Raw genomic sequence first — 114,019 nt, 5'->3', positions numbered from 1 at the left:
CAATATCACATCAGGTTTAGTTAATAATATTTCTAAAGAATTGTCAATTTATATTTTGCTCTCTATTAATAATTTTATAACAGTAATACATTAAATACATACCTCATTTTTATATTTTTTTTATTAATTCAATAAAATCAACCATTATTATTCGTATCATTTAAAAAATGGAATTGGGCTGATTTTGATCTTTCGATTTTTAGAATTGGTATGTATTATGCCGGAAAAAACCCTAAACTTGGCCCAATTCTTAAACCCCTTTTGCCTAACCATCCGCAAAACCCTCATTTCTAGAACTGGAACAAACTCACAGCGACTATCCACAGTCCACAATCCGGCGAAGTCCATTACAATTTCCGGCCAAATGTCCAGGTTGTGGCGCGGTCTGGGAACGGTGGTTCAAACATCATCGGCGAACTCCCACCATTACCACACTATCCAAGCCATCCCTCGAGAATGTATCGGCAGCCGTATCTCGAGCCGCGATAGATTCCAAGGTAGAATCCCCGCCGTAGTTTTCTCTCAGGGATTGCTCGAGAAAAACCCTAACAACCGTTCTCCGTCAAGGAAACAACTTTTGACTACTGAAGGAAAGCAGATTCGATCCATTATCAAGTCGGTTGAACTCCCTTTCTTCTGTTCCACGACGTTCCAGCTTCAGATCCGGGCCGGTTCTGGGTCGTCAGTCTTACTTGAATCCGGGAGAGTTTTACCTATCAAGGCAAGGTTTTTTTTATGTTTTTAGTTTTTAATTTTTTAGTTTTTATTGTTATCCAAGTTCAAATTTTTTTGGTTGCCTTATAGATTCACAGGGATAAGGATACTGGTAAAATATTGAATTTAGTGTTTGTTTGGGCGGATGAAGGGACTGAGCTGAAGGTTGATGTCCCTGTAGTTTTCAAAGGACTAGAAGATTGCCCTGGTCTTAAGAAAGGTATAAAATTTATTGCAACTGTCCCCCTTTCATAGTTGTTTGATCAATGTTAATATTATCCAAGATTTATAATTTACTTTGTGTTGTCCATTTTCTTGTCCACTTCTCCATTTAGATGAAAATATTGAGCCAATCTGAAATTGTGTTTTTGGGCAGAAACTATCTGAACTTGTTGGGTAAAGTATGGGTTATTATTTGGTATACCCTAAGTGGAAAAATAATTTTACAAGCAGTTTTAAGATGATGACAAGTGTACTTAAAGTATTTTTAAAATTTTAAGCGTATTTAAACATGGCACTTTTCATTATCTTAAGGCAGCTTGTGAAATTCCACTGGCGGTGTACCAAATAATAATCCAATAAGCAATTAGAAACCTGTGTTGTGTTTTAGAAAGTTCAATAGAAAAATAGTAAGGCGTTATAAAGTCTTCCTTTGTGATCATGCTCAGTTCTGCACAATGCTCACCTTGTAGTCGGTTATGTTGAAAAATTTCTTTGTTTTTCGATGTATTTAGAGAGTGCTTGGAAGGTCATATTTCCCTACTTATGTTTGAAAATTCATCACGTGATTCTTTGTTTCTTTGGGACAGAATAAGGCTTTGCCTGGTATGAAGGATGGAATTGAGGAAGTATGGAAAAATTGTTAATCAAATAGTTAAGATTGAAGGTAAGGAAGTGTCTATGAATCTTAACCATTTGATTAACAAATTTTCCATCCTTCCACATTTCCATCCTTCATATGAAGCAAAGGCAAACTGTTTTCTTACTAGGGATATGTAGAAAAACTTGAAATGAATAAGTGACATTAATTTGGGAATCTTTTGGTGTTTACATGTAGGCATCTTCCTGGATATGTGTTTGTATACGATTCTGAAACATGTTTTTTATAAATCACATTTTTTTAGTGCTGTTATGGATGGTTAGGTTAGTTTATCCTCCCATTAGTTAAAGAGATTTCATCTTTTATCTCGGACAGGGTGCACTCAATTAGATTGATTCCAAGGGTTTGTAATGGGGAGGCTGATAGTTTAGCAAAGATGGGAATTGGTTGATGTTTAATCGTTTCCAGTGTGTTGTATCGTTTGAGTTTTAGGTTTTTGGTTGTCTGTTGAGTAGCTTAGTCTGTTTCGTTTTTTCAGTATGGTGTTTATGTTAAATCTTATGTAATTTCGGAGGAGTAATAAAGTTTCTAAGGCACTCTTTTCCTCCTTCTTTAATCAAGAAGGAGGTTTTTAAGGAGGCCTGTCATTCTTATAAAAAAAATGGATGGTTAGGTTAGATGCTACAATTTGATTTTTAGTTTTATGTTATCGAAATTTGTTAAATGTATACATTAATGTTTTCTCCTTTACAATTTCGTATCAATCTCGTGTATCATTAGCCTTACCAATTCTTGGAGCTTTGCTTCTTGCAATCCACTTACTCTCTTTCTCATTTCATGCCATCTTAAGCTTCTTCCCTCGTATTTCACCTTTTTAGGGTTGCACTAAATGATGTTAAGTTATTGAATATCTCGTTGCCAGCGGAAATGCACAAGAACGTGAACAGGCATATGTTGTCTCTTACCATTTAATTGTTGCCTCTATACCCTTCTTTTCTTGTTGGGAACTAGCATGTAAATCAGACAAACAGGACAAATACCAGTTTCTTAATGCAAGCTTTCATGTTGGTTAGGGAGAAACCACATGATGCACATCTTATTATCATTTCCCTTTTCGTTATTTAAATGTGGGGTTTACATGTATATATCTCTTTTGATTTGCCGGTGTGTAATCTCATTGAAGTTTTGATAATCAGATTATACGAGTCATTTGACAAACAGTGTTTGATGATATTTGATACCATAACAGGTGGCCACTTTAACATGATAAGAAGTATTCTAAAGTTTCAATGCCCGGCAGAACACATTCCTCAAAAGATTGAGGTGGACGTGAGCAAATTAGATATTGATGATAGAGTGTTGATGCATGATATTGAGGTCCATCCGTCCTTTAAGCTTCTAAGCAAGAATGAAAGCATGCCTATATGTAAGATTGTGTCGACATATTTTGCAAATCCAGAGCCTATGAAGGTATAGCTAAAGAAGCACGAGTCAAAACCAGATATATCTTATTAGATTTAAAAAAACGAAGAATTTCAAGAATAATTCTGAGTTCTTGATGTGGTGCTTTGAGATTTCCCAATAGACGAGCCATTTAACATTTATGATTGTATTTCAAACTGAGCTTGTGCCTTAAGCTGTTTCAGACCTTTGTTTCAAAGTAACATTAAGAGTAGTTGGTTCCTGTGAAATGATTCGTCAATTTTTGTAGATTCTGCAGAATTTTAGTAGTTTTCTGCAAACGGTTTAGATGAATTGCATATTCTGATACTGAAAATTGTGTTCATCTTATACAATTTTATGATTGTTTTGAATGTTATGTTGATGCTAACTTATCTCTGGTGATTGTATTTGAGCTCTTCATATCTTTTTCTCTAAAAAATATACACTACACGTATTCTATCATGGATATGGGATAAATGAATTTAGGAAGTATACTCACATTAGAAGAATATCTATGAATACTGTATAATAAGCATATATCTAAACATAAACTCAGCCCTTCAGCTGACAAGTTCGTCTTTTTACTTGATCATCAAACGATTAATTTATTTTATACCTTTCGAAATATGTACATGTTAATATGTTTTCAAATCTTTAAATTATAATATTATATATTACTATAAATTTAATTTTTTATAAAATAAATTATATATAATAATTTAACATATTTAAAGTTAAGAAAACGAATTTAAACTAATGTCCCGACCCTTAGCCTTCAATAAAAAAATAATAATTGTTTTAAAGATAATAATAACACAATTAAAAAAAAGAAAATATTATTATTAAGCTCTTTAAAAATAAAAAGGCTTCCGTTATGAAGCGCGTAATGTTTTTTTTTTTTTTTTGGATAAGTCAGATTTTATATCCAAAGAACAATGTCAGATACAAAATTACAATCAGGGATCCAAAACAACACAAATACTTACAAAAGAATCAAAGTTATTCTATACCCCCATTGAAGCGCGTAATGTTTGATAAAAGGGAAAAGAACCGAATTTTAAACCGAAAACGCCATTGCCATCCAATCCTTTGGAACGTTGTTTCCCCCCGCTTTTGTTTTGGTCAATCGAACATAAATCCATGGATTTTCCTATCCTCGTTTTCGTCATTCGAAATCGAATCATTTCTCATGATTTTCCAGAATGATTTCTAGCCATGCGTTGGTTTCAGAATATTTGCTTTTCTTCTTCGTCTTTGTCGTCGTCCTCCTGCTCGTCGCGGAAACATACTGAAGATAATCATAATCAGCAGAATCAACGTCCTAAATCACGTTACTACTTGGGGTTTCGCATTGCCACTATTAGGTTTAGAAGGCAAAGGGAGCCAAAGAGTCTAATCGACCAGGAGGTTATCATCAGAACGAGGAAGCGGTGGTCTCGCAGCAGTCCGGTGGTGGTTGCGATACTCCGTTGTTGTCTCCTCCGCGGGCTTCAAAGTCATCGTCATCTTCTTCGTCGTCGGCCTTAGCTGTACCGTTGCCGCTTCCGCTTCCGCTTCCATATGGAGACGGGGAGCAAAGGTTTCTATCGACGAGGGAAGCTGGACATTGTAAACGTTTGGAGGATAGAGATATAGAAAAAAAACAGATGACACTAATCCTTTAGTTTCAAGGTAATCTTTTTATATTTCTTCTCAAATTATTTCTTTAATTAATATTTTCCTAGATGAAATTGTAACTTTGAGTTAAGTAAACATTTGTTACTATCTTAAAAAAAATACATTTGCTACTTAAATTAGTATCTAAATTTTTTAAATTTATTAAAAAATATTAAAAGTTTTTAAAAAATAAACATTTATTTTTTCTAATAAAAAATAAAAATATCAAATTTCATAAATTTTATGTCTAGAATTTTTATAATCCTTTTTAATAAGTTTTAGATACTTTTAAAATATATGATGTTATCAATTTAGGAATAAGTAAAAATTGGGTAGGATTAGATTTTTGGTCATCCTAAATTAGATTCAGACTTGAAAATTAGAAATTTTCATTTAATCTTAACTTGATTTGGCATTTAATGATTTTCATTTGATTCAAATTCAACTTAATTTTTAAAGTAAAATAAAGTTCAATTCTATATAAATATTTTTTCTTCTATTTGTATTTAATAAAATAAAAAAATACAACAAAATTAATAATTATTTTTAAATAAAATCCGATTTTAACTCAATTTGAATTTAATTTTTTTATTTAAAAAAATCAACTTTATAAGATAAGGTTATTTATCTTATTGTTAAAAGTTAATATTATTAAAAATTATACAATAATAAATGAAATTAAAATTTTAGCATCAATTTTGAAATGTTAAATATTAAATAACTTATTAAGTGATCTTATCTGCAAATGAAAATTTTATTTTTTAAAAAAAAATAAATTCGAATATAGTTTATTGTTAATAACTATGAAATATATTTAATACCTTTGTGTGTTACAGTGAGCTTGCAAGTGCTCCGACGAGTCAAATCGAGAGTCCTGTTTCTACACCTCAGAGAATGTGTGCTGCCGATGTGTTTCCGCATTACATGGCTCCTACAGGTAATCAAGTTTGGTACGCCCCGGAGATAGATGTTGCAGGGCTTCCTCCCCGAGCATCCCATGATTCCAATGCATTTACCACTGATAATACTCCACTTCACAGTCCACCGAATCGAAGTCCCACTCGAAGGAATAGTTATAGAAGCCATAGTGGACCTCCTTCACCAATACATCCCACGTTGTCACTTGAGACTACTGAGATCTCACCGCTGCGACTTGACAGTAATGCCCCTATCTATGTTCCGTTACCTCTTCCTCCAGGAGCAGGCTTGGCTTCCGCACCAGCCTCCATGCCCCAAGTTGCTCATAAACCAGTCTTTGCCAATAAATTCTCGATGGCAAAAGGGCAAACTTATTGGGCGTGGTACATTTGGAAGTGTTTATGTTGCCAGGAACAGGTTTACCGTGTAAAATTTCTGTGTATTTGCTTCCTATTGCACTTGCCATATAATCTCTAAAATGACTTCTTGTTTCTGAAAGAGAAACTGGAGCTTTATGTGCAATGAAGGAAGTTGACATATTTCCAGATGACCCAAAATCTACAATGTGTAAAAAGCAACTGGAGCAGGTTTTTCTGCCAAAAATTTTACATTTCTTCATTCTAGGGATGTTTACCTATAGCTGTTTGAATGTTTTCTACGGAGTCCTAACTACATTTTTTATTGCAGGAGATCAAGGTTCTTAGCCAGCTCAAGCATCCGAATATAGTGCAGTATTATGGTAGTGAAATAGTAAGTGCCTAGTGCATGTTATGGATTTCACCTCTCCTTTTGCTCCACTTAATATCTTAAGAATTTACATTAAGGAATACAAATTACCATATGCAGGTGGAAGACAAGTTCAATATATATCTGGAGTATGTTCATCCTGGTTCGATTAATAAATATGTTCGAGATCACTGTGGTGCCATAACAGAATCTGTTGTTCGCAACTTTACTCGCCATATTCTTTCTGGGTTGGCTTACCTGCACAGCACAAAGACAATCCACAGGTACAAAGCACTGCCCTAATCTGTGGGTTAAAAATAGCCTATTAAAGTAAAATTGTTAATGACATCTACTTTCTTTCCAATTCAAATTTTAAACATGGAAATACTTCTACTTTGAGGAGGAAAAAACCTATTTCAGTATTCTATTATGAAATATCGGTGGTTTAATATGCTGTTTACCTTTTATATTCAGGGATATAAAAGGAGCTAATTTGCTTGGTGATGCATCTGGAGTTGTCAAGCTTGCTGACTTTGGGATGTCCAAACATGTAAGTTTCACATCTTCCCCCTCTTTCGACACATGCTAGTTACAGATGAGGCTTCTATAATTGTAACCATTAGGATCACGTACTGCAATTCATCCCCACAGTTTCAATCCTTCAGTGAAAGTTGTTGCAATTCATCCCCACAATTTCAATCCTTTAGTGAAAGTCATTGCAATTCATCCCCACAACTGCAATCCTTTACTGAAAGACGTTGCAACTCATCCCCACAACTGCAATATTTTATTGGACAGTTTAGTTAAGCATGAAAGAAGTGACGAATATAAATGGACATAAGCACAATTGAAGTGGACAAATTAGATCTTTGTATGAAAACTAGAGTTGACTAGCTTGGTGTAGCAGATGCTGTCGTCATCATAATCATAACTCGTTAGTTGTTATTTTCCTGATTCAGATTGAATATTTTTGTCTTGGTTTTGTTGCACAGCTTTCTGGACAAAGAGCTGATCTATCTTTGAAGGGAAGCCCTTACTGGATGGCTCCAGAGGTACCATCTCTCAAATTTATATAATTATATGATATCTGTACTTTAAACATACTGACACAATCCATTTCCCTACAGCTCATGCAAGCAGTGATGCAGAAAGATAATTGAAGATACTATTTTTTTTCCATTTACTATTATTATTATTTATTATTATTATTATGATTATTATTATTTTTATTATTATTTTATTATTACAAACGGGCCAAGTCTGGCCCAACCAGTTAACCCAAATACAATGGCCCAAACAGTTAACCCAAATGTGTAACCCTAAACCCGTTTAAGGTTTGTATCTAAACCCAGCCGCCATCATCCATCCACCATTGGATCTGGCATGATCCAACGGTCCAAGAACCTCCAGATGCAAACCCTAGGGTATGATACCCTAGGGCCACGCGGCCGCCGCAGCTGCTCTCGCCATCTCCACCGCTGCCACGTCCCAACTGAAGGCTCCAGAAGCTCCAACGCCAGCCGTCCACGCCATGGCTATGGGGTGAGTCACTACTGGGAGTCCGGTGATTCACCGAAAGGTATTCTTCAGACCGGTCCGATGGCCACACCGGTGATGGCTATAAAGCCATCACCCCATCTGCGAGCAAAAAAAAAAAAAGAACGGGGAGAGACGAGAAAACAAAAGAGACAGAGAGAGATAAAAAAAAACTACCAACGATTCCAGTCAACAACAACACTGCAACAAAAAAAAAGGAGAGAAGCTTACCAAAGAAGCCTTGACCATCGCCGGAAGCACTAAACATCGTCGGAGAACAGAAAATACCGAAGGTATTTTCATAGATTTACTCCGATTAGGAGTCTTTTTGGGGAAACAAAGGTCGGATTCGGTCTTAGGGTGTTTAGATCTACATTTTAGGTGAATTTGGGGAATTTCCGACCACCGGAGGCGGTGGTCGGCGGCAGAATTTGCGGCGGCAGACGGCTGCCGGACTCCCTCCGGTGAGGGAATATAGAGAGAGGCCAGAGAGAATTCTGGCTCTCTCTGTTTGAGAGAGAAAAAAAAAAGAAAATGAGATAGCTGGCCCGAAGGGCCAGCCGGTTTGGGCATTAAATAGCCCTTCCCAAACAACGCCGTTTCGGGGAGGGCTATTCGTGTAATTAAATAATAGTTAAATCTTTCCGCAGTCAGCCTAATTTGTAAACTTTACATTTTAGTCACTAAATCAATTAATAATCCTTTTAATTCGGTTCTTTAATTATAATTTTATTTATTTTAGTCCTTTGTATTAAAATAATATATTTAGGATAAATAACAGATTTAATCATTTAATTTTAATAAGTAATATTTTGATCCCTAGTTTATATTTTTAATTTATTTTAATCTAATATCCGAATTTTATATAGTTTTATTTTAGTCACTAAATTAAAAAAAATAAGAAAATAGCATGTTTAATCCCTATAATTTTGATTAATTATGAATTAGGCTTTTAATTTTAATTTTACTATAATTTAGTCACTAATTTTAAATGTTTTCATTTATTTTACTGCTTTTAAATATATCGTTCTAATTGTATTTTTATTGTTTTATTTAAATATTTTTTATTATTATTATATAGTCATAAATATATATAATAAATAATAATTTATATTAATATTTTTCAATATCGAAGAAAAGGGCAGTCTTAATACAACTGGATGTCCTATTCTGGTATTTTAAAATTAAATATTATTAAAAATTATTATTTAATTTTATTTAAATTTAATTTTATTAATATCAAAGAAAAGAGCTGTCTTAAGGCACCTAGAAGTCCTTTTCTGATATTTTTAAATAAATAAATATATTTTAATAATAAGATTATAAATTAAATGTATATTTAAATTTTTTAATAGAGACAATTTATAATTAAAAAGTACCAATTTTGGGCGTTGTAGGGGTGCTAATCCTTCCCTAAACGTAACCGACCACGAATCTTTTTTTTTATTATTAAAAAGAACGAATTTTTGGTTATAAACGCAGATCAGTTCATTTTTTAATTGATGTTTTCTTAAAACTCTTTTAAAAAATAATTTTTAGGTATTCGACCTACCTGACCCAAAAGGCCGATGGCGACTCCCAAATTATTTTTAAAAACCATTTATTCACATCAATTTTTCCGCCAAATAAATATTTCGTACCCGGACAAAAATCGGTTACGACAATAATAGTTCCGAGCTTGCTCTAGCTGTTGATATTTGGAGTTTGGGCTGTACGGTTATCGAGGTGTTCACTGCTAAAGCCCCATGGAGTGAGTATGAAGGGGTAAGCGCCTGATGTATCTTAATTCTGAAATTTGGGGAAGATTTTGAGCATCCCAACTTCCCACTGTTGCATGAAACAACATTAGATTATGGAAAAAGAAAACAAAAAGTTGGGTTTTGTGCTTCTCATAATGCTAAATAATCATGCACTGTATGCCAATTAGACTTATCTGCCAATCATTAAAACTTAATAGTGCCCTAATAGTGTGCACGGAAGGGCAGGTTCAGTTGCCAACTTCTGTGTGTTATCTTTGTTAATCAGGCTGCTGCTATGCTTAAAGTGATGCGGGATACCCCTCCCGTACCCGAAACATTATAACCTGAGGGGAAGGATTTCTTGCGTTTCTGTTTCAAAAGAAATCCTGCAGAGAGACCATCTGCAAGCATTTTACTTGAGCACCGATTTGTTAAAAGCCCACAGCAGTCGGTTGCCTCATCCAGCGCCTCATCCTTTAATGGGATAAAACTCATTGTAAACAAGAATAGATACCCTGTTGTATCCATTGGCTTATAATGGTTTCTGTAATAATTAGTTTAACAATATACAGGATGCTCCCCTTGGTCCAGGTGAGCGATCTGAATTTAAACTGGCTCAATTACCGGTGCAGCCAAGCTTGCAGTGTTCAAAACCTGTGACCCCTGACAGGTAAGAGTTACATTGTGATAGCCTTGGAACTTAACACTTTCTGCAACTTGGGATTTGCATATTGTAGCTTCCGAATTCAATCGAATGCTTTCTTTTTTCAACTGTCCATTTCAGCTTCATGAATTGTTCTTTTTCTCCAGTGAGACTGCACAACGATATCATTACAAACATTGTGATGTAACAGTGGCACCGGGTTATTCTCCTCGGTCGACCCTTGAGGTTCCTCCTAGTCTGAATTCCCCATCATCCAGTACTTCTGGTACCGTTAATAGATATCACAACCAGGAGTGTAAGACGAACTATATGTTCGGATAACATCGAAGAAACGAAGAAAGGTTGTGTACTATTTTAAAGGCTTCTCTGATCAGGCAGCTTCAAGCATTGCATTGGAGACCAACAAAAAACGAATGTGGTCCGATGTGGAGAACCGAACTAAAGCCTCCCTACCTGATCGATGTCTTCAATGCCTTATCGAAGTTTCGGATGCCTTTTCATCCTGGAAGCATATCCGGTAACTGGTTATTTTTTGTAAATTACTGACTATTTTTTTCAAAGCTTCCAAAATTGTGAAAGCCCTTTTTTCCTCCATGTATATTCTTACAGAAAGTGACATTTTAATCTTCATAAGTCGAATGAATTAGTAGATTTTAGAAAGTGTTACCCATATATCATTTGTCGTTCGATTCCCATCTTGCCATACTCTGCCTCCGGATCATGTATTGTTCAAGCCATTTTCTTTTTAATTAAAAATTTAAATAGTATGAGTTCTGGGAGAACAATATTTCTTTTTTATCATTGAAGTATCCCAATATATTTCATCGCAATATAAGTTCTAAACTATAAAATTTTAAAATATTATATCAACAAATGCGTTTAAATAAAAGTTAAAAAAACAATATAATATAAAGCATTATGTAAAATTTCAGAGTTAGATGACATTGGCAAATACCAATCCTAAATTGCCAGGAGAAAACTATGGTTAAACCTAATTGGACCAAAGAAGATGTTTATGTATGACTTTTTGGCCTTATAATCAGGTTTATGATTGGAATAGAGCACTTCCCCACTCATCATCTTGTCAACTTTCTTAAATTCAATCACCTTTTCATTTCATTGATAAAAAAAGGCAAACAAAACGAATGATGTAATCCACGTTGAATTTGTAATATAAATTTATACGGTGGATTATAAGGTAATATTTATTTAAAAAAATTTAATCAGTTGACAATGAACACTTAAACATTTATATAAATATTGTGGTCGAACTCGAATTCTTTAATATAATAGCTATTCTTAGTTAAAGTCGTCTAATTCGTGATTAATTATTTATTTAAATATTAATTAAAATAATATAATAAAAAAACCTCTTATAAACAATTGGTCTATTAACACTCTCTAGCTCATCTATATTTCTTCTTCTTTCCCACTCTAATTAAATCCTCTTATCCCCCACGCCTTTAACTACCCCCGCTTACCTTGTAGTTTTTTTTAACCATCCACTTGCATCATAGATGCAGACTATATTATTCGTATTAATTATTTTTCTTGAAGTCATCATAGATATATATCTGAAAAAATATTCCAAATATATAAAAATTTTGAAAAAAAAAATACAACATATTCGTGTACGCATACACCTACAATCGAATCTGAGTGATACATATTCCAGGTTCATGCACTGATGAATAGTATTTATCCATTTCCAGTTACATGGCACTAGCTGATGTGCAAATTGCCACTGATGGATCTATTTCATCACTCCATTAAACCAAATATGATATCTATCTTCACTACTACACTTACTGGTATTACTTTCGGCATAAAAATAAGTGTTTATGAATTATATATATATATATATATAAACTATTGTTGCATATGTCTTAATTGTTATAAAGTATTTTCGCATGCACTTTAGGAGTCCAGTTTTTCTTCGCATGGCAGACACTTGAGTCAAACTTGAGAGACTATAGTTTACAGTCTTTAAATGGAAACTTTTTTGTCTCTAGAGGAATACACCAATGATGCCACTTTCAATGAGAAGATACATGCGATTGTACCAAACCTATTGAAGTGGACATCAGATAATGGTTCTCCCACTATCTGGAGAAATGACTAAATCAAATTTTGCTCTGTATTGTATTCAATTCGCATCTGGTTTACTTTGTGTATAAATAGCCCAGTTTCCACTGCTTGAGCTTCAAGACAAGTCCGGATTCGAATTTTGGTGTTTAAGTTTGACGATATGGAACGAAAAGCACCCCTTGTTCACTTGTTTTACATCTTTTTCCTCAGTCACCTGGTCTTTTGTCAACTTGATTATAGATTCTATGACAACACTTGTCCTAGTCTCACAAAGATTGTTAGATATGGTGTTTGGTCAGCCATTGCTAATGATACTCGAATGGCGGCCTCTCTCATTCGGCTTCACTTCCATGATTGTTTTGTTAATGTAATCAAACTATGCTTCGTTTCTATATCGACGTCTAGTCTAGGTTATTAATGTGTCGGATACTTTAGAAAAAAATGAAAAGTGGGATAAAAATATGTCATAACTGTCCAATTATCATGAATTGAAACTTTCTTCTTTATTCTTCTCCAGGGATGTGATGGTTCAATCTTACTTGATGATATTGGCTCAACATTTGTGGGGGAGAAAACTGTAATTCCTAATCAAAATTCAGTAAGAGGCTATGAGGTTATTGACAAAATTAAGGCTAATGTTGATAAATATTGCCCATCAACTGTTTCCTGCACTGATATATTAACACTTGCAGCAAGAGATGCTGCTAATATTGTAAGTAACATTTTCAACACTCACTGCTAATTTCAATCTGATTTGTATATCTTTATCATCCTTCATGTGTTTGTGCTGTCGTGTCGGTAATCTATCAGGCAGGGGGGATCTTATTGGATGGTACCGTTAGGTCGTCGAGACGGCCGGACAGCGAATAAGACTGCAGCTAATCAACTTCCATCACCATTTGAGTCGTTAGACAACATCATTGCAAAGTTCAATTCAAAGGGTCTTGATACAAAGGATGTGGTTGTTCTGTCAGGCATGCTTTTCATTTCAATGCCATTAAAACATCAGTCTTTGATTATTATTATTTTTTTCTGCTTTAAAATGAAAACAAAACCCTGTTTTCAGGTGCTCACACCATTGGCTTTGCTAAGTGTTTCACGTTCAAACAAAGGCTCTTCAACTTTGGTGGGTCGGGCAAGCCCGACCCAGACCTTGAAACATCATTTCTCAAAGGTCTACAGAGTGTGTGTCCAGATCAAACAGATTCAGACTCCACTTTAGTTGCTTTAGATTCTCTCACGACTAACAGATTCGACAACGGATACTACAAAAACCTCGTCAACAGCTCCGGTCTTTTGCAGTCGGATCATGTGCTTAGTACAGATAACCGAACTGCTTCCATGGTGGTTAACTACAGCAAATACCCTTATCTGTTTTTAAAAGATTTTGAAGCATCAATGGTGAAGATGGCCAACATTGGTGTTCTGACCGGACAAGACGGGGAGATAAGGAAGAACTGCAAAGTGGTCAACTAGATTATACCTTAGAGCTTGTTACTTCCAAGGCAGCAGATGAAGGCTTTTTTGTTTGTCATCAAACTTTGCAATTTGAAGTGTTTTCAGGTTTCTAAATGTGAATGACTGCATGTAAAAATACAAGGAACCTTTTACGTTTCAGCTTTGTTGAAAGCACTTTTAAAATAATTGGAAACTTGGATTGCTGCTCTCTCATTAGTCATTACCAAATTCAAATTCTTTTAGCTACAGGCTCCTTCATATAATATCCTGTTAAATTTAAAAGTTGTTTGTGTTGGTCATTTAATTTATGAAAACTATTATAAAAGGAAGTGATATTATCTTTAAAGATTTTAAATTTGAATAATTATATTAGTAGTATGTATGTGTGAGTATTAATAATTAAATTTTTTAAAGAGACATTATTTTATAATTATTTTAAATTATAAAAAAATATTTTTTAAAAAATTATATTCGAACAATTATATTTATAAAATATACTTATATTAAGAAATTCTCGGAATATAGTCTATTGGACAGCCCAAACATCAACATCCTCTCTCAATAATAAAGGCTGGAAATATGACCCCACTTTAACCTCAAATCCTTGTGTCCTGAAACTCGCTCGACACAAAAATCCGACGGTTCCTAAAGCACCCCAAAAAGCAGGCAGCAGCTAAAACAAACCAACCCGCAGACGAACGGGCAAAGCCTGAAAAGGCGAAGACCCTTTCTTTTCTTTTGTTGGGTTCAAAACAAAATGTGGGATTATGGCTGTATTGGGGTTGTTTTCATTTTCAGTAGAAGCAACAGTTAAGTGAGAGAAGGGAAAATGGTGAACCCAAGATGCTATTTGGACATAAGTATAGGAGGAGAACTAGAAGGAAGGATAGTGGTGGAGTTGTACAAGGATGTCGTGCCTAAAACTGCTGAGAATTTCAAGGCTTTGTGTACTGGTGAGAAAGGCATTGGACCTAACACTGCTGCCCCCCTGCATTACAAGGTTCTACCTTTTGTCTTTCTTATATTCACGGAACTCTAATATTGATATGTTAATGCATGGAAGTATATCTAGTTTAGCGATTAACACTTTTTCTTTCTTCCTTGATTGTCAAAAGTGTCAAAATTATTTGGTTTGAGTGTAGTGGGTGATAAAGTATGGGCCATTTTGTTTTGCTTTGAGTAAAGTAAAAGCCTTTATTGTGAGTGTTTCTATTATTATACCATGTAAAGTAAGCTGTTTCAAGTGTAAAAAGATTGAATTTTCATGCGCTTTAACTTGAGTTTTGTTTTTTCAAGATGGAAGTGTTATAAAAGTGATAAATGATGCAATGGTCGGCAGCAAGGGAACTTTTTTTCCTCCTAAAATCTAGTTTGCATCTAATGTTAATGCATGTAAGCATGACTTTAAACTTAGAGAATAAAGGAAATTAAAGATGGCATTGTTACTTGTTAGAGATTTTCTTGCTTTTGCAATTTCACTTTCGTTGAATGACTTCTATGCACCTCCAAATAGTTTTCTTAACCTTTTTAAGCAACTTTGTAGTGCTTTCCTTTTTCTATCAATAGTGCAATTTTGATTTACAGGGTGTGCGCTTTCATCGCATTATCCGAGGTTTTATGATACAAGGTGGGGATATATCAGCAGGTGATGGAACTGGGGGAGAATCCATTTATGGCTTGAAATTTGAAGATGAAAATTTCGAGTTAAAACATGAAAGAAAAGGAATGTTAGCCATGGCTAATATGGGGCCTAACACCAATGGGTCTCAGTTCTTCATTACAACCACTCAAACTTCTCATCTCGATGGAAAACATGTGGTTTTTGGCAAGGTTTTAAAAGGAATGGGTGTTGTTCGATCTATCGAGCATGTTGCTACCAAGGATGGTGATTACCCCTCTGTAGACGTTATAATTGAAGATTGTGGAGATATTCACGAGGGGGCAGATGATGGGGTATCCAACTTTTTTAAGGATGGTGATATTTATCCTGATTGGCCAGCTGACCTTGACAAAAAAGTGGATGAAATTTCTTGGTGGATGAAGGCAGTAGACTCTATCAAAGCTTTTGGAAATGAGCAATACAAGGTATTTCATATAATTGTAGGGTTTTTTGCGATATAATTTGCTTCATTTTCCTTTGCCGTAGATTACACATGTTACACTTATTATGAATGAGATCGCCTTGTGCTCTGAGTTATGAATCCTTAATGATGTCACATTTTCTACCTTACATTAGAGACTATCAATATCTTTAGTTCTTTCTTTTGGAACTTGGTTTACTGCTATAGTTTTGCTAGATATTCTACTTGTTCCTTCACACAGAAACAAGGCTATAAGTTTGCTCTTAGGAAATATTGTAAGGCTTTGCGCTACTTGGATGTCTGCTGGGACCTGGATGACATTGATCAAGGTGCATTATTTAGTTTCTTTCTTTGATGATCATGATTTTATTTTCATTAATCCTCTAATTATTCTGCTTTTTCTTCCTTTCTAATTTGTCATTACCCAGAAAATAGCTCCTCTTTGCGGAAGAACAAGTCTAAGATATTTACAAATAGTTCTGTAAGATTTTGATTTCCTTGTATAAGATCATCCATAAGTAGTTGGTTTAGTCATCTAGCATGACTAGAGCATTCCAATCTTCTTTCTCACATTTTAAGTTCTCATCCATTGCATTTGCATCTTCTCTGTAAAGCATTCCTCCATGTTAGCATCTGTCATTACTTTTTATACCTTTTCCTGTTATTGTTATTTGTTTTCTTTCTTATGACTGCTTTCTGTGTTGTCTGATTTAGGCCTGCAAGTTGAAACTAGGTGACCTGAAAGGAGCATTGTTGGATGCAGACTTTGCAATTCGTGATGGAGAAGATAATGTGAAAGCTTTCTTTCGCCAAGGCCAGGTCAGTGCTTAGTATTTGTAATTCAAAGCCAAATTTATTGCTTCCTTAACACTGTTTATTTTGCCTGGTCCGTTTTCTTTTCCATTTCTTTTCGCTGGTTATGTTTCTTCTTAACACTGCTTAGTTCTGTAGATTTGCTTCTTCTTTTTTTATCTTACTAGTATTGGTGCTTTTTCAAGCATAACTATATTGTAGTTTCTTTTTTTCTATGCTAATTGGTTTGAGGGTGGAACCTAACGTGTTTATAACAAAATAAACTGCATGCCATTGTTTTAACTGAAATGCAAATTGGTCAAACTATTAAATGGCTAATTGCAATTTTACCTGGTAATCTTTTTACTTTAATTTCTTTTGTTTTTAACTGATCTCAGGCATGCATGGCACTGAATGACATTGATGCTGCAGTTGAGAGCTTTAAAAAGGCATTGGACTTAGAGCCGAATGACGGTCAGTAAAATCTTGTCTAAACTGAAACAGCTGCAAAACCCCTTCCATGTTACCTCCTTCCCTCTTCCATTCTCTTCCTCCCGTTTTACCGTTTTGAGGTCCAGAAGGGTTTGCTAGCTTTTCATATTTGATTAATGAAGTGTCATGTTGTGTCACCTGGTAAAATTGCATACCAGCATAACATAAATACAAAACTTTACTTTAAATCATTTATTTAGTTTTTGCTATCATTTGTCTAGTTTATTAAAATCATTCGATTATATACTTTTAGGCGAACTTGGGGATGGCCTTCATCTTATATCATGTTTTCTGCCACTCAGGTGGAATAAAGAAAGAGCTTGCAGCTGCAAGGAAGAAGGTCAGCAATAATTATCTATTATTTTGCTGAAAAAATATTTAATGCTTTCCACCTCGCACTTCCTGTTGATTTCACATGTGAAGGTAATTGAACTTGTAAAACTGCCGCAGATTGCCGATAGACGAGACAAGGAGAAAAAAGCATACTCTAGAATGTTTCAGTAGATCTTTAGCCAACGTTATGGTACAGCAATAATCTTTCTGTTCGCTTTCTGATTATCGATGTTTCACTTTGTCTAGTAAATTGTGTTTTGATTATTTGCAGGCCACCTTTTGTCTCGAGGTTTTTAATTTTGCCTACATTGTCGTGTAGTCGTGGGAGATCTATTATAGTCCAGCTTGCATTATGGAAAATCAGGTATGGACTTTCTGATTTTTGCTATGTATATATGCATATGTACTTATGCCTTTGAACTTTGGAATTTATGCTGTTGTGCATGAGTTAGCATACAGTAAAGCCTATCTGATCTCTCTTCAGGAAATACTCAGACTCGGTTGAACTTTAAATCAGATTCATCTTTTATTCCTTCTCAGTTCTGATCAAGCAGATATGACGTTTTATTCCGAGCAGGAACTGTATTTTGACATACATGCCTGTTAGAGTTTATCTGAACATTCCTTTTATGCTCACAAGACTAGTTTTTATTCGAGCTAAAATTGATATTTTCTTTTTCACTTTCAACACTTTATTCCTCCTGCTTTTGGACTTGCTCATCAATTGTGGTTTCCCTTGCTTATTCTGATAAATTTCTTTGGTTCGAGCTTTCGGCAATGCAAGGTCTTTGTTTGGGACCTGGATGTTTTAGTTTTGATCTTGCTCAGTTCTGATTCTATTCGCACTTGTCGAAGTGTGAGCTGCAATGTGCGAAGAGTCTGCCTCCTTAGCCGCAAGGTATATTTTAGTTTTGATCTTGTTCTGCGCTTTTCATCCTTGTCTGCCTTCAACTGTTCCAACTCTTCACGTGTTTGTTCCAGAAGCCCGTTCATTTCATTAACTGTCTTTACAGCCCTGAGTTCTTCCTCCCTTTTGGCTCTAATGTCCTTGATAATGGTCTCAAGTTGTGATTCGAGCTCCAAAATCATATTACTCAAAATAGAATCTTGATTCTGAGCAACTGCAAGTTCCAATTTGTGTCTCTCGAGCTCATCAATGAGGGGTTTAGAATGTAACCATGAATATGTAGCATTGTCCTTGGCTCTCTTCAGCGCTTCCTTTGTTTTCTGCAGTTCTAAAATCTTGGCTTCCAATGTATCATCGCTTCCTTTGTCGAAATCTCTTGGTTTGTCCATCTGATTTTTTTTTTTTTTTTTTGCCATCGAACGACTCCATCGCTGTTATCAGTGATCAAGGAATTGGGGGCTTCCTGTAACCATTGCATTACATAATACTGTATGTCTTAAAGATTTTGTTTGATTGGCAAATGCTGTCGTTTTCCAAACCCAGTTACTCATAGGAATAAAGTAATGTGAAATTCCTAGGAATGCCTTGTTTTTTTCTGGCTCGTGTTTCTTGTTTATGTTCTGTCTGTTGGTTCACGTATGGATACGGCAGAGTTGATAGATTCCTGTATGGTTATTGACCAAGTCTGTTCGTCGTTATCTTAAATTTCTTAATGGTAACCTTGTGAACATAAACAATAAACTTCTAAATATGTTAAAACTTTAAACACGAATCAGATATGTGTAATTATCAAACATGTTTGTTTGTACTTGAACACAAAGCAAAACAAGTTTTCTCTGAATCAAGTTGAGTTGTAGTAGTTTCCATGGGAATTTTATGCATTTTGTAATTTTCAATAATTATGAAACTTTTTAATGATTTTTTTATTTCAATATAAAAATTAAGTGAACTGACCGCTTCTCACCCTTCGTCCTACTAAAAATCCATGCATTAATATGCAAAAGAGATGATACACACATTTCACATAAAACCAGCTTTAGACATGGATACCGTTACGGTGCAAAACATGTCATACCCCGTGAATTATAGATATAAAAAGTGAGGAAGGTGAAAGCCAAAGGAGCAGTTAAGACCTAAACTTTAGATTTATTTTGACGTCAATTTCGCAAAGAAAAGGCATAGTGAATTACAATTACAATGACATCATCATTCATCATCACCAAAATTATTAAAAAAAAAACTTACATGAAGTCAAAGGGTCGTTGCCTTTAGTTGGCAAAAACCAGGCATGTAATCATAATGTTGGGGGAAAGCTTTTTTTTTTTTTCCTTCTTTGTAGCCAAAGATTTGGACAAATATGAAGCAAATTTCATGGGGTCATCGACTGCCATTAGCAAGATGCCCTTTACAAATTATTTGCATACCACACGCTTCCCATTGTGATTATTTATTCATGTTTGCTTTCCGATTTATGTATAATTAATTAATTGATTATTGCATATATATATATATATATATGGGTAAATAAAAGTTTAGATTAGAGATGGTTCCTCTAATCTAGGGTTAGCGTATACCTAAGACACAATTGAAATTTACATAAGAATTTATAGATTGTCCACCAACAGTGACGGTGGTAGGATTTAAACTTAGTCTTATAAGCTAAAATTCATGAATCTCATATCAACACTCGTTGATTTTTTAATATATATATATATATATATATATATATTAATGTGCATAAATTTTATTTTTAATAACATATGATCTATTAATTCATTGACGATACATGGTATTATGTGTTACTCTCTCTATCTCATTAAATTTGTTCATTGTTGATTTTTGACAATTTTTTAAATTTGATTAATTATTATTTAACATTTATTATTGATAAAAATATAAAAGTATATTTTAAGACCTTAAATCAAGTAGTTTTTAAATATATTAATTTAATTGTTTAAAATATTTAAAATAATCATTACTAAAATTTTAAAATCTTAATTTTTATTAATGAATATATTTAGTGAGACGGATGAAGTATTAATGTATGAAATATATTTAATAAATCCATTATATCTCAATCCCTATTGTAAAATATAAAATATGAATTAAATTTGGATTAAACCTTAAACTCTTAGGTTGCGTTTGGTTGGATGGAATCCCTTTGAATTGGTGGGAATTAGAATCCAATTCCACCAGTTTCCCATGTTTGGTTCAAGTTTTTCAAGGGAATTGGAATCCCTGATGGAATTCAATTCCATCAAATGAGGGAAAGTGAATTTCATCCAAAATGGAGAATTCAATTCTCTTGTTGGAGGGAATTGAAATTTGACCATACTACCCTCATCAATCATTTGGTAACTTATTCATATATTGAATAAAAATATTTTTTTATTATTTCGGGTCGGGTCGGGTTGGATTTCTAATTCATATATTCGGGTCGGGTGAAACTTTATTTTGGTCGGGTCGGATCGGGTTTTTTTAAGTGTGATATTCGGGTCGGGTTCGGGTTTAGGGTGAAAAAACCGGACCGACCCGAAAATATATATAATTCAGGTCGGGTAGGATTAAGTCACTGTTTTTATTAAATAAAAATATTTTTTTATTATTTCGGGTCGGATCGGGTTGGATTTCTAATTCATATATTCGGGTCGGATGAAACTTTATTTTTTTCGGGTCGGGTCAGGTTTTTTAAGTGTAATATTCGGGTCGAGTCGGGTCGGGTTTTTTTAAATGTTATATTCGGGTCGGGTTCAGGTTTAGGGTAAAAAACCGGATCGACCCGAAAAAAATATATAATTTTACCTTATATATTTAGGAATAATTACAATAATACCCCTCTATATATAATTTTTTCAATTAAGTCAGTGTTTTTATTAATAAAAATATTTTTTTTATTATTTTGAGTCGGGTCGAGTCGAGTTTCTAATTCATATATTGAATAAAATAGTTTTTGGTATATTTTTTGTAACTAATTAACATACTCCGATTGGAATGTATCGAAATATTGATCTATCTTTTGGTAACTTATTAACATATTTTGATTGGGATGATTTTAACTTATAATGTTTATTAGCATGATTTTTATAATTTATTAAAATGAATAATCAATCAATAAAATAAAAATTTAATATTTTTAATTTTTTATAATATATTACTACATATAAATTGTAAAATAAACTAAAATAAAGCAAAAAAATAAAAAAAAGTAATTCTATCATTTTACATTATTAAAATCAAATTCATCTAACATGTCTACAAACTAAACAGAATATGAAATTAATTATCTAACGAACCAAACGTCACCTTATATCTTTAAGATTTCTGTTGGATCGTGGAACTAATTATCTTTAAGATTTCTGTTGGATCGTGGAACTAATTATCCCTAGGTTCTATATTAATCAATAGACTTTTAGCGTCAATAACTCCTTGACGAGTGGTGGAGAAAATAAAGAACAAAACACGGTGGCGAGCTGAATAATATATTATGACCATATGCTCCGAGTGGACAACAAAATAAAGAAATATATTATTTTTCTTTGAAACGAACTAACTTATGAAGCGTATTTGTTAATTGATTTGTTTTAGTGAGGGCACATGCTTCAATATACATAGCTCAAGTCCTTTTATTCCAGTTTAAGAAATGTATGATTATAACCGATTTTTTTTATTATACTGTTTTCAAAATTCAATTTTAAAGTAAGTGGTTAAAAATCCTCAATTTATATATTTCTTCTCTTTAAAGTTGTGGGTTTGATTCTCATTAGAAATAAAATCTCTTTTCTTTTTCTCACCAAATATAAATTATTAAAATAAATAAATTCTTATTCACAATTTGAAATAAAATATGACCTATCTGAGTGAATTAAAATTTAGTATTTAATTTTGGAGGGCTACGAATAAATTGCAGACATAAGGGAATTGATTATATCAGTAGGTCTACTCATCTCCTAAGTTTGTGGGCATAGATTTTAAATATAAAAGTTTCGTGCTCAGATAGAATTATTATGAAGTATAAAATTAAATGTATAAAAATATTTCATTTCTTTCAATCTTTATCTATAACATATTGTATTTTAAATATTTTATTCTTTTCATGCATAATAAATGTGTTAATTTTAGTATTTTAATATCATAAATATATGAAAGAGAAATTCACATGCAATTTTGCAATGTTAAATTAATTTTTTATAATGAGATTCGGAATTTTTTTTTCTTTCTTTTTTACAGTTTCGGAGTCTTTGTTAAATATAATACAACAGAACATATTCATTCAATATTGAGCAATTTGGGATTGATAAAAGCCTCACAAATTGTGTGATTGTAATTGGAAATTTCGGAAGTGGCCATTTCGTTAACTACTCCGACCGCTTTTTAAAAAGGGAATTGGACCCGCTCCCTTTTAAAATTAGTATTTTCTTTTATGATTTTATCTTTGAGCATGAGTTGAAATGTGGATTAATGATATTACCTTAATGCTGTTGAAAAACTCAGACGAAAATCAAAGCTGGACCTATCTTTCCTCTATATCAACAATTTATTGGTTTAAATATACATTTAATACTTAAATTAATATTTAAATTTTAATTCATAAATTGATATTTGAATTAGATACTTTCTCTCAAATTAATATCTAAAGAAATTTTAGCATATGAACTTCAATTTTATTTGTTGTTTTGGTATTTTTATTAATGTGATAATTTTTAATGATGTGATAATATAAAATTGTATAACGTGTCAATAATGATGACATCATTTACATTTACAATAAAATAAAATTTAAAAAAAATATAAAAAATGCCAAAATAAGAGATGTAATTAAAGTTTGGATATAATTTGGAAGTAATTTAAAAAAAATAGTTTAAGAGAATTCTTTAAATATTAATTTAAAAATATATAATTCAAATATTAAATATATATATAAATTAAAATTATATTAGCATTGGCATGTTTTATTTTCATATTTTAATATATATATATATATATACACTTAATAAAAAATAATAATAAATATATACACAACTTCTTAATCAATTATTCACTAATCATGATTACTGTATTGTATTTTTTTAATCACTATAAAGACGAGACTAGGAGTGGAATGGGAGCTTTATTCATGAAGTAAAGGTAGTCCTGTAAATGAAACGAACATTCAGCGAACCGTTTATGAACTGTGCGGTGGGAAGTTCGTTTATATTCGTTTATTTATTAAATGAACGAACATGAACAAAGGACTCGTTCATTCATTTACGTTCGTGAACGTTCGATTATATGTTCGTTCATTTATGTTAATTTATGTTCGAACAAAAGGCAAGTTGAATATGTTACGGAGATTATTGAAGTTGTTTGGATTTCAAAAAAATTGTTTTGTTGAACAAATTAACTTTAAGATTTTATTATGTTTATATAGCTTATTTATGATTTATATATGTTTGTTGTATTCAAACAAATTAACTCTAATGTTGCAGGTTATATTAATGGATTTTAAGTTGTTATTCTTGTTGTTTACTTTTTTTTACATTGTTCGAATAAGTGTTTTTGTGTGTTTGTGTTGTTCGTTTATTGTGTTCGTTTATGTTCGTTTGTTTGTGTTAGTTTATGTTCGTTTATTTATTAAATGAACGAACATGAACAAGTTATATTCCTTAATGAACGAAAATGAACAAAAAAATTTTTGTTCGTTTATGTTTGTGTTCGTTTATTTATTAAATGAACGAACATGAACATATTTCCGTTTGTGTGTTCGGTTCGTTTACATGCCTAAGTAAAGTTAATCAAACGACGTAGTGTTGACGTTTGGGAACATGATAAAGAGGTGAGGCAACAAGTAAGCAGATTAGCACCGAAAGGAAAAACGAACACCACGAAATTTCGTCTCTAAATTAGTGTGTATTAAGCTGAAGCCAAACCAATTAATTAACAACCGCCCTAGGATTGCACCACGTGGCATATCTGTCAATTTCACAATTCACTGTGTGGCCCCACAAAAATCTAACCCATCTTTTTCAATTACAAGCTAAACATACTAACCACAACATTAAATAAAATTTCCCAATGTTTTAAATAACCTTTATGATAATAAAAGTAATTATTACATTGAATGAATTGAAAATTATTCATTTACATTTTTTTTGAATGAAAAGTGAGAGATAGACAAGTTATTAAGCAGGAGATAAAACCAGCACCTACATAGGCTGCACAGCCGCTTCATCACCACGCTAAATTAATTATATCATCGGTCATTTTATTACACTTACGCGGAATATAACGAAAAGCTAAGACCAAAAATGCGGGGGTAAGCGATGAAACACCCTGCGTATTCGAATCTTGTTTGAATATAACGAGAGTTTTTTTTATTATGTGTTTCAATAATAATATTTTGTTAATTCACATCCTATGCCATGTGAAGTCCCTCGTAAATTTCCGATAATTCAACATTAAATATTGAGCATAGACCAATAACCTTCGAGAACTTGATAATTCATTCATCCAAGTGAGCTCGAAGGAGATTTTCACAAGTAGTTAATCTGAAATCACTCCAACTTGCACCATCTATATTCAATTTAATCCAACCCGATGGCTTCGGTTCCTACCTAACAGTCCGATCAATTCAACTACTCAAGGTTCACAATCAACCGATTAAACCTTCCTTGATTCCAATGCCCGAATAGCCTTTGCGACTAGTCTTGTGCTTGTTTGTAGCACGCTATCCAAGTGCAAGGATATTTTAAATAAAACTTTTTATTTACAGTTTATTCAAGAGTACCGAGGAGAGATTTTTTCAAACATTAAACAAAACTTATAAAATTTATTATATCGTTTATAATTATTTTTGAACTATTATTTGATATATAAATTATAGTTTATTTATTTTAAATTTTAAATATTATTTTTTAATTTTAAATTACAATAGAACTCATGATTTTTTATTATATTTATGATGAATAAAGATATATCGAATCCGATGTTTATAAAAAAATACCCTTTTAATTAGTACATATTTAATTTTGGGGTTATCAAAAAAGATATTAATTATGGGTAAATTACTCATTTGGTCACCTATCTATTTTTTAGTTTCTATTTTGTTCACTAAAATATTAATTTCTCCAAAATCAGACCTAATATTACATTTTAATTTTATTTTAATCATTCAAAATTATAAAATTAACGATGCTATTGATATTTTACCATAAAATAATATTATATCAGTATTAAAAAATAATAATAAAATATTATATAAACATCAGCGTTAATTTTTTAAGAACTAATGATAAAAATATAATTAAAAAAATAATAATGGATGAAAAGAAAGAAAGTAATAAGTGAGTCAACAAATAGGCAGTTTACTCTTATTGTTTATTATTAATTCACGAAAAAGTTAAGTCCTCGTCGTTTCCGTGTAATCATCAAATTGGGATCCCCTATCTCTCCAATAAGCAATTTGAAACACCATAGACAAGAAAAGCTTCAGTTTTCTAAAGGGGAAAATTTTAATAGTAATTCATTTGTTTCAGTTCAATTTTATACTTCTTTGAAATGGTTTAAGGCTTTAAGGAGAGATTCAAGATCCTACTCTCTGGGAGATAAGGGAGAGATAGGCTTACTCTTCAATGGGTCTTTGCACTTCCAAACCTTCCCCAAACCCTTCGTTTTCTCCTCCTGATTCTAGGAATACCCCTATCCCTCCCCGGAATAACAATATCCACCGTAAATCTAACTCTATTCCAGATTCTCCCTTACCTGATGGAGTAAACGGTTACCAAAACCAGAACTCGGAGGAAGATCAAGGTAAAGAAGAAGAGGAAGAAAAAGAAAGCTCAAATTCCAACAATGAAGGCAAGAAATATCCGTTTTTCCCGTTTAACAGTCCAAGTCCAGCTCACTACTTGTTTTCCAAGAAGTCTCCGGCGAGATCTTCGACCAATTCGACTCCGAAACGGTTTTTCAGGAGGCCGTTCCCTCCGCCGTCTCCAGCTAAGCATATTAGGGCGGTGCTTGCGCGGAGGCACGGGTCTGTGAAGCCTAATGAGGGCGCGATTCCCGAAAGAAGCGAGGCGGAGGCGGATGGCGCGGCGGAAGCCACCGGTACTGGGCTGGATAAGAGCTTCGGGTTCTCGAAGCACTTCGGGAGCAAATATGAGCTCGGAAACGAAGTAGGAAGAGGCCATTTCGGTTATACCTGTGCGGCGAAGTTTAAGAAAGGAGAGCTTAAAGGACAACAAGCTGCCGTTAAAGTTATACCCAAAGAGAAGGTTTCATTTTAAATTTTGTTTTTATATACTTTGTTTTAATTTCAGAACTTTGCCTTTTTGTGTTATGGGTTTGAAACCTTTGACATTGAAGAAATGAGATCCCTTGAGAAATACTTTGAAGGATTTTTATATTTTACTCGAATAAGAAAATAAATTTAAATATTGAGTTTTCTGAAATTGTTTAACAGAGTATAGAAATGATCATAACTCAAAATTAAATATGTAAACTCACGGAAGTATTTTTGGATTGCAGCATATGCTGCAATTTTATTTCTGAAGAGTATCCATTTTTATGCCTTGAACTGACTTGTTGCGATTGTTGACTTCTTTTTGTTGATAGATGACCACTGCAATTGCCATTGAAGATGTTAGAAGAGAGGTAAAAATATTAAGAGCTCTATCTGGACATACCAATTTAGTACAATTCTATGATGCCTACGAGGACCATGATAATGTCTACATAGTGATGGAGTAAGTACCATTTGAAAACATGAACTCGATTTTGGGTTTGGTGTGTTTGGGATCATTTGGTTTGATGACGATCATGTTTTCTAATTGGTTGCCATGTATCTTTCAGGTTATGTGAGGGAGGGGAGCTCTTGGACAGAATTCTTTCAAGGTATTTCTTCTAATAATAGCTTCTTCTGAGGTCAATATAGGAGTTTGAGGATGAATAAACTTAATTAGGATTTGATTACTTATGAAGTGAATGCTTCTGTCCATGCAGGGGTGGAAAATACTCCGAGGATGATGCAAAAGCTGTGATGATTCAGATACTTAATGTTGTTGCCTTCTGCCATCTTCAGGGTGTTGTGCACCGGGACCTTAAACCTGAGGTGAATTTATTTCCAGTTCTGATAAGGTTTCTGATATTGTTTACTGAGTGGTATTGAACTGGTTTTTGGGTTTCAATGTAAGATTTCTAAGTTTTATGTAAGGATCTCATTGAGGATAACCTTGGGCTAAATATTCTGATTATGCAGACAATCACCAAAGCATAGCCAAAGAGCTTCTGCTTATTTTCTTGGTTGTGCTCCATTCTAGTATATTCTAGTATATCACAGTTTCATCCTTCTAGCAGCACAAGGTTTTTTATATAATAAAAATTTCCCTGCGTAATATTATTCTAATTTTTGCTATTTTGTGATCAGAACTTCTTGTTTACGTCAAAGGATGAAGATTCACAGTTGAAGGCCATAGATTTTGGCTTGTCTGATTTTGTGAAACCAGGTTTGTACTCAAATTTGGATTCCTTAAGCTATGCTACTTTAGTTATTTGATTAACGTGTTCAAGTTTTCTTTTTCCATTTCAGATGAAAGGCTTAATGACATTGTCGGTAGCGCATACTATGTAGCACCAGAAGTTCTACATAGGTCTTACAGTACAGAAGCAGATGTCTGGAGTATAGGTGTGATTTCTTATATTCTTTTGTGTGGTAGTCGTCCATTTTGGGCACGAACAGAGTCTGGGATTTTTCGATCTGTTCTAAAAGCTGATCCAAGTTTTGATGAAGCACCTTGGCCATCTCTATCTTCTGAGGCTAGGGATTTTGTGAAGCGTTTACTGAATAAGGACCCAAGAAAAAGATTGACTGCAGCCCAAGCCTTGAGTGAGTGCCTGTCTTCTGTTATATTCATCATTCTTATGTTCTTGAAATTTTAGTCACAATTGCATGCCACAGGTCATCCCTGGATAAAAACGTATAATGATGTGAAAGTGCCCTCAGATATACAGATATTCAAACTCTTGAAGGCCTACCTGCGCTCTTCATCTCTTCGGAAGGCTGCGTTAAGGGTGTGTATATGGTGATATCACTTTTTAGTGTTTCCATTAGACTTCAGGTGGATTTTTTGTTTTCAGAAAATAAGTACTTCCATTAGATATCGATTTTGCTTATTTTATTACAGGTAGATGTTTTTATTGCTTGAAGCTTTCTCCAGTTACCCCTAATAGGTTTCCCATTTTTATAAAGCTAACTTTTTCCTCATTCTGCATGGGGTTTCTAGCTCCTATACTGTTTCAATTTCTTATTTTCCTTTCATTGGTATTTTTGCAGGCCCTGTCTAAAACTTTGACTGCAGATGAGCTGTTTTACTTGAAGGAGCAGTTTACACTATTGGAACCAAACAAAAATGGCTCTATAAGCTTAGAAAATATTAAAGCGGTTGGTTCCCCAACCCACCCACCCACACATAATGTTGAAAAGTTTCAGCAATTTTCTTGTGAGTAGTTATTTAGTTCTATTGCTCTGGTCAGGTTCTAATAAAAAAATCAACGGATGCCATGAAGGATTCTCGCATCCCTGAGTTTCTTGCATCTGTAGGTGATTCATTATCTTTTTTTTATGAGGAAATGCATATAAAATTTAAATGGTGGTCTGAATCTTTACACGTTTTCTTTTTGCGGTAGCTAAATGCACTTCAATACAGACGGATGGACTTTGATGAATTCTGTGCAGCTGCATTAAATGTTCATCAGCTAGAGGCCCTTGATCGGTGGGAACAACATGCACGTTGTGCTTATGAACTCTTTGAGAAGGATGGAAATAGACCTATTGTCATCGAAGAGCTTCTTTCGGTATGATGCTCTTATCTTGCATGACTCAGGAAACTTCTTGCATCTATTGCCCTATTTGGATGATTATTTAATTCCTATTATACAACATTTTCACATTATATAGAAGACGTGCACAGGTTGACAGCCATGAAAAACTTAATGAGTCATATGTATGACATTTATATTTTGGTCCTTCACAAGAATTAGACTTCAATATTCACCTGTTTTAGAAAATGATTCTCGTTTCGACCTTATGGACTATTGATTCTTGGTCTATACATGTTATGACACCTCGGGTAGTTCTGTGGTACAACCTAATAATTCAAGGTTAGAAAATGACGGAATTGGACACGACCGATAATATTATGAAAAAACATAACATTTTAGGTAGGATGCAACCTAAAATATTATGAAAAAAAGTGTTTTAAGGAGCATTTGTTTCCCTTTAATGGGCCTTTAAGCCTCATTTAATTCTCGTATTTGTTGTAAATGTTTTCAACTACTATTGATGGTGATGTTTATTATGGTATATATTACTCATACACGGATGCGAGTGTCGAGTATGGATATGTGTGCCACATGAATATGTTCATTTTTTCTCTTAGATTTTCCATGATCTGGAGGGTTTGTATGATTATATACCCGTATGCTCAAAAATGCTTTTGACACGGGCATGACTCGAGTACTTTAAGAAAGAGTGGAAGTTGCATAGATCATATTTTTAAAGGGTTTTGCTAATGTATGGCCTTTGGGCACTCTCTAAAGAGTGCAGTTAAGATATTATTTATAGCAATAGCATTATATGAAGTGCAGTTGTCGATAAAATTTTCCGTACTTTAAAGAGTGCCCGCAGGGTACTCATTAGCAAAATTCGTTGTTATAAAACCTAACATTGCGCATTTTAAGGTTCCATGTTATCTCCATTTTTACCATTATTTTTCAGGAACTTGGACTGGGGCCATCCGTGCCTGTTCATGCTGTTCTTCACGACTGGATTAGGCATACAGATGGGAAGCTAAGTTTTCTCGGATTTGTCAAATTGTTGCACGGTGTATCTAGCCGAACCCTCACAAAAGCTCAATAGAAACTGTAAAACTTAATAAGAGCTCCAAGAATTACATCCTTCCTGAGCTGGTTTGCCTAATAAATGAATCGGGTGAGGTCTTTGCGAGCTAGCCCGAGTATGATAAGTGGTAGAGTGAATTTTGCCATCTCAATCACCGCATCCCATCCCAAAGCGCATCGGTTATGGCTTATTTCCATTCGTCTGGCACAGGGTTTTTTTTTTTTTAAATGAATGGATGAAAAACACATAAGTGAAGCCTCGTGCAAGTGCAACTTAACATTGAAAAAGCTTTTAGTCATTTTTATGTGTTTTTCCACTGTAAAGTTGTAGTTTAAACAAATGTGTTCAATATATGTACATGTATGTATATAAAACTGGTTACAAGAGGCTTGAAAAATCTGACATATTTGGTCTAGCTATCGTGAGACAATTGATTGCTGTTGTATCATCAGCTCCTCTTCTGTGCTGTATAATTTGTGATGGAAGGTGTTATTGCGTATTTCCGCTTGCCACTATCGTCACTGTTCTAGTATCGAAAATCGTTTGCTCTTACTAAATTATTATAATCGCGAGGTTGGGAATTGGAGATAAGGGAGAAATTCATATTTTTTAAGCATTTAATAGAATTTTAGATTACGTTTTATCATTCCATTCTCTCTTTTAAATAAGGACCAATCTTATAAAAACTATTGCAGGAAGAGTTAAGGAAAGACAATTGACAAAGTTGTTAAGGAAGATTTTTTTTTAATTATTAATATCGTAAACACTCTTTGCGGGCGTAATTATTTGAATTTAATACTTCTAAATAAAATAATATTTCTTTAATCTGCTTGATGAATTTGTTTTCATAAAAATGTTAAAACGCAAGAGGAAGACCTCAATTATATTTCTCCACATGCAGACCATATAATTAGAATCATAAATGAAAATATGTCACATGGTTGTGACAAGAACAATTATAAGGATAAATAATCGGATTGATACTCTTCTTTCATATTTGTACATTTTTATTTGCTTTTAAAAAAAATTATATTTCAATTATTTATGTTATTGGTTTATTAAATTTTAATTAATTACATTATTGATTGTTATATTTTGATCACTGAGTTGTTAACTCTTATTAGATTGATCGCTTGACATGTTAGCCAAAAAAAGTTAATTTGTGTTTTCACTCTTGAACTTTGGATAGAATATTAACTTGACCTTAGACTTTCGATGAATTATCATTTTGAAAATATCCATTTAACCATTGAATTCAACCAAAGTCTCCCGTTGTTTGTCATCACTCACCACCATTGTTGCGATCTCTGTCGATCGACATTGTTCGTCGTTGTTGTCGATTGTTAGATTTCAAAATATTTAATTCACTCCTTTTTGACATCTTGAATGTAAATCAACGTATGTTTCATCAAAAAAATACCTCGATTTCAACAAATCTAACCTAGAATCCTTCAACTTCCTTTAAAATTAAACTGTAATAATAAATTTCTCATTGATATTCCTTAAAAATTAAAGACAAAAAATCTAAATTTATATCATAATCAAATATATAAGTTTTTGTTTTTGATATTTGTATGTTTTATTTATAATATTAAGGGTAAATTACAAATTTCATCATTGAACTTTCCTCTCTCTCTTATTTTACTCATTGAACTTTAAAAGTTTTCAGTTTTCTCATTGAACTTAATACATTAGGTTTTTTGATCACTCGACTATTAAATAATTAATAGCCTTAAAACGATGCTGTTTTAAAATATAAAATTTTCACCAAAATGATGTCATTTTGCATCTATAAAACAACAACCCATTTATAACACCGTTAGTGAGAAAACGGTTGAGTGACAAAAAATCCAATATATTAAGTTCAATAAGGAAATTAAAAAGATTTAAAGTATAATAAGTGAAATAAAAGAAAGTAAAATTCAGTTACCAAATTGTAATTTATTCTAATATTAATTATAATTTTTTAATGTTATATTCTAACCCAGTTTGTTATAATCACAATGCTCGAATCCAAATTGCTAACCTTATTTAAGATCTAATACCTCATCTAACAAAATTAAAGGATTGTAGTCTAAATTTATATAATTTAATAACAATTTATGCAATTATCCGCTTTTTCTAAAACGAACCCTTTTCTTTTTCGTTATCCCCCTTTCCTGATTTTAATCTCTCTGATCGCACTCTTTTTGCTCTTCTTCTCCCTTTACATGTTTTTATAAATAAACTTCTTTTTTTGGCATGGCCAAGTCAATAATAAAAAAAACTAATTTGAGCTTACAGTCGTAAATTTCGCTTTTCCGTTGGAGTTCAATCAAATGGCTAATAATAAAGGCAAGGCCGAAGGGAACGATTCGGGCGATAATGATGGGACTAAGAACGACGAGCCTCTCTGCAACCGAGTAATTGCTATTCTCAAAGGTATTTTCTGTTCTTAGAGTTCGTTTTTTGTTTTGAAAATAGAAGATTGAATCTGATCCAAGAAAATGCCCTTACAATTTTTTATCCTTGTGTTCCATAGAAGGAGGCGACTTAGACAGCTTAAGCTTGAAAGAGCACAAAGCTTATTTGAGGAACCATGGCCTCCGTATCACAGGCACTAAGGCAGTGTGTCAACAGAGAATTCTTGAGCATTGGGAGAGCGACCAATCTGTCTGCAATCGAATTATCGCCATTGTCAAAGGTCATCTTTCTCTTCTTAGAATTCGGTTTTTTCTTTTAAAAATAGAAGATTGAATTTGATTAAAAAAATGCCATTTTTCTGATAATTGTGCTCCATAGAAGGAGGAGACTTAGAAAGCTTAAGCTTGAAAAAACTCAAAGCTTATTTGAGAAACCATGGCCTCCGTATCACAGGCACCAAGGCAGTGTGCATACAGAGAATTCTTGAGCATTGGAGGTATTTAAGTTCCTATTTCAATTTCAACTAGTTCGTTTTCCCCCTTTAAGTTTGATTTGATTTTCATATAATCAGTAGAGATGAAACTGAGGAAGAAGGGAAAGAGGAAGACATAGGGAACAATTTGGACAATAATGGTGGGACTGAGAACGATGAATCACTCTGCAATCAAGTCATCGCTATGCTCAAAGGCAATTTTTCTCTTCTTAGAATTCAATTTTTTGTTTTGAAATTAGAAGATTGAATTTAATCCGAAAAAGCACCCTTACAATTGTGTTGCATAGAAGGAGGTGACTTGGAAAGCATGAGCTTGAAAGAAAACAAAGCTTATTTGAGAAACCATGGCCTCCGTATCACAGGCACTAAGGCAGTGTGTCAACAGAGAATTCTTGAGCATTGGAGGTATTTTATTTCCTAATTCAATTTCAATTAATTCAGTTTTCCCCTTTAAGTCTGATATAATTTTCATATCATCAGTGGAATTAAAAATGAGGAAGAAGAGAAAGAGGAAGGGAACAGTTCAGACAATAATGATCGGACTGAAAACGATGACTCTCTCTGCAATCGAGTCATCACCATTCTCAAAGGTCATTTATTTTGTTTCAAAAATAGAATATTGAATTGGATCCAACAAAACTGCCCTTACAATTTATGATCTTTGTGTTCTATAGAAGGAGTTGACTTAGAAAGCTTAAGCTTGAAAGAACTCAAGGCTTATTTGAGAAATCATGGCCTCCGTATCGCAGGCACTAAGGCAGTGTGTCAACAAAGGATTCTTGAGCATTGGAGGTATTTAAAGTCCTATTTTAGTTTCAATTAATTCGTTCCCGCCCCCCCTTTTAAGTTTGATTTAATTTTCATATCATCAGTGGAGATGAAACTGAGGAAGAAGAGAAAGAGGAAGGGAATAATGATCGGACCAAGAACGACGAATCTCTCTGCACTCGAGTCGTTACTATTCTCAAAGGTCATTTTTCTCTTCTTAGAATTCATTTTTGTTCTGAAAATAGAAGATTGAATTTGATATGATAAAATGCTGTTACAATTTATGATCCTTATGTTCCATAGAAGGAGGTGACTTAGAAAGCTTAAGCATGAAAGAACTCAAAGCTTATTTGAGAAATCATGGCCTTCGTATCACTGGCAGTAAGGCACTGTGTCAACAGAGAATTCTTGAGCATTGGGGGTATCTAAATTCCTATTTCTGTTTGAATTATTTTGTCCCCCCCCTCTAATTTTGATTAATTTTCATAGCATCAGTGGAAATGAAACCAGGGAGGAAGAGGAAGACGAAGGGAACGATTTGAACTATAATGACCAGACTGAGAACGATAATTCTCTCTGCAATCAAGTCATTGCAATTCTCAATGGTCATCTTTCTCTTCTTAGAATTCAATTTTTTCTTTTTTCGAAAATAGAAGATTGAATTTGATCTGAAAAAATGCCCTTACAATTTATGTTTCTGTTGTTTCATAGAAGGGGGTGCCTTCGAAAGCTTAAGCTTGAAAGAACTCAAAGCTTATTTGAGAAACCTTGGCCTCCTTATCACAGGCACTAAGGCAGTGTGTCAACAAAGAATTCTTGAGCATTGGAGGTACTTTCTTCACATTTTTAGAATTTTGTTTTGGGGATAAAGCATGATTTAGTCCCCTGTTTTGATCATTTTCCCCACGTTAGTCCCTCAATTTGTATTTTGTAACACAAGTTAATCCTTCATCTCATCACCGTTAGTTTCTAATTTGTTGGTCCACATTAGTCTTGTGATTTGTTTATTTTAGGTCCAAATTAGTCCTTGAATTTGTTTATTTTTGGTCTGCATTAGTCTCTAACATTTTTTTTCATGGGTTTTCCGGTTATGAACAACGAACTTTAGGATGTTGGAACTCCGCCATACAGTGTCATAATAAGTCAGAGCACAAGTTTGATATGTGAATTTCAATTTGGTACTAATGGATAGAATTAGAACTTTATGTGCTAACTGCTAAGAGAACTGAAGTCTCGTGTGCCACTTGAAACTAGAAATCCAAAAATCTGGGTATGGCAGTTTCGAGTAGCTAACTTTTGGCCTTCGTAAATAACATTTCTAACATCCATAATTCCATTATTGCGGTTCTAATTTGGTTCGATATGCGAACTTCACTTGGGTATAAATTTCATATCTAGATTCTTTTTATATTGCGAGTTATAAGTGCTCAAAATAGGCTAGGCGAAACTGCCATATCCAGATTACTGAGTATCCAGTTTCAAGTCGCACACTTTGAGACTTTTGTTCTGTTAACACATAAAGTTATAATTCGAACCATCAGTACCAAATTGAAGTTCACACATCATACTACAAACATCGTACGGTAGAGTTTTGGAACCCTAAATTTGGTCTTAAGAGGGAGGACTAACTTGTTACAGAATACAAATTCAGGGACTAATGTGATCCAAAAAAACTCAAGGACCAAGGGGGGAGAAGTGGTCAACTTCGGAGATCAATCATGCTTTATGCCTTTTCTTTTGATTTTATGTTTCCAGTTTCAGTAAATCTCTTATAACCTTGAAACATCAGTGTTAATATCGTGGAGTAACAACAATACATTCTATTTGTTCTTTTCTCAGAATAAAAGATGGGAATGCTGAAGCCTTATATCCCAAGTCATCCTTTTTAATAGACTGTTCTGGTAAGTTGCTTTTTCTTCACCTTCTTTTTTCTCATTTAAGTTAATGTTTTGACTATTTGAGCGATAATTTGTAGTTATTGTCTCTTCATGATGCAGGTGATGTTTGTAAAGGAGATGTTGTTTTGTTTACTCAGAAGTTTTATAAGAAGTAATCCCTTTTCCAAGCTAACACTGCAATCTCTTTCATTGCAGATACTCTATATTTTATCCATTTCTCATTGTACATTTCCTTGTCATTTTTGGGCTATGTAAATCAAGGGTTGGATTTTGAAACAGGTCCGATAATATGACTAGGCGGCATGTGAGACTTCTGGAGAAGAGAACTATTGCAGGAAGGGTTGTTAAGGAAAGCTATGGCAAAGCTAAACAACAACATACATTTACGGTAATTCCAACACTATCTTATGTCAGGGAGATAAAAGTCCAGTAAGTGGCACATATTTTTTCGTATCCAGGACAAAAATATGTTAAAAAATGGTTGATTTTAGCAAGCTGAGTGATAATTAGCGATAGATTACTACTGTTCCTTTCATCCATTTTCTGTCATTTCTCTTCCTTTTTCCCAATAATTTGTTTACGAATTTGATGACTGTATTTACCAGTTCCATGCTTTTGATGTATTAGGTTGAAGTATTATGGAGTAAGGGGACTAAGAAATTTCCCCCATTATTTCCTTTGCTCGTAAAGGGTCGTAACCTTTATAAATCAAGAACTTACAGACAGGTAAGTATCTGGCTGAAAAATCTACATTTTTAGGTAATACCAATGATAGACTTGGTTTGTTTATACAAATTTTTTCTACATCAGCGTTGGTGTGATGAGGCTGAAAGAAGAAATGTACTTTCTGAGAAGCACAAACGAGGCAATGCTGCAAGACTGGTAAAAGAAATAGAAAGAATAAGGGTCCTAAAGGGTCGTAACCTTTATAAATCGAGAACTTACAGACGGGTAAGTATTTGACTGAAAAATCTACATTGTAGGTAATACCAATGATAGACTTGGTTTGTTTATACAATTTTTTCTATATCAGCGTTGGTGCGATGAGGCTGAAAGAAGAAATGTATGTCCTGGGAAGCGCAAACGAGAGGCTGAAAGAAGAAATGTACGTCCTGAGAAGCGCAAACTACACACTGCAAGACTGGTAAAAGCAATAGAAAGAATAAGGAAGTGGTCTGCTGATGTTGGTATGTAGGAGAGAGATGGTGAAAGCAAACTACGTTTCTGAAATCCCATTTCTCTTGACTATTGGACTACTGAAATTTTACATCACATATTCTTTTATAATTAGGTACAAAACACCCAAGGGATTCACATCAATCAAGACCATTGAAAAACAGAGAAGCAACTGAAACTGAGAGGGGAAAGATTGATATGACACACACAAAAGCATTTACTCCAAGGTTATGGTATACACGTAATATTTACCAAGTGTCTTCTCCAGTTGGACAACTGAAAAAGAAGCAAAAGTCGAGGTTAATAGCGGGACCAGCAGTGCCTATTTGTAATCATTGTGGTAAGAGGCATTCAGGAGCATGTAGGAGGCTTTTAGGAGCCTGTTTCAGGTGTGGTTCCAAAGACCATTTCCTTATAAGCTGTCCTGGGAAGCTGAGTGCTACCTCTGTACCATCTAAGAGGCTGAGTGATACCCCTGTGCCGTCTGAGAGGCCTACTTCAAATACTAAGCAATATGGTGGTATTGGTATGTAAGAGTGTGAGATGGTGAAAGCAAACTATGTTTCTGTGAAGTCCATTTCTTTCGACTCTTGAGCTACTGGAATTTTACATCACATGTTTCTTCTTTTATTATTAGGTATGGGGGCTACCCGTGTACTGTCTGTGAGGCCTATTCAAACAACTCAGCAAGATGGTACAAGCGAACTATGTTTCTGTGAATTCCATTTCTCTTGACTATTGAGCTAATGGAATTTAACATCACATGTTTCTTCTTTTATAATTAGGTACTAGTGCTACCTCTGTACTGTCTGAGAGGCCCAGTGCTACATATGTACCATCTGAGAGGCCTACTCCAACAACGCAAGATGGTGATTTTGGTATGTAGGAGAGGGAGATGGTGAAAGCAAACTACGTTTCTTTGAATTCCATTTCTTTTGACTATTGAGCTACTGGAATCTTACATCACATGTTTCTTATTTTATAATTAGGTACAAAACACCAAAAGCATTCACATCAATCAAGACGATCAAAAAAGAGAAAAGCAAGTGAACTTGAGAAGGGAAAGATTGATAAGGCACAAGGAAAAGCCTCTATTCCAAGGGATTGGAATACAGCTAATGCTTATCAAGTGTCTTCTCTCGTTGGACAAGTGAAAAAGAAGCAAAAGTCAAGGTTAAGAGTCTCTAGTACTGGAGGGTTAGTAGGGGGGCCATCAGTGTCTAAGTGTAATCATTGTGGTAAGAGGCATTCAGGACAATGTCTGAGGGCTTTAGGAGTGTGTTTCAGGTGTGGTTCTAACGGTCATATCATAAGAAGCTGTCCAATGAGGAGGGGTGCTTCCGGTGTACCGTCTAAGAGGATGACTGCTACCTTTGTACCCTCTGAGAGGCCTACTCCAACAATTAAGCAAGATGGTGAAGTTGGTATGTAAGAGAGCAGGATGGTGAAAGCAAACTATGTTTCTGTGAATTCCATTTCTTTTGACTATTGAGCTACTGGAATTTTGCATCACGTGTTTTGCCTTTCATAATTAGGTACGAATGCTACCTCTGTACCGTCTGAGAGACCTACTCCAACCACTCAGCAAGTTGGTGATGTTGGTATGTTAGAGAGCGAGATGGTGAAAGCAAAATATGTTTCTGTGAACTCCATTTCTTTTGACTATTGTGCTACTGAAATTTTACATCACATGTTTCTTCTTTATTATTAGGTACGAGTGTTACCTCTGTACCTTCTGAGAGGCCAATTCCAACAACTCTGCAAAATGGTGATGTTGGTATGTACAAGAGCAAGATGGTGAAAACAAACTATGTTTCTGTGAATTCCATATCTTTTTACTATTGAGCTACTGGAATTTTACATCACATTTTTCATTTATAATTAGGTACGAGTGGTACCTTCGTACCATCTGAGAGGCCAAATGCTGGAGGGTTAGTAGGGGTATCATCGGTGCCTAAGTGTGATCATTGTGGTAGCAGACATTCTGGAGAATGTTGGAGGATGTTAGGAGCATGTTTCAACTGTGGTTCTAAAGATCATTTCTTTAGATTTTGTCCTGGGAGGATTAGTGAGACCTCTGTACTCTCTGAGAGTCTTACTCTTACTAAGAGAGGTATTAGTCCTGGTAACAGTGGTAATACAGGGGGAAAGCAGAGAGTTGCGAAGGAAGAAAAACATGTTCATTCCACTGATGATATAGGTTTCATTCATCAATCCAATGCTGATCGTGCCCTATATTCTTATCAACCTCAACAAAACTTTCATCACCAGAGTGCATCTCACCAGTTTGCCGGCAATGATATTGGATCCACTTCAACAATGGTAAGATCATTGTCTTACAGACCTTATATGGATCCACGGGCAGTACCTGCTTCAACAAAACCTGTTCAGTCCACTGATGATATAGGTGTCATTCATCATTCCAATGCCAATCTCGTACTAAAATCTTATCAACCTCAACAAAACTTTCATCACCCGAATGCACCTCAACAGTATGCCAGCAATGATATTGGATCCACGTCAACAATGGTAAGATCATTGCCTTGCAGACCTTATATGGATCCTCGGACAGTACCTACTTCAACAAAATCTGTTCATTCCACTGATGATTTAGGTGTCCATCATCATTCCAATGCCAATCCCGTCCTAAATTCTTATCAACCGAATTTTCATCGCCAAAGTGCACATCAGCAGTTAGCCGGCAATGATATTGGATCCACTTCAACAATGGTAAGATCATTGCCTTACAGACCTTATATGGATCTACGGACAATACCTACAACAAAACGTGTTCATTCCACTCATGATTTAGGTGTAATTCGTCATTCCAATGCCGATCCCGTCCTAAATTATTATCAACCTCAACAAAAGTTTCATCACCAGAGTGTACTTCAGCAGTTAGACGGCAATGATATTGGATCCTCTTCAACAATGGTAAGATCATTGCCTTACAGACCTTATATGGATCCACGGACAATACCTTCTTCACAGAATCATGGGTTCAACAATCACAATTACACCCACCATCACAACTCAAATCCTGGCTTTTGCAATAGATGAGAGAATTTGACCCATTCTCCCTATGTGATGAAGTTGACAGGCTCTTGTAAAATCACCTTCTGCAGTAAAGGCATATTAATGGATAGAAAAAAGAAAACATTTTCACTCTGTTTCCATTAGGATGTGACAAGGCGGGATTAAGAGCCGCAAGTTATCTTCTCAGCATGGAAACCATATAATTTAGAAAACCAAACTTCTGCACTTTTCATAAAATGAAATTAACGTAGTTGAAGCTTGAAATTCTCAGATGATGATACTTTGTTCACATTTGGCACTCTCGAGTATAGGGCCAAAATTTGTTTCTGTTGATATTTTACAGTGTATAGTTTGTGGATTTGCTATGCAGACAGTGGGGTCTTATTCATGCCAAAGATTAGGCATTGATAGCCACTGCTGACGGTGACCTACAGGGTTAACCGTTCGAGTATAAGAGAAGCTTGATGGCTAAGCAAAATGCATGTCGTGTTTAGTTTTTTATATTTTGTGTCGAATATAAAAGCAATAAAATTATTAAATATGTCGAAATACTAAATAGTACAATATGTTGCAAGTTTTAAAACAGTATTGGAAATAATATTTGATTTCAGACCACTTGATAGTTCGAGTTGACTAGAAAAATTCGGTTTAATATGAGTTTTTTTTTTAGCTGACACTGATTAAATTGAAAGTGCAAATGTTTCTGCTTAATTTGGCCCATGTAATCGGAAAATGGGCTAAACGGAAGTATTACTATAGTGAAACCGACACGAATCTTGTAATGGGCAAATAAAGTTTAGGCCCAAAATTTCGTGCCTAAGTCCTTGCAACCAGCCAGAGCAGCCATTTTTCCCCACTTCAACAAACTTCGTGCCTAAGTCCTTGCAAATGTTTCTGCTTATAGTGGACGTCTGGACGACGTTGCAACACTTGGATCTACGCCATGTCGCAAGAGGCATTCTCAAACCGTTGCAGCCGCATGCAGCAGCTTTTCATCCTACTCAGGCTCTTGTTTCTGCAGCAATCGGCACTTGCATCATCGGTAATCCCTACTAGTCAACTACAGTGCAACATTTTTTCAATATTTTGTTTTTTATAATTTGGATAGCTTTTTATTTTTAAACTCTGAAGTTAAATATGCTTTAAAAGAAGAAAAAACATTTTTAATTTTTAAACTCTGAAGTTAAATATGCTTTAAAAGAATAGGATGCTTTTTCATTATTATAAGATTATAATTAAGATACCGGTGGCTTATTCTTGATGTTTTCATCAAGGTCACTGCCTTTTTTTTTAATAAATATCAAGGTCACTGCCTTACGGACTGTACCCCTTTTATTTACTTTGGCATTAAATTACATTTTGAAGATGAAATATTCACATCATCTGACATTTTGATTTAATGCATAATGACTATAAGCTCCTTCTGCTTTTACATGGAAGGGTCCCTCTTATTTTTTTCCTTACAGTTCCCCTCTGTATGAAGTTTCCTTAAGCTAATCATAACCTTTATTTTTATGAAAATGTCCTGTTGCAGGATTGTACAATACGTTCTTGTGACTTTGACGCTGAGCAAACTTGTGTTTTACATTCACCAGAAAAGAAGACAGAACACATTTCATCTGAAACTGAAGTTCATATTGCTTTGACACCTCTCCAACCTGTTGTAATTTTTGGTTTTCACAAGAGAATGAGTGTAACAGATTAGTTTGCTCCATGTGTTATCTGGTATAATTTTTTGTACTTGCTGTCGCAACCGTCTTTCGGTTGGGCCCCGGGATTGGGCTTCGACTTGAAAAATGTGGATTGGAATCGCCACCGATCATTTATTTTAAAAAATAAATAGGTTAATCGGGTACCTTATTTATTACTTGATCTGCATCTTACCAAAGATGTGTCGGATTCGGGAGTCGGTTGCGGTCAAGGAAGGATTAGCACCCTTGAACCGCCCTTTCGGTACTACGTAATTTCCAGTTGTCTTAGTTTAAGAAAATTGTAAATTTAAATTAAGAGGTGAAATAACGATCTCGACTACTTACAATTGATTGATTTGAAAGTGAACCTTTTAAGAGCCAAAATGCGTATTAGAAAAGGTGATGAAAATGAATTAAAATTGAAGGATAAAAAAAACGAAATAAAGAACAAAAATAACAATAGACGATACACCAAAAGTAACATAATTGACATGGAGATATAGAACATGAAGGAAATAAAAATGAAGACAAGTATGACAACATATGATAAGGTAAAAAAAATGAAAGAATAAAGAAATAAGAAAATAAGACACAATAAAACGGAAATAAAAAGGAATAAATAAATAAGGAAAGCATAATAAAAGTGAAATAAAATAATATCTACAAATATAAAATGATAAGAATTAAATAAAATGTATATATGTATATAAAAAATGTAAAATAATAGCGTATAAAGTCACATAAGTAAAATTAATAAAAACATATAATAATATTAATACCATATATATATAATAGCTAAATGTGGGAGAGAGAAAAAAATATATAATAATAATAGAAAAATTAAATAATGAAAATAAATATAGTAATAAAAAAGTAAGGAAATAATAAGATAAAATACAAAATATATATATATATAATAATAATAATAATAATAAAATATTAATAATACATATATACGAAACTGAAAAATAAAAAAAACTAATAATAATATAAAATATATATAGATATTACATATGTAATATAGAAAGATGATTAAAATTAAAATCCAGAAAAAGGACTAAATTGAAAGAACTACAGGATAGAGGTCGAAAGTCAAAGAAATATTAAGGATTGATTTTAATTTGGGGTGAAATAACTCTTTAAAAGATACGAGGGACCAAAAGGGTAGTTTACCCTATTTTATTTGAAACACGCGAGTCTGATACATATGCTAAAAAAACTAAAAAACCTTCATTTGACCCATTTCAAAAACCAGAGCCATCCTCTTTTCCCATTTTCTCTGTAATATTCTTGAGTTTCCAAGAACAGAGGCCGTGAGTTTCCAGAAACCGGCCATCAGCCGTCGCAAGCCGCCTCGTCGGCCGCCGTTGAACGGCGCCGGCCGTCGTTCATCGACGACGAATCTCAAAAAAATATTTTTAAAAATTATTTTTTACCCACAACTCAAAAATCTAAACGTTTTTTCAAAACTAGCCTCGTAGGAATGCGGATCTAGAAAAGAAGATCTGAAACTCCCTTTTTGTTCCTCGGCTAAAAACGTTTTTTTGGGTTCGATCTGAACCAAAAGCGACGGATAAGCACACAAGCAAGGACCACTCGAGCAAGAAGGTAAGCAAAGATATACCTTTCTTTTATTTCCACTTCAAAAAGTTCTTACAAAAACGCCTTGGTTGCTTTGAGTTTCCTAGTATTTTTCTGTTAATTCGTGTAATCCGAATCGTGTACCAGACTCCTTAACCATGAGATTACATCACTATTTATACAAAAAAAAAATGCATGTTATTTTTAGCCTAGTTTGAGTCCTAATTAAACTCTAACTCTCATTGTTTGCTTGTGGGGGTTGTTGATGGTTGCTGTGAAATCCGGTGACGGTTGCGTGCGTGGCCAGAGACGTGGGGCGTGGGGACTTGCTGGCTTGGTTCTGGAAACGGCACTGGACGAGAAATTGTTAGGGTTTGGGAACCCTAGTTGATCTGTGTTGGGTCTGGCACATGTGGGCCTGGTTGTTGTGTAACGGGCTTTGCTTTCTTATTTAGGCCTGTAAAGAAGAGAAATCAGGACATGTAAATAACATATATAAAATAACAAATAAATTATATATTATATATTCTATATATAATTTTTTATGTAAGGACGAAAAATGTGTGTCTACACTTGCATCATCATATTATTATACTATGGAAGTTTAATGACGTTTCTGATATCTTTACTGTCATACGTGAAGTTGTTGGGACTGTTGAAGGTGGAAGAGCACCTACAAAAATAAAGACAGACTTGAAGAAACCTGTTGTGAATCTTGCCTGTCATCCTCGGCTTCCTGTTCTGGTACATTTGTCATTTTCCAGTGATAGGTTTTATTTTTATCATATTTATTATCTTTTGTTGCTTTCTGATATGATTGAAACGTGAAATTTGAATCCGTCCTTGGTTTTTGGCTTGATCATTTAATGTACGTGAGATATATAATGTAGTGGTGAAGTGGTGATGCTGAACATGCTTGTTTCATTTAATTCTGACAGAATGATTGTTAGAATGGATCTTTTCTTCTTGGCTGGAACTGAATTCCTAAAAATTTAATTAATTCAATTTTGCTAACAGTAAGAAATCTGCTCAATATTCTGAAAATCTGCGTAGCTTGCTATCATCTTATGTTACGACTTATGCAACTATCTAGATATCAGTTAATGCAATTTGATCTATTTATATCTCATATGATCATTTTCAATCTCATGATTAAGAATGTACTGAAAAGCTGTTTGTTTTCTGGGTCCTGCCATTTTTTGTAAAACCAAAGTGCATAGCGTATGCAGAAGGTGTGATTCGGGCATACAACATTCATACATATGCCGTTCATTAAACTCTACAACGTAAGTTGAGGAAAAATGATTTTTACTTTTTTTATTTTATTATATTTGTCATGCTTAATTATCCTGTTGCTTTCCTGTTTGTTTCCTTCAGTTGATAATACCATTAAGCTTGTTGGTGCCGGTGCTTTTGCTTTTCATCCATCCCTGGTTCTTAAGGTATATTATAGGAACATTCTCTTTCAATATCCTCATTGAGGCGATTGAAGCAGAACTGAATGTTTTGTTCTCTTGGGCACTGCTTTTACTGAATCCGCGTTCATCTTATCTTGATTCTTGAGAGAATTGCTCAGTTTTTATGTTGAAATGTCGTGTACATTTGCTTTATCACTAAAAATAACTACAACTGTCTATGCCTTTTCATGCTTCTCTCACTACATTAAGTTATATTTTCTGTAAATCACTATGAATATTCTTTGCTGTGATATCCTGTATTACCTGGACTCTTCATTTTTTCCCTCAAATATCCATATGAGGCACCTTTATACTATACATGTTTGGACATGGTTATGATGAGGGTATGATCCTTAGTATTAAAAAGCGCAAGGCGCTTATAGGAGCAGAAGAAAATGCTTCTAAAGGGGTAACCAAAGCGACAAACTTAAGCGCTCGCTTTTGGCGCTTTTCGAAGGAGCGCAAGGCACACAGCTTCTGCGCTTTCGGGAGAGTTGAAGAACAGACTGAGGGAGGCGGGGTGAAAAGATATGTTTGGTCCTAACCTGCCGTCGATCAGTTTCTTTCTTTCTAACATTTTGCTGTTCATTTGCCTGTGATATTCAATGAAGGTGGCTATTAGGGGTGAGCAACGAAATCGAGAAAATCGATACGAATCGAATAAAACGGTTCGGTTTGATTTGGTTTAGTTTAAACGGTTCGGTTTTCGATTCGGTTTAAAGGCTTTATTTTTTTAATTCGGTTCGGTTCGGGTTTTCATATGGAACCCATTTGTTCCATATTGAACCGAATAGGCAATTTTTGTAAAAAAAATTATAGTTTCAAGTGATTTTTTCATTGAAAAACCGAAAAACTGAACCGAACCAAACCGAAAAACCCGAACTATTAAAAAACCCGAACCGAACCGAAAAAACCGGTTTCGGTTTTTTCAATTTTTTAACTATTCGGTTTCGATTTAAATATTGAAAAACCGTTTATTTCGGTTCGATTCAGTTTTTGGTAAAAAACCGAACCGAATACACCCTAGTGGCTATAAGTGTCTTATGGTTCAAGAAGACACGTGTGAGATAGATAGGAAGTGTTTTATGGTTCAAGAACAAGTGTGAGATGGGTATAATTTGGTAAATATTAAATGGACGGTAACAGCAGTCATTGCTTTATCTTTTGCACAAAAAACAAATTAACACAAAAAGGTCCGCATTTATGTTACTTTTTATTTAAAAAATATTAATTAATATTAGTGATGTTAATTAAAATCATATATATTTTAAATTATATTTAATATTACAAATACTGATTTAGTAAATTCCTTTTTTTAACTTTATCCTTTAATTACTGTAAAAATTAAAAAAGTAATTTTTTCTCCTAGCCTGGGATGATTTGAAGACTAACTCAGCTATATGATCATTTATTCCAGGGGTTGTCCTTTGGACCACTTGGAAAATCAAGAATTCTATTGTGTTTGAAGGGGGAAGTTAGATCAAGCTGAATTCTTCTTCTTAGCAAGGTTTAGGCTTGCTTCATGGTTTTTAGCAAAGTATAAAGAGGTTTCTATCTTGAAGGATTCACTTATATCTGATCCTTCCTTAGGGGATTTTGTTCTTTCTACTCTAACCCTATTATATCTAAGTTCCCTTGGTCTCTTCCTCCCAAGGGCTTTATTAAATTAAATGTTGATGCTGCTACTACCAGTAATTGGAAGAGAAGTGTGTTAGGAGGCGTTTTAAAAGATGTTTCTGGTTCGATCTTAGGCTCTTTTAAGGAGTTTGCTGGTCCGGGGTCTCCTACCTTGATGGAATTAAAAGCTATTCAAAAGGGTTTATCGTTTTTTGTCTCTTTTCGTGAGCTGATTAAGGATCGTTTGATTATTGAGAGTGACAACAGGGTGGCAGTAGACTGGATTAAGAAAGTTGAATTATGTCCAGATGTTTATGCTTATATTGTTAAAGATATTGTTGAAAGGCTTAGAGTTTTTGAAGGTGTTATTAGATGGGTTAATAAGACAACTAATCTAAAGGAAGATGTCCTAGCTAAGGCTGGAATATGTTGATTTATGTGTTGTTCTTTAGGGATGTTTTTGGTACTCTATTTCCTTAAGGGAGCTTTAGGGTGTTGTAATTCCTATGTACTTATTATGATTTTAATGAATTTCTAAGACACTTTTTTCTCCTTCCGCTGATTAAAGAGCTTTTTACGAGCTCCATTAATCATGAAGGGGTTTTTAATGAGGCCTCCTATTCTTATAAAAAGAAGAAGAAGAATTTTAGTAGTAGTTTGACTTGTACTTAAAAGTGAAATCATTTTGGTTTAAACAAATATTGAATCATCTTAATTCCATAGCCTTCAAACTTTTATAATTATACGCATTCAATAAATATTAGACAAGGGTATTGATTTAAAATCATATTTGATTATTTTAAAGTATTTATGTGATGACTTTTTGAATTTAGAAAATGCCCCTGGTTTATTACAATGTAACCAACACTATGGTGAAATGTTTTGAAACTGGAGTTTTGCGAATGGTAGAAATGAGTCTTGAGGAGGGATAAGTAATGGTGAAGGAACATAGTGTGGGGTGTGGGAAGGAGATTAAATGCTTCTGGAGTAAAATAGTGGATAATGGGTATGAATATGCTCTAGAATTGATTTATAAATATTTTAGCACAAAGGTACGCCTCTCCTACAAAAGGCGCGCGCCTTCGCCCTGCGCCTAGGCTCTAGGAACCCTTTGTGCCTCGGCGCACCTTGCGCCTTTTAAAACTAAGGTATGATCCCCATACATACTGAAAGAATTATAAAAAATTTAGCATGCCTGTGTTGGGACATCTCCATATCTCACACTCACGGACTCATCTCTTGAATCTTTGTAACATAGGTGATATCCTGCTTAACCTTTTGATTATATTTGCTGAAAGTGGATATCATTTGCAGCTTCTGTCTTGAAGGAGAAGCTTTCATCCATGGGCGCCTCTGGAATTTTGGCTGATCATCAGCTTAAAGCAGAACTGGAAGAGCAACATAGTAAGGGGTAAGTTTTTTCAAGCAAAAATACTGCTTTTGTAGTACAGTTAAGAGTTTGGAATTTAAATCTGGATTTGCAGATAAATTTTGAAGGTTGAAATGTTCTATTATTTTGGTGTTATGATCATATGTCTGTAGCTGTTACATGTTATTATGGATAAATTTTTACATTCATATGATTCAATGTTGGAAATTTTATGTAATCATGTATCATTGTTGACCATTTATATATAAACTTCTTGGCAGCCAAAGTGATCTTACAATATCAGGTATTGCACAGAAGGCATTTCTCTATAGTGTATGCTCCTTCATTGAACTTCATTCATTTCAGATTTAAGTACGACATAATGTCAAAATCCACCCTTGATGTTTGCTTGAATAGTCAGTTTGGCCCCTTTTCTAAAGCACTTTAGCCCTCAACATTTGATTTTTGGTCAAATGTTAAGGGTGAATTTTGGGGTTATGCCTTATTCATTTTATATATTAATTTTTACAATATATGTTAATGTCAACCCTGAACTGTTTGATTTACTTTTACTGGTTGCCTTCTCAACTTTTGCAGCATTTCTTGGAAGGTCATGCTAAAACTGCCCCAATATCTAGGCTGCCTCTCATTACTATTGTGGATCCTAAAAATCAACCGAAGGGCATTCCTGTTTGCCAGGTACTTTGCTTTGTGATATTGATTATGCATCAATATCTATTTGGCTTCTGTTTGATATTTGATTGACATGACTTACTTTATTGGCAGCCATTTCGTTTGGAGCTCAATTTCTTCAATAAGGAGAACCGAGTTCTTCATTACCCTGTCAGGGCTTTTTATGTAGATGGTGTGAACCTCATGGCTTATAATCTTTCTTCTGGTGGAGATAGTATTTACAAGAAACTTTTCACATCGGTAAATGCTTGAAAAGATTTATTTTTAATGCTATGACACGGCTTTGGTTTTTAACAATATGCTTTGTTTCAGATCCCAGGAAATGTAGAATATTACCCTAAACGTATAGTTTACAGTAAGAAACGGCATCTATTTCTCACTGTTTATGAGTTTAGTGGCACTACAAATGAAGTAGTCCTCTATTGGGAAAATACTGATATAAAGTTGGCTAACAGCAAAGGAAACACGGTCAAAGGTATGCGTGTCAAAGTATTTTTGTTTCCATAAATATTCTCTTACTATATATGTCTACTATTTATTTATGATATTTTTGCTTTCAATTTGTAGGTTGCGATGAAGCATTTGTTGGCCCCAACGAAAATCAGTTTGCTATTCTTGATGAAGATAAGTCTGGACTGGCTCTGTATGTTCTTCCGGGAGCGGCTTTACAAGAAGCTGGTGATAAAAATGGTGCAGTTGAACCAAATCTTTTACCTGATCAACCTGTGGAAGCAAACACTAATTCTATCCAGGGTCCTATGCCATTTTTGATTGAAACTGAATTTGACTGAATATTTTCCACTCCTATAGGTGCTTATGTTCATATGATCCTCATATTAGATGTCACCATTTGTAACACGTAATACTGATCAGTATCTTCTGTGATTTCAGAGTCCACTTTGATGTTTGCTTGTAATGGGAAGCAAATTGGCTTGGCAAAGTTAGTTCAAAGTTATGTTCATCCATCTTCTGATGGCCACTATATATCAACAAAAACAGAGGGGAAAAAGTTTATAAGGTTAAAAACAAATGAGATTGTGCTTCAGGTGAGTAATTCAACTTTAAGGATGATTTTTCAGGTGTTTGTTTCATGAAAACCTTTTAAATAATATAATAAAGTTAGTACACACACACACATATATATAACTTTAAATCTTTGAATGGATCGGTGTCATGGGTTAACTAGGTACCAACTCAGTTGGATAAAGACTGATTTTTTTCTAATAAATAATAAATATTATTACAGTCGTAGTTTTTTCTTTTCACGCTTCTCTATAATCTTTAAACAAAACCACTAAAAACTACAAATTAAGGATCGAACTTGGAATTAGTATTTTTGTATACAAATCCTTTACTGATCATTTGTTGAATCATTTTTATAGATATTTTTTTGCCTAAAATGTTTTCTTTCACACACATCGAGGATGTGGCAAAGTATGTCTGTAAGTATAAAGAATCTAAAAGCAAAAATGGTTCTAATTTGTTAACCGAATTTTCCTGTTGCAGTTTCACCTTTCCGCTTTGTATGGTTCCTCTACAAAGTTGCAAAGGCCCGTACCTTTTCTGTTTTATAATTTTTCACTTTAATTTAATGGAATCTCAATATACTTTTAGAATGTTTATCACGCCAGGTTCATGAAAGATTTGTTAACTGACTTTCTTCTTGTCTAAGATCACAACACTGCTATATTTACCCAAAGCGTTGATGAAATTTAATAGCATTGATGGCTGATATCTCTGGATTCATCAGTTCAACTGCTTATGAAATGCATGCATTTCTGTGCTAAAGGAATTGCATTTGTTTCTTGGAACCGAATACATATGTATATGCACATACCCAAGATAATACATATCTATTATACTTTTTATCTATTTATATCTTTATGTCTGTGCATAAATTGTGTATCGTCTGTTTTGTTTGATTGCGTTTTACTTGAATAATATGGGTTTGGATTTTTAACTGCATTATTTTCCAATATCTGCAGGTGCATTGGCAGGAAACTCCTAGAGGCTATGTTGCTGGAGTATTAACTACTCACAGGGTGCTTATGGTTTCAGCAGATCTTGATGTACTTGCTAGCAGTTCCTTGAAATTTGACAAAGGAAATCCTTCAATATCCTACATACGTAGTGCAGCATAAATCTTTGCACAAAATAAACTCGTGCATACATGATTTCACATACTTGTGTAAAAAGTAACTATGTCCACGGATGCTTGTAAAAGTATATGCATGTTCTAGTCCTTTTGTTGTTCTGCCTGATAGCAACTGACGATCTCTTTTTTCTCGTGGTACTAACAGAGGGTATTGCGTTATTTTTCTTTTTGTTTTGTATTGTTTTCTTTTCTCTGTTTTGCTCCTTTGTACCATTTTCCCCATGAAATTAGACTCTTGTTTTGCCCGAGCCAAATACATTTTCCAGGACTTGACCAATTAAATTCAACCTCCTTTATGCATCAAGGAAAGAATTTATTTTATCAACAATATGTAGTTAGTCTTTATATATTTACATGCGTCATTGTACTAATACATGCATGCTTTGTATCTAGTCAAGATGAATAAATTTGTTTTACTTTAACTCGAGTGCACTTCAGATCTGTTTTGTGGGTTGGACCCGCACTTCTTTTTTCTACTGCAACTGCAGTTTGTATTTTAGGATGGGGTGGGAAAGTGAGGACTGTGCTCTCCATTAGCATGCCAAATGCAGATTTGCATTTTTGTTACCAATTGTTTTTAGACCTGTCAACATACCTTTTCGTCCGGGTACAACACTCTCAACAACCCTGATTTAGTGGGATTCAAAAAACAAACATAGCGTTAGAGTTTTACTAGGATTCAAACTCCTAAAAATATGATAGAGTTTTTCTATGATTCAAACTCCTAAAAATAGGATCCAGAAGAATTATAAATAGCTATTGTAACTCACTATTGTAACACACTATTTACATACAAAATATAGAGGAAAGCACGGAAAATACAAAAACAAAGCTATTATAAACGATTCGAAAATGAAATAAAAGGCCACACTTTTAAAACTATCTAAGGTAAGTAATTGTGATCGTATTTTTACCTTTTAATTTTAAATTACAATTTTCTTAATTTAAGACAACCGGCAAATTAATTGGTATCGAAAGGGAGGTTCAAGGGTGCTAATCCTTCCTTGACCGTAACCGACTCCCGAATCCGACACATTCTGGTAAAAACGCAGATCAGGTAAGATGGTGTCCGACCCACCTAAATTCGTTTTAAAGTAGTCGGTGGCGACTCCCAACCCAATTATTTCAAGTCGAAGCCCAATTCCGGGGCTCAATCGAAAGACGGTTACGATAGCTTGGCGACTCCACTGGGGATAAGTAAGTGAGTCAGGCCGAAATTAATTTCCGGTTGTCTTTTTTAGCAAAATTACAAGTTTAAATTTAATTTATTTATTCGATTCTTATTATTTATCTTTGATTATTTTTCAAATAAATAGTTGTATTAACGTTTTTTAATGATTTCAGATTTTTCAAAATTGTCATCTCTAGCTCTATACCCGAGCTCCGAACCTTTTTAAGTGGGGGCGAAAGCGACGCCTTCGTGGGAATTTATTCTCCGTATGGGTCTAACAAGTAACCTTCGGAATTCATATACCTTATGTCTTCGTGTGAATTTATTCTCCGTATGGACATAAGAGAATGCATCCTCTCGAGTTTAACTTAGTTCACACAAGCCAGTGATGGGTTTAGGACTAAAGGTCTGGCAAACCCAAAGGGGCACCAGCAAGGAGAACTCGGGTACCTTTCTATAGAACCAAAACCGGGAGACCATGGAGAATTAGAGCCTTTGTTTCATGCTACTTTGTTTCATGCTTTATTTTCTGTTCAAAGCATGCGAACTAGATAAATATGCGGTTAGGATTTGTTTGAAATTAGCATGCTGGATAGAGATCATGTCCGGGTAGGAATTAAAGCATGTGGGGTAAACATCATGTGGGGTAGGACTTTTATTTTTCATAATTATTTTTTATTATTTTCACCTCACTAACTCTTTTCATTTTTATTTTATTTTCTTTTATTTTTATCACTTGCATCATTTAAAAGAGGTGTTGATCCACAAAAAATGTGTTTGTTAAACATGAATAATCTGCATTAATGGACAAAGGGGTTGTAATACAAGAGATGAAAATACAGAGGACAGTCTACAAGGCGACTATGTGTCGTATTCAATCCAGAAGATGTGGTGCCCACAATTGAAGAGTGTCTCACTCTGCTGCATTATAAAGGACTCAGAATGAACTGGGTCTACATCAAGCACAATGAAAGTCTATATTTGAAGAACTGACTAACAGAGGTTGCAGGGGTAAGATGAAGTGAGTCCCTTCAAAGACAACAATGGCAAAACGATAGCTGAAATTGGAGACCCTTGCTGAAGAATTCAAGAAACAGACAAATGAACTTCACATAGTTCCTATCAATTGAGGGCTCCAATGATGTATTTGTTGGGAACAGGTTCAACAAAAGAAAAATGCCAGAGATATAGTCATTCGAGACTTCTTGGGCCAATACAAAAAGCAACTCAACATTTGCACGGTTTAACCAGAGAAGCCAGAGCAGTTCGACAGGTTATTCAACTGGTGACAGACGGAAGCAGAAGACTAGTCAACATGTCAGAAGCTATCAGGATATTTTTTGTCTCTTAAAAGATAAAACACTTTTGTCCCCAATAAGGATTAATTATAATAACATACATGTTTTGGATTAATGCCTTGAACATTTCATGCATTTTTGCATTTTGCATTTTGCATCTACATTTTGTTTTTAAGCATTTTCATAAACATGAAATTTCTTCATGGAGGATTTGATGAAGTGATTTTAATCACATGACACCACATGGAAGCAAGATTGTAATATCAAAAGAAAAAACTGAAATCACAACGAATGAGCCCGATCAGCTGGTTGTACGACTAAGCCTGCCAGAATGATCTGAGAAAAGAGTCCACATATCCTAAGGGCTACGATGTTGAAGCTGTTTGCAGTTGCCACATAGGATGCTCCAAACATTCATCTGAGAACTATAAGACTCTAAAGCGTGAGATCCAAAACCTGATGGATTCAGGGGCATGGACAGCCGAAGAAGGGGGCATAGCATATATCATTTGCACTTAGGGGATTGTTTTGTTTGAACACATCTTTCATCTTTTATGTTTGCTTAATCTTTTAAACGATTGAATTTATGCCACTTTCTAAGGTGGAGCAATTGAACAAATTTTAATCTTTAGTTCTTCGAATATTAAATGAATTAAGAATTCTTTTAATTCTTCAAGAATTATATATTTTTGATATATGACAAGATTAGACCTCTCTTATCCTGTCTTAAACCCCAAAATACCTTGATTCTTTACCCAAAATAACTCATGGTCATTACCAAAAAGACCAAATTTTGACATTACCTCCCTTTGAATTTTTTAACAATGTCTTTATCTTTTTGATACACCCATACATTTCTTTGAGTCAATAAAGTCACACCATTGTCTTTTTAGACTCAAAATTGACATTTTTATACCATTAAAACTCAAGGCATTGAGTTGTTCATTTGAACATGAGCATTATTCTAAGACACAACTTGGGGCATCTCGCAGGGAGCCTAAACATTGAGACATGTTGGGGGCAAGAAGCAGAAAGAAGAATTCACTCAAAATAATTCTATCATGCATTAATTACACTATTTTCATGTGAATAAAATTAGTCTTGAAAATCTATCCCCCTGGGGATACCTCTTCTGTGAAAGCTTCCATGTATGAAATGATGAACGATTTTCTTTCTTTACCCCTTCACAACAGGAGAAAATATATATCCCTTGTGTCCCCTTTTGAGCATATAGTATTTTTCTTCTGATTTAACCCTAACCAATGATCACCCTCCACACTGGGGGGCAAGGTGGAGAAAATCTACTCGCATGAGTGAAGACATTGATTCAGATAAGATACCGAAAGGTGAACCAAATGCCAAGTGTGAATATTCAATCAAGAACAAAAAGAGAAAAAAGAGAAAAAAGCAAAGAGAAAATAAAAAGAGAAAAAACAAAGGAAAATTGAAGAAAAAGAAGACAAGATGCATATGCTAAGATTCTCTTGATTCAAACTATGAGATTGATCAAGCACAATCATTTCTGAATCACTCCACTCGAAGATCATAGAGCATCAAGGGAGAGACACATACGAGCAGATTCAAATTGAGCAAGATATGATTAAAGACATCAGAATGAATTGATCCATGGTTCAATCACCCTTAAACACTTGTTTGGGCCTTTTATCCCTTTCTTTCATAACCATGAACCATGACTTGCGTTACGTGCCTTAAAAGTCTCTTCTAATCATACATGGATTTCTAAATAGAAGAGACTATCTTCAGATTTCATCCTGCCCATCAGGATTAATCTTGATTTGCAAAAAATAGTGTAATTAATGTATGATAGAGAAAAATAGCAAAGAGGGGGTATCAAGACGTAAATTACGAATGACGTCTTGAAACCAAAAGAGGATTCGAGTTGAAAACCTGAAAAGGTGGCTCGAATGCAAAAATTGGGCAGTTGAGGCGATCACACAAATTCCTTGATAAGGCATCGCACAATCCGAGCGTGACCATGAAAGTTGGGAATCAAAGAACACTTCCAATAGAGGAGCATGCAAGCTACCCCATCAAACCTTTGAGCATCAAGTAAACAAAAATGTCAAACCTTTGACCAAACACAATAACCTGAGACTTTTTTTATCATTTTCTTACTTAACCATTTCCCAAAAATAGATTTGATCTTGGAACGTGTCAAATAGCTATAATTTATTGAATGATTAACAATGTAATTAATTATTTGATATCCAATGAACTCTAGTTTTATGATTTGTCTCAATTGTAAAACCGTGAAATGTACAATATTTTCAAAACTTTTGATTAAACATTTTTCGAAACTCTTTTTTGATGTTTTCCTTTAAAATAGAAAGAAAAACATTTTTTTCAAAACAAGACAATCTCTCTAGAGTGGATCTTGGTAAATGACATGTGGCTCTCAAACACCAAGCTCACACTTAGAATCAATGCTAAAGCAAGAAATGAGGAATAATGAGGACATATTTGAATATTCAACATCAAATGCTAGGGTATTTTTTGAGATTTAACATCAAATTTTAGGGCATTTTTTTAGATTCAACATCGAATATTGGGGCATCTTTGGGAATTCAATATCCTGATGTGAATTATCAGATCTTTCGAAGGTCTTTCCTCCACGTGCAGGAACCAGCAGACAAAAAAGGAGATTTTGTCCGATGAATAAAACAAGAACTAATTCATTATGCATGCATTTTAGAGCATCATTTTTTCCACATACATAATTTTTGCAGCTTTAGAGTCAAGTTTCAACTTCAAGACGAAAGATACTCGATTCAAAGCACATTCAAAAATTGATGGTGGTTGCTCAATTTCACAACGAAGGGGCAACTGTCTGTCGACAAATAACTTTCCAATTTCATTCAGAGTCAATTTCAACTTCACAGCGAATGATATTGGACTCAAAGCGACACAATTTGCTCGAGAGTAGATTTCAACTTCACGACGAAGGATATCTAGCTCGAAGTCAAACTTCACAATAAAGGGGTCATCCACGGTTTCAACTTCACGGCGAAGGGAATCGTGTCCACCTGTAACATACAATACTTGGATTTCAACTTCACGACGAAGGATATTTAAGTCAAGGCTCAACTTCACGACGAAGGGGCCATCCACGATTTCAACTCCACGACAAAGGATATCGTACCCACACATCCACGATTTCAACTCCACGATGGAGGATATCGTGCCATTTTGAGGCTCAACTTCACGCCGAATGGGCTTCCTAGTTTCAGAGCCAATTTCAACTTCACAGCGAATGATATTGGACTCGAGACAACACAAGTTCAACTTCACAGAGAAGGGACGACTGGTTGTCAACAAACAATTTCCCAGTTCAAGAGCCAATTTCAACTTCACGACGGAGGATATTGGACTCGGAACAATACAACTTACTTGGATTTCAACTTCACGACGAAGGATATCCAATTCCTGGCTCAACTTCACGGCAAAGGGGCCACCCACGGTTTCAACTTCACGACGAAGGGAATCGTACACATAAGCAGCATCTATCTCCAAATTGGATTTCAACTTCACGGCGGAGGATATCCAACTCAGATAATGAGTGTATGTCAACAAACTTTCCAGTTTCGAAGTCAATTTCAACCTCACAACGAAGGATATTGGCCTCGAAACAGCATACTGGATTTCAACTTCACGACGAAGGATATCCAATTCCAAGGCTCAACTTCACAACGAAGGGGCCATCCACGGTTTCAACTTCACGACGAAGGGAATCGTGCTCACCATTGTCTCTCTTGAGACAGTTCCCAAATTTTATCTCCCTTGAGACAGTTTCCCTTGAAACAAATTTTGTCTCCCTTGAGACAGTTTCCCTTGAAACAAAATCTTTGAATTTGTTTTCCCTTGAAACAAATTTTGTCTCCTTTGAGACAGTTTCCCTTGAAATAAATTTTATCTCTCTTGAGACAGTTTCCCTTGAAACAAAATCTTTGAATGTGTTTTCCTTGAAACTAATTTCGTCTCCCTTAATACAGTTTCTCTTGGAACTAAGTTTTGTCTCTCTTGAGACAGTTTCTCTTGAAACAAATTTTGTCTCTCTTGAGACAGTTTCCCTTGAAACAAATTTTGTCTCTCTTGAGACAGTTTCTCTTGAAAGAAATTTTGTCTCCCTTGAGACAGTTTCCCTTTAAACAAATTTTTTCTCTCTTGAGACAGTTTCCCTTTAAACAAAATAATTAAATCTGTTTTCCTTGAAACTAATTCCGTCTCCCTTGAGACAGTTTCTTTTGGAACAAAATTTTATCTCCCTTAAGACAGTTTCTCTTTAAACATAAACATTGAAAACATTTCCCTTGAAATGAATTTTGTCACTTATGAGATCGTTTTCCTTGAAACAAATTTTGTCTCCCTTGAGACAATTTCTCTTGAAGCATAAACTTTGAAAACAGTTTCCTTTGAAACAAAATCTTTGAATATGTTTTACGTTAAACAAATCTCGTCTCCCTTGAGACAATTTATTTTGGAAGTTTTTGTCTCTCTTGAGACAGTTTCTCTTGAAACAAATTTTGTCTCTTTTGAGACAGTCTCCCTTGAAACTTCAATCTTTGAATACAGTTTCTCTTGAAACACAAAAAAAACTTTGAAATTGTTTCTCTTGAAACACACAAAAAGCCTTTGAAAATGTTTCTCTTGAAACACCAAACCCTCGAGTTCGATTACACTCAGCTTCGAGGGCACATCATTTACAGCATAACTCAAGGCTAGAAGGGTTATCTGTCACCAAAAGACCTTCGAGTTCGACTATGATTAGCTTTAAGGCAAATCATTTACAACATAGCTCAAGGCAAGAAGGGTTATCTGTCAATAAAATTGTCGAGTTCGATTCCATTCAGCTCGATGACACCTCAATCACACTATTGTCCGACTGCAATCGAGGTTTTCAAGCCGAAAAGAAGGTCTGGGTTATTCGTGCCTTAGTAGCAAGAAGCCTTTTTTCATCAGTATAGCTTAAGTCGAGAAAAGCTATATGTCAGCGAAGACTTTTCGAGTTCGGTTTCATTCAGCTCGAGGGCATATCAACCACATTGTGGAGTCAAGATATTACTTTCCAGTTGAATTTTTAGCCAAGGTCTTTAAACCGAGAAGAAGACCAAAGTGGACTACAACGGGAAGCCATATTCTGATTCAAATCATTTTAAGATGGACTCGACTTCATGACGGATGAGTCATCTGCAACTCAATTCGACAGGGAGTTATTGAAACATTAGAGTCAATTTTCAACTCCATCGAACGAAAAGTGTGTCTTTTAATCTTTTCCCTATCCTCGTTATACGACTATGGGCAAAGAGGGGCAGCTGTCAACACACCTTTTCGTCCGGGTACAACACTCTCAACAACCCTGATTTAGTGAGATTCAGAAAAAAAACATAGCGTTAGAGTTTTACTAGGATTCAAACTCCTAAAAATAGGATAGAGTTTTACTAGGATTCAAACTCCTTAAAATATGATAGAGTTCTACTATAATTCAAACTCCTAAAAATAGGATCCAGAAGCATTGTAAATAGCCATTGTAACTCACTATTGTAACACACGATTTACATACAAAATACAGAGGAAAACACCGAAAATAAAAAAAGCAAAGCTATTGTAAACGATTCGAAAAGGAAATAAAAGGCCACACCTTTAAAACTATCTAAGGTAAGTAATTGTGATCGTATTTTTACCTTTTAATTTTAAATTACAATTTTCTTAATTTAAGACAACCGGCAAATTAATTGGTACAGAAAGGGCGGTTCAAGGGTGCTAATATTTCCTTAACTGTAACCGACTCCCGAACCCGACACATTTCTGGTAAAAACGCAGATCATGTAAGATGGTGTCTGACCCACCTAAATTCGTTTTAAAGTGGTCGGTGGCGACTCCCAACCCAATTATTTCAAGTCGAAGTCCAATTCCGGGCCCAACCGAAAGACGTTTACGACAACACCATTGTGTGGTATCAAATGCAACTTTCTACTGCATATTATTTTGTGGAGTTACTTAGATGGTCTATTATTTTGTGGAGTTACTTAGATGGTCTTCTATTCTGCAGCTCTGCTTTGGGCTTTAAATGATCGGCTGTTGCTAGCTAACCCTACAGATATAAATCCTAGACAAAAGAAGGGTGTTGAGTTTAAGAGCTGCCTTGTTGGGCTTCTTGAACCTCTTCTTATTGGTTTTTCTACCATGCAACAAAACTTTGAGCAGAAGCTTGACCTTGCTGAAATTCTATACCAAATAACATCAAGGTTTACTATCCCTTTGTGTGTTTTCCGCTTGTGTTTGCCTAATGTTACTCAGATGATTGAAATCTTGCTCATGTTTGATTAGTAAAATGTAGCATTTTTTATCATTTTTATCTTTTCTTTAGCAATGGCAACGTGGATTAATTCATGAAACTTGGCATCTGACTTCTATATTTTTTACCTTTTCGAAGGTTTGACAGCTTACGCGTCACTCCTCGATCTCTTGATATTCTAGCTAGAGGTCCTCCTGTTTGTGGTGATCTTGCAGTATCATTATCCCAAGCAGGTCCGCAGTTCACTCAGGTAGATGAACAATTATGTTTTATGTAAACATTCCATTACCCTTTTACTTTTGGTTCTGAACTTAGCATAAAACAAACTTAGGTGATGCAGGGACAATATGCAATCAAAGCACTTCGTTTTTCTACTGCTTTATATGTACTGAAGGATGAGTTTGTGCGTTCTAGAGATTATCCAAAATGTCCACCAACCTCTCATTTGTTCCACTAGTTCCGCCAATTGGGATATGCCTGCATCAAGTAAGTAATCACAACCATTGACTTTAATCTTTGTCTCTAATGTGTTTTTTGGTTTTATAAACGACTAAAATGGTCTAGTCAATAATCTTATTTTTCAATAGTTGAGTAGATAGAAGATTCTATGTGAATATGTTGGTTACTTTTCAGAAGATTAAATCTGTAATATATCATGCTCAATATGTGTGCTGTTCTCTTGTTCACAGTTCAGATTAATATATACCGATTGTTTGCAGTATGTACTGAATCTGAAATGTATTCATACAAATATTCCTCTTGTATAATTTTGAGACATGACTGGTTTTCGCTGTGGTTGTATACCGCTAGTGCCTATTGGATCTTTATTTTAATGTTACCTGTGTCTTTTATGTTCTTTATCGAAGGTTCAAAACATATAAAATAATGTCATGCATTTTAGTTTAAGAATCTGCAGTTGGAATTATAATTATGATATCATGTAACTTCATAAAGAGCATTACGCAGGAATCTGCTGATCTTTTAAGTTTAATCATTAACATTGTTATGCCTTACGGCTGAACTATCATGTACGGTTCCATTTTTTGCTTTGATGAGACTCAAATTTTGATCTGCAGGTATGGTCAGTTTGACAGTGCAAAGGAAACTTTGAAGTCATAGCAGACTATGAAAGCATGCTAGACCTGTTTCTATGCCACCTCAACCCAGTGCAATGCGGCGTCTTGCTCAGAGGCTCGAAGAAGAAGGTGCTGATTCAGAATTCAGGCGATATTGTGAAAGGATTTTACGAGTCCGCTCAAGCGGTTGGACACAAGGCATTTTTGCCAACTTTGCTGCTGAAAGTATGGTGCCTAGGGACCTGAATGGGGTGGTGGAAACTGGGAAATCAAGACCCTTACGAACTTAAAGAGTATCCCTCAATGGGAGCTTTCTGCAGAAGTTATGCCATACATGAAGACTGATGATGGTGCCATTCCATCGATTATCACAGGTCATATTGGTGTTTACCTTGGTTCAATCAAAGGAAGAGGGAACATTGTTCAAGTAAAGGAAGGTAGCTTGGTTTTACCTACAGTAGGAGACTGTAAGCCAAATGGAGTACACACTTCTATGGCTGAATCTGCAGATAGTTCTAAGGGATTTCCGGTTGGTGAAACCAAGGCCGGCTCATTGATGGGTTTGGAAACTTTAATCAACCAAATCAAAGTTCCACTGCTGCTGATGAACATGCTAAAGCTGCAGAAGAATTTAAGAAAACAATGTATGGCACAGCTGATGATGGTAGCAGCAGTGATGAGGAAGGAGTATCAAAAACTAAGAAGTTGCAGATCAGGATACGAGACAAGCCAACTTCAGGCGCGGTGGATTTCAATAAGATTAAAGAAGCAACCAAACGACTTGGGCCTACCTATAGCCAGGACAAAATCATTGACTGGCATTTCTCAGGATCTTGGTCAGAGTCAACAGCAGCCTTATCCTGCTACCAGTACTTCTGTGATTAACCCTACAGTGTCTGCTGCTGGAGATCTCTTTGGGTACAACCTGCATTGGCATCACAATCAGCTCCAGCAACCAAAGGTGTCGGGACTGCTGCTGGGCCTATACCGGAAGACTTTTTCCAGAACACAATACCATCCCTCCAGGTTGCAGCTTCTTTGCCTCCTCCTGGAACTTATCTTTCAAAGTTGGGCCAAACTTCTCAAAAGGTAGAAGCTGGTGGAAAGGTACCACCTGACCATGTAAATGCACCTTCAGCTGATATTGGTCTCCCTGGTGGTGGTGTTCCACCTAATTTGCTGAACAACCAATTCCTCCCGAGTCTTTTGCACTTCCTGATGGTGTTCCTCCTCAATACACAGCTGCACCTGCTGGCATGCCACAACCTCAAGTTCAGCCTTCTCAGATGCCTTCTCCACACAGCCTATTGACCTGAGTGCTTTTGGAGTTCCAATCCTGCAGAGTCTGGAAAACCTACTTCCTCTGAACCTGCTCCAGCATGCGCCCTGGACAGGTGAATATGTACATTATGTTATTTTTCTCACTGTTCCTTTTCGTTTCTGATTGTTGGATGCATTAGTATTTTGTACTTGATACAAAAAGCTGTTTGTGCCCAATAACTTCAAGTTGCTTTATTGCCAAAAAAATCATTTCTAAAGTATTTGGAATGAAGATTCTAACTGATTTGGTTTGTACTAATAATCTGTCCTTGTGAATTGGCAGCATACTGCTTTCATTCTCTGGAGATTTGTTTATTACACGCTTCCATTATTCTTCCATTTACCGTATTCTCTTTTGATAGGTTCCGCGTGGGGCAGCCGCTGCCATATGTTTTAAGACTGGACTTGCTCACCTTGAGCAAAATCAACTTGCAGATTCATTATCCTGTTTTCATGAAGCTTTTCTGGCACTGGCTAAGGATAACTCTTGTGGAGCTGATATTAAAGCTCAATCTACTATCTGTGCTCAATACAAGATAGCTGTAACCCTTCTTCAGGTACGTCATTGTTTTCCAGGCACCAAATGAATTAGAACTTGAGTCAAGCATCTGAGGAAAAATAACTAGCATTTTTCTTTTAGATTTTGTTTTTTTTATAGAAGTAGGAGGTCTCATTAAAACCCCCTTCATAGTTGTCCCCCACCACAAGGGAAAGGAACAGCTAGCGGAAGGAGGAATTAAAAACCCAATGAAACAAAGTTCCTTGTACAATACCAAAACTACAGCCCTCTAAATACAATTAGAGCATCCAGAATGCCCTATTAATTCACCCAATCCTTCTTTCTAATTTTTCAGCCTCGCAGTTAATACATCTAGGAACCAGTGTTGAAAGTATAAAATGGTTTTAAGTTTGGTAACCAACTTTGAAAAAATGGTTTTCAAAGTTTGGTAAATGTTTCTTTGAAAAATAGTTTTTCAAAGTTTGTAGATGTTGTTGAAAATGATAATGGGATAATCACAATTAATCCCTAGTTTTAGGGTATTTACCACGATTAAGTCCTTAAGTTTCAACTATAATACCCTAGCTCATTTAGCTTCAAAACCATCCCAAAATTATTTCTTTCTCCCAATACTAGAGAGTTTTCTTGTGAGTAGTGAGTGTTTTGTAAACCTGTAAATTTTCTCTTAGTAAAAGATCTGCAGCAGTCCGGAGACGTAAGCACAATTGGCTGAACTCCGTTATCAATTTCGAGTATTATTTTTCTGCTTTTATTTCGTATTCTCACTAATCAACTATAGGGAAATTACTGTTACTCGTTTATTCCTAACACTGGTATGCTTTTGGGTTGTGAATTTTGTCAATTTTTTGCGAGGTTACTATTCGGGTTACTATTCACGTAAATAGTGAATTTTGTGAATAGTGAAATTCGGTCGGGCGATACGTTTGTCGACGGAGGTGTTCTAATACACGGCGGTTCGCAAAAATGTCACGAAGGGAATGTGAAAATTGAAAAGTTCGATGGTGCGGACTTTGGATTTTGGAAGATGCAAATTGAAGATTTCTATACCAGAAAATCTATATCAACCCCTCTTAGGAAAACAACCAGAGGGCATGAAGAATGAAGACTGGGCTTTTCTCGACAGACAAGCCCTCGGAGTTATCCGACTGACGTTATCCCGCAATGTTGCTTTCAACATAGCAAAAGAAAAGACCACGGCGGGTCTTATGACGGCTCTCTCCAGTATGTATGAGAAGCCATCGTCCTCAAACAAAGTTCATTTGATGAGGCGATTATTCAATTTGCGGATGACGGAAGGGGCATCGGTGGCACAACATCTAAATGAACTCAACACAATCACAACCCAGTTGAGTTCAGTGGAAATTGAATTTGATGATGAAGTTCGAGCTTTAATTCTCTTATCATCTTTACCAGACAGTTGGAATGCTACTGTTACAGCAGTCAGCAGTTCGTCGGGAAACAACAAATTAAAATTCGACGATGTTCGGGATCTAGTACTGAGCGAAGAAATTCGACGGAGAGAATCGGGTGAAGCATCAACCTCCTCAGCCTTGCACACGGAGTCCAGAGGGAGAACTTCAGAAAGAAATTCAAATCGTGGCAGATTGAAATCCAGAAGGGAAAATCAAGAACAGGAAATAAAGATTTTACATGTTATAATTGCGGCAAGAAGGGCCACTTCAAAAGAGATTGCCGAGCACCGAAGAAAAATACCGGCGCACAGGATTCTGCCAACATGACGGAGGAGACAGGTGATGCCATGATTTTAAGCATCAACAGTCCGATTGAATCATGGATTTTGGATTCAGGGGCATCTTTCCACTCCACGCCATGCCAAGAAATCATGGAGAACTATGTCAGTGGTGATTTTGGGAAGGTTCATCTTGCTGATGATGAAACCTTGAAGATCGTCGGAAAAGGAGACATCCGACTAAAGCTGCCAAACCAGACCACCTGGAAGCTGACAGGAGTGAGACATATTCCTGGTCTCAAAAGAAATTTGATTTTTGTATGACAGCTTGATGGAGAAGGATACAATACAACCTTTTCAGGTTGTGAATGGAAGATTACCAAAGGAGCACTCGTCATTGCTCGTGGTAAGAAGACTGGTACTCTCTATGTAACCTCAAATTTAGAGAATATCATTGCAGTAGCAGATGCTGATGGAAAATCAAACCTATGGCACCAAAGGCTTGGCCATATGAGCGAGAAAGGGATGAAGACACTTTTGTCAAAGGGAAGCTGTCGGATCTAAAGAATGTAGATGTCGGACAATGCGAGGATTGCATCTTTGGCAAACAAAAGAAAGTCAGCTTTGCAAAAATTGGTAAGACACCCAAGGCTGAAAAGTTAGAGTTAGTTCATACTATGTATGGGGACCATCTCCATTTCCATCTCTTGCAGGCTCATTATATTATGTCACCTTCATCGATGATTCTACAAGGAAGGTGTGGGTTTATTTTCTGAAGAAAAAATCAGAAGTCTTTGATACCTTCAGAAAATGAAAGGCCATGGTGGAAAATGAGAATGGTATGAAAGTCAAGCGGTTGAGGTCTGACAATGGAGGAGAGTACAGAAATAGGAGATTCAGAGATTTTTGCGCAAACAATGGGATCAAGATGGAGACAATAGTTCCCATGACACCGCAGCAGAATGGCGTAGCAGAGCGCATGAACAGAACTCTGAATGAACGTGCCAGAAGTATGAGGATACATGCCGGATTGCCCAAATTTTTATGGGCCGAAGCTATTAACACTGCAGCTTACCTGATCAACCGTGGGCCCTCAGTTCCTTTGGATGGCAGAATACCAGAGGAAGTTTGGAGCAAGAAAGAAATAAACCTTTCACACTTAAGAGTGTTTGGTTGTATTTCTTATGTACATATAGACTCTGCTGAAAGAAGTAAACTTGATGCTAAGTCCAACAAATGTGCCTTTGTTGGTTACGACGGTGATGAGTTCGGTTACCGATTTTGGGACTATGAAAATCGGAAGATCATTAGAAGCAGAGATGTCATTTTCAATGAGAATGTGTTGTACAAAGATAGGTCAACTGTAGAATCAAGCAGCTCCAATACCAAAGCTGAAACAAAGGAATTTACTGAGTTTGAGGAGATTTCTGGAAATGATGTTCAGATCAGTCCTGAATCAGTTCAAGAAGAACCAGGCACACCGGAACTAAGACGCTCCTCCAGAATTCCTAAACCAACCCAACGATATTCTCCTTCTTTGCACTACTTGTTGCTGACTGACAATGGTGAACCAGAGTGTTATGATGAAGCAATGCAAGTGGAGGATTCAGTCAAGTGGGAGTCTTCCATGAAAGATGAGATGGACTCGCTTTTGTCAAATCAGACGTGGGAATTAGCTGAATTACCACCAGGCAAGAAAGCGCTTCACAACAAGTGGATTTACAGGATCAAAGAAGAGCACGATGGGAGCAAACGCTACAAAGTAAGATTGGTTGTCAAAGGTTTTCAGCAAAAAGAATGTATTGACTACAATGAAATTTTCTCTCCAGTCGTGAACTGTCTACAATCAGACTGGTGTTGAAAATTGTAGCTGCAGAGAATTTACATCTTGAGCAGTTAGATGTAAAGACAACTTTCCTTCATGGTGATTTGGAGGAAGAAATCTATATGAGGCAGCCAGAAGGCTTCATAGAGACAGACAAGAAAAACCTGGTATGCAGGTTGAAGAAGAGCTTGTATGGTTTAAAACAAGCTCCTAGACAGTGGTACAAGAAGTTCGATAGTTTCATGAGTAGCAGTGGTTTTACCATATGCCAAGCAGATCATTGTTGCTACATCAAGAGGTTCGACAATAGCTTCATTATTTTATTGTTGTACGTTGATGACATGCTCGTTGCAGGCTCAGACATGCAAGAAATTATAAACTTGAAGCAAAAATTGTCAAAGCAGTTTGCTATGAAGGATCTGGGCGCTGTAAAGCAGATTCTTGGGATGAGGATCAAGAGAGACACAAAGTCAGGGACTTTGATATTATCACAGGCTGAGTACAACAACAAAGTACTCTCCATGTTCAACATGCAAGATGCTAAACCAGTAAGTACATCTTTAGGTGTTCATTTCAGACTCTCCAAAGAACAGTCACCAAAGACGGAGGAAGAACGTGCACACATGGTGAAGGTGCCGTACGCCTCAGCGATTGGAAGTCTGATGTATGCCATGGTTTGTACCAGACCAGATATTGCTCAAGCAGTGGGAGCTATTAGCAGGTACATGAATAATCCGGGCAAGGTACACTGGGAAGCAGTCAAATGGATCCTCAGATATCTGCGGGGTACCACAAACAAAACACTTTGTTTCAAAGGTGGAGATACGATACTGACAGGCTATGTAGATGCTGACTTAGCCGGAAATGTTGAAATCAGAAGGAGCACTACAGGGTATGTCTATACTCTAGGAGGAACTGCAGTGAGTTGGGTTTCTCAACTATAGAATATAGTTGCTCTCTCCACAACTGAAGCAGAATATGTCGCTGTTACGGAAGCTAGCAAGGAGATGGTTTGGCTCCAAAGTTTCTTGGAAGAGTTAGGCAAGAAACAAGAAAACAATGTTTTGTATTGCGACAGTCAAAGTGCTATACATCTAGCAAAGAATCCGTCTTTTCATTCCAGGACAAAGCACATACAATTGCGATATCATTTTATCCGGTCTCTTCTGGAAGATGAGATTTTGAAACTTGAAAAGATCAGTGGAGCTCAAAATCCGGCAGATATGTTGACAAAGACGGTGACTACAGACAAACTGAAGTTGTGTTCAACTTCAGTTGGCATGCTAGAGTAACAAGACTAGAAAAGCTGTTGCATTGATCGAGGTGTGAAGACAGATTAAAATCAGTCTTCAAGTGAGAGATTGTTGAAAGTATTAAAATGGTTTTCAAGTTTGGTAACCAACTTTGAAAAAATGGTTTTCAAAGTTTGGTAAATGTTTCTTTGAAAATGGTTTTCAAAGTTTGGTAAATGTTTTTTTGAAAAATAGTTTTTCAAAGTTTGGTAGATGTTTGTTGAAAAATGATAATGGGATAATCACAATTAATCCCTAGGTTTTAGGGTATTTACAAGATTAAGTCCTTAAGTTTCAACTATAAATACCCTAGATCATTTAGCTTCAAAACCATCCAAAAAATCATTTCTTTCTCCCAATACTAGAGAGTTTTCTTGTGAGTAGTGAGTGTTTTGTAAACACCTGTAAATTTTCTCTCTTAGTAAAAGATCTGCAGCAGTCCGGAGACGTAAGCACAATTGGCTGAACTCCGTTATCAATTTCGGGTATTATTTTTCTGCTTTTATTTCGTATTCTCACTAATCTGACTATAGGGAAATTACTTACTCGTTTATTTCCTAACAACCAGCCTAAGGATTGTTGATGTTTTATGATTTTTCAAATATTTAGGTTCAATGTTCTCTCTCTTCTGTGGGCTATCTTAGTTCTGAAGACATGATTAGGATCTTGTTTAGATTCTTTGTTGTTTCTAGCAATTTTAGTGTTTCTCATCATTTAATTCCGTAGTTTTTGTATTCCATTCATGGTGCTAGATATCATATTGTTGAACTTATATGCAATTTCTACGGAAGAAGAATGTACGTAGTCTGGGTACATGGACCATTATTCGTAACATTCAATTCAGTTTTGATCTTTACAAGCTGAGTAGTTTATGCTAATTATACTTTGACGGTTCATAAATTTATAAGTCAGTATCTGAAGGGTTGTGGCGGATAGGCTAAGCTTTGCTAATAGCGTTTACCTGATGCCCATTTAATAGTCCCAAGCCTCAACCTTTATGCTTTAATTGGGAACGTAAAATTGTTTTTCCAACACTTGATATATTTGCTTTGGTTCCCCTGCAGGAAATTCTGAGATTGCAGAAAGTTCAAGGCCCAAGAGCACTCGGCGCAAAAGATGAGATGGCTAGACTATCTAGACATCTAGGTTCTTTTGCCCCTACAGGCTAAGCACCGAATAAATTGCATTCGTACTGCCATAAAACGAAATATGGATGTTCAGAAATATGCCTATGCGAAGCAGATACTTGAACTTCTCCTGTCTAAGGCACCTCCTGGTAAGCAAGAGGAATTGAGGAGCCTGATTGACATTTGTGTCCAGAGGGGTTTAACCAACAAATCCTTGATCCACTGGAGGATCCTTCTCATTTCTATGCTGCCACTCTCAGCCGTCTGTCTACTATCGGATACGATGTTTGTGATCTTTGTGGGGCCAAATTTTCTGCACTCTCATCTCCTGGATGCATTATCTGTGGTATGGGAGGTATTAAAAGATCAGATGCACTTGGAGGGTCTGGCCCAGTTCTTTCTCCATTTGGCTGAGATCATAAATAGCCATTTCTATAAACCATCAGACTCTCTCGGAAACCCATCCTTGATGTCGGTTTGGTTTTCTCATATAGCCAGATCCTCAGACACTGGTCTTCCTTTTGAAAGTTGAGTTCCATCAACCATTGAGAATCTAGCAGGGGACACGAGGTATATGTATAACTTCTCTTTTCATTTGTTTGTATATGATTCTTTTTCCAGCCCCTTGTTTCAGATCTTCCTCAAGCTCAGGCCCATTTGTTTATTGTGGGACTTGGGATTGTAATATAGGCATCAGTGATATTTTCATTAGTTAGGAACAAATCCCGTTTGTAATTTACCTTTGGCGATAGATATGACATTTCCACGTCAAAATTTTGATTGGTGTTTTTATTTGAAATGGCTTCGTTTTTATTCCATTAAAATTTTCAGTTGTGGCATTCTGATTTTATCTTGTAGGCGTGGGGGATGTCTGGTCATTTTTAAACCAACGGTGGCTAAGCCAAAAGCCTATAGTGCGCGTGATGTAGTGTAGTGAAACAATCCATGGAATGAATGACTGTTCCGTTGACTAAAATCAAGTTTCATATTACCTGCTGTCTTGTCAGCAAAATGCAGCTGGGCCACATTTTCTGTATAATCAGTTAACTACGAGTATCAAATCTTTTCCATATAAAGAGGCATTTCTATCAAAAAAATTGCCGCTATCCTATGTCCATCCATCCCTGACAAAAGAAATTAAAATATCCATTTTGTGAACTATTTCATGGTAAATTTTGCGTCAATTGGTCAAACCTAAAACACACTCCTACCAATGAACCGACCACCAAATATTTGTAAGTAATACCAGATATTCATCTCTGCCTGCACCTTAAATCAGTACATACCTGCACCTTAAGAGGCTCCAAACATTTGTCTGTTGATTCAAGCTTGGTTTTAAGTCTCTTTACTGGAGTCACAATGTTGGAAACTTTCTTACCTGGAGATTGTTTATCCTTCAAAGCATTGGCAAGTGATTGGCTTTCTTTTCCTCTGACATCTCCAGAAGCAGAATTGGACTTTGCGGAAGCTTGTCTCCCAGTTGTCAGCCTGCTAATGCACTGTCCAGATCGATCATGAATAGTATCAGGAGGCAACAGCTTTCTGCTTGAAACACTTCTGGAAAGAGACGGTTGAGGCCTGGAAATGGCTGGTACAGGACTCATCTCGTTTATGGACAAAGACTTCGAACGCTGATGTTTAGTATGTCGAACCGGAGACTGCTCGACGGTGGATTCATTCGAATTCTCCACATTCCTCTTGGAAGATGCATAGACAACTTCTTGATAAAGGCCTTGCCTAAAACTCACTACTTGCTCTTCAAGCCTGACAACTTCCTCTTCCAAAACAGCTACCTCAGCAAGCAACTCTAGTGTCTGGAAATCCCTCGGAAAATAAAAACAATTCACAATCGAAACCGAAATTTACATAAAACATGTAAAAAAAAAACCAATTTTCAAGTATCTGAGCAATTCTTCCTCAAATGTAGCATGCAATTTAAGTTAGGCTTACATATGGAGGTAGGTAAGGAGGAAGCCGAGGAAGTGCCCCTAAAGGTCTGGTAAAAGCTCTCTCCAAAGCTCTATGAACATTCTCTTCATGTCTAAGCTTCCTTTTTAGCTTATCAACCTAAAAAATTCACCAGTAACACCTCAAATTTGTTTTAAAAAAATGCAAGCAAAAAGCCAAGAGAAAATCAATTGAATAGACTAAAAGAGAGAATAATATTTTTGGTTACATCTTGTAATAAGGCTATTTTCCTTTCCCTGTTTGATCTTCTCCTATTTGTGACTGCTTTGCTGGTACCAAGTGTTCTACTTCCCTGACTCTTCTCCATCTTCTCCTTCTTTGTACATCCAAAGGGGGAAATGGCAAATTCTTCAGTAAATGAAAAGGGTTTATACAAAGAAATAATTGAAAGAAAGAAACTTAAAGAAGACACTATTCCTTCCTTGAGACAAGTGCAAGGTCAGCTTCAGATTTTTGGATCAAAAGTGCTTCCCTACTTCTCTTTTTATGACACAAGCAATAACAGCAAAAGAAAAAGGTTTAAAATTAAAACAATTCCAAAATGTTTAAACCAAAAACAATCCAAGTTTCAACTTCTAATCCCCAAAGAATCAGACTTTGGATATTCAAACCAATAATTAACAAAACCCAAATCTTCAAATCTTGTGAAGAAGGTCAAAATAAGAAAGAAAAAGAGAGAAGTTACTTTATTGTTGTTTCTGTCATGATTTAAAGGAGCCTTCATGGACTGAAGGGCGGTGCGGACTCTTGTATTCATCATCTTCTTCTTCTTTTTCCCTTTTTCTTTCTATTTAAAGAATCAAAATACAAAAAATAAACAATGCAACAGTACCTACACTTTTAGTCTCCTACTACTAATAATTTCCATGGCCTGAAAGAAACAATGCAAACAAAGAAGAAAGTAAGAAACAAAACAATAGCCATTGAAATTTCTCCGAGACGAAATGATAAAAAAAAAGAGGGAATGATAAAGAAAGAAATTTCTTTGAATACCCTTTGTTTATTTCTAAGTTACAGAGCGGGCAAACTTGAAAGTAAAGCGACCAGGAAACACCAATGCCTGCATGTATATACATGGGTTTTTTACATTGCAAGTTTTGTCTATTTATATAGTGACGAAATGATAAAAAAAAAGAGGGAATGATAAAGAAAGAAATTTCTTTGAATACCTTGTTTATTCTAAGTTACAGAGCGGGCAAACTTGAAAGTAAAGCGACCAGGAAACACCAATGCTGCATGTATAGACATGGGTTTTTTACATTGCAAGTTTTTGTCTATTTATATAGTAAAAAAATATCAAATTTTATATATTAATATATAAAAGTATGAAAGAGTGAAGAAACAAAGAAAACGACGAGAATTTGAGCTTGAAATCGCTATTGAATCCAAGAATGGCGTAACAGATGGACAAACCAATGAAAAAAAAAACTGCATATATATATATATTATTTATGGATTGAGAAATCTTGATGAAAATATTTCTTTTATTAATAAAACAAAATTTTGTTCAGCATTAAAGAAGTAATGCTTGAAGACAAGAGTCATTCACAGGCTTACCGCACTTTCATTTCTTCTTCATGTTCAGTTCATCAGCTTCTTTATGAGAGATCATGAGAGGCTTTTGTCATCTTCTCTTTTTATATAGTGCTTCCATTTTATATAAGAAATCTAATGACCCAATAGACATGTCAATGCAAAAAAAGTAAAAGTAAAAATCGGAGTATATTATTTTTGAAAATGATATATTTTATCTCTCAAATTAATATTTTTACTCTTTTTAATTAATTAATTAATTTAAATAGAGAAAATTTAATTTTTAAAATATTTTAGTCATTTTATTAAGATATCTAGCATCTCATCATATTAGACCAATTATACTTAATATTACTAAGCTTTTCAACTTCACAACTAAATTAAAAAATTATCATATCTCATTTTTAAATATCAATTAACGACACTAATAAAATTTTAACTTAAACTAAAATTAAATTAATCACCATCACCCTTAAAAAAGTAATCACCATCTATGTATCAAATAATTATCATTTTATTTTTACTTTATTTATCCACTATAATAACTAAATTGCCTTTCTATCTAAGCAACCCAACGTGGTGATTAATGAAGGGAACCTGTTTCAAATTGATACGCATTTCCTTTGCTTTTGGGTTATTTTGACATTGATATATGAACCATACGATAATCCATTCATTTGATATGTAATTTGGATGTTTTCATACGTTTTTCATTGATTATTGTGATATAATAAACATTTATATGAAAAAATAAGATCTAGACATTACTTAAATTAATGTATTTGAATTATTGTATTTCTTTTTAAAAAAATAGAAATACTTATATGTATTAATATAGAAATTATTGTCACGCTTAAACGTTAATATTTTATTTTTGAATAGTTTAGGTGATTACAATATAATATATATTCGAAACTTTCTTAATTAATTGATAACACACCCCCTACAAATTAACGAAATTGCTCAAGCTCATATTCTTTAAGAGAACAACATTCTCATTTATCATTGAAACTACTTAATGAGTTATTACCGCTAATAATTATTAAACATTGTTTAATCATATTGTGTTAATATTATTTAAAAAAAATTGTATTTAATGTTATTTGGTATGCTTTTACATGGGATATTTAAAGAGAAAAGGTAATCAGCTTTAAAGTAAAGTTTGGGAGAGACATTCCCAAGGCATTATATATAAAATATAATATTTTTAAAAATGATTAGCGTTAGTGTACAATGTGCATGGGTTGAATTGAACGAATGATAGTTTTTAGTAGCAGAAGCACGTGAGTGCGCTTACAGCCATTCACCCAACCCAAATATCTACTTATTTTAGATACTAATACATATTGTACATTGTTTTTCATGTTTCCATCACTCATTTTTTTACTGTGTATTTATTTTAGTCATTGTACATTAAAAAATATAATTTCATCACTAAATTTTAGATTGTTTTTGTTTTAGTCATTCAAGTGTTAAATCTAATACAACATGATGATATAGCCATTTTTTACTAACATGGAGACAATGTGTTATCGATCTATTTTTTATTATATTATCTTTTGTTAAAATGATAAAACTTTTATAATTTCATATTTTTGTCGTGTCGATGTCAAATTTGTCGTTCTCTGACATCTTATCTAACCAATCAAGACATCAAAAACTCTCGTCATTGTCCTCTACATTCTATCAATTTATATTTTCTTAATATCTCTTTAAATTAGTAAAACTCAATATAAAACTCGTAAAACCCTAAACCACTTCATATATAATCTCTATCATTCAATTACATGGAATTGAGATATATAGCTTGTTACGTCCTTCTCCATCTCCCCCCTCCCGGTTGGATTTAGAAGAAGGTGCTTGATCATCATAATCCGAAATTAGGATTTTTTTTCACACAAAAATGAATAAAATTTGTGGTCATTTCCTAATTTTTGAAAGGCAAATGCTCATTCAGAATTTTGTAATCATTTAAAGGCGGGGTGACAAAAAAGGATAATTCTAAATTTCAATGATTCAATTAATTTTTTTAATTTAACAACCAAAATAGGTTGAGATTAAAGTTAGTGATGACATTTGTATTTAATTAATAAAATGTTTGGTACTTTTGTAAAGTTTATTTGTGATTGCAAAAGCTATTATTACTCATGAGTGGTATGGTTATGAGAAATAACTGAAGAAATTAGCAAAATTCAAACTCAAGCTATTAGAAGTTTTTTGTTTACAAGAACTGCTGGGTAATAGCTAGTTTATTTATTATCGTCGACAATCATATCCTAAGGCACTAAAAACCGGCGGGTGGATACGGTAGGATTGTAATGCCCAAGGCGAGCTAATATTCAACTACATTGTTCACTTCTCGATTACCTAGATGATCTCGATATTCCAATAAAGTTTTAGGAGCTTGCGGATCCTACGATAATTGATGTTCATGCAGCTGGGTTGGAGAGTTGAGGATCCTCGCAACCTCGTTACTGTCACTTCTACTTCAACGCGTCTTGTCCAATGCTCCCATGCTAAGGTTAGACCATCCAACACCGTCCAGATCAGCTCGACATGAAGACTGAACATCGTCCAATGTTACGATGATTAACCCTATGTTCAATGCTGTTGCACATTACCTTTGGAATGAAATTTGAATTTCCTTAAACAAAATTCCAACCCTATGTCTAGGCTCAAAACACTTTCAAGCTTGGATAGACGTGATTAGAAAGGAAAATCCAAAGTAACTTTTAGCAAGAGATCTTAATATTAGACTATCAGCTTTAAGACATCACACATAAAAGAACAAACAGAAGGGGGGGGGGGGAAAGATCTAAATATAAGGTGTAAATTAAGATTTAACCTCCCCAAAAGAAGGAAAACACTAAAGTCCACAACTAATAAAGGTAGGTATTGAGTTGTATTAAAACACTAAAAATAATGCAAGAGATTGTCCCAATCTTGTCAAGCTACCACTTCATTTAATATAAACTTGCTTCATTTTGGGTGGTCCCGAGATGAGAGGCACATTGGGATTTGGGTGAAGAGGGTAAGGTAAGGGTGAATGAGGTTCAAAGTAGAAAAAGTGAGAACATATGCTTAAATTTGAGCAATGCCTATGAAAAACAAGCAGATCCACATGCTACAAAGATAAGGTTTATCTCCTCCGCTAGCATTAGTGAACAAAGAAGCTTTTTGAGCAGTAGTTCATATATTCCCATAGTGTAAATATATTTTTAGTATTCTTTGATATGATGATAATTTTAGTTATACAAAATTTAATGTGGTTGTAAATTTTTTATATCACATCTTAAGTAAGCCAACGAGTGTTGGCACAAGTGATTGAAATTCAGGAATTTGAGCTTGTAAGGTCAAGGTCAAGTTCAAATCCTATCACCGTCACTTGGTGGGCAATTTGTAAGTTCTTATGTAAATCCTAATTGGATTTAGGTATGCCATGACCCTAGATTGGGGAACCACCCCTGATCTAAACTTTTGGGTACCAAAAAAAATATCACATTAAGTAAAATTAATGAATTACGTTAGGGAAATATATTCAGATTTATTAAAGGTTTTATCGTTTGGGATAGTTTCTACATAAACCAACAAAGCCATCAGTAGATGAGGATGACATTGGCAAAATTATCAACAAATACGAACGACTTTTATCTAATATTTTCCTTTTACAATTTTAGGACCAATATAAAAAATTAAAAGTACATAGACTAAAAACGAATTTTCATAAATTACCTTTTAAGTTAAACAAAGAGTTTAAGGAAATTAAACTTCACTAATTTTGCTTATATCATATTTTAATTTTTTATAATGTGTATTTGTATGAGGCCGTATAAGTAGAAACAGCATTATTACAGCAGCCAGATGACCCATATATTTGTATGCAATATGTTATATGGGACAGAGGTCCCGAAAAGGAAAACCCGATGGATCACTTTCCCAGTTGGCTGTACTCGTGGTCCAAATGGGCACCAAAAACTGGACCACATGGATAAGTGTCCCTGCTTACAGACTGGAATGCGAAACAAGGATTTACCTAAAAGAAATTTCATCTGCCTGCACGGTTAAGCCAGACTCGGAATTTCACACGTTATATGAGACCTTCACCGAAGAAAATGAAATGATTGGGAGCTTAGATTTGTTTGGTTGGGTTATGGAACTTTCCACGGGAGATGGTCCCCGTGTAAATACAGTTTGGTGACAAATGAAGTTGTCCTAATGTTTGCTCTATTTATGGTTCAAAACAAAAGCCAATCCTGTCTTGTCCACATCATTGTCTCAAGATGCACCTTATCTCTCTATTCATTATAATGGGAAAGCTATGTCATTCAGAAAGTTTTTATATCGCTCGCCGATGATAAGGTTCTGAACTGTGCGTGCCTCTATAGCATACGCTTTGGCAGCTGAGTAGCAGACCTGGGTAGTGATGCACATACAATGAAGTTTGACAGCCCTCTTCAGTTGACAAATTTCTGTACAAAGAACGGAACATACAATAACAAGTAGACTGTTGTAGGCACATGCATATCAAAAGACACACGTTATTGACTTAATGTTACAGCTATCACTCACCCATTGACAAAATGCACATTACACAAATACATGACCAACACACAAGTATCCAAGTAATCCAGTCGATGTTCTGCTACTCGGGAATACAAGCACAAAACACGTAAAAGACCTAATATCCCAACTCTAACTCAATACCATGAAATGAGGAATCTATTTTCTCCTCTAATGACAAAAGTAAAAGCATATCTATCTAGGTGGTTAGATTTGATGCAATTAGAAAAACAACACCCTCAGACCACCTAGTAGTGCTAGCTTTTAATCAGTATAATTTTTAGTGTAATTTAATTTAAGGGCTAAAACTATCATTTTATCTATATAAAAAGTTATTTTAAATAATAAATTTATTTGGTACATATTTTATATTAAAAAATATAAAAATAAAATATTTTTTTCATATTCTAAATTGACAAAGTAATATTTGTTCAGAATTTTAGTAATTGACAATGCACAATTCATACATCTTACAACACAATTACTCGAACCTAAGACTTATAAAATAAACTGTCATCTTATTACTGAAATCGATTAATGATTCATATGAAAAATAAAATAAAGCATGTTAAACTACATTTATATATAAAAAGAGATTGTAAGAGATTATTTAGAATTAAATTTAAAATCTAATACTATTAGAAACTTAATTTTATAAGAAAAAAACTTATTGGACGTGACAATGAAAGTTGACATTTTTAACGGATAGTGGACCTATATCACATCAACTTATAAATCCGTTGTTATAGTCTATCACACATGGAATGTGGATTGGGCCATTTTGCCTCATCCGGTACCACGGCGATTCTTGGGACGTCGACCCAACTACATAACTTAAATGTGGGCATTCGTCCATTCTCTACTTATCTTTTCGTTGGTCCATGACAATTGTCAATGTCAATTGAACGTGTCAGTTGGACATGCATGCAACTATTTTTCCATCGACTGTTGCAATTAGATTATTCCTCTACTTTTCTCAATTTATATATTATGGTCGTTTATATTCATACTACTCTAATGTAAACTTAAAATATTTTATAGGATTATAAAATTAACAAGTATCTTTATGGATAAATTTCAAAATTTATTTAAAATAATAATAATTTGATTTTGATTTTGTGCACTCATATGCATACACATAGAACGACACAACACGAAATAAATATTGGAAAAAATTCACTAGATATTGCTCTCGAATATTAATTACTGAAATGGAACGATTGTTACAGTGATCTTGTTGGTCGCCAGATGATCCAAACGACCAATTTAGGTCACCTGTGGCGTCATTGTTGTCGCCATGAGACCATGCGACATTCTATCAGCCTCCTAATGAAGTCTACTGCTTAGTCCAAAGCGAGCAGTGCAGGGGCGATGGACAAGCTGTTTTAAATTAGTTTAGCTGCAGTTATCTTTCCCTTTACATTCAAAAATAATAATAAGGTATTAAAATTGTGGACAAAGTACACAAATAAATTCATTGATTATAAGTTTTACTTTGTCGTCTCTTACTATTAAAAGTTACTAGATGATCACTAATAATTATTTATTATAAATATTTAATGATTTGAATTTGATACTAATGTACTAATAATAAATTTAAAAGATTTGATAATGATTTGATAATAATGATGTTTTAATAATGATTATTACTAATTTTATAATATTTTTAATTTTTTTTAAATAACAAACAAATTTGTTAATTAATTTTTATAAATTTTAAGATTATATTCTATTCAATTTTTAATCCTTACTCAAATGAAAACTTTTTACTAAAGGTTTTGAAATTTAATCGAGTAAAAAACTCAATTTAAGCTAAGTAGTACCGATACTACTAAGGGAATATCGATACCATGGAAACAGAACCTAAAAATGGTACCGATTCTACTAATGATTTATTATTAAAATTTAATGATTTAGTAATGATTACTAATAATTATTTATTATAAATATTCAATGATTTAGATTTGATACTAATGATTTACTAATGATTACTAATAATAAATTTAAAAGATTTGATAATAATTTTTGATTTTTTTAAATACCAAACAAATTTGTTAATTAATTTTTATAAATTTTAAGATTATATTTTATTCCATTTTTATTATATTTTATTCAATTTTTACTCCTTACTCAAATGAAATTTTTTTACTAAAGGTTTTGAAATTTAATCGAGTAAAAAACTCAATTTAAACTAAGTAGTATCGATACTGCTAAGATAATACCGATACCATGGAAACAAAACCTCAAAATGATGTCGATACTACTAATGATTTATTATTAATATTTAATGATTTTATATTTAAATACCTTATCTTATTATTATTTTTGAATGTAAAGTGAAAGATAATTGCAGCTAAACTAATTTAAAACAGTTTGTCCATCGCCCCTGCACTGCTCGCTTTGGATTAAGCAGTAGACTTCATTCGGAGGCTGATAGAATGTCGCACGGTCTGCATGGCGACCTAAATAGGTCGTTTGAATCACCTGGCGACCAACAACTTTAGCAATCGTCCCTTTTCAACAATTAATTCTTCGAGAGCAATATCTGGTGAATTTTTTTCCAATACATTATTACGTGAGTTTTGCCCACATAGAACAATAATTTATCTTCAATTGTTTGTATAAAACTTTTATTTTCAATTTAAATTAAATTTTAATGAAACAAATAAATAAAATTATGTTAAGATACTATCGTGAGCCAAACTTCATTAAATTATTTTTCGAAAATTGAACCGGTTTAATAAATTATTCTGTGTCATGTCTAATTTTTCGATAAGTGAACAACCTTAAAATTTGTTAGGTGTTATATAATTAATTTATTAATATTTAAACTAAAGTATATATAAATAAAGGAAGGAAATTGATGAAATTTAAAATCTTAATAATTTTTTAAACTATTCAATTATCTTTTTTATTAGTGGTGATGACGCAAAGTGAGAAAAACTGATTATATTTTGTATCAAATTTAGGGGTTGTTTGTTTGCTTCTTAATGGAATCATTCAGCGCTAAATGTTGAACCGTTCAGAATTCAAAGTGTTTGTTTCGTACCTCTGAATGATTCAGTGCTGACTGATTCAGCAAAACAGTGTTGAATGATTCAGCACAGAAGTACATTCTGAATCATTCAGAGCCAGTTATCAAACATCATGTTACATTCAGAGTCAAACCATTCAGAGCCTCTGAATCATTCAACACTTAATCATTTTGAATTAAACAAACAACCCCTTACTTTTTCATAGTTTTTTTATTTATAATTATAAGATGTGAAAGATTTGAAGTAATATGTAATGTATTGTTAGCGAATAATAACTCGATATATTATGACTAATAAGTAATGTTAAGTATGGCTCATAAATATACCAGTAAAGAGGACAGGAGATGGAGCGGAGTGAGCGAAGTGAATGTCAACTGTCCTTACAAAGAAAGTCTCGTTGTGGGGTTACGAATTATGTGGGTTGGGGGTGCGGGGGCTGCGCCCCCGCGGTACGGTACAGGGTTAATTTTGTAATTATGTACCAGGGTTTTCTATTATAAATAGAGATGTAACCTAGACCTAAAATATCATTGAATAAAAACTTCTAGCGCCGCCTAGGCACCGAGGACGTAAGCACATTGCCGAACCTCGTAAAATTCTCGTGTTCTTTTGTTTTCTTTACCCGTTTTCGTCAACAATTGGTATCAGATGTCAGGAGCAAAATTCGAAGTCGCGAAATTCGATGGACAAGGTAACTTCGGATTATGGCAAACGAGGGTGAAGGATCTATTGGCGCATCAAGGGATCTTGAAGGCTTTGCGATCTACAAAGACGGCGTCGATGGATGAGGAAGATTGGGAAGAATTGCAGCAGCGAGCGGCAGGAACCATACGATTATGCTTGGCGGACGAGGTAATGTATCACGTCATGCATCTATCGTCTCCAGACAAAATTTGGAGGAAGTTGGAAAGTCAGTTTATGTCCAAATCCTTAACGACAAAACTGTATCTGAAGCAGGCTGTATGGGCTGAAGATGCAGGACGATCACGATTTGGCGCAACACGTGAATGTTTCAATCAAATCGTTTCTGATCTGCTCGGCTTGATGTGAAAATTGAGGATGAAGACAGAGCGATGATTCTGTTGTGTTCGTTGCCTCCCTCTTACGAACACATGGTGACTACTCTTACATATGGGAAAGAGACTATCAATGTTGAGGAGATTACTGCAGCCTTGTTGGCTCACAACCAGCGGAAGCAGAATGCAGGGGAAAGCTCTCAAGCCGATAGCTTATATGTCAAGGGTAATCGAGATCGTGGACGGAAGCCAGAGAAGGCAGGGTCCGGGAAGCGGAATTCCAGATCCAAATCCAGGGATAAGAAGACGATTCACTGTTACAAGTGCAAGGAGGCGGGACATATGAAGCGAGACTGTCCGAAATTGAAAAAGCAGACTGATGAGAAGCGTGATGGCTCATCCAAGTCTGTGAACGTGGTCGAGGATGATAATTCTGATTGCAGTGAGGGTGATATGCTTTCTATTTCAACGACACAATTGACGGATGCTTGGATTCTTGATTCTGGATGTTCTTATCACATCACGCCAAATAGGGAATGGTTTTCGACATACAGGCCGGTTAATTCTGGTTCGGTTTATTTGGGTGATGATCGATGTTGCAATATTGTTGGTATTGGTGATGTCAGAATTAAGATGCACGATGGCTCCGTTCGGACGTTGAGTGGTGTTCGACATATCCCAGACTTGAAGAAGAATTTGATTTCCTTGGGCACTTTGCACAAGAATGGTTTTATCCCTAAGGCTGACGAGGATAGGGAAACCATTCGGATTGTTAAAGGAGCATTGACTGTGATGAAAGGCAAGATGACTGCAGGAATATCTACAGATTGTTAGGGAGTACCGTTGCAGGTGGAGTTCACTCTGTTGAGCCTGTGATGATACGACAAAATTGTGGCATATGCGCCTTGCTCATCTTAGTGAACATGGTATGGCAGAATTACACAAGAGAAACTTGTTGCATGGTGTCAAAAGCTGTAAGCTCGACTTTTGCAAGTATTGTGTTCTTGGTAAACAGACTAAAGTCCGTTTCAAGACTGCGAAGCACACAACTCAAGGGATTCTTGATTATGTGCATTCTGATGTATGGGGGCCTTCCCGACATCGTCTTTGGGTGGATCTAGGTACTACGTTACTTTTATTGATGATTTTTCACGGAAAGTTTGGGTGTATTTTTTGAAACAGAAATCTGAAGTTTTTGAGAAGTTCAAGCTGTGGAAAGCTGAGGTAGAAAACCAAACAGGACGAAAAATCAAGTGTTTGCAGTCTGACAATGGTACGGAGTACACAGATTCACAGTTCCTACAATTATGTAAGGAGCATGGGATTCAGAGGCATTTTACAGTGCGCAAGACACCACAACAGAATGGTGTTGCGGAACGAATGAACAGGTCGTTGAATGAAAGAGCCAGATGTTTGCGGTTGAATGCGGGGCTTCCCAAACACTTAGGGCTGAGGCTGTTAACATGGCGTGTTACCTTACAACAGATCGCCAAGGGCATCGCTGCTGGGAAAGTTGCAGAAGAGGTATGGACTGGTCATGATGTTAGTTTTGATAACTTACGGATTTTTGGTTGTCCTGCTTATGTGCATGTACCTGCTGATGAGAGATCCAAACTTGATGCAAAATCGAAGGAGTGCATTTTTCTGGGTTACAAGAAAGGTGTCAAAGGATTCAAGTTCTGGGATCCAGTTGCGAAGAAAGTTGTGATTAGTAGAGATGTCGTTTTGATGAACAATCCATGTTGCAGCAGAAGCAAGACACGACAGTGGTGGATTTCGAGCAGTTTCCAGTTGAGAAACCAGAAACTTCTCAACCGACTTCTGGTGGTTCCACTACGGATGATTTGCAGGATTATAGTCTCGCCAGAGACAGGTGAGACGGACGAATATAAAGCCTCCGAACAGATTGGGTTTTGAGACTTGGTATCTTTTGCACTTATTGTTAGCAGTGATGATCCAGTTACTTTTCATGATGCCGTTACTAGTCAGGAAAACGACAAGTGGATGGCAGCCATGGTTGAGGAGATGGAGTCTTTGAATCACAATCGCACATGGGAGTTAATTCCCCTTCCTGAGGTAAGAAGCCGATTGGTTGCAAATGGGTGTATAAGAAGAAACCAGTAGTAACAGAAAAAGAGGGGGAGAAGTTCAAGGCTCGTTTGGTAGCGAAGGGTTTTTCACAGCAGAAAGGAGTTGATTATGATGAAATATTTCTCCTGTGGTCAGGCACACTTCAATCCGAGCAGTACTTGCATTGGTGGCTAGTTGGGATTTGCATTTAGAGCAGATGGATGTTAAAACTGCTTTTTTGCATGGTGATTTAGAGGAGCAGATCTACATGCGGCAACCTGAAGGTTTCACTCACCTGGAAACGAGCATTTAGTTGCAGATTGAAGAAATCTTTGTACGGGTTGAAACAGTCTCCGAGACAGTGGTATAAACGGTTTGACTCCTATATGATCAAGATTGGCTACAACCGATGTGAGTATGATTGTTGTGTCTATGTTAAGAGCCTTGATGATGGTTCTTTTATTTTTCTATTACTATATGTTGATGATATGCTGATTGCTGCGAAGAACATGGATGATGTTATCGGTTTGAAAACTTTATGAGTCAGGAATTGATATGAAAGATTTAGGTGCTGCAAGAAAATTCTTGGAATGGAAATTTGCAGGGACAGAGACTCAAGGAAACTGCGGCTATCTCAACGGGGTTATGTTGAGAAAATGCTAGAAAGGTTTGCGATGAGCAGCGCGAAACCAGTTAGCACTCCATTGGCGAATCACTTTAAGCTCATCAGAACAGTGCCCCAAGACAGATAAGGAAGCTGAAGATATGGCAAAGGTTCCGTATTCTAATGCTGTTGGCTGCTTGATGTATGCGATGGTATGTACTCGTCCTGATTTAGCTCATGCTGTTAGTCAAGTTTGTAAGTACATGTCTAAACCTGGTAAGCAACATTGGGAAGCAGTCAAGTGGATCTTTCGGTACTTAAAGGGTACTGTGGGACATGGAATTGTTTTTGGGAGTCAGCGGGATAATCCTTTGGTTGTAGGATATGTGGATTCAGACTATGCAGGTGACTTGGATAATAGAAGATCTACGACAGGGTATGTCTTTACTCTTGGTGGAGGGCCTATTTGTTGGAAGTCTACTGTTCAATCTATTGTGGCTCTATCTACAACTGAAGCTGAGTACATGGCAGCGGCTGAAGCTGCAAAAGAAGCTTTATTGCTTACTGGTTTAGTGAAGGAGTTGGGTGTTCAACAAGGTGGAGTTCAGTTGCTTTGTAATAATCAAAGTGCTATTCACTTGGCTAAGAATCAGGTGTATCGTGCTAGAACTAAACATATTGATGTAAGGTTCCACAAGATCAGAGAGTTGGTTGCATCTGGAGAGGTTTTGTTTCAGAAGGTACATACTGATGAGAATGCCGCTGATATGTTCACTAAGCCAGTTACGACAGACAAGTTCAAGCATTGCTTGGACTTGTTGAATGTTTCGAGTTGTTAAAGAATCAAGGTAACCCAACCCACATTGAATTTTCAAGAGGCAGGATATTCGCCAAGGTGGAGATTTGTTAAGTATGGCTCATAAATATACCAGTAAAGAGGACAGGAGATGGAGCGGAGTGAGCGAAGCGAACGTCAACTGTCCTTACAAAGAAAGTCTCGTTGTGGGGTTACGAATTATGTGGGTTGGGGGTGCGGGGGCTGCGCCCCCGCGGTACGGTACAGGGTTAATATTGTAATTATGTACCAGGGTTTTCTATTATAAATAGAGATGTAACCTAGACCTAAAATATCATTGAATAAAAACTTCTAGCGCTGCCTAGGCACCGAGGACGTAAGCACATTGCCGAACCTCGTAAAATTCTCGTGTTCTTTTGTTTTCTTTACCCGTTTTCGTCAACAAGTAAAAAATAGTGAAAGAAATAGATATTATTATTTTTATTTAAATATACAAATCATAATAATTATGATTAATATTTGATTATATTTAAATAAAATATAGTATTTATTTATATGTCTTTCACTATTTTTTACTTGGTCATTATATATCATGTTATTATTCAAGGATGATATGTGAGTTATATATTTTATTGATGTCGGAATTTTGATATTATAAATGATATAGATTAAATTGAAATAGTCGTTCCTATAATTATTTAAAATATTTAATTTAAATTAATCTACCAAAAATACTAATAATATCAATAGTTAGCTTAAAAAACAGTTGTCCTTCATGCATCTAATTTTATTACGGGTGTATCATTAATTTGTTAGGCAAGTTTATGCCTTTTAACTTGAAAAAAAAAAGTTTGCCTCTTTGAACGAAACAAAATACTAATTAATTACATTAAAAGAAATAGTGATACAATAAAAGCTTCTTGAAGAATAAACATTCCGGTTTAGAAAGAAGAATAACCCATTTTCAGTCAATCCACTAACACTCGACTCAGCCAATCGAATAGCCATTGTTGAGCGACTGGGAGCGTACAAAAAAAAAAAAGCACAACATATCAAGTCTTAATGGAGTGACCAGCACCCGGACTATGACCCGGTGCTGTTGGTCGAAAATCATCGATATTATCCACCTTACTGCTTCTCTCTTCACCTGAAGCTACGCTATGATTTCCATTCTCTGGTACCTTAAAACTGCTGTCATCTGGTTTCGCTGAGCATTTCTTGCAAGATGACTTACTCCTCAAATGCCTGCCTTCAACAAATACCTGTTGACAGATTATCAAAACAAGGAAGATAATACAAACATTTTTTACCTTAAAACTTGCCATGTTTATGCTCAGTAAAGCAAAACCTTACAGATGTATGAGCAAGTGTGGTTTAAGGGGTTTGGTTAGAGCTGTGGTATTTATAGCCTTTTTCTTGGGCAAGTTGCAGTATACTATTGAAAATTTTGAGATACATAGGCCATGTGCATGAGAGCTTCCACTTCCACTCCAGTTGGAGGACACTGCCACTGAAATTAGAAATTATAAAATATGGGGGGAAAGGAACCATGAACGGCTTATATTAATGTTTAGCCCAAACTCGCATGAACAGGAAAAATTAATTAAACATGTCTAGTATGGCATGTTTATATTCTTCTTGCCTCCATATGCTCCAATTGGGCGGCTTATATTAATGTTTAGCCCAAACTCTCATGAAACAGGAATACTACACAGGCTGCACTATATGTTGTGTTCTTTTGTTCTTTTGCACTGTATCTAAGTGCAAATTAACTGTTAGCAGACTATTAAAAATATCTTATTGATAGATACATCTAACTATAAGAAACCAAATAAAAGAAAGACCACTTGGACTTGGTACGTATTAAATAGTCCTAGGAACCTAATATATTTGGAAAATTTTACCAATGTATGCTCTAAAAAATATTATTTAGTTATTTGAGAACTATAAGAATCAAAACACATTTCATGTTACAACTAAGAAACTTGTACAAATACTTCTATATATTTAATGTAAAATGTTATTAATAATAATTTAATTAACTCTTTACAAATGTTTTAAAAACACTCATTTGCATTCGACGGGTTTCAATTTGGTATCGCTCAAGCAAGATTCGGATTTGAGACTTTATGTATACAAAAAAGATCCCTATTAAAAAATTCACTCACCAAAATCAAGTACACCCCACTAATCGATTTAGATTAATTATGACAAAGTCTTAAAAATCGAGAGTAAAAAAACAACCATATGCAAAATCCTTATTTTATTTAGTATAATAAATCAACTTTGCCCCACACTCCGAGACTCGTGCAGTTCAAAACTTCAAAATAATAACAAAGAATAAATAAAAGGTATCAGTACTTATTCATTATGAACAAAAGTCGGGTTATACTATAACTTTTTCATCAAATAAAATATTGACTTATCATCAAGACATCAACCATCCCACTAATGCGTTTGTGTGCTTGACCTAAGTATATAAATCTTCCGTATTTCATATAATATATGACCGTAACCATATAATACCTAACCTAAAGGGCAACATACCTATGAAACAAACAGGTGAAAAAGGCAAGATCAGATTAAGCTATTTCTCTATGGACTTTGGTTGTCAACCACATTAACTATGCAGATTCTACTCACCCCTCATAAGCCTCAAAGGTTGCAGTTTTGTACTTCAATGCTCATTACTTCCGAGCATGCGCCTGCCCACTAACAATTTCCACTACACAACACTGTTTATTTGGCCACTTTACAACTGTAGGGTATGGAATCTCCTTAGCTTGCGGAGGGTAGCCGCCAATGGCCCACTTGGTATTATTGTATTCAAATTTTAACGGTTAGGAAGTTACTTTAAAAAATATTAATATCAATCAGTGTTACATGTAATGATAATATACATTGTAAATTTGTAATCACTAAAATTAAGAAAGCCGTCCTCCGAAAGATTAAAAATAAAAATATATACTATAAAATAATAGGTTAACAGCCAGGTGAGGGCGAGGTTGCTTAAACATTAATTCAAAACGTACAGTGGAGTGCCCCAAACATCAAGGAAGATTCGATTAGCAATTTAAGGTACATGTCATGAACTGTGATCAACAAAGTAATTAATAATAAAAAAACCAGACAAAGTGAAGACTTTCACATCTAGCTTGCAAAGACCAAAACTTGTCAGCTAATTGAATAAATCGTGCATGGTTAATGCAGTATCGGTTCATCACCAAAATTTTTCCCTTTCCTTCTCAGCCAGTTCAAGGGTCATTTTATTTTCTTGTTCTTTTTTCTGAACAAATTCATTAAAAGAAAGTGTGAGTACTTGCAATGTTTTTCACATGCTTTTGGACGCTTTTTTTAAAAAAAAACAAACTAAACTAAACTAAACTAATCTATGGTGTTTTAATGTTAATATATATTAACATATTTTAGTATTTGAGTTAAGAAGTCTCGTGACTTGCTTTGAATAAATTGTTGGATGACTGTCAAAATATACCATATGAGGGTATTATACATTTATACATTTTTTTAACCGGACATTTATACATATTTGAATTCACGTCTTTGCATATATATTATAACAACAATAATGTTAATTAAATTAATATTTAAACAAAAAAACATTAGTTTTATTAACACTAATATAATTGACTCTAACGGCTTAAGGATCCAACCCTACACTCATCACAGCTAAACATGAGAAATTAAAACCAACACTAGTCCAGATAGTTCCACACCTATCTAAGACCTAAACAAAATATGAGCGTAAAATGAAATATCCAACAACGAGAAAAATATAAAGAAGCTGCACGGGCCATGCAAATGGTTGAACCCCACACTTTGAGAGGGAAGAACAATGCTTTACATAAATATATCTTATTTCACTTCAATGTTTCTGCCCTAGAACAATTACCCTCAATGCATTATACATTAGCTTCCTCTTTTTGAAATTAATTACATTTATTTATGTTTTGCAATAATATTATCACCAAGGATGAAGCTATTTGTTGAGTGAGAGGGACTGTGGGCCCTCAAAAGTTTTTTTAGTATAATATCATTTCAGGTACTTATTAATTTAAACAGTAGTTAATCAAGACATTTGTACTTTCAATTTTCAAATTTAAATATTTAATAGATCTTTATCCCTCTCAATATTTGATAGTAGCTCTGTTTGTGATCATGAGGTTGTAACATTGAGTTATATATATAAGCCATATTTATTAAACTTTTTCTATTTGTGGATTAACTGCAAATATTTTATTAAAATTATTGTAAAGATACAGGTAGAAGCAATAATACAAGAGAAGGAAAAGAAGATGAAATGGATGGCCACAAGGCCCACAAAAGTTACGAATATATTAGTGCTGGATGGAATGGCCGACGCCGGGGCTATGGCCGGGGGTCGTGGGGCGAAATGTGTCTGCATATCCTTCCAAGGACCTGAAAACATGGTGGAAGGGATTAGCGACATTGCCTACATTCTTCATGGTGGGTCTTGCATTAACGGTCCTTCCATCGGGACTCGATAATAAATCGACTTTCTCTAATTTTTCCCTAGGTTTCAAGCTTCTTCCCTCGGCAAAGAGAAGTGCTTCGTGGGAGAAAATAATTACAAATAGGAGGAAATACAAACATTTACATCTGAAATTGGCCATATCTAATGCTGCTGAGCGCTACTCTTATATATGAACTATGCTACAATGCTGTAGGAAATAAGCTATGGCTGGATTTCAATCTTTATGTTTATGCTATTTATAGGGCATAAAAGGGGTTGGGTCATGAAGAAAAGAATTGCAATAAGCCAAAGAGACGGGAACAAGTGTGAAGCATGTTACTACCAAATGCAAGGCCTTTTTTTAAAGAAATGTATGAAGGAAGATGTCAATAGGCCGGTCAAAATGTACATTATTCACCTAATATTGGCTAATATTCATAGTTTTTTTAATAGTATGGAGTAATATATACTCGGAATCTTTTTTAGTCATTGACAACGCAAATACATCCTATAAATACAGTTGATTGAATTATCATCTAGAGAGAACAACATTCTCATTTACTATGTCACTCAATGAATTTCTATGTCAATACAAATTTTGAATATTTACCGGGACAAACTCATAAAATTTAAGGAAAAATGACAAGTTGGTAATAATAAAATAAAAAAACATGGGACGACATGTACTTTTTTATACATTTTTATCCCAACAACTTGCTGTAATTTTAATGTTGGAGCTTGGTATATAGTTTAAAACTGAGGTAGATATTGGACCATGAGCAGCTAGGAGCTAGATTCTTTTCCAGCCCAAAAATCTCTATGTTTTTTCCCTTTTAATAATTTCTTTAGGTAGCTTTTGACCATGAACCTTAATTCTTGAAGGCCAAGACCACCAAGCCGGGAAAGAGTAGTGCTAGAAATGGCTGAAAGGGTCGCGCATGGAGAGGTATTTTGAGGGTTTATTAAAGGTATCTCTACAGCAATCTCTGTACATTACAGGTCATGCCCCGAGGAGTGGGGGATTCTATTTTTCTTTAACCTAAAAGGGGTCCGAGGATGGATGATAAATAGGGTAAACTACGCTCATGAATATTCAAAGTTCAGTGAGTTTTTATTCTGATCATTTTAGTTAGGATAATGATATGACACATTAGTAGAAAGAATCAATGTATGATGTGATCTCTAAGTTATAATTAAATATTAATTTTATCCTTGAAAAAGTAACTCTAATTTTTTAAAAATTTCATCTTCCTTTATTAATCGATCATCAACATCACTTAACCTTACCACTTAGTTAAATTAGATATTAACTCTTTTATCAATGAACCACATCATCAACCTATATAAATAGTTATTAAAACTTTAGTGATCATAAATACAATTTACCATAATATTTTTTGCTGAGTTATTTGCTCAAAGATCGAGGTACCTTTGCAAATAAGCGGTTACCGTACAAGATTCCATGAGAATCTTTTATTCAAAATATTTGCGGCTGCTTATGTGCGACTAGTATTATATTATATGTAGTTTGTCTCAGTCAGTTGCTCTTTAGCATGCGCTGTAAAGCAAATAGTACAAGTGAAAGTATTATTTTTTTAATCTATTTTATATAGTATTATAATATAAATTTAATTCCATTAAAAATATATTTAAAAAATAGTACATTCAGTCTAATTAAATACTATCGATGAATTTTTTAATGAAGATGTTTAAATTTTAAATATTTTATAAATAATTTATCAATTTATATCTTTTAGAGCTGTGGGCTGATGAAAGTGAAATATTCAATGAAGATAATTAATTTTGAATTATACGATAAAGTCATATGAACAATCGATGCATCATAAAAACTAAAAAGGCCCTTCAATTATAAGTAACATTTACAAGATGAATAACCTAGGAACAGACAATTAGCATGCTCTGAGAAAAGATGATAAACTTAATATAGGTTTTGATATAATTATCAAGAGTTTCAAGCATACTTAAGTGGCTAAGTGTAGGGGTTCGATTCCAGTCTTCCCCTAATAATGCTTATTTATTTTCATTGATTTTATTTAGATCAATAAAATGCTTACATGTGTTATTATCTAACTAGTCTAAAAAATTATTAGAATTGATACTAAAATAGGAGAGAACAAATGATGTAAAAAATAAAAGAAATAGTCCATATTAATATTATCATTAATTTTTTATCGTTCGGTGATTAAAATAGCAAAAGAATGTAACAACTAGTATCTATTTTGAAAATAAAAAAAACTGTAATTGGGTAAAGAAGAAATAATAGATTAATGACTAATAGCATAACTTATCCTTTATTCTTTAACAGCTGGAATTCGAATCCATAGTTCCATACCTTTAAACGTACCATTATAGGACTCCTGCAGTCCCTACGTGAATATTATTGTGATTCACAGCGGTAAATAATTCACGAGACTGACAATATTTACCCAAAACAGTATGCTAAGCTAGCCATTTGGTTCCGACTTTTTGCTCACGAATGCATGGCCACCTTCAGGGTTGTGCCCTGGGGTGGTGGGTCGGAACCCTCCAATATCATCATTAATGGAATGCTTACCATCAATGGATCTAACTCTTCCTGCAGGTTTTTGTTCAGTTTCTTCATCATTTTCTCCAAATGAATGTCCAGCACTAGGACTGTTCCCTGGTGTCGTGGGTCGAAAAGCATCTTTGTAACCATCGACAGAAACACCAAAATCCGAGCTCTTACTTGGCATAGGAGGTGGCAATACTTGTCTCCTTCTCTGACGGTGGCTGGCGAAACTCGGTCGACCTTGACCGTCTATGGCTGCCGATTCACGGTCTTTTTCGTGAGTTGCAGATTTCTCAGTTTGGCTGCTGCTTTGGATTGGACCATCAGTTGATTTTGTTGGCCTTCCACCAACTGGGAAAAGTAAATAATGGCTCCAAGAAATCACTGCAAGAATAAAAACAGTTCTCAACTCCATATCTGGGAAACGAATAGCTTGGAATTCAATGGTTAAGAGAGATTTGAGAAGGCAAAAGATAAGATTATGAACAATGAAGTGATGAGTCATGATATTCCATGCTGAGGATTTATAATGTCAGGAACTATGGACCTGTGAGGATCCCAACCGCTAATTATTCGTAAACATTAATGATGGCAACAATGGATGGTTTGAATTCTTATGAACTTTAAAAATTTCCTACTTTTCTCGGGAAATCCTTTTATATGCAATAACATATAAATTTATTTCTCTTATCGCTCGTGAAGATTAATATATCTCTAACTAGTATTCTTCAATGCCCCATTGTATTATTAGAACTAATATCTTACATATTTCTCATATATCCCACTTATCCCTGCTCTTATATATTATGTTATCCGTACATTTTATTTAGAACCCTGTTGATTGAGAACCCCAGCCTCTATTCCGTAGAGATAACAATATCTGGGAAATGGGGCTTCTCCACCACCAAAATGCACCAGAAAAGGAATGATTCCCCTGTGATTCTCCACTTGAAAATGCATAAATATTATTATAAACTGATGGCTTTTGAGCAAAGCTCACGACTCATTTGGTCGACAAATTCAAGTGAAACACATGCATCTGTGATCTGTCCTATACATCTTTTGGTGTTCCCCTCTCCATTGTTTATGTCAGTTGCAGGCTTTCAGTTTTAAAAGAAAATGGGTGGAATGATTGCTTGGCTGCTGAATGCTAAAGGTTCCTTGGTGGAAAACCGTATATAATTCGACAACATCTTTTGATTTCCTCGATCACTATTAGACTATACATATTTCTTTAGGAATCACCTACTAACCCTGTAGGCTGTTTTGTTGTTAAGGTGAAGAAACGTTATAAATTACCAAAAGGATATGCAATTGAAAGATAACGGAGAAAAATATCAAACAAATTCTAGATAACAAGTGTAGTGACACGTAGTTGTGATGAAGATAGTAAGTGATCGAGGACGAAGATTTATTATGCTTCTAATAAATATTAGAAAACTTGTATAGACAATATAATGAGGTTGTTCTCCTAATAAATCTCTATAATATTCAATTTGAATTAATTGATTGATAATTATAAAAAATAATATTTTTTACAATGAGACACTTAAATTCGTCCACTTAAATCACAAATTATAATACACACATATATAATATAATGTTATAAATTATAATATATATATATATATGTGGTTTATTTACGTTCTGAATTTCTTTTACAGATCCACTACCCACGTGACCCAAGAGCCCCAAATCCCAGTAGAAACCAGTGGCCCAATAGACCCAGAGGTGATCCCGTGAACCGCTCGAACAGGGTCCAAATCAAACCGGTGGACTAGGATTTGGAAACCCTAGTTCCTTCTCACGTTGTTTCCAAGTTGAGCACCGCAACCCTAGACTTCCAAGAGTCCCACGATCGAGTCCCTCGGTCAACAACGCTTCTCCCACGCCACCAACCCCGGTTTTCTCGGCGCCGTGAACTCCTTAATGTCAAACAACCACCAACAGGCGTAAGCACATGAAACACAAGCAAAGCAACATGCATTAGTGGGACTTCAAGCAACCACAACCAAACCGAGTTTTACTCAGATTCAATCTCTAAGAACAATTTCTTTCTTAGACTATAAATACATGTAATCAAACCCATTTGTAACTACGAATTGAATACTAAATAAAAACAGTAAATTCCGAGCAAACTTTAGAGTAATCCAAACGTTTTTTTTTTGCAAAGTTTCGAAAGAGAACAAAGGTAAAAAGGCTTACCCTTCATATTTCTTGGCTTGCATGTTAGTTTGCTTGTCTCGTTTTTCTTATTTTTGCGCTCGAACGAAAAGCCAATGATAGATGAGGGGATTTTTTTGAACCTTTATTTGTAGATCTACTCTCCTAGAGGCTTGATCTCAAAAAATTGTTTTGATTTTTAGAAACTAGAGGAGGAAGAGCTTTGAAAAAAATCAAATTTTTTATGATTCGCCGCCGATGAATGGTGGTCGACACCGTTCAACGACGGTCGGCGAGGCGGCAAAAGGCGACCGTTTTCTGGGTTCATCGAACCCCACAGCAGTGTTCATCTCTCGGATGAACAAACGAGAGAACAGAGTGAGAGGGGGGTCTTTGGCTCGTGAAGAAGAAAAGAGTGAAGTTTTAAAAAAATATTGGCTTTTATAGCAAGCTCACCACCCGACCCGATGACCCAAGCGGATCCCAGGGATCCGCGTGTTTTTGAGGGAAAAGGGTAAATCTTGTTTTCAATCCCCCTTCGTTTTGCAACTTTCATTTTACCCCATGGTCCTCTTAAATTGAGCCACCAATTTCATTTTATTTCGATTCGGTCCCCTAATATTTCCTTTTCTTTTATTTAAATATTTTACTATATATATATATATGTTTTTTTATTTTATCATTTATACATGTATATATTTATTTTCCTACCTTTATTTATTTTGTTAATATTAATATTAGTATATATATATATTAAGTATATTTTTCTTTTTATCTACTATATTCCTCTATTTTTTATTATATTATATTTTTATTATATATATATATATTTTATATCGTTATTTGTTATATATATATAGGTATAGATGTATTTTTTATTTATTTACTATATATATAATTTTTTATTCTTTTTCTTACCCCCTTTATGTTTCATTTACTTATTTATTTGTTTTTTGTGTGTTAATTGTATATATTACTATTATTATTATTTCTCATTTTATTTATTTTATTTATCTCATTCATTTTTTTGCCTTATTTTGATTAGCTTTATTTCTTATTTTCTTTATTTCATTTGTCTTTTTTACTTTCTTTTATCATTCATTTTCCTTTTTCTCTAACACATCTTTCGACTTTTAAAGGGTACATTTTCAATTAATCAAAGGTAAATAATTCACATCAATTGTTACCTTTTTTAATTAAACCTGTAATTTTCTTAACGTAAGAAACCTGTAATTTTCTTAACGTAAGACAATTGGAAATTATGTAGTACCGAAAAGGCAGTTCAAGGGTGCTAACCCTTCCTTGACTGTAACCGACTCCTGAATCCGACACATCTTTGGTAAGACGCAGTTCAGGTAAGAAGTAAGGTATCCGGTCAACCTATTTATTTTTAATAAATGACCGGTGGTGACTCCAATCCATTTAATCCAAGTCGAAGCCCAATTCCGGGGCCCAACCGAAAGACGGTTGCGACAGCTTGGCGACTCCGCTGGGGACACAGGTAAGTGAGTCAGGCTAAGGTAATTTCCAGTTGTCTTTTTAACGAAAATGGTAAGTTTAAATTTTAAGGTAACATTTTGATCCTTATTACTTACTTTTAATTATATTTTTCGAGTAAATAGTTGTACTAACCATTTTCTAATGATTTCAGCCCCTAAAGATTTTTCATCTAAGGCTCTAAACCCGAGCTCCAAACCCGTTTTAAGTGGGGGTAAAAGCGACGCCTTCGTGTGAATTTATTCACCGTATGGGCCTAGCAAGTAACCTTCGAGATTCATATACCTTATGCCTTCGTGTGAATTTATTCTTCGTATGGGCATAAGGGAATGTGCCCTCTCGAGTTTAACGTAGTCTACACAAGCTTGTGATGGGTTTAGGACTAAGGGTCTGGTAAGCCCAAGGGGGCACCGATAAGGAGAACTCGAGTACCATTTTAGAACATAAACTAGGAGACTATGGAGAAATAGAGCCTACCCCGAAACCCCATTTCAAGCCCCTAGGATATTTTTACCCTAACCATGTTGTTTTTTCCTCCTGCTCTTTTTTCTTTCTTTTGTCATTTTTTGTGTGTGTTTATTTATTCACTAACTTGTTGCCTTTGTGTTTATTTTCTTAGCATTTGCATCATAACAAGAGGCCATTGATCCCTAAAAAGGTGTTTATTACACACAAAATAATCTGAACTAATGGACAAAGGGGTTGTAATATAAGCGATGAAAATACAGAGGATAATCTACAAGGCGACTAAGTGTCATATTCAATCCAGAAGACGTGGTGCCCACAATTGAAGAATATATCACTCTACTGCATTATAAAGGACTCATAATGAACCGAGTCTACATCAAGCACAATGAAAGTCTATCTTGGAAGAACTGACTGGCAGAAGGTGCAGGGGCAAGATGAAGGGAGTCCCTTCAAAGACAACAATGACAAAACGATAGCTGAAATTGGAGACCCTTGCTGACGAATTCAAGAAACAGACAAATGAACTTTACATAGTTCCTATCAATTGAGGACTCTAATGATGTATTCGTTGGGAACAGGCTCAACAAAAGATAAATGTCAGAGATGCAGTCATTCGAGACTTATTGGGCTAGTACAAAAAGTAACTCAACATTTTTACGGTTCATCCAGAGAAGCCGGAGCGGTTCGACAAGTTATTCAATCGGTGACAGACAAAGGCAGAAGACTAATCAATATGTCAGAAGCTGTCAGGATATTTTTGTCTCTTAAAAGATAAAACATTTTTGTCCCAAATAAGGGTTATTTATAATAACAAGCACATTTTTAGATCAATGCCTCGAACATTTCATGCATCATGCAATCTTGCATATTATGCATTATTTTTATTTTCTTTCTCGTTTTTTCATTTCTAACATGAGATGTCTCATAAAGGGAACAAACAAGCTTTGAACGCAAATTGAAGATTACCTGAAGTGTGTTTGAAGATCCAAAATGATGAATGAGATACTAGCGCGTGTTAGTAAGATCGATAAAATTCAAGAGCAACTCATGAAAACCCAACTAGAGATGATTGATCAAACAAGAAGATTTCAGGATGAATTCAGAGAATAGATGACCAAGTTAATGGATATGATAAATGTTGTGATCCAAGGAGAGAAGCCACTAGTGGATCCTATGAATGCTGGTGCTGAAGCTGAAGGGCCCAATATTTTAGGTCTTCCCCAAAAACCAAATGTGGTTATAGAAGGTTCCCCTAGGCCAACTATGGAAAAGGAGCTTTCCCTTGTGAGAGATAAGTTTCACTCAAAGAAAAGGGTCACAGAATGTGACTGAATGTTGACCAAGAAAGCCAAGAAGGATCAACCTCTCATAATTAGAGGTTATACCCCTTTTCAATCATCAAGACATGACACTCAAGTTTTATCTATGAAGTCATTACCCAGTAGTCTCTCGTCATGGGGACTAAATGAGAAGAAAAACAAAGTGCAGAGTTTTCAGTTCCCTCCCTTCCACTTTTCACTTGAAAAATTACGTTCAGAAATGCTCTCAGCCGAATTTATTACACCGTGTTGAGTTAATCGATCGACGGAATTAGCCAAGAGGGGGGTGAATTGGCAATTAAAAATTCGGTGGAAGCTTTTGCAGAAAATTGAAAAGATTTGCACAGCGATTTAGAGTGGTTCGACTTTCTCAATCAAAGTCTACGTCCACTACCTTAGCTATCCACATTAAGGATTTTCCAACAAATTCACTAATTTGTTCTTTCTTTTGAGGCCAAAGAGATAACCTTACAACACCCTCAAGAATATACCCCAATTCTTGAGAACACTCTTTTCCCAAAGAGAAGATTACAAATTTGCAAACTTACAAGGAAAACCTCACAAGGTAAGATGTTTGCACAATTCTAAAACAAGAAAAGAACACTCAAATATAATTACAAATGAGCACAAATGGTGTTCTTGAAAGCAAAATGAATATTGAAAGGAAAATTGGCTTGATTTGCACAAACTTGATGTTTGATGCTTTCTCTCTTGTTTCTGTATGATTTCTTGTTGATCAAGGGCTTCAGAACTTGTTTAAATACACCTTGAATCACTTCTGAATGTTGGGGATGATTAGTGAAGATCATATAGCCGTTTTAGTGTGAAAACAATTAATAAAACAGTTTGGAGCGTGGGGGGAATCGGTACCCCCTTTGGGGAATCGGTTCCCTAAGTGTAAAATTCAAATATTTCGACCGTTGAACAGGGGGAATCGGTACCCCCTATGGGAGAATCGGTTCCCTCTGAGCATTCTGGAAATCTCGGAGCCAAACCATTCAGGGGGAATCGGTACCCCCTTGGGGGGGAATCGGTTCCCTCTGAACAATCTGGAATTTTTGGCTTTGAAATGGTTCGAAATACTTTGAAAGATTATTTTGAAATTGTTTTAAGATTAAAACTTAATTTTACACTTAAGTAAGGATTAAAAATGATTTTTGAAATATTTTGAGTAATGTTTTGATATTTGAATAATTATATCGAATATATTTAGAAAATCATTTTGGAAAATCTTAAAATTCATTTAACTTAATTTGTTATATCGAAATATCAAAATGTTTTCAACACACCGGGATATATCCAGCCACAGTGGCCCCCGAATGAGAAATGGATCTACAAGAAGATTCCTTGGGTAAACCAAGATGGAACCCCAACTTGTTCAGCTAAGGTTCCTAGAAACTTTGAGGATCATTTAGAACAAGCAATCCAGAAGTGCAAGGTAGAAGACATGGAAGTTGTCAATTCAACAGAGAATGTCTGCGAAGAACATCCGAACATGAGGGCTTCCGTGAATGTAATCCGGGACTGGCTTGTGGGTTTGAGAATGAATAGGGCAATTGTAGCCAGAAAGACACCTCAAACTGCTTCAACAGAGGATTTCTACGAAAAACCTAAGGTGCAGGAGGATCGAAAAAGAAATCCAAGTAAAGGAGCTTCCATGAATGTGGTCCGAGATTGGCCTGTGGGTTTAAGAATCAGTGGAACAGACGTAGCTTCAACACGTATATCAGATTTCCTGAAAGCAAGAGGGATTCTAGGCAGCTCAGGAGGCTTGATGAATATTACGCCAATCACAACTGCGATATGTGTTCGAGATCCAACCAAAATTATCACCACCGAGGAAAGTCATTTTGGATTTAAATTTGGGCCCAATTTCCAGTGACCAGGAAAGAAAATACTGATAAATCACGAATAAGTGGGATTTTCCCTGGAAAATGACCCGGAGGAGGCAGAAATTGATGTGTCTGAGGGTACATCAAAAAGAACCCCAGCAGTGAGGAGTGGGGAACCATCGCAGATAAAAGCCCTAATCCAACTAGTGGGGCACCCAAATGAGGCCTTATTCCATTTCGTGGCATCCTGTTTGAAGTTTTTTTTTGAATTTTCTCATATTTGGAACTTATTTTTGAACTCTTTTTGGATATTTAAATGAATTTATGTTGAATGTTAAACCAAATTTACAACTTGAAATTCCTTAAATATCACTTGAGTTAAAAGCTTTTTAATAATTGAGGTTGTAAATCTTTGACAAATGATAAGATTAAACCCTACAAAACAAAGCCCCCTTGCTCCTAATTTAAAAGATACATCAGACTACATGTTCTTCTCTTACAATGACCGAATTAGTTTTTTCTTCTCATGAAGAGTCCATCAAAGGTTTGGTATTCAGGTATGTGTTAGGAGCGAACAAAATGGGGCAACTAGCACATGAGATTGCAAAAATAATTGGTTTATACTTTTGTTTAAGATGTTCAATGATGATCATGATCCTCTCAGATGGAATGGTCAAGTAAGTGAATCTAGTTTAGGTCAGTTGCTTGGGAATTGAACTCTAACGATGAGATTTTATGACCTTCAAAAACACCTAGACTATAACATGTTCTTCTTAACAAACTTAATAAATTGGACCCGTATACCCACATTATAATATTAATTATATACAATAAAACTTGAGTTGTCCCTATAGAGCAATTGGTTAAACGCCCCGGCTTTATGGATAATATTCAGCTAGCCTGATAAAGGTGAGTATACTATACAATAAAGCTTGAGCTGTCCCTCTAAAGCAATTGGTTAAACGCCCCGGCTTTATGGATAAGATTCAGCTAACCTGATAAAGGTATTTACATATTGAGTTATCCCTCTAGAGCAATTGGTAAAACGCCCCAGCTTTATGGATCCAGCTAGCCATTTAATGGCAAATTTAAATAAGGAGTTTCGGTAAAAATGGACTAATTGAGTTAAGGAACACCTGTTATAGTCAATTTCACATGAGCACTCAAGAATTTCATTTTTAGACTGATATTTATGCACTGCCTTTGTTAGAAGAGCCTACAAAACTTGAACAAATGGAAGATTTCAGTGAACTGAAACAGAAGTGTCCTGAAAGGTCTAGCCATTGATTATGCTAGTTGTGTCATTTTATTCGCCTCCAATCAAAATGTCAAATCAAGAAAGAAGGGTATGCCAAGATCTTCACGATGGTTGAATCGATGAAACAAAACTTAATACCCACCTCTAAACCAACTTTTCGATCTTGATATTTGTTAAAGGTTTGAAGCTATCAAAGATTAAAATAGCATATGATTCTTTTGATATCCAATGAACTCCTGTTTTATGATTTGCTTCAATTGTGAAACCTAGAAGGAGGCAATATTTTTCAAAACTCCTTTTGATATTTTCAAAATTTTGAAAATTGAAAGAAAAAAACATTTTCAAACAAGATGAGTTCTCTGGAAGCATGTCTTGGAAATCAACGAATATCTCTCTGAAGCTCAAGATTGAAACTGGGACAGGATAAGCCAAGTTTTTTTGGGTAATGAAGCCGAACTGAGAAAGTGAAGACTGCTCACGCAATTATTCCCTTCACATATCAACATTTTGTTTTAAGCATATTCAAGATTTCAACATCACGAGTCATCAAGACTGACAACCAGGGATTAAGATTTCTATCCAAACCCCAGAATAACATATGTTGCATATGCATTTTAGGCATACCTAAGATCATTGCATCCATAACATCGCATATATACATATCTTTGCAGGTTTTATCTAGAGTCAATTTCAACTTCTCAGCGAAGGAGATTGGACTTGAAACGACACAATTTGCTCGAGAGTAGATTTCAACTTCACAACGAAGGATATCTAGCTTGAAGACCAAACTTCACAATAAAGGGGGTCAGCCACGGTTTCAACTTCACGGTGAAGGGAATCGTGTCCACCCGCAACATACACTACTTGGATTTCAACTTCACGGCGAAGGATATTCAAGTTATAGCTCAACTTCACGACGAAGGGGTCATCCGTGATTTTAACTCCACGACGGAGGATGTCGTACCCATACATCCATGATTTCAACTCCACGATAGAGGATATCGTGTCATTTGAGGCTCAACTTCACGACAAATTACTTCCCAATTTCAGAGCCAATTTCAAATTCACAGTGAAGGATATTGGACTCAAGACAACACAAGCTCAATTTCACAACGAATGGGTGGCTGATTGTCAACAAACAACTTTTAAGTTTCATTCAGAACCAATTTCAAATTCACAGCGAAGGGGCGACTGGCTATCAACAAGCAATTTCTCAGTTCCAGAACCAATTTCAACTTCACGGCGGAGGATATTGGACTCGGAGCAATACAAGTTACTTGTATTTCAACTTCACGATGAATGATATCCAATTATCAGGCTCAACTTCACGACGAAGGGGCCACCAGTGGTTTCAACTTCACGATGAAGGGAATCGTGCACACAAGCAGCATCCATCTCTAGATTGGATTTCAACTTCACGACGAAGGATATCCAACTCAAAGAAGGAGTGTTTGTCAACAAACTTCCCAGTTTCAGAGTTAATTTCAACTTCACATGGAAGGATATTGGCCTCGAAGCAACGCAATTTACATTGGATTTCAACTTCACGATGAAAGATATCCAATTCCAAGGCTCAACTGCACGACGGAGGGGTCATATATGATTCTAACTTCACAAACATATTGACCCAACTTGAAACAAATTTTGTCTCTCTTGAGACAGTTTCCCTTGAAATAATTTTTGTCTCTCTTGAGACAATTTCCCTTGAAACAAAATCTTTTAATATGTTTTCCTTGAAAAAAAATTCGTCTACCTTGAGACAGTTTCGTTTAAAACAAATTATGTCTCTCTTGAGACATTTTCTCTTAAAATTTTGTCTCTCTTGAGACAGTTTCCCTTGAAACAAAAATCTTTGAATCTATTTCCTTTGAAACAAATTTTGTCTCTCTTGAGACAGTTTCCCTTGAAACAAAATCTTTTAATTTGTTTTCCTTTAAACAAATTTCGTCTCTCTCGAGACAATTTCTCTTGAAAAATTTTGTCTCCCTTGAGACGGTTTATTTTGAAACACAAAATATTTGAATTTATTTCCCTTAAAACAAAATTTTCTTTACCTTGAGACCATTTCTCATGAAACAATAACTTCTCTTGAAGCATCATCTGAATCATGTCATTCGAATCAGAGGCAAATCAAATTTACAACATAGCTCAAGGCAAGAAGGGCTATTTATCAAAACTGACGAGTTCGATTCTATTCAGCTCGAGGCCACATCAACCACATGGTGGAGTCCAGGAACTACTTTCTAATACACTGAGTTTGATTTCAACTTCACGACAAAGGATTTCATGCTCAGAATTTTCTGGTTTCGACTCAACCTCACGACGAGGGAGTTATTTCGTGGTTCAACCCGAATTGACAAACCTGTCTTCATATCGGATTTCAACTCTACGACAGAGGATGTTTGATAGGGAGGAAATTTATGTCTTTTAATCTTTGCTCTATTTTTGTTACACGATAATGAACAAAGAGGGACAGCTGAAGACACTTAAATTTATCCGCTTAAATCACAAATTATAAAACATACACATATATAATATAATGTTATAAATTATAATATATATATATGTGGTTTATTTACGTTCTGAATTTCTTTTACAGATCCACTACCCACGTGACCCAAGAGCCCCAAATCCCATTAGAAACCAGTGGCCCAGTAGACCCAGAGGTGATCCCGTGAACCGCTCGAGTCGGGTCTAAATTAAACCGGTGAACTAGGGTTTGGAAACCCTAGTTCCTTCTCACGCTATTTCCAAGCTGAGCGTCGCAACCCCAGACTTCCAAGAGTCCCACGACCGAGTCCCTCGGTCAACAACGCTTCTCCCACGCCACCAACCCCAGTTTTCTCGGCGCCGTGAACTCCTCAATGTCAAACAACCACCAATAGGCGTAAGCACATGAAACACAAGCAAAGCAACGTGCATTAGTGGGACATCAAACAACCACAACCAAACCGAGTTTTACTCGGATTCAATCTATAAGAACAGTTTCTTTCTTAGACTATAAATACATGTAATCGAACCCATTTGTAACTACGAATTGGATACGAAATAAAAACAACAAATTCTGAGCAAACTTTAGAGTAATCCAAATGTTTTTTTGCAAAGTTTCGAAAGAGAACAACGGTAAAAAAGCTTACCCTTCCTATTTCTTTGCTTGTATGTTAGTTTGCTTGTCTCATTTTTCTTATTTTTGCGCTCGAACGAAAAGCCAATGATAGATGAGGGGATTTTTTTTAACTTTCGTTCATAGATTTATTCTCCTAGAGGCTTGATCTCAAAAAATCGTTTTGATTTTTAGAAACTAGATGAGGAAGAGCTTTGAAAAAATCAAATTTTTTTATGATTCGTCGTCGATGAACGGTGACCGGCGTCGTTCAACGTAGGTCGGCGTCGTTCAACGGCGGCCGGCGAGGTAGCAAAAGGTGACCGTTTTCTGGGTTCATCTCTCGGATGAACAAACGAGAGAACAGAGTGAGAGGGGGGTCTTTGGCTCGTGAAGAAGATAATAGTGAAGTTTTAAAAAAATATTGGCTTTTATAGTAAGCCCACCACCCGACCTGATGACTCGAGCGGGATCCGCGTGTTTTTTAGGGAAAAGGGTAAATATTGTTTTCAGTCCCCCTTCGTTTTGCAACTTTCATTTTACCCCCTGATCCTCTTAAATTGAGCCCCCAATTTCATTTTATTTCGATTCGGTCCCATGGTATTTCCTTTTCTTTTATTTAAATATTTACTATATATATATATGTTTTTTTTATTTTATCATTTTATTCATGTATATATTTATTTTCCTACCTTTATTTATTTTGTTAATATTAATATTAGTATATATATATATATATATATATATATATATATTAAGTATATTTTTCTTTTTATCTACTATATTCCTCTATTTTTTATTATATTATATTATTATTATATATATATATATATTATCGTTATTTGTTATATATATAGGTATAGATGTATTTTTTATTTATTTACTATATATATAATTTTTTATTCTTTTTCTTACCCCCTTTATGTTTCATTTACTTATTTATTTGTTTTTTTGTGTTAATTGTATATATTACTATTATTATTATTTCTCATTTTATTTATTTATTTATCTCATTCATTTTTTTACCTTATTTTGATTTGCTTTATTTCTTATTTTCTTTATTTCATTTGTCTTTTTTACTTTCTTTATCATTCATTTTCCTTTTTTTTCTAACACATCTTTCGACTTTTAAAGGGTACATTTTCAATTAATTAAAGGTAAATAATTCAGATCAATTGCTACCTTTTTTAATTAAACCTGCAATTTTCTTAACGTAAGACAACTGAAAAATTATGTAGTACCGAAAGGGCAGCTCAAGGGTGTTAACCCTTCCTTGACTGTAACCGACTCCCGAATCTGACACATCTTTGGTAAGACGCAAGTTAGATAAGAAGTAAGGTATCCGGTCAACCTATTTATTTTTAATAAATGACCGGTGGCGACTCAAATTCATTAAATCCAAGTCGAAGCCCAATTCCAGGGCACAACCGAAAGACGGTCACGACAATTAAAAAAAATTATTTTAATTAGCTTCTACCAATGGAGAAAGGAAAGTAGGAACTAGGAACACCAAAACATAATGGATGGTTCACAGGGACAGCCGGAATTTGACCAAATATCAATGTCATAAAGATTATGATATGAATCTTGCTTTCTTGTCTTTGTAAATTCTAAAAGTTGACCCTTCAAATTGCAATAAGACCTTTTATGGAATTTGAACCACCTGGGGAGTGGGAGATATTTCTTTAATGTATAATACACAAGGACATGCCACTCAAACTAAACATTAAACCTGTCCACTCAGACTGGAATAATTTTGATTATTAAGAATCTTCCTAAAGGACCTTTTCTTTAAAAAAAAATGGTTTCCTGTATCTGAGGAAGGCCTCCTTTGGCACTGATTTTTACACAGAAAAGAAAGGCTGCTACTGACCTGCACAAAGTTACAACCAGTGAGCAAAAACATTGGATTCTCTGTCGTGTTAGGCTGTAAAATGAAATTGTGCAGAAAGAAGGAATCTGTCATGCACATTCAGCACATCGTTATTGACTAATATTTCAAACACTAACTCTTCCAGGTAATTCGATACTACAAATATCTTAGGTATATAGGCGCCATGTTACCTAGACTTGGATTGTCTTGGTTCATTGTAAAGAATATTGCAGTATACAATTTGCTCTGACGGTTTCTCCATTTGTGTAGTATTACTTTAAATATCAAACCCCGAAACGTTCATCTGAACTTTAAATTTCATACAAAGGCATGCAGCTTAGAGGACTCAACTACTATGATGACAATTCTGGTCCAAAATCAAATGCCTTCCTGCCATGCACTGAATTCCAGAAAGGAAACAAGCGTAAGGAGAACAATAATGGAGAGAAGATAGAAAAAAACGAAGCTTTGTTTTTAAAGTATGAAATTAAAGCAAAGAGAAGAACATATTTAACTTTGTTTATAGACCTCTTTGTCCCTCGTGGTTCTACCTCTATCTATAGCAAGAGAAAAGACAGGTAAAGGTTCTAAAAATTGGCATACTCTCTCTCCGCATGCGGCCACAACATCGCGCTAATGATTAGGGTTACTTGCAGTCTACCAACAATTTGCATGAGCCATGCAAGTTGCATCAATTAATTATTTATAGGTTGAACCAAGTATTTAGTCATTCATTTATTTTCGTGATTTTGTTTTAATTATTCAATTATTATTTTTAATATCATATCTAATGTCACGTTTTTAACTTCATTCTCTCTCCATGTGTCTTTTTCTCTTGTTTCTTTGTAGCTTTTAAAAGTTAACCGATATATCGAGGTTTTTAGAACCTATGAATAGCATTTGCAAATAAACTTGAATTTGCTTTTGTGGAACTTCTTAGTGTTGGCATATATATATGGAAAATTATTCAGGGATTTAAAAAGTATTCATATGGAAAATTGAATGGGACAAACACTTATATTATATCTGTTGACTATGCACCAAAAGTGTGCATAATAAATGCAACTTTCGGTGCTGCTTGGAAAAAAAGTGGGCAGCAGCTATTGCTGAATTTTGGAAATGGTAGAACCTCAATTTTAGCCATTGTAATTTAGGATATTTACAAATTAGTCCTTACGCTTCAACTATAAATATCCTAGCTCATTTAGCTTCAAAACATTCTAGCTTTCTTCCAATACTAGAGAATTTAGAGAGTTTCTTGAGAGTTGTTTTCTCCTTTTTTATCAAGAGAGAATTATCATTGTTTTCTCCTTAGTAGATCGAGAGAGGTTGTAATTCCTATTTTCTCATAGTGAAATTCTTTTACCGTTGCCCGTGGTTTTTACCCTATAAAATTTAGGGGTTTTCTACGTAAATTTTGTGTCTCTTTTATCTTCATTTTTATTTTCTCAAATTATCAGTTGCGATTTTGCTCTATCCGATAGCCGTCTTCCGTAACAATTGGTATCCGAGCTAGATTAGAGTGTGTAATATCTGCTTATTGTCTTTGTGATGGCACCAAAAGGTAGATCCTCCAACATAAGAAAGTAAGAAGTTATTACCCATTCTTTGAAGGTTCCAGAGAACTATTCACGATAGTGAAATAGTGGGAGCTATCCGTAAACGAAGCAATGGCAACGAAATTTGATATTGAAAAATTCAATAAGAAATTTCTCATTGTGGAAATTGAAGATGAAGGCCATCCTAAGGAAAGATGGGTGTCTAGCGGCTATCAATGAAAGGCCGGTGGATTTCGCAGATGACATCAAATGGAACGAGATGGACGGGAATGCTATGGAAAACTTTCATCTAACATTAGCAGATGAAGTATTGTCAAGCATCGAGGAGAAGAAGACAACTAAGGAGATATGTGATCATCTCACCAAATTGTACGAGGCCACATCGCTGCACAATAAAATTTTCCTTAAGAAGAAATTGTATACTCTCCGTATGCCAGAATCTACTTCAGTGACGGAGCACTTAAATACACTGAACACCTTATTTTCTCAGCTTACATCCTTAAGCTGTATAATAGGAGAACAAGAACGTGTGAACTTCTACTTCAAAGTCTACCGGATTCGTACGATCAACTCATCATCAACTTGACAAACAGTAATGTCACCAGTCTAGTCTTCGATGACGTTGCAGCTGTTGTTCTACAAGAAGAAAATCGGCACAAGAACAAGAAAGACATACAAGTAAATCTGCAACAAGCAGAAGCGTTGATAACGATGAGAGGGAGATCAACAGAACGTGGCCAAAGCAGCAGTCACAAACATGGTAGATCAAAGTCGAGGAGCAAAAAGAATTTAAAGTACTACAACTATGGAAAGAAGGGTCACTTGAAGAAGGATTGTTGGAGTCTAAATAAAAACTCCAATCCACAAGGAAATACCGCAAACACTTCAGATGATGGAGATGCTCTATGCTGTGAAGCGTCAACCACCGTTGAAGGCCGAAAAAGATTTGCAGATATATGGCTCATTGATTCGGGAGTGACATATCACATGACCTCAAGAAGAAAATGGTTCCATCATTATGAACTTGTCTCAGGAGGATCTGTGTATAGTTGCAATGATCATGCCTTAGAGATCATTGGCGTGGGAACCATCAAATTGAAGATGTACGATGGAACAATCAAAGTTGTTCGAGATGTGCGGCACGTGAAAGGCCTGAAGAAAATTTTATTATTCTACGAATTGTTGGATAATAATGCAAGCAAGATTGAAACGCATAAAAGAATCATGAAGGTGTTCCGTAGAGCGCTTGTGGTGCTGAAAGGCAAAAAGATAACTGCAAACTTGTACATGCTGAAGGGAGAGACTTTGCTAGAAGCAGAAGCCTCTGTTGCCTCATTTAGTTCAGATTCTTCAATGCTATGGCATCAGAAACTTGGACACATGTCAGAACAAGGAATGAAAGTCCTTGTGGAGGAAAAGCTACTTCCAGGCTTAACAAAGGTATCACTTACTTTGTCTGAGCATTGCATAACAAGTAAGCAGTACCGGTTAAAATTCAACACATCAAATTCTAGAGGAAAAAGTGTTCTAGAACTGGTTCACTCTGATGTATGGCAAGCACCAGTTACATCCCTAGGTAGAGCAAAATATTTTGTCTCATTTATTGATGACTACTCCAAGAGATGTTGGGTGTACCCTATTAAGAAGAAGTCCGATGTGTTTTCAACTTTCAAAAACTTCAAAGCGCGGGTGGAACTTGATTCTAGAAATAAAGTCAAGTGTTTCAGAATAGATAATGGAGGAGAATACACAAGTGAAGAATTTGACGACTTTTACAGGAAAGAATGCATCAAAAGACAGTTCACAGTGGCGAACACTCCTCAACAAAATGGAGTGGCAGAGCGGATGAACAGAACCTTGTTAGAAAGAACAAGAGCAATGTTGAGAGATGCAGGCCTAGAAAAATCATTCTGGGCAGAAGCAGTCAATACCGCCTGTTATTTGGTAAATTGAGCTCATCAACTGCAATAGAGCTGAAGACACCAATGGAGATGTCGACTGGTAAACCAACTGATTATTCAAACCTCCATGTATTTGGAAGTATTGTGTATGTGATGTACAACTCCCAAGAAATTTCAAAGCTGGATCCAAAATCCAGGAAATGCAAATTCTTGGGGTATGCTGATGGTGTAAAGGGGTATCGCTTGTGAGATCCTACTGCCCACAAAGTGATCATTAGCAGGGATGTTATCTTTGTAGAAGATAAGTTACAAAGAAAAGAAGATGATGATAGCGCTGAAAAGTCAGAGACTACCAGATACATGTGGAAAATGAGGTTGAACAAGGAGATTCTTCTGAAGCAGAACCAGCACATGATGAACAAGAACCAGGGAGTTCTGAAGCTCCAACAACTCGTCAATCAGATCGTGTGAGAAGACGTCCCAATTGGCACTCAGATTATGTTATAGAAGGTAATATTGCATACTGCCTTTTAACAGAGGACGGTGAGCCATCAACATACCAGGAGACAATACACAGCTCAGATGTTTCACTATGGATGATGGTGATGCAAGAAGAAATCGAAGCCCTTCATAAAAATAATTCATAGGACCTTGTGCCACTACCACAAGGAAGGAAGCCAATTGGTAACAAATGGGTCTTCAAAATCAAGCGAAATAGTGATGATCAAATTGAGAGGTATCGTGCAAGACTGGTGGTCAAAGGATATGCTCAAAAAGAATGTATTGATTTCAATGAAATATTTTCTCCTGTGGTTCGACTAATAACAGTTCGAGTAGTTTTGGCAATGTGTGCTACATTGAACTTACATCTAGAGCAACTAGATGTTAAAACAGCTTTTCTTCATGGAAATCTTGAAGAAGAGATATATATGCTTCAGCCTGAAGGTTTTGAAGAAAAAGAAAAGAAGAACTTGGTTTGCAGGTTGAACAAATCTCTGTACGGTCTAAAGCAGGCGCCGAGGTGTTGGTATAAGAGATTTGATTCCTTCATTATGTGCCTTGGATATAACAGACTTAATGTAGACCCTTGTGCTTATTTCAAGAGGTCTGGTGATAACGATTTTGTTATATTACTGTTGTATGTGGATGACATGTTGGTTGCAGGACCCAACAAAGATCATATTGAAGAATTGAAGGCACAACTAGCTAGGGAATTTGAAATGAAGGACTTGGGATCAGCAAACAAGATTCTAGGGATGCAAATTCACCGAGACAGAAGTAATAGGAAGATTTGGCTTTCACAAAAGAATTACTTAAAGAAGATCTTGTCACGATTCAGCATGCAAGATTGTAACCCAATTTCTACCCCTCTTCCTATTAACTTCAAATTATCCTCCAGTATGAGTCCTATAAGTGAAGAAGAGAGGATGGAGATGTCTCGAGTACCGTATGCATCAGTAGTGGGAAGTTTAATGTTCGCTATGATATGCACAAGACCAGACATTGCACAAGCAGTGGGAGTGGTTAGTCGGTACATATCGAATCCAGGCAAAGAGCATTGGAATACAATAAAGAGGATCTTGAGATACATCAAAGGGACCTCAAATATTGCATTATGTTACGAAGGATCAAATTTACTTATCAATGGGTATGTTGATTCTGACTATGCACGGGATTTGGATAAAAGCAAATCTACTACATGATATGTGTTTAAAGTTGCTAGTGGAGCTGTAAGCTGGGTTTCAAAATTGCAGTCAATTATGGCTACATCCACAACATAAGCAGAATATGTAGCAGCTACACAAGCCAGTAAAAAAGCAATTTGGTTGAAGATGTTATTGGAGAAGCTTGGGCACAATCAAGAGTATGTCTCTCTGTTTTGTGACAATCAAAACGCCTTGCATCTAGCAAGGAATCCAACATTTCATTCAAGGACAAAACACATACAAGTTCAATACCATTTCATTCGTGAAAAGGTGGAAGAATGGACGGTAGATATGCAGAAGATCCATACCAAAGATAATATAGCAGATTTCATGACGAAGGTGATCAATGCCGATAAATTTACCTGGTGTCGATCCTCTTGTGGCCTGTCAGAGACGTAAGCAACATGATGGTACAAGGTAGAAAGAATGGTGCGAAGATATGATTGTTTCAATCAAATCTTCAAATGGGAGATTGTTGACTATGCACCGAAAGTGTGCATAATAAATGCAACTTTCGGTGCTGCTTGGAAAAAAAGGGGGCAACAACTATTGCTGAATTTTGGAAATGGTAGAACCTCAATTTTAGCCATTGTAATTTAGGATATTTATAAATTAGTCCTTAAAGCTTCAATTATAAATACCCTAGCTCATTTAGCTTCAAAACCATCCCAAAATATTCTAGCTTTCTTCCAATACTAGAGAATTTAGAGAGTTTCTTGAGAGTTGTTTTCTCCTTTTTTATCAAGAGAGAATTATCATTGTTTTCTCCTTGGTAGATCGAGAGAGGTTGTAATTCATATTTTCTCATAGTGAAATTCTTTTACCGTTGCTCGTGGTTTTTACCCTATAAAATTTAGGGGTTTTCCACGTAAATTTTTTGTGTCTCTTTTATCTTCATTTTTTATTTTCTCAAATTATCAGTTGCGATTTTGCTCTATCCGATAGCCGTCTTCCGCAACAATATCGTATTTAAACTTTCATGCACTAAAGTTGAATAAACCAAAAATGTTGATGGGGCTGGACCTCTCCAATTGTAAGAGTATTTAAGTCACTTTCTAAATATTTAATAATGTTCTATTATTTGATACATGCATTTCTAAATCTTAATCTTTAAAATCTAAAATTTTAAACACCACAATAATATTTATAAATTCTAAATAAGATAAACGAAGTTAAAATAAATAAATTTATATAAATTAAAGTATACATAAATTATGTATCAAATGATTTTTATTTAGTAATTGAATTTTCTATAATTATTATAATTATAAGTGTGATAAATTTGAACCAATATTATAATTAATGGATCTTGTTTAATTGTGGCGAGACTTATTGTCAAGAGTGTAATTATACGTAAAACTCAATTGTTGCGGAATCTGGCTTGATTTTTCTAGCCTATAATGATTTTTCTAGGCCTGCATCCCTTAGCATTGCTCTTGTTCTTTCTAACAAGGTTCTGTTCATCCGCTCCTCCTCTCCATTTTGTTGAGGAGTGTTTGCCACTGTGAACTGTCTTTTGATGCCTTCTTTCCTGCAAAAGTTATCAAATTCTTCACTTGTGTATTCTCTTCCATTATCTGTTCTGAAACACTTGATCTTATTTCCATAATCAAGTTCCACCCGCACTTTGAAGTTTTTGAAAGTTGAAAACACGTCTGACTTCTTTTTAATAGGATACACCTAACATCTCCTGGAGTAGTCATCAATAAATGAGACAAAGTATTTTGTTCCGCCTAGGGATGTAACTGGTGCTTGCCATACGTCAGAATGAACTAATTCTATAACACTTTTGCCTCTAGAATTTGACGTGTTGAATTTCAACCGGTGCTGCTTACTTGTTATGCAATGCTCACAAAAAGTAAGTGATACATTTGTTAAGCCTGAAAGTAGCTTTTGCTCTACAAGGCCTTTCATTCCTTGTTCTGACATGTATCCAAGTTTCTGATTCTATAGCATTGCAGAATCTGAACTACATGAGGCAATAGAGGCTTCTGTTTCTAGCAAAGTCTCTCCCTTCAGTATGTACAAGTTTGTTACTATCTTTTCTCCTTTCATCACCACAAGCGCTCCACGAAACACCTTCATGATTCATTTTTGTGTTTCAATCTTGCTTGCATTATTATCCAACAATTCATAGGATAATAAATTTTTCTTCAGGCCTTTCACGTGCCGCACATTTCGAACAACTTTAATTGTTCCATCATACATCTTCAATTTGATGGTTCCAATGCCAACAATCTCTAAGGCATGATCATTGCAACTATACATAGATCCTCTTGAGACAGGTTCGTAATGATGGAATCATTCTCTTCATGAGGTCATGTGATATGTTTCTCCCGAATCAATGAGCCATATATCTGTAAATCTTTTTCTACCTTCCACGGTGGTTGACGCTTCACAACATAGAGCATCTCTATCATCTGAAGTGTTTTGCAGTATTGCCTTGTGGATTGGAGTTTTTATTTAGACTCCAATAATCATTCTTCAAGTGACCCTTCTTTCCACAGTTGTAGCACTTTAAATTCTTTTTGCTTCTCGACTTTGATCTATCATGTTTGTGACTGCTGCTTTAGCCACGTTCTGTTGATCTCCCTCTCATCATTGTCAACGCTTCTGCTTGTTATAGATTTACTTGTCTGTCTTCCTTATTCTTGCGCCAATTTTCTTCTTGTAGAACAACAGCTGCAACGTCATCGAAGACTAGATTGGTGACATTACTGTTTGTCAAGTTGATGATGAGCTGATCATACGAATCATGTAGACTTTGAAGTAGAAGTTCAGAATGTTCTTGTTCTCCTATTGTACAGTTTAAGGATGTAAGCTAAGAAAATGAAGTGTTCAATGTGTTTAAGTGCTCCGTCACTGAAGTAGATTCTGGCATCCAGAGAGTGTACAATTTCCTCTTAAGGAAAATTTTATTATGCAACGATGTGGCCTCGTACAGTTTGATGAGATGATCTCATATCTCCTTAGTTGTCTTCTTCTCCTCGATACTTGACAATACTTCATCTGCTAATGCTAGATGAAAGTTTGACATAGCATTCCCGTCCATTTCGATCCATTTGTTGTCATCTGTGAAATCTACTAGCCTTTCATTGATAGCTGCTAGACAATCATCTTTCCTCATGATGGCCTTCATCTTCAATTTCCACAATGAGAAATTTCTCCCATTGAACTTTTCAATATCAATTTTCGTTGTCATAGCTTCTATTACGGATAGCTCCCACTATTTCACTATCATGAATAATTCTCTGGAACCTTCAAAGAATGGGTAATACATTCTTACTTTCTTATGTTGGAGGATCCACCTTTTGGTGGTAACCACAAAGACAATAAGTATATATTACACACTCTAATTGGCTCTTGATACCAATTGTTGCGGAATACGGCTATCGGATAGAGAAAAATCGTAACTGATAATTTGAGAAAATAAAAATGAAGGTAAAGAATACACAAATTTTTCGTGGAAAACCTCTAAATAATATAGGGTAAAAACCACAGGCAACGAAGAATTTCACTATGAGAAAATAGGAATTACAACTTCTCTTAATCTAACAAGGAGAAAACAATAACAATTCTCTCTTAATAAAAAGGAGAAAACAACTCTCAATAAAACTCTCTAAATTCTCTAGTATTAGGAGAAAGCTAGAATGATTTGGGATGATTTTGAAGCTAAATGGGTTAGAGTATTTATAGTTGAAGCTTAAGAACTAATCTTGTAAATACCCTAAAGTCCAAGGACTAAATTTACAATTTTCTCATTACCAAATTGTCAACAAAATCTACCCCTTTTGACTAGCCTTCATTCGGTGCCCCCATTGTTGAAAATTTCATTCTTTTTTTTCAACAATTAATGCACTTTCGGTTCATGCTTTCAACATTTAAGTCACTTTCTAAATATTTAATAATGTTCTATTATTTGATACATGCATTTCTAAATCTTAATCTTTAAAATCTAAAATTTTAAACCCCACAATAATATTTATAAATTCTAAATAAGATAAACGATGTTAAAATAAATAAATTTATATAAATTAAAGTATGCATAAATTATGTATCAAATGATTTTTATTTAGCAATTGAATTTGCTATAATTATTATAATTATATGTGTGATAAATTTGAACCAATATTATAACTAATGGATCTTGTTTAATTGTGGCAAGACTTATTGTCAAGAGTGTAATTAAGTTTGATCGAGTTCAAAATACATAAAACTCAATCGTGAATCATTTTTTATAATATCATTAATGTTGATTTTATTATTTATATTAATTTATTCTTAATTAAAAAGTATCAAATATTTTAAAATAGATTTTGATAATTTTATTAGTCAATTAGGCCTAAATCCACGATGAATTGAACTAGCAAGCCTTTTAATTGAGTTATATTGGGCTGGCTGGGATTGATGACTCAAATCAAGTCCATGACTTTTTAGAAAAGATTTCCTTTAATGTTCAAGTTTAGAATTGTGGAACGATGTTGTTTACCTATATTGGTTTTTGAGA

General features: G+C 35.1%; 8 protein-coding genes, 1 long non-coding RNA gene and 2 pseudogenes across 12 annotated transcripts; 9 read left to right on the top strand and 2 right to left on the bottom strand.

The window, feature by feature from the left end:
* Positions 1 to 257: 257 nt before the first annotated feature.
* On the top strand, positions 258 to 3,175 carry LOC120125715 (50S ribosomal protein L25-like). 2 transcript variants are annotated; one of them, XM_039144078.1, is made up of 4 exons: positions 258 to 721; positions 805 to 934; positions 2,784 to 3,038; positions 3,069 to 3,175. In XM_039144078.1, exons 1-3 carry the CDS (start codon positions 365 to 367, stop codon positions 3,008 to 3,010), a joined length of 714 nt encoding a protein of 237 aa, XP_039000009.1. In that variant the 5' UTR covers positions 258 to 364; the 3' UTR covers positions 3,011 to 3,038; positions 3,069 to 3,175. The 2 variants fall into 2 exon arrangements, with proteins under 2 accessions (XP_039000009.1, XP_039000008.1); XM_039144077.1 differs by having other exon boundaries at positions 2,784 to 3,175.
* Positions 3,176 to 3,982: 807 nt separating this feature from the next.
* On the top strand, positions 3,983 to 10,800 carry LOC120125694 (annotated as a pseudogene).
* A 1,610-nt stretch (positions 10,801 to 12,410) lies between these two features.
* Positions 12,411 to 13,911, top strand: LOC120125719 (peroxidase 10-like). Its single transcript, XM_039144080.1, has 5 exons — positions 12,411 to 12,671; positions 12,822 to 13,016; positions 13,119 to 13,278; positions 13,371 to 13,783; positions 13,821 to 13,911. The coding sequence occupies exons 1-4, from the start codon at positions 12,465 to 12,467 to the stop codon at positions 13,778 to 13,780; spliced, it is 972 nt and encodes a 323-aa protein (XP_039000011.1). The 5' UTR covers positions 12,411 to 12,464; the 3' UTR covers positions 13,781 to 13,783; positions 13,821 to 13,911.
* Positions 13,912 to 14,321: 410 nt separating this feature from the next.
* LOC120125714 (peptidyl-prolyl cis-trans isomerase CYP40-like) lies at positions 14,322 to 17,825 on the top strand. Of its 2 annotated transcripts, none has more exons than XM_039144075.1 (9): positions 14,322 to 14,762; positions 15,347 to 15,847; positions 16,085 to 16,172; positions 16,272 to 16,324; positions 16,558 to 16,662; positions 17,034 to 17,109; positions 17,430 to 17,467; positions 17,578 to 17,656; positions 17,728 to 17,825. In XM_039144075.1, exons 1-8 carry the CDS (start codon positions 14,592 to 14,594, stop codon positions 17,629 to 17,631), a joined length of 1,086 nt encoding a protein of 361 aa, XP_039000006.1. In that variant the 5' UTR covers positions 14,322 to 14,591; the 3' UTR covers positions 17,632 to 17,656; positions 17,728 to 17,825. The 2 variants fall into 2 exon arrangements, with proteins under 2 accessions (XP_039000006.1, XP_039000007.1); XM_039144076.1 differs by having other exon boundaries at positions 17,578 to 17,650; positions 17,732 to 17,819.
* A 7,946-nt stretch (positions 17,826 to 25,771) lies between these two features.
* On the top strand, positions 25,772 to 30,454 carry LOC120125713 (CDPK-related kinase 5-like). 2 transcript variants are annotated; one of them, XM_039144073.1, is made up of 11 exons: positions 25,772 to 26,616; positions 26,957 to 27,087; positions 27,194 to 27,235; positions 27,344 to 27,452; positions 27,768 to 27,846; positions 27,930 to 28,226; positions 28,299 to 28,411; positions 28,674 to 28,781; positions 28,874 to 28,936; positions 29,027 to 29,194; positions 30,117 to 30,454. In XM_039144073.1, exons 1-11 carry the CDS (start codon positions 25,975 to 25,977, stop codon positions 30,255 to 30,257), a joined length of 1,893 nt encoding a protein of 630 aa, XP_039000004.1. In that variant the 5' UTR covers positions 25,772 to 25,974; the 3' UTR covers positions 30,258 to 30,454. The 2 variants fall into 2 exon arrangements, with proteins under 2 accessions (XP_039000004.1, XP_039000005.1); XM_039144074.1 differs by lacking the exon at positions 28,874 to 28,936.
* A 1,973-nt stretch (positions 30,455 to 32,427) lies between these two features.
* LOC120125712 lies at positions 32,428 to 40,240 on the top strand. The gene is made up of 22 exons (XM_039144071.1): positions 32,428 to 32,660; positions 32,761 to 32,922; positions 33,021 to 33,138; positions 33,214 to 33,329; positions 33,423 to 33,540; positions 33,616 to 33,725; positions 33,810 to 33,927; positions 34,008 to 34,105; positions 34,207 to 34,324; positions 34,399 to 34,508; positions 34,615 to 34,732; positions 35,743 to 35,804; positions 35,901 to 35,952; positions 36,081 to 36,189; positions 36,429 to 36,527; positions 36,612 to 36,752; positions 36,835 to 36,988; positions 37,093 to 37,503; positions 37,615 to 37,671; positions 37,763 to 37,855; positions 37,967 to 38,239; positions 38,974 to 40,240. Exons 1-22 carry the CDS (start codon positions 32,558 to 32,560, stop codon positions 40,035 to 40,037), a joined length of 3,804 nt encoding a protein of 1,267 aa, XP_039000002.1. The 5' UTR covers positions 32,428 to 32,557; the 3' UTR covers positions 40,038 to 40,240.
* On the bottom strand, positions 38,336 to 38,722 carry LOC120125720. Its single transcript, XR_005516387.1, has 3 exons — positions 38,693 to 38,722; positions 38,526 to 38,617; positions 38,336 to 38,348 (listed from the first exon to the last, which is right to left on the bottom strand). It is a non-coding gene; the product is annotated as an uncharacterized LOC120125720 (long non-coding RNA).
* Positions 40,241 to 40,956: 716 nt separating the features above from the next.
* LOC120125693 lies at positions 40,957 to 44,554 on the top strand. The gene is made up of 4 exons (XM_039144059.1): positions 40,957 to 41,055; positions 41,548 to 41,713; positions 43,929 to 44,055; positions 44,499 to 44,554. Exons 1-4 carry the CDS (start codon positions 40,957 to 40,959, stop codon positions 44,503 to 44,505), a joined length of 399 nt encoding a protein of 132 aa, XP_038999990.1. The 3' UTR covers positions 44,506 to 44,554.
* Positions 44,555 to 48,040: 3,486 nt separating this feature from the next.
* LOC120125716 lies at positions 48,041 to 50,717 on the top strand. The gene is made up of 7 exons (XM_039144079.1): positions 48,041 to 48,061; positions 48,326 to 48,427; positions 48,515 to 48,661; positions 48,734 to 48,896; positions 48,989 to 49,231; positions 49,313 to 49,467; positions 50,407 to 50,717. Exons 3-5 carry the CDS (start codon positions 48,605 to 48,607, stop codon positions 49,210 to 49,212), a joined length of 444 nt encoding a protein of 147 aa, XP_039000010.1. The 5' UTR covers positions 48,041 to 48,061; positions 48,326 to 48,427; positions 48,515 to 48,604; the 3' UTR covers positions 49,213 to 49,231; positions 49,313 to 49,467; positions 50,407 to 50,717.
* Positions 50,718 to 59,113: 8,396 nt separating this feature from the next.
* LOC120125717 lies at positions 59,114 to 68,883 on the top strand (annotated as a pseudogene).
* A 428-nt stretch (positions 68,884 to 69,311) lies between these two features.
* On the bottom strand, positions 69,312 to 70,483 carry LOC120125692. Its single transcript, XM_039144058.1, has 4 exons — positions 70,385 to 70,483; positions 70,159 to 70,275; positions 69,495 to 70,022; positions 69,312 to 69,332 (listed from the first exon to the last, which is right to left on the bottom strand). Exons 1-4 carry the CDS (start codon positions 70,481 to 70,483, stop codon positions 69,312 to 69,314), a joined length of 765 nt encoding a protein of 254 aa, XP_038999989.1.
* Positions 70,484 to 114,019: the final 43,536 nt, after the last annotated feature.

Source organism: Hibiscus syriacus, unplaced genomic scaffold, assembly GCF_006381635.1.
Source record: "Hibiscus syriacus cultivar Baekdansim isolate YM2019G1 unplaced genomic scaffold, ASM638163v2 tig00110437_pilon, whole genome shotgun sequence".
In the NCBI taxonomy this organism is placed as follows: domain Eukaryota; kingdom Viridiplantae; phylum Streptophyta; class Magnoliopsida; order Malvales; family Malvaceae; genus Hibiscus; species Hibiscus syriacus.
The sequence above is the reverse complement of the archived record's forward strand: the minus strand, read 5'-3'. Positions and strand labels throughout refer to the sequence as shown.

Excerpts from the sequence above, each read along its gene's own strand:
- LOC120125715 (XM_039144078.1), top strand. The coding sequence starts at position 365 with ATGTCCAGGTTGTGGCGCGGTCTGGGAACGGTGGTTCAAACATCATCG. Across the intron at positions 722-804 it reads GGAGAGTTTTACCTATCAAG|ATTCACAGGGATAAGGATAC; the intron begins GCAAGGTTTTTT and ends GTTGCCTTATAG. Across the intron at positions 935-2,783 it reads TTGCCCTGGTCTTAAGAAAG|GTGGCCACTTTAACATGATA; the intron begins GTATAAAATTTA and ends ATACCATAACAG.
- LOC120125719 (XM_039144080.1), top strand. The coding sequence starts at position 12,465 with ATGGAACGAAAAGCACCCCTTGTTCACTTGTTTTACATCTTTTTCCTC. Across the intron at positions 13,017-13,118 it reads CAAGAGATGCTGCTAATATT|GGGGGATCTTATTGGATGGT; the intron begins GTAAGTAACATT and ends TCTATCAGGCAG. Across the intron at positions 13,279-13,370 it reads GGATGTGGTTGTTCTGTCAG|GTGCTCACACCATTGGCTTT; the intron begins GCATGCTTTTCA and ends CCCTGTTTTCAG.
- LOC120125714 (XM_039144075.1), top strand. The coding sequence starts at position 14,592 with ATGGTGAACCCAAGATGCTATTTGGACATAAGTATAGGAGGAGAACTA. Across the intron at positions 16,663-17,033 it reads CTTTCTTTCGCCAAGGCCAG|GCATGCATGGCACTGAATGA; the intron begins GTCAGTGCTTAG and ends AACTGATCTCAG. Across the intron at positions 17,110-17,429 it reads GGACTTAGAGCCGAATGACG|GTGGAATAAAGAAAGAGCTT; the intron begins GTCAGTAAAATC and ends TCTGCCACTCAG.
- LOC120125713 (XM_039144073.1), top strand. The coding sequence starts at position 25,975 with ATGGGTCTTTGCACTTCCAAACCTTCCCCAAACCCTTCGTTTTCTCCT. Across the intron at positions 27,453-27,767 it reads ACCGGGACCTTAAACCTGAG|AACTTCTTGTTTACGTCAAA; the intron begins GTGAATTTATTT and ends TTTTGTGATCAG. Across the intron at positions 29,195-30,116 it reads TCATCGAAGAGCTTCTTTCG|GAACTTGGACTGGGGCCATC; the intron begins GTATGATGCTCT and ends ATTATTTTTCAG.
- LOC120125712 (XM_039144071.1), top strand. The coding sequence starts at position 32,558 with ATGGCTAATAATAAAGGCAAGGCCGAAGGGAACGATTCGGGCGATAAT. Across the intron at positions 33,541-33,615 it reads AGAATTCTTGAGCATTGGAG|TGGAATTAAAAATGAGGAAG; the intron begins GTATTTTATTTC and ends TCATATCATCAG. Across the intron at positions 37,856-37,966 it reads AACGCAAGATGGTGATTTTG|GTACAAAACACCAAAAGCAT; the intron begins GTATGTAGGAGA and ends TTTTATAATTAG.
- LOC120125693 (XM_039144059.1), top strand. The coding sequence starts at position 40,957 with ATGTCGCAAGAGGCATTCTCAAACCGTTGCAGCCGCATGCAGCAGCTT. Across the intron at positions 41,056-41,547 it reads AATCGGCACTTGCATCATCG|GATTGTACAATACGTTCTTG; the intron begins GTAATCCCTACT and ends GTCCTGTTGCAG. Across the intron at positions 41,714-43,928 it reads CAAGAGAATGAGTGTAACAG|TTGTTGGGACTGTTGAAGGT; the intron begins ATTAGTTTGCTC and ends TCATACGTGAAG.
- LOC120125716 (XM_039144079.1), top strand. The coding sequence starts at position 48,605 with ATGGCTTATAATCTTTCTTCTGGTGGAGATAGTATTTACAAGAAACTT. Across the intron at positions 48,662-48,733 it reads ACAAGAAACTTTTCACATCG|ATCCCAGGAAATGTAGAATA; the intron begins GTAAATGCTTGA and ends GCTTTGTTTCAG. Across the intron at positions 48,897-48,988 it reads CAAAGGAAACACGGTCAAAG|GTTGCGATGAAGCATTTGTT; the intron begins GTATGCGTGTCA and ends TTCAATTTGTAG.
- LOC120125692 (XM_039144058.1), bottom strand. The coding sequence starts at position 70,483 with ATGGAGAAGAGTCAGGGAAGTAGAACACTTGGTACCAGCAAAGCAGTC. Across the intron at positions 70,276-70,384 it reads AAATAGCCTTATTACAAGAT|GTTGATAAGCTAAAAAGGAA; the intron begins GTAACCAAAAAT and ends TGAATTTTTTAG. Across the intron at positions 70,023-70,158 it reads CTCCTTACCTACCTCCATAT|ACACTAGAGTTGCTTGCTGA; the intron begins GTAAGCCTAACT and ends AGGGATTTCCAG.